This window comes from Lutra lutra, chromosome 4 (genome assembly GCF_902655055.1).
Source record: "Lutra lutra chromosome 4, mLutLut1.2, whole genome shotgun sequence".
Classification (NCBI taxonomy): Eukaryota; Metazoa; Chordata; class Mammalia; order Carnivora; family Mustelidae; genus Lutra; species Lutra lutra.
Window position 1 is genome coordinate 167,736,991 of NC_062281.1, and position 102,667 is coordinate 167,839,657.

Sequence of the window (102,667 nt, forward strand, 5' to 3'; positions counted from 1 at the left end):
ACTGTGGGTGAGAATGCAAACTGGTGCAGCCACTACAGAAGGACAGAATGGAGGTTTGGAGCCCCTGGATGGCTCAATTGGTAAACGTCTGTCTTCTGCTCAGGTCATGATCCGAGGGTCCTGGGATCGAGTCCCGCATCGGGCCCCCTGCTCAGCTGGAAGCCTGCTTCTCCCTCTCTCACTCCCCCTACTTGTGTTCCCTATCTCACTGTTTCTCTCTCTGTCAAATAAAAAAATAAAATCTTAAAACAAAAACAAAAGGAAACAGAAACAGACTCATAAATACAAAGAAGAAACTGGTAGCTACCAGAGCAGGGAAGGGTAGGAGGTTGGGGGAAATAGGTAAAAGGGATTAAGAAGTACAAACTTCTAGTTATGAAATAAATAAGTCACAGGGATATGAAGTATGACATAGGGAATATAGTCAATAATATTGTAATAATTCTGTATGGCAACAGAGGGTAACTATACTTATTGTGGTAAACATCCCATAATACACATAAATGTTGAATCACTATGTTGTGCACCTGAAACTAATATAATATTATATGTCAAGTGTGTTTCAATTAAAAAAAAATGAAATAAGCAAAAAAAAAAAAGTAGACTGGAAAAAACAGTATGCATTTTATGTCTCATATATGTAAAACAAAAAGAGTTATATATACATATACACACAGATTATCATTGGAATGATAAATAGGAAGCTGGTAAAAATCAACGATTCTTAGGAGGAAGCAGGGGGGCGGGGTTTGGAGGATAAAGTCAACTAAGAGATTTGCTTTTCATTGTCTACTGGTGATGATGTTTACATTTTTTTTAACCATATGAATGCATTACCTATTACAATAGTTTCAAAAAGTAGCATTTGGAGGGGCGCCTGGGTGGCTCAGTAGGTTAAGCCACTGCCTTCGGCTCAGGTCATGATCTCAGGGTCCTGGGATCGAGCCCCGCATCGGGCTCTCTGCTCAGCAGGGAGCCTGCTTCCTCCTCTCTCTCTGACTGCCTCTCTGCCTGCTTGTGATCTCTCTCTGTCAAATAAATAAATAAAATCTTAAAAAAAAAAAAAAGTAGCATTTGGAGATTGAATAGAGGTAATGGGTAGTATCTGAGACAAGTGGGGTAGATGGCATGCTCAAGGTTGACACCAAGCCCCCGGGTCCAGCCTGCCTACACTGCAGAGGCTGGAAGGTTAAAACTGCACTTCTAAGATCTTCTTGGAGCTTGGTCTCTGGATGTATTTTAGGTTTCCTATTCCTATATGTGCTAAGGGTTTGAATCTGGAACTGAGTTTTGTTTGTAGCAGGCACTGTGAGATATACTGGAACCAGTCCAGATTGATTTTCATTCTTAGTTTAAGTCATAATTCTTAATTTGATTAGAATTCTTAGATTGATCTTTATTCCCTGGCAGGGGCTGTCTTGAAGTTTAAGAGTATAGTGGACATTTGAAATTTCTTTTGGGCCCTTGGCATTGGAACTCCTGTCCTGCATTTAGGTTTCAGGTTATGCATCTGAGATATAGGACCCATCATCCTCTTCAAAAGGTGTAAGTGCTGAGTATGCCCTTGGCCACATCCCGTGCAGGCAGAGGGTTGGCATGTGGACGGCATTCTGCGGGTCTCACACACCTACCTCCAAGCTAGCTAGGGAAACTTGTTTCCTGGATAGGCCGAGGCCACGGGAGTCAGGGGGCGGGTGGGGGAAGCCATCAGCCAGCATTCCACGCTAGTGGTACCACGGGCCCAGCTGTGTGTCAGAGCCCCACAGCCACAGCAGTGGTGGCTTTACCACCTGCCCCATTCTACTCCTTGACTTTGCTGTTTCTCTCTGTGTAACCCAGAATATGAGTCTTCTCTTCAGCCCTCATGAATTCTACTAGCTACTTAATCTCCTTTCAATACATTGCTTTTCAGGGGTGCCTGGGTGGCTCAGTTGGTTAAGCATCTGCCTTCTGCTCAGGTCATGATTCCAGGGTCCTGGGGATGGAGCTGCGCACTGGGCTCTGCGCTCAGGGGGAAGCCTGCTTCTCCTTCTCCCTCTGCCTGGGGCTCTGCCTACTTGTGCTCTCTCCATCTCTCTGTCAAATAAATAAATAAAATCTTAATAAGTAAATAAATAAATAAATAAATAAATAAATACATTGCCCTTCAGCTTGCAATACCCAGAGTTGGTTTTTTTTTCCCCCAGAGTTGGTTTTTGTTGCTTGCAGTTTAGAATATATATATATATATATAAAATAAATATATAAATATTTATTTAAATATATTTATAATAAATATATTTAAATAAATATATATAAATATATATATTTCATTTTTTAAAATTAAAAAAAAATTTAAGTAGGCTCCACACCCAACATGGGGCCTGAACTCACAACACCTGAACTCACAACACCAAGATTAAGAGTTGCATGCCCTATGTACTGAGCCAGCCAGCCACCCAGAAGCTCTTTTCAACTTATAGTAACCCTCCTTATCTATGATAACTTTGTTAACTTAAATTCTATTTTGTGTGATTTTTTTTAAAGATTTTATTTATTTATTTGACAGACAGAGATTACAAGTAGACAGAGGCAGGCAGAGAGAGAGAGGGAGGGGGAAGCAGGCTCACCGCCAAGCAGAGAGCCCGACGCGGGGCTCTATCCCAGGACCCTGAGACCATGACCTGAGCCAAAGGCAGAGGCTTTAACCCACTGAGCCACCCAGGCACCCCGTATTTTGTGTGATATTAATATAACTATACCAACTCTCTTTTGGTTAGTTTAATCATGTTTTCACCTGTTTTTAAAAAAACTTTTGGGAGTGCCTGGCTGGCTCAGTCAGTGGAGCATGCAACTCTTGATCTTGGGGTTGTGAGTTCGATCCCCATGTTAGGTGTAGAGATTACTTTAAAAAATTTAAAAAATCTTTTATATACTTTAAACTTATATAATGTTATATGCCGGGGTACCTGGGTGGCTCAGTGGGTTAAGCCTCTACCTTCACCTCAGGTCATGATCTCAGGGTCCTGGGATTGAGCCCCGCATCAGGCTCTCTGCCTGCCTCTCTGCCTACTTGTGATCTCTGTTAAATAAATAAATAAAATCTTTTAAAAAATGTTATATGTCAATTTTATTTTAATAATAAAAACTCTCAACTTTTTCGACTTTCTTAATTTTGGGGTGTGTCTTCTTTATTTTTTTTTTTCTAAAGATTTTATTTATTTATTTGACAGAGAGAGATCACAAGCAGGCAGAGAGGCAGTCAGAGAGAGAGGAGGAAGCAGGTTCCCTGCTGAGCAGAGAGCCCGATGCGGGGCTCGATCCCAGGACCCTGAGATCATAACCTGAGCCGAAGGCAGTGGCTTAACCCACTGAGCCACCCAGGCGCCCCGGTGTGTCTTCTTTAAATAGATTTGTTCATTTAGCCTTCATTTACTCCTGTTTTAGAAATGGAGTTAGTAATTGATCATGCCTATGTGAGGAAGCCTCCATAAAATCCCAGTAGTATGGGGTTCAGATAGAGTCCTGGTCTGTGAATCATCCATGAACGGGGAGGGTACGCAGCCCTTCTGTTTCCACGGGGACAGAGCTCTTGTGCTTGGGACTCTCCCAGACCTCACCCAATGCATGTCTTCATCTGGCCATTCATTTGTATCCTTTATCATACCCTTTAATAAACTGGTAACGGTAAGTATTTCCCCAAGTGAGCCACTCTAGTAAATTAACCAAACCAGAGAAGAGGGGTATGGGAACCTCTGATTTGTAGCCACATCAGAGAGGTGTTGTGGGTGACCCAGGTACCTGCTACTGGCGATGGGCATCTGAAGTGGGGGACAGTCTTGTGGGACCGAGCCCTTAACCAGTGGGATCAGCTGCTATCTCCAGGTCGGCAGTGTCAGAATTGAGTTAAATTGTAGGACCCCCAGCTGGTATCTCAGAGAACTGCTTGGTGGGGGAAAACCTCTGTGCATTTGGTAACCGGAACTGTCCGAGGGGAAGTGTTGTATGTGAGTAGTAAAGGAGACACACAGGAGGGAAAGACACCCCCCCACCCCCACCCCTACCCCCAACGATGCGGAAAGCTCAGAGGCAGGGAAGTTAATTTACTCTGCTGCTCCACACGTGGAACACTCTGCAGCTCCCAGATTTACTGCTTTTCATTTCAGCTACAGAGACAGAGTGAAGTCTTTCTGCCCCCAATGCAAATTTTTAGGAAAGGGAAATTTGTATGTTCCCCCCATCCCGCCGCCAGTCAAATGTCCTTCTCTGGTCCAGTCACTGTGACCAATGTTGGCCACAGAATATATACATGACAGCCAAAGTCCCAAGGGGTGGTGTGGGAAGGAGCAGTTCTTAGAGAAATGGTGCTGTACTGAGCGGGGAGGATACTTGGCTCTGGTCTTTCTGTAGCACTTAAACCTGATTCAATCCTGCCATCTTCTCTGTCTGAGCAGCTAAGAGCTGCTGGAGAAAAAAAAAAAAAAAAAAAACCACACAAACATTTGTAGAAATTCCAAATGGAACATCCAAATGGGAAAAGGTCCCCTAGGCACTGTGATGGTGGTGGGGTGGGAAGGGATGGTGCTAGGTGGGGGTTAAGCATTGCAAAGATTGATTTGATCAGGGGGAAGGGGGCATCTGAGTGGCTCAGTTGGTTAGGCATCTGCCTTTGCTCAGGTCATGATCCCCGGGTCCAGAGTTGGGCTCTGTGCTCAGCAGGGAGTCTGCTTCTCCCTCTGCCCCTTCCACACCCCCGCCCCCTGCAGTCTCTCTCTCTCAAATAAATAAAATCTTAAAAAAAAAAAAAAATAAATCTCAGAACTGAGATTTTGTAGGCACTGATTCATATTAACAAGGTTCAGAAGGAACCGATGTTCAAATCCTAAATGAGAATTTATTAATTTACAAAAAATATTTAAGGGCATATCAACCCTCCCCAGGGCCTAGTGAGATGGGAATTATTCTTAAAATGCACTGAATGAATAGTGAGAAACAAGTAAACCTATTTCACCAGGGGCCAAGGTAGAACCAGTTTGGTAGACAGAGCCCAGGGGGCTTGTGATTAAAACTCTGCGGAGGGTCTCCAAGTCACACCACTCCCGTGTCCAGCGCCAGATCTGGCTTCCCACCACACCACCACCAAAGGCAGAGCGGCAGAGACCACCCTGCTGAGGTTTTTCCCTAGGAGGGCACAGTGGGGAAGGGCTCAGATGTAGGCATGAAAGTAGGACTTGGAGACAGAATGGAGTCCAGTGCCGGGGCCACAGAGAAAGATCGGAAACTGTCGCAGGCTCCCTGGCTCAGACCCAGGCCGGCGGAGGGGAGGACTCATTCATCCAGGGCCAACCCAGGAGTGAGACTGCAGAGCCGCCTAGCCTGGCCCAGACTGGGTGTCAAGGCGGGGAGGGGATTTCATCAGGTTCCCTCCCCGTGGGCCGGGCAGCTGGGAACCTGTTGGGTCGATTTTAGTTTGGGGAGGGACGGAGGGACCGCTGGCAGGGCGGGAACGTCAGGGCAGCAGAGGCAGCCCCTCGGCCCAGGCAGCCTGGAACGCGGTGGGCAGCCTGTCCTGGCTGGGACGACGTGGGCCTCCCGAGGTAAGTGCGGGAGCTGGGACCCGCGGAGCCAGGCCCTCCTGGGGGAGAAGGGGGCGGGGCAGAAAGCGCCCCGGGGTAGAAAAGCCGGAGTCCCCGGTCTGAGCGGGAAGGAGCCGGCCGTGGGACACTCTTGGCAACCTCCCTTCCGGACTAGTCTTCAGGATGGCCGCTTGGGATCCTGGAACTTTCATTTTGAAAGTAGGATGTCGAGGGGCGTCTGGCTGACTCAGTCCAAGGAGCATGGGACTCTTGATCTCGGGGGTCGTGAGTTGTGTAGAGATTACTTTAAAAAAAATGAAATAAAATAAACGTACCATGTTGAGTTAGGAGTGGGGGGCTGACTCTGGCTTCTCCCCCAGGGACATGGCGGGGGACCAGGTAATGGCATTCTCCTTCCCAGCCCTGGTCAGTCACTGGCCTTCTCTCCCTTCATCCCATTTTTTCACCATAACCAAAACCCCTTCCACACCTTTGTCCCCCAACATTGCCCCCAGCCCCCTCCAGCTGAGCCAGTTCCTAGCCCTCCTGGGCTGGCCGACCTCCCGCGTGCCCCGCACTGGAGACCGCTGCCAGGGAGGATTTCTTCCTGCTAGGCGCCTCCCCCGGGGTTGTTTCCTCCTTCCTGGTGTGGGTGTCTGAGGGATTTCGCTCATTCATTTATTATTCACTTGTTTATTCATCACTGTTTGAACCTAAACCTGCATTACGGGGGAGGGGGCACACAGTCTCTGCTCTTCATGGGACTGGGGAAACTGCCCTTTATTTCATACACATTTAATAATGATAAGCTTGTGCGCCCTGTGGCATAGGTAAGATTATTTTGAAGTTGACCAGACACTTGGATTCCTATTCCATCTTTCCTGTTCACTTTCTGAGCCCCCATTCCCTCATCTGTAGAGTGTTTTTTTTTTTTTTTTTTTAAGATTTTATTTATTTATTTGACAGAGAGAGGCACAGTGAGAGAGGGACACAAGCAGAGGAAACGGGAGAGGGAGAAGCGGGCTTCCCCGGGATCCGGGAGCCTGTGCTGGGCTCAATCCCAGGATCCGGGGATGGTGACCTGAGCTCTACCGCTGAGCTACCCTGGAGCCCCTGCAGAGTGGTATTGTTATGAAGATGGCATGAAAGGGAGCTGGTCGGGCACCAAGCCGGTGCCCGGCAGGCAGTGGGTCCTTAATAAATACCAGTGCTCTTCCTTTCTTCTTTAGCACACCGCTCCCCCTTCCCCTCGCGCGTTCCTGCCCCGAACCTCCGACCGCCACCTCCCCCTCTCCATAGGTTTGTAAAGATCTCGGATCTTGAAAGCACACAGGCAGACGCGTACACCCAGAATGGGTGGGGGGGGGGGGAGGTGGAGAAGGGAGAGGGAGGCTCAGAAGGGATGGGGATGGGGTGGGATGGGGAAGGGGCCTCCCACGGGTCTGAGGTAAGAACACTGAACCAGGGCTGGGACTCCAGGGAAGGGAGATGAAGTTCCCGGCAGGCCCCCCTGCGGTGTTTCTGAATTTGCAGTCACACTGAGCAAGTGATGGGAACTACCAGTTCCTAGAACCAACTCTGCCTGGCCTCAGGCTATAAGGGCTTTTAAATGCATTGTCTCATCCCTGTTACGATATTACTATTCCCATTTTACGGATGAGGAAATGGAGATAAATGGAGAGACAGGCTAAGCCTAAGGGGTTGCCTAAGGTCACATGGCTGATAAGCAATGGATCCAGAGTTCAAGTCTAGATCAGACTCTATCCACGCTCTTTGTCCAACTCCTTGCTGTCTTTCCAGTTCCCATGTATCAGAGAGAACAAAAGGACATGATTATTCTCCCAACTTCTTAGACACCAGCTTCTCACTTCCAGTACATCTCCTGCTCTGGGTTGCTTCATCCCCATGGGGAGGGGCACACTCCTTCCTGATTCATTAATTCATTTACTTATTCATTCATTCATTCATTCATTTATTTATTCATTCAATTTATTCATTTATTCATTTATTCATTCACCCATCATTTGTTCATTCAAGTGCTCTGTTGGGCACAAGAGGGCAGGGACCACGTCTGTGTGTTTACAGTTGTGTAAACAGCACCTTGGGTGTCCCTAATACAGGAATGTTTGATGAATCCTTTTGTAAATGGGTCCAACAAACATTTTTTGATGCATTCTGTGGGCTCCCTCATAGGGATTCACAGATGAATGAAACAGAAGCCCTAACCTCAAGACCCACATAGAGGAGATGGTGATAATACAAAGAAGGCATGGTACCCTAGACAGGAACAGAGGCTGCAGAGGGAATGATGAGCGTCATTTAATTCCACCATGTCTGCCTTGTTCTCTACTGGATACAGGGCCTAGCCAATGGCAGGCTCATGGCAGATGCCTGTAAGGCTTTGCAGAGGAGGTGTTTAGGACAGAGTATTGAAGGGGGTGTTAGAAGTTAGAAGTTAGAAATGTTAGAAGGGGGTGTTAGAAGGAGAGGGGCGCCTGGGTGGCTCAGTCTGGTTAAGCGCTCAACTCCCTCAACTCCTGGTTTCTGCTCAGGTCATGATCTGAGGGTTGTGGGATTGAGCCTTAAGTTGGGCTCCATGCTCAGCATGGAGTCTGCTGGAGATTCTCTCGCTGTCCCTCTCCCTCTACCCCTCCCCTGCTTGCTCTCTCTCTCTCTATCTCTCTCTCAAATAAATAAATAAATAAATACAATCTGAAAAAAAGAAAAAAAAAGAAGTTCACCAGGAGAACAAATTGGGGAAGGAAGATACTCTAGCAGAGAGAGATGCTCATGCAAAAGCCTAGTGGAGGGTGGGAGCTGGAATTGCTAGGAGCTTAGTATGGCCGAAGGGTAGTGTCAATGGAAGAATGAAGAATAAATGGGCAGGACTCAGGCCATGAACCTTGTTTAAGAAAAATAGATTTTACACCAAGGGTATTGGGTAACCATTGAAGGGATTGAGCAAAAGGAGGACACCATCTGACTTGTATTTCAGAAGTGCGGCTGAGGCATGGGGGGGTCAGGGAAATGGCACCAAGACCTCTAGGCCTGATAGGGTTCCTCTCTGTCTGAGGAAATGAGCCTTCCTCTTTAGGACTTCCTTTTTAGGACTTCCTAATGGTTCATGAAGGGCCTCCTAACTTGCCTTGTGTCCTGATCTACTGTGCTTCGTCTTCGGCTGTATGCTGGGTTACAGCTAATCTATTCTTTCTAATAGAAATACTGAAATTTACAAGTGATTTACATTTGTATAATCTGGAGCAAATTCTGGGGTATACAGCTTGCTGATTTGTGCTTTGTTACGTAAAGGAGAGAGATGGAGTTGCAGGGGGCCACCAGGAATTGTGTTGGGTTCTGCATGTGGCATGAGTGTTTGTGTTGAATATGGAACTGGATGTGGATAGGTTTCAGAGAATCTGTTTCCAGACCCTCAGATTCCACAGGTATTCCCTCCTGAAAGCAATCTGCTTGACTCGATTTTTTTTTATTTTTTTTTAAAACTGAGTTTTTTTTTTTTTTTAAAGATTTTATTTATTTATTTGTCATAGAGAGAGAAGCGAGAGTGAGCACAGGCAGACAGAGTGGCAGGCAGAGGCAGAGGGAGAAGTAGGTTCCCTGTCAAGCAAGGAGCCCGATGTGGGACTCGATCCCAGGACGCTGGGATCATGACCTGAGCCAAAGGCAGCTGCTTAACCAACTGAGCCACCCAGGCGTCCCGACTCGATTTTTTTTAAATTTAGATTTTATTATTTTTATTTTTAAGTAGGTTCCCGCAGCCAGCATGCAGCCCAGTGTGGGACTTGAATTCATGACCCTGAGATCAAGACCTGAGATAAAATCAAGAGTTGGACACCTAACTCACTGGGCCACCCAGGCACCCTGACTGGATTCTTTTAAGTTCTCCTTGTGAACTCATTCCTTCCTCCCTCCCTATCTTCTTCCCTCTCTCCTTCCCTTCCTTCCTTCCTTCCGTCCTCTCTCTCTCTCTTCCTTTCTTTCTTTGTGGGCTTCATGCCCAACGTGCAGCTTGAACTCAAGACCCTGAGGCTCAGGGTTGCCTTGCTCCACTGCGGAACCAGGCAGGAGACCTTAGTTCTGCTTTCATTATTTCCTTTCTCTGGCTTTGCTAGATTTGTCCTGAAACTTTCAGTGGTGCTATAAAAACCAGAAGGACAACTGGAGGATGCTTTGTTCCTGAGGGATCAGATAAGATAAACTGAAGGGGTGGTACCTTACTGCAGACTCTTAAAATTTACTTTTCATTTTATTTTATTATTATTTTTTAAGTGAGCTCTACACCCAGTGTGGGGCTTAAACTCATGACCCTGAGACTGAGAGCTGGACTCTTCTGACTGAGCCAGCCAGGTGCCCCAGCAACCAGAGGTTTCACAGGCTACTCAAGGTCACAGAGCTATTAAGTGGCAGAATTAGGACTTGAACTCCAGAACCTCCCCTCTAGAATTTGTGCTCTATTATGCTACTCCGCTTTAAATTGAAGTGCCTTAGCTCATTAACTGTATATTGTAGAATTAATTGGGACCTGAATTGGTTGTCTTGGGGACGCAGATATACTCACTGATAGAAATGTTTAAAAATGAAGATGGGTTTTCTTACAGACAGAAAATTATTCTGCTTTGGCTAATCGGTTGGACAGTGAGCACTGGCTTTGACAATTGGATTACATGGCAGACATTTTCCAAAAACTGAACTAGATGTGTAACTCCAAGGTTTAGATGAAAACATACCTAAAGCATGTTTCTAATAAGACTACACCAGAAAATTCTGTCTTGGTACCCATTTTAACTTGTGAAAAAGAATTTTAGACATTATTATAAAATGTATGTGAGGGTCATAGCTTTCTCAAAATCTAATGTTGGATTTGTGTGCAAAACAATGTGAGGACTTCTGGCATATGGCTTGTACCGTCATTGGCCATGTGTGTCAGGCTGGGGATGAGGCTCCTGATGGGAGAGCTGAAGTGGCTTGTCCACAGGTAAGCAGAGGCAGAAGTGAAGCAAGATCAAGCATTTCTGACGTTGTGATTTCTTTTACTCCATACTTCCACCTTCTTCATTTCTTGATGGTTCATTCAGCAAACATTTACTCCAGCATATGGAGTAAAAACTACACATTTTCTACTTTTTCTGGAATTTATATTCTAGTAGAAGAGAGTAAAGTGAGTAAACACATCCTATAGTTTTAGATAGTGTCTAGTGCTGGGAGCAAATAAGCAGGGGAATGTGCTAGAATATATGGGGTGGGCAAAGGGGTGGGTCAGGGAAGACTTCCTAGGGAGGTGCTTCTTGTTATGAAGGAGGCAGCCTTGTGTGTATATGTTAGAGTGTGTGGGAGGGGTGGAGGAGAGAGGTTTAGGTTAATCAAACGGCAAGTGCAAAGACCCTAAGGCAGGAGAGAGCTTGGGGTTAGGAACGCGAACTTGTGGAAAACAATGTGGAGGTCCCTTAAAAAATTAAAAATGGAAATAGCATACGATCCAGTAATTCTAATTCTGGGTATTTATTTGAAGAAAACAAAAAACACTAATTCAAATAGATGTATGCATCCCTATGTTTATTGTAGTATCATTTACAATAGCCAAGATACAGAAGCAACCGAAGTGTCCATCAGTAGATGAACAGGTAAAGAAGATGTGGTATATATATATAACGGAATACTATTCCGCCATAAAAAAGAATGACATCTTGCCATTTGTAACAACATGATGGATGGACCTAGAGGGTATTATGCTAAGTGAAATAAGTCAGACAGAAAGACAACTACCATATGATTTCACTTATATGTGGAATCTAAAAAACAAAGCAAGTGGATAAACAAAAACAGAAACAAACTCATAAATACAGAGAAGAAACTGATGGTTGCCGAAGGGGAGGGTGAGAGATAGGCGAAATAAGTGAAGGGAATTAAGGGGTTGAACTTCCACTTATGAAATAGGTAAGTCATGCGGATGAAAAGTACAGCATAGGGAATATAGTCAATAGCACTATAATAATGTTGTATGGTGATAGATGGCAAGTACACCTGTTGTGGCAAGCATTTTGTAATGTATATAATTGTCAAATCATTATATTATACACTTGAAACCAATATAATATTGTATGTCAACTATACTTCAATAAAAGGATACATATATTTGCATATAAAAGAAAGAATAGAGATGTTGGGGGGAGAGTGGTAAAATTCCACAAAGAAGGCAGGAGCTAGGTCATGCAGGACCTTACCAGACTTGGTAAGGATCCTGTATTTGTCTCGAAGACAGCGAGGAACCGTTGAGAGGTTTTAAGGCAGAGTTGCTGTAGTCTGATTTATGGTTGTATTGGTTTGCTTTGGAGGGGGGCAGGAGTGGAAGCTGAGATGGAGAATACTTCAGGTAGGACACCAACAGTCTACTCTATGGAGGGTTACCAAGATGAACAACGTCGATGGGAAGACAGAATGGTCTGGGATGCCATTCTGTCTTCTCGTTCTGATGAGTATGTTGGTAACTATTGCTGTGTTAACAAATCACTCTAAAGCGTGGCAGCTTAAAACAACAATCATTTTATTTTGCCCTGATTCTGTGGGTCTGGAATTTGGGGCAGAGTCCTGCTGAGTAGTTCTGCTTTGTGTGGTGTCAGCCAGGGTCACTGACTTGGCTGTCTTTAGTTGGTGGTTGGGTTGGGCTGTAGGGTCTAGGAAGACTTCACTGAGGAGCACCCAGGTGGCTCAGTCCGTTGAACATCAGACTCTTGGTTTCTGCTCAGGTCCTGATCTCAGTCAGGGTCCTGAGAGGGAGCCCACCCCCTCCACTCAGCAGGGAGTCTGCTTGAAGATTCTTTCCCTCTTCCTCTGCCCCTCCCCCTACTCCCACATGCAGGCATTCTCTCTCTCAAATAAATAAATCTTAAAAAAAAAAAAGCCTTCACTTACACATCTCGGTGCCCTTCCGCATGGCCTCTCTGTCTCCTTATGAATAGATTGGGCTTCATCATAGCATGGTGGCTTCAGGGTAATCAAGCTTCCTTTTTTAATTTTTAATTAATTAATTAATTGATTGATTATTTCTAGGGATTTACTTTTCTTTCTTTTTTTTCTTACTTTCACAAGAACTTTATTTATTTTTAAAGATTTTATTTATTTCACACACACACACACACACACACACACACACAGATCACAAGTAGGCAGAGCAGCAGGCAGAGAGAGAGGGGGAAGCAGGCTCCCTGCTGAGCAGAGAGCACGATGCAAGGCTTGATCCCAGGACCCTGAGATCATGATCTGAGCCAAAGGCAGAGGCTTAACCCACTGAGCCACCCAGGTGCCCCCCAGGAATTTATTTTTTAATTTAAATTCAGTTAACATAAAATGCATTATAAGTTTCAGAGGTAGAGGTCAGTGATTTTTCAGTCTCATACGCAGTGCTCAACTTTCTTTTTGAATTACTTATTTATATTTTTTCAAATTAAGCTCTACACCCCATGTGGGGCTTGGACTCATGACACTGAGAGATCAAGAGTTGCATGCTTGGGGCGCCTGGGTGGCTCAGTGGGTTAAAGCCTCTGCCTTTGGCTCAGGTCATGATCCCAAGGTCCTGGGATCCAACGCCCGCATCAGGCTCTCTGCTCGGCAAGGAGCCTGCTTCCTCCTCTCTCTCTGCCTGCCTCTCTGCCTACTTGTGATCTCTGTCAAATAAATAAATAAAATCTTAAAAAAAAAAAAAAAGAGTTGCATGCTCTACTGACTGAGCCAGCCAGGCGCCCCAGTAGTCAACCTTCTTATGGTCTTAGGCTTCCACAAAGAACAAGAGTGGGGCTGCAGATCTCTTAGGGCCTGGCCTTGGGATGTGCTATTTCTGCCCCATATTACTGGCCTAAACCTGTCACAGCGCTGGCCCAGATTCAAGGGCAGGAGAAATAAACCCCACCTCTTAGTGGGAGGAATGGTAAATAATAGACGCCATCTGTAATCTATCACTCTAGGCTTCTGGGAACTGATTAACCGTAATCACCCTGATGGGGCTGAGTCACTTATAAATAAAGCCACAGTATACTGTGTTGGGACAATTTATAGATCTTTATTCCTCCCTGGATAGGGAAGACCTGGGAATAGGAGGTGGGGTTTTTTGTTTTTTTCTTATGTTTCCAGAGCCCAACGTACATAAGACATTCAGGGAGTGCTTGTCCAGTGAATGCACACATCACATAAGAATTCACTGCTTCTCAAACCACAGCTTCTCAAACCACAGTATACATAAGCATCCCTTGAGGGGCTGTCAAAAGGTATGGAGATTCCTGGGCAAGACCCCAGCCCAGACCCTCTGAATCCAAATCTCTAGGGTAGGGGATTTTAGTCTGGGCTGAATGCTAAAATATACCAGCACTTGGGCCCTAGCCCCAGAAGCTCTGATACCATTGGTGGACGAGCTGGGCTCATGAGCCCAATGTCAACATTTTTTTTTTTTTTTTTAGGATTTTTCTATTTATTTGACGGAGAGAGAGAGAGAGGTCACAAGTAGGCAGAGAGACAGGCAAAGAGAGAGTAGAATCAGGCTCCCCGCCAAGCAGACAGCCTGATGTGGGACTCGATCCCAGGACCCTGAGATCATGACCTGAGCTGAAGGCAGAGGCTCAACCCACTGAGCCACTCAAGTGCCCCCGATGTCAACATTTTTTTACAAGCTTCTCAGATCATTTTGATGTGTAGCCAAGGTTAGGAACCACTGCCAGGATGAGAGAACCAGCTATCTTCCCCTGACGTCCCTAGATGATTCTGATGGAGGTGATCTATGAGAAGTGACTGTCTTCAGTTTGCCCGGGACTGTCCTGATTTTAGCACCCCAAGTCCCACATCCCAGGAAATCCCTAGTCCTCTGTAGTCTCGCACAGCTGGTCACTATCGATGGACCAGGAACATTGTAGACGAGGCAGTGAAAGCCCTTTTGAAGAGTAACTACAAATACCTAATGAGAGCCATGATTCTGCCTCTTTACTCACAGGACTGACAAAGTAGTATCAGAATGCCATCCAACAGAGTTAACTCCCTGAATGAAGGCGGAGATGGCTCAGGGTCAGTGTTTCCCTTCAGCCCTGTCCTCTGGTAGACTGGGTTAAGCTACTTAAATAGGGTGTCCAGTTCTGGGAATTCTTCCAGACTGTATTCCTTAGTGTACGGGTGGCAGCTTTGGAAGACTGGCCACAATCAGCAAGGGTGATGTGTGGAGAATAGTATAATATGTATATTATATGATACGATATGATAGATATGATACGATAGTTGTTGTGTCTCTATGCCAGTGAGTATTGTTACTACGATTACTTACATTGTGATCAGGTACAAAGTTGTATGTCCTACCCTAGGTAGTGTTGGGGGAAACAGTGCGGATAGGGGAGAGCCCCTCTAAGCCTCAGAAAAATGGGTTTGTGTCTCAGCTTTGGTGTGCCTAGGTTGCTATATGATCAGGGATGACTCTTGCTTTAGTGGTTCTTCTGTAAAGTGGGAGGAGTATGACGTCATCCTCACAGAGCAGCAAGGAGGGACCATTGAAATAGTGTAAGTGAAAGTGGCTGGAGCCTGGGAAGGGGGGTATTGTGATTGTTGTTGAGTGGGAAAGACAGAGATTATTCTGCTGAGAGGCCTTGTTCGGGACCAAGGCCATGGCTCCCCCACCCTGAACCACAGCCCCAGCTGCATGGGATTCCAAGGAAGCAGCTTTTACCGCGTCGTGGGCGCACACAGACCTCAGGAAGCAGGGTGTCTCTACCTTAGTTGCCCTCACAGTGAGTGCAAGTTTGCTTTGCTTTAGGCGTAAGAAAAACTTTTGGAAAAGGAGGTTTTTGAAGGCGTCTGTTTGTGTGTTTGTTTGTTTGTTTTTAAATCGTCCGCTTATTTATTCCGAGTGTATCCTCAGAGATGTAGCAAGAAGAAAACAACCACAGCCACAAACCTATAATATTGAAAAGCTGGCTCTTTATTTCTGTAGCTAAAAAAGTGCTCTTTCGGGCTATAACCACAGAGACTGCTGCAGGCCTCTGGAACGGGCCATAATGATGGTTTGCAGTGTGATGAAGGAGACTGTTAATCTCTGTGGCCCAGAAGCCCAATCTGTGGCCTCTCCAATTACCCAGGTTGCCTAGCAACACCACCAAAAGCCTCCCCACCAGGCCCGGCTGGGCGAAAATTGGGTACACCCAGCACAGCCTGCCGCTCAGCCTCCTGGGCTCCCAGGCCACATCAAGGCTGGACTCAGCCTTGGCAGGGGCCTGCCTGGTACCAATCAGTGGGTGGGGCTAGCTCTTTAAAGAAACAATTCAGATATTTAAAACCTACTCATGTGAATGCAACTAAGAAAGCAGCACAAACTCATGATCCAAAGTCTCTTCTGCCAAAGACGAGTTGTCCTAAGGTGGGTGGCCTTGCCTGTGCTCTCCTGGGTGAGGTGAAGGAGGGAAGGGGAGCCTGACTTAGACATTTGGGTTCTCAGAGAGGCAGCTGCTTTTCCCTTCCTGGGTGCCTGTGTCCATCCCGACTCCCTGTGGTAGCAGTGGGAGCCCCAGACTCTGGGCCAAGGACCTGCCACTTCCATGGCTCCCATTTGGAAACTCCTGGGCTCTAGTCCAGGTCTGTTTGGGGAGCTGGAGGAAGAAGAGGGAGATGAGGGTAGAGGGAAGGATGGGATGAAAATAAGCTAAATAAAGATGTCCACTTCTTTAACACTTGGTGCCCAGAAATTGCAGGACAGAGGAACACACAAGGTCTGTGAAGTGAGACATCCCGGGCTCCTCTCCGAGCCCTCCCCTCACTGGCTGGGTTATCTTGATAAAGTTCCTTTGGAAGCCTGAGTTTCCTTATCTATACAATGGGGGTGTTATGATCTTATTTTTTTTTTTAACTTTCGTTTTTTGTTATTATCCTGTTTTATAAGGTTCTTGTGAAAATTAATGAAGAGAAGGCTCATCAGGTGTTTAGCATAGAATCTGTAAGTGCAGGACACCTGGGTGGTTCAGTTGGTTAATCTGGTGCCTTTGGTTCAGGTCATGATTCCAGGGTCCTGGGATCAAGTCCCACATTGGCCTCCTTGCTCAGTGGGAAAGCTGCTTCTTTCTCTGCCTCTGCCTGCTGCTCTGCCTGCTTGTGCTCTCTCTCTCTCTCTGAAAAATAAATAAATAAAATCTTTTTTTTTTTTTTAAAGATTTTATTTATTTATTTGACAGAGAGATCACAAGCAGTCAGAGAGGCAGGCAGAGAGAGAGGAGGAAGCAGGCTCCCTGCTGAGCAGAGAGCCCGATGCGGGGCTCGATCCTAGGACTCCGAGATCATGACCCAAGCCGAAGGCAGCGGCCTAACCCACTGAGCCACCCAGGCGCCCAAATAAATAAAATCTTAAAAAAAGTCTGTAAGTGCTATTTTTTTAAAGATGTATTTATTTATTTGTTTGAGAGAGAGAGACTGAGCAAGAGAAAGAGAGAAGGAGCAGGAGGAAGGGCAGAGGTAGAAGCAGGCTCCTGGCTCATCAAGGAGCCTGACCTGGGGCTAGATCCCAGAACCCTGGGATCATGACCTGAGCCAAAGGCAGACGCTTCCCACTGAGCCACCCAGACACCCCTAGTAAGTGCTCACTATTATGGCAACTCTTCTTATTTCATTTGCTTCTTACAATAATTCTGTAAGATACTGAGGGGAGAAAGGGGGTGTATTTTATAGCCGAGGAAACTGCGGCACAGTGAAATTAAGGGGTAGCTGGGAGCAGAACTTGGGTCTTCACAGTGCCAAGCACAAAGACAGGTGACAAGCCCTTTGGTAGCCATTACAAGATGGTGGCTTTGCTGGTCTCCTCTGATGGTTCAGTGATGTCAGAATGATGTGGGGGTGGGGTGGGGTGGGGTGCAGAGGAAAAGGGTGGCAGAAGGCACTTTTCAACATAAAATGATACAAGACTCTTGGTTAATGTGGTCTGGACAGAATTCCCCTCTCCTTCCTTCCAGTATTCTTTACATAAACTTTTTATTTTGGAATAATTTTAGATTTACAGAAAAGTTGCAGAGAGTTTGTTTACCCTTACACAGATGCTAGTATTTTCTGAACACCTCCTGTGTGCCAGGAACTTTTGGGGCACAAGGAATACAGCAGTAAAACTGACTCTGCTTTCCATTGGAAGAATACAGAGTTTGTGGTAGGAATGGACCCTGGAGTCCTTAGTTTGTGGGTCTCGAAGGTGCTTCTGCCTCCATGTCACCTGTCAGAGATCTGCTACAGCTATCAAATTAGTTTTTTCAGGAGAGGAGCCAGGAAGCTGTATAGAAACAAATGCTGAAAAACAGTTGCTCGGGAGACCTGGGTGGCTCAGGGCTTCTCCCTCTGCCTGCTGTTCCCCCTGCTTATGCTCACACTCTCATGCTCTCTCTCTCTCTCTGACAAATAAATAAATAAAATCTTAAAAAAAAAAAAGAAAAACAAATGCTAGAGGGGATTTGAAGGCAGAACTAGTTTGGGGAACTATTGGTCTGGTGCAAACTGTCCATTTCCTGGCACAGGTGAGAGAGGGACTGGCTCCAGCTCACACAGCCAGGAAGTGGCAGAGTCTAGACCAGAAAGCAAGTCTTCTGGTTCTGTGCCCTCCCAACACTGTGTCTCCCTAATGCAGAACAAGAAATGAGTTTAACTTGTGACCGGAAGACCCCAGGTAGAGTTTAGAAGAGTTTCTTGGGTATTTAGGTGTTAGTTAGGTTCTTGGCTGCAGGGGACAGAAACTAATTTTGGCTAATGACTCCAGTAAATTAATTTTATTGAAAGCACGTTGGGTAGGAAAAGAAAAACAATATCTCGGAGTACCTGGGTGGCTCAGTGGGTTAGGCCTCTGCCTTTTTTTTTTTTTTTTAAGATTTTATTTATTTGAAACAGAGAGAGAGAGAGAGAGGGCCTCTGCCTTTGGCTCAGGTCATGATCTCAGGGTCCTGGGATTGAGACCCTCATTGGGCTCCCTGCTCAGCGGAGAGCCTGCTTCCTGCCTCTCTCTGCCTACTTGTGATCTCTGTCTGTCAAATAGATAAATAAAATATTAAAAAAAAAAAAGAAAAGAAAAACAATATCTCGACTCCTACTCACACTTCCGACACCAAATATGTGGGTTTTTCACACCAAGGAATTCTGACACCAAGTACCCACCTGATTAAGGGCTCAGTGCCTATGACTGCTCCCCACTTCAGATGCCCATTGTGAGTCTGGGCTTCTGATCAACTGGCAGAAATTGGGGTGACCCCCTCCTTGGGCTTAATAATTTGCTGGAACATTACTTGTGGAACATAAGGAATAGCATGGAGGACATTGGGAGAAGGAAAGGAAAAATGAAGGGAGGGAATCGGAGGGGGAGATGAACCATGAGACACTCTGGACTTTGAGAAACAAACTGAGGGTTTTAGAGGGGAGGGAGGTGGGGGATGGGTTAGCATGGTGATGGGTTGGCCTGGTGTTGGGTATTAAGGTATTAAGGAGGGCACATATTGCATGGAGCATTGGGTGTTATCGTAAACAATGAATCTTGGAACACTACATCAAAAACTAATGATGTAATGTATGGTGACTAACAGAACATAATAAAAAATAATTACAAGTAAATAAATTTGAAACAAACAAACCAAAAAGAATTTGCTAGAACAGGTCACAGAACTTAGGAGAGGGCTTTATTGATTATTACTGGTTTTTATATAAAGGATACAACTCAAGAACAGCCACATGGAAGAGATGCATGGGGCCAGGTGGATGGGTAAGAATGCAGAGCTTTCACACGCTCTCTGGGTGTTTCCTATGTTTACCAGGCTGGAAGCTCTCTGAATCTTCTGTTTGGGGTTTTCATGGAGGTTCCATGACATGGATGTGATTGGTCATTGACCATTACTGATTAAACTCAATCTCTAGACCTTCTTCTCTTCCCAGAGATGGGGCTGAAAGTTCCACCGCTCTCATCACATGGTTATTTCCTCAGGCAATCAGCTCTCATCCTCCAAGAGTCACTTCCTTAGCCTAAACTCAGGTCTGGTTGAAAAGGGCTTATTGTGAATAACAGAAGCTGGTCCCTCCCAACCCTGTCAGGAAATTCCAAGGGTTTTAGGAGGTCTATGCGGGGGAACTGGGGATGAAGACCAAATATATATATCTTAGTATATCACAGGGTCACGGGTAGGTTACAAAATCATTGGAATGCTGCAGAAACAAGGATGGGAAAATAAGCCAAGACAAAAGAAGACCAGGCACCTAGAACTACACCAAAATCCATCGCAGGGCCAAGTAGGTGCAGATGGTCCCCTTGCTCTGGCTGCTGCTGCTGTGTGCTCATTGCTGCCACCTGCATAGAAGATACAGCTGGCACTGAGGGGCATGGACACTAGGTATGCTGCTCTCTATAGTGCACTGTTATAAAGAACTTAGCCAGGTGTCAAGCTCCAGCCTCCAAAATCCGAAGCAAGTGCTGATGATTGGTGAAGCCTAAGCCAGGACCTGAACCTTAGCTGCCTGGGAACCTGGAACCGAAAGGAGTGGGGATTTTTACCTTCGGTAGCGGGAAGTGGTCCTAGCTGCCTGCCAGGATTCGTGAGATGAAGAATTCCCCAAGAACCCTGACAAAGGGCCATTATATAAATGTTATCAAAGAAGACACTGGGAGCCCTTGACATTTGCAGCTTCAACACTTAACAGTTTTTGCAATTTATTAGCTGCCCCCAAAAGGCCATTGTAAAGGAATGTGAATTGAATGACTTTGCTGGAACCAGTCCTTTGCTAGTGAGTGAGCCAAGCCTGCCATGCCACTTTGATGTCTCATGTGATTTCGCTCTTCTGTACGAGTTTCCAGCCTCTAGGTAACCATGCATGCAGTGACTAAAATCTTTGTTTCTTTTTTTTTTTTTTAAAGATTTTATTTATTTATTTGACAGAGAGAGATCACAAGCAGGCAGAGAGGCAGGTAGAGAGAGAGGAGGAAGCAGGCTCCCTGCTGAGCATGCGGGGCTCGATCCCAGGACCCTGAGATCATGACCTGAGCTGAAGGCAGCGGCTTAACCCACTGAGCCATCCAGGCGCCCTAAAATCTTTGTTTCTTATTGGAGGAGTAGAAAAGACTCCTAAAAATAAATCACTTGATAGTGCCAGAAATAGAAATGAGAAAAAAGTGAAGCCTGAGAAAGTGATTTTTTTCTTTATAATTTCTTTTCTTTCTTTCTTTCTTTTTTTTTTTTGTGGCCACAAATAGAAATTATGGATAAACTTGGCATGGAATGTCAAGTTCAGTGGTGCCACTTGACATGGAATCTCAAGTTCAGCAGTGCCTAGGATCTTTGATACCAAGCGATCTACCATATATGTCACATAGATACAAGGAAAAGTGCCTTGGGAAGTTGTCTTAATGAGTGCTTCAGCCAGTGCAGAAACTGCTTTTTGAGAGAGAGGGTAAATTTTACTTAAAGATGAAGAGGCACCATTCACTAACTGAGGTTCTATTCTCTTTTCTTCTTTGGGACCTTGGGTGCAAAGTGTTGAATGTGGTTAATTAATACTCCTCATATAACAGACTTTATAAATAACCTTACATCTCTAATTATAGAATTATTTAGGGTCTGAAATGCAATCACTTAAAAATTTTCCAGCTATAATTTATAACATAATTTTGGGAGACACTATGGGTTATATTAAGCCTCCAGGAAAGTCTTTGGAAAAATCCCTTGCTATTGTCAAGGATCTCCTGTGTAAATCTCCTTATGGAAATCTTTTTTTTACCTTTTTTTTTTTTTTTTTTTGGTTAAGCAGAAGAGTGCTCTGGGTAAATGAGCATGGCCCCACCCTTTCCAATTCTTGGGCAACACAATGGCTTTATGATTCATAACATGAACAATACTTATCCCAGATACAGTCAGGATGCAGGAAACTTCTTTCCACTTTTCCTCTTAAGAATACTTGCTGGCAAGTCTGGCTGGCTCAGTGGGTAGAGCATGTGACTCTTGATCTCAGGGTTGTGAATTGGAGCACCTTGTTGGGTGTGGCACCTACTTAAAAAAAAAAAAAAAAAAGGAAACTTGCCAAGCATGAAGGGAAGGTCTTTGGCTTTTGGTGCACAGGGGGAACATATTTTTAGTTTGATGGCTATGAGTCTTTTCTACTCTTCCAGCATTCTTTTTAACAATTTCCCCTCATTGTTCCATACTGGCAGGATGAGAACTTTTCACAACAGTGCCACCCAGTTTTGACCTGTATGTGTGTGTGTGCATGTGTGTCTGTGCACATGTGTGTTTGTGTGTGTGTGAAAGAGAGGGAGAGAGAGTCAGAGAGAGAGACCGAGAGACAGAGAAAGATTGATTTCAAGAGTTGACAGCCACCTGCTAAAGATAAAAGGTAGGAGGTGAAGCATAACATCAAGCCAACATTAAAGGAAGCTTAAGAAACTTGGATGATCTTTGCTTAGTGAGTAAGAAAGCCCAGTCAGTGCAGTAAATAATTCCATTCCACATGTAACATGGTGTTGAGAGTGACCAAGTGAATACTTTGATAGCTGCGACGCTTTTATCTCTGTTAGACTATAATGTGTTGTCATCATTGCCGAGTTGTTTTGAGACTCCTGCTTTATGTAATTGGGCCATCAAAAATTCTGGTAATCTAAAGCATGCTTCCAGGGGCACCTGGGTTAAGCCTCTGCCTTCTGCTCAGGTCATGGTCTCAGAGTCCTGGGATCGAGCCCCACATCGGGCTCTCTGTTCAGCGGGGAGCCTGCTTCCCCCTCTCTCTGCCTGCCTCTGCCTACTTGTGTTCTCTTTCTCTCTCTCTCTGTCAAATAAATAAATAAATTTAAAAAAAAAAGCATGCTTCCAGAGACTCTGTCCCAACTCTGACCTGTAGAGCCTGTGGATTATCTGGACCACACCCATGCAAGGACAAAATTAATGGCAGAACCTTAGAATAGCCTAAGGAGGAAAAACTTGGACCCAGGAGCAGAGGTACTAGTGGGCACATTTCAGCACAGTATAAGGAAGAGGAGATCATAGGGGCTCATTCTAAGAATTAGAACTGTCCGAAAATACAACAACCCGGTTGAAGTACATTCTGGTTCTCTGTAAGTTTTCACTACTATATGTAGTTCCGCACTGAACATCTTTGAAATACAGCTTTGTGTACTGGCTCAAATACGTTTGCAGGATAGATTTCTAGGAGTAGGGTGTTTCTGTTGGAAGGTATAAGCTTTTCCCAGCGTCTAGGTACTGCCCAGTTGCCTTCCAAAATTACGCTGCTCCCATTTCCCACAGCTTCGTGAGTATGGATAAGCCTTCTCTTTCTTTCTCTTTTTTTGGATCATCTTTTCATTGTTTGATCAGGAATGTTTCCAAGGTGGTGAACTGTGCTCAGGAATTCAGGTGTGGGAGCAGAAGATAAACAGGAGTGGGAGGGCCAGGGAATGCCACAGTCTGAAAGCACACCTGTGAGCCCTGAAGATGTCAGAGATGCTTAATCAAGGAGGTGCCCCTGGTTTCCAAAGAACAGGGCACACAGACAGGGCTTGAAGTCAGAGTGTGACCGTTGCTGAGAAGAGAGGTAAAACCAACATGCTGCAGGTGCTACCAACATTTTCATCTGTTGCTAGCTGCTGAAGTGGCTGGAACTACATGTCTGATCCCTTTGCTGTATGTGTCGAGGAAGAAAACAGACTCATGGTGAGTCTTGGCGGAGCTGAATGGGTCAGGTATCTTTGTAGCACAGGAAATACATTTCTCTAAAATACCTAAAATACTGGGCTTGACTCTCCAAAATTTCTAGAAAATTTGAAATCTAGAGGACAGAAAATTTTGAGGAAATGTAATCCTTAGTTTTTTTTTTTTAAGCTCCTTTTTAGCTATACGGTTGTATTAACAGTGTAGAATTTTATTTCCTCATAAAATGATCGTATATGGGATTTGAATTTACAGTAGAGCTTATTAATACAACGTTAAAATCCCTAACATAACTTATTTTTATTCGCTGATTTAAAGGTTTTATTTTACTTTTTTTTTTAAAGATTTTATTTATTTATTTGGCAGACAGAGATCACAAGTATGCAGACAGGCAGGCAGAAAGAGAGAGAGAGAGAGAGGAGGAAGCAGACTCCCTGCAGAGCAGAGAGCTCGATGTGGGACTCATCCCAGGACCCTGAGATCATGACCCGAGCCAAAGGCAGAGGCTTAACCCACTGAGCCACCCAGGTGCCCTTTATTTTACTTTTTTTAAAGTAATCTCTACACCCAACGTGGGGGTCAAACTTAAAACCTTGACATTAAAAGTTGCACGCTCTACTGTCTGAGCTAACCAGGTGCCCTTAAACTTACTATTATTAATTTTTAAAGATTTTTTTATTTATTTGTTTTAGAGGAGAGAAAGTATGAGTGGAGGTGGGGGAGGTGGGGGGGTGGGGAGGGAGGAGCAGAGGGAGAAGGACAAGCAGATTCCTCCCTAAGTGCAGAGCCTGACATGGGGCTCGATCCCACAATACTGAGATCATGAGTTGAGCCTAAACCAAGAGTCGCATGCTTAACCCACTGAGCCACCCAGGTGCCCCTGAACTTTTTTTTTTTTTTTGAAGATTTTATTTATTTATTTGACAGACAGAGATCACAAGTAGGCAGAGAGTGAGGAAGGGAACCAGGCTCCCTGCTGAGCAGAGAGCCTGATGTGGGGCTTGATCCCGGGACCCTGGGGTCATGACCTGAGCTGAAGGCAGAGGCTTTAACCCACTGAGCCACCCAGGCACGTCCCCCCCTTTTAAAAAAGAGTTTATTTATTTATTCGATAGACAGAGATTACAAGTAGGCAGAGGGCAGACAGAGAGGAGGAAGCATATTCCCTGCTGAGCAAAGAGCCCAACTCGGGGCTCGATCCCAGGACCCCGAGACCATGACCTGAGCTGAAGGGAGAGGCTTCAACCCACTGAGCCACCCAGGCGCCCCTGCCCCTGAACTTATTTTTTAAATGCTTTAATATTTGCTGTTAAAAGCTACAGATCTTAAATCCACACTGTTTTTGCCAATTATGAGAAGTTGTAAATCTAGAAATAATCGACAACATTCAGGGAAAGTTAATGAAATAGTTAGGTCTACAGACTTAGTGTCTGACCCTGGGAGGTTGGGAGAGTGGGAGGTGGATGATGTAGGGGAGGGAACTTTCTTCTCAGAAAAGTTGCTGGGGAAAAGTAACATAAAAGGGGATTTCTCTTCTTCCCTAAATTTACTGAATATAATCTATTGTAATGTGGAAACTGCCTAATGAACTATTTTAAAAAATAAATTCGATAAGAGTTGATTCCCAGTAACTTGCAGTGTGAAAATAGGCCCTAAACTCAGCCCCATTCGTCTTTCCGTCCATCTCAACCATCCACACCCCCACGCAACCATCCATAGCGAATAATAACTAACAATTATGGAGTGTTTACTATGTGCCAGATACTATTCTAAGTGCTTTACATGCATTGCCTTGAACAGTCTTTCCAACAATACTACAAGGTAAGTTCTATCATTATCCCTACTTCATTTTTATTTTTTTGAATTATCCCCACTTTAAAATGGAATCTGAGAGTTTCCCAGTAAATTAAATATAGAATTACTATATAGCTCAGCAGTTCCACTCCTAGGTACATACCCCAAATAAGTGAAAACAGGGATTCAGACAATGCACAGGAATGTTCATAGCAGCTCCATTCATAGTCATCAAAGATCTAAATGTCCTGCAACAGACACATGGATAGACAAAATGTGTTTATACGGGCCCCTGGGTGGCACAGTTGGTTGAATGTCTGACTCTTGGTTTCGGCTCAGGTCATGATCTCAGGGTTCTGGGATCGAGCCCTGTGTGGGGCTTTGTGCTCAGCATGGAGTCTGCTTGTCCCTGGCCCTCTGCTCTCCCCCCTGCTCCTACTCTCTCTCTCTCTCTTGCTTTCTCTCTTATATCTCTAAAGTGAATAAATAAAATGTTTTAAAAGATGTGTTTATATATCTATACAATGCAATATTATTCAGCCATAAAAAAGAATGAAGTACAGGGTGCCTGTCTGGCTCAGTCAGTGGAGCATGTGACTCTTTTTTTTTTTCCTTTTCAAGTTTTTATGAAAGTCCAGTTGGTTAACATACAGTATAATATTAGTTTCAGGTGTAGAATTTAGTGATTGATCACTTATGTATGACACCGGATGCTCATCACAAGTGCCCTCCTTAATCCCCATCACCTCTTTCACCCATTGCTACAAGCCCCTTCCCAAGACTCTTGATCTCAGGGTTGTGAGTTCAAGCCCCACATTGGGTGTGGCACTTACTTTAAAAAAAAAAAAAAAAAAAAGGAATGAAGTTACTGACCTAGGCCACAACCCAGATAAACCTTGAAGACTTATTACGACCACAGAGAGAAGCCAGACTCGAAAGGCCTCACATGGTATGATTCCATTTCCAAGAAATATCCAGAATAAGTAAATCCATAGAGACAGAAAGTAGATTAGGGATTGCCATGGACTGGAGGGAGGTGGCTATAGAGAGATTGCTTAAAGAGTACAGGGTTTTTGCCTGGGGCAATGAAAAAGTTCCTGAACAAGGGACGCCTGGGTGGCTCAGTCAGTTAGGCGTCTGCCTTCAGCTCAGGTTATGGTGCCAGGGTCGTGGGATTAAGCCCCACATTGGGCTCTTTGCTCAGGGGGAGCCTGCTACTCCCTCTGCTTGTGCTCTCTCTCTCTCTGACAAATAAAATAAAGTGAAAAAGAGATCTTTCAGAAAAAAAGTTTCTGAACGAGATGGAGGTGATGATTGCAGAACATTGTAAATGTACTTAATGCCACTGAATTGTACACTTTAAAGTGGTTAAAGTAGTAAATTTTATGTTATGTGTATTTTACCACATTTAAAAAAAATGTAATTTGAGGGTATCTGGGTGACTAAGTGGGTTAAACCTCTGCCTTCAACTCAGGTCATGATCCCTCAGGGTCCTGGGATCCCTGGGATCAAGTCCCGCATTGGGCTCTCTGCTTGGCAGGGAGCCTGCTTCCTCCCCTCTCTCTCTGCCTGCCTCTCTGCCTGCTTGTGATTTATCTCTGTCAAATAAATAAATAAAATCTTTTTTTTTTTTTTAAAGATTTTATTTATTTATTTGACAGACAGAAATCACAAGTAGGCAGAGAGGCAGGCAGAGAGAGAGAGGGAGAAGCAGGCTTCCCGCCGAGGAGAGAGCCCGATGCGGGGCTCGATCCCAGGACCCTGGGATCATGACCTGAGCTGAAGGCAGAGGCTTTAACCCACTGAGCCACCCAGGCGCCCCTAAATAAATAAAATCTTAAAAAAAAATATAATTTGAGTCTCAGAGCACTTACTACATGTACAGTTGTTGTGGAGTAGAGCTGTGTTCTAATCCCAGCTATCTGGCGCCATCATGTTTTTAAAAAAAATATATAGTGAAAAAGTTTATTTGGGGTCATTTAGGAAATTTAGATACATTAACCTAAACTGAAAATATCAGTATTATAAGATATCATTGGCGAAGCCCATATTGGTGACACAAACACTAGATTTGATCTTCTCGGTGACTTTGAAAGTTTCGCATTATTTAGTTTGTGTGTGTGTGTGTGTGTGTGTGTGTGTGTGTATGATGTACATAACTTAAAATTTGCCATTTTAATCATTTTTAAGTGCACAGTTCAGTGGCATTAACTATATTACCTTGTTGTGAAACTCTCACTACCATCCATCTCCAGAACTTTTTTGTCTTCCTAAACTGAATCTTTGTAGTCATTAAACCCACAACTCCCCATTTCCCCCTTTCCCCACCCCTAGAAACCACTGTTCTACTCTTCATGGTACCAGTCCCAGGGCCATTGCCTAGGGTTGCAAAGAAAAACAAGACAAGGCCATTCCCCGGGGTCTGAGTAGTGCAAAACCCGTGTTCCTGTCATCTAGTGACCTTGCCACTAGCTCACTCCTCTTCACCGAGTTAGAGAAATCCAGTTGCAAGAAAAGAGAGTTGGGGCACCTGGGTGGCTCAGTGGGTTAAATAAAGCCTCTGCCTTCGGCTCAGGTCATGATCCCAGGGTCCTGGGATCGAGCCCCACATAGGGCTCTCTGCTCAGCAGGGAGCCTGCTTCCCTTCCTTTCTCTCTCTGCCCACCTCTCTGCCTACTTTTCATCTCTGCCTGTCAAATAAATAAATAAAATCTTAAAAAAAAAAGAAAAGAAAAGAGTGTTGTTGAAGCATGCAGAGGGAATGCCTGTGTCTGGGGAGCAGGAGAACGAAGTCAGTGAATGAATTATGGTTGAGATAAAAGATGGAGGAAGAGATTTCAACAGGAAAGTCTGTTAGGGAGGTTGAAGATGAGAAGAATTGGGAACATAATCTTTGCCTTCTTTTTACTTCAGGTAATTCTGAGGAATACATGAGATTTTGCAGTGGGGATATGTTTTGAAGTGCCAAGAGTACTCTGCATTCATGGTTGGGACTCACATTGCTCCGGAAGTGGATTTGTTTGACGGGTGTAGCTCAGGAGATCAGTTTCAATGGGGCATGCAGATGACCAGCTGGTTAGGGTATAGATTCCTTCTTCAAGACATTGGGCCACAAAGGGGAGGGTAGAAACAGTACAGTAGTTGAGATGTTAGGATCAGGTAAAGGTGTCATAGATATGGCTTTATTAGTTTTTTTTAAATTAAAATAGTAATATATACTTTAAAAAATCAAATAGGAGTGCCTGGCTGGCTCAGTCAGTAGAACGTGTCACTCTTGATCTTGGGGTTGTAACTTCAAAATCCACATCAGATGTAGAGATCACTTAAAAATAAAATTAAAAAAAAAAGCAAATATAAACAGAGGTGGATTTTCTCTGAAGCTAATAAAGCTTAACCTTCAGATCTCTCACTTGGCTTGGGCTCCTTCAAAGGCCGTGTATCCACTTTTGTAATTTTTATATTTTGGAATTTTCATTTTATATTATTTTTCCAAAGAAAACCCCCCAAATTGTTTACACTTCAGGCTCCACAAAATGTGGATCCATTCCTCCATGGAGGGCAAAAATGTAGTGAAATCCCACCATGCAGATAAAATCATGGTTCATTCTCTGGATTTCTTCCTGTACGTGTATCAGTACACTACTTTTTACAAAAATTGGATTGTACTCTCTGTACTATTTTGCAACATGATTTTTATTATTTTTTCCCTTCATTTTTGAGCACCACCTCCCTTGACCACAGAAACATTGGCGTGATTTAAGTAGTTTAACCAGGAGTAAAAAAATAACAGAACCAGACCAACAGGAAATAGATAGAACATGGTTGAGGGCATGGCACCAGGAAAGCACAGAGTATATGGATCTGTCCTCACTGTTACAGTGAGGTGTCCCTTGGTGTCTTACCCACCTGCTTGGTGTCCTCTATTACGGTGTAATGATACTGTTATCTGTATGATTTTTATTGACCTCCATCTCCTCCATTACATTATAAACATTTTGGGGTAGATGGCGGCCTGATACATAGTAGGTATTTGTAGATATTTACTGAATAAATGCTTGAATAATTGAATGCTGAGGATTGAGTTCAAGGGGATACTGGATGTGGAAATTAGAGCTCCAGATGTCAGAGAGTTGTTGGGAAGATGTGTTTCAGCAAGGTTATTGACCTTGTGCCTGGAGAACCAGTAAGGAATGGCTTTTCTTCCTCAAGTGTGCTACAGAATGGGCAGTGCGGGTATTTTAGAAAGATGTAGGCTTGAATCTTTCTTGGGGGTGCAGGTTGGGCTGCTCAGTTCTTTTTTTTTATCTATAAATCGGACCGCAAAACCCTACCTTCTGGGGTTATTGTGGAAGTCCAATGAGTCAATAGATGGGAAAGCCCCAGCTTAGTTCCTGATACACAGTAGTTGCTCAGTAAATTGTTTTTGATTCTGAATCAGGAATCAGAGACCTATGTCTGGCCTTTGAGTAGAAGCAAGATGAAACTAAGAAGGGAAAGGAGACCTAAAAAGGGAAAGGAGACCTTTTACTCCAGGTGGACAAGATTGGGTTCAAGTTATGCAGTGTGTATGGTGTAAGCTCTGAGATGTATCACGTTATGACAAAGGCATCTCTTATGCTGATGGCTGACTTGATAGTCAGTGGCAGAGGGGAAGGAAAGGGTATACAAGGTAGAGTTTCTATTCCAAGGCTCTTGTCCATCCTTCAGGTGGTAGCAATAGATGAAACCAGAAGTGATCCCTGGGGGTCTTCTCCCTCATTTGGGGAGACCCCAGTACTTTGCCACAATTGAACCAGATGATGAGGGAATGGATATTATGAGTATTTGGGCTCCAGATCTTAAGTTGCCTTCTATCAGTATATAGGAAGGGCCTTGGAAACCGACAATGGTTATACCAGAGAGCTCAGGAAAGAGCATGTCCCAAGGACTATCGGGTTATCTATTTTTCCTTGACTTTCATGGCCCTTTTCAGGTGGAGGGAGGACCCAGGACAATGGCTGCTGATCATGATTTAGAGATGGAGGATATGAATCTGAATATGGATAGAGACATGAAAGGAGAGCTGGAAGAAGAGAAGGAAATGAGAGAGGACGGTGGACGTGAAGATCCCTTCAAGAGTAAAAAGGTCCATAGGGTTGTCTCGAAATGGATGCTTCCTGAAAAGGTCCGAAGAACATACTTGGAGAGAGCTAACTGCCTCCCACCCCCTGTGTTTATCATCTCCGTCAGCCTTGCCGAGGTATGTTGGGCGGTGGGCACTAGAGCAAGTACCACTGGGGAATTGCAAAAAGACTGGGGGAAAGGGGGGATGGGCTTCAATCACATTTAGAGGGGAGACTGGAAGGAAGAGAGCTTAGTGGTGGCAAGTCCAGCACACACGGAACTCAACCTCACCCTCTCTGGAGCCCCCTTGGGTCTTTCCTGTGATTGCAGTCACTTTCAGCCAAGAGTTGAGTTTTATTTTTCACTGTCCAGCAGTGACTATAGTTTTCAGTGGCTTCATTTCATTTTAGTTGCTGGGGCTTTAGACCCCAAATAATCTTGGGGTCACAAATTGGTTTGATTTTATGAACCGACTCAGATTGATTGGTTAAGGTCTTTTTGTGGAGCCAACAGAGACACCTAACCAGAAGAGCTCTAGGGCTGCCTCCAGGTTTCAGTAGGGGAAAAAAATGGGATCCCCTACTGTGAGCAGCAAGTGTGTTTTCAGACTCTGATCTCGTCAGCCCTTTTATTTTCCAGAAAAAGAGTACAAGACCCAGAGAGGTGGAATGACTTGCCCAAGGTCACATTTAGTGACTGGGCCGGGACTGGGCTTCTTCTGAGCCTCATGGAACCTACCATGATGTCTCATAAAAGAATGGGTGGGGGATGGATATGTGTGGGTGTGACTTCAGGGACATTAGGAAGTCCTTAATGTAATCCTCTTAATTCCCACCAATGTCTCAATTTCCTTATCAAGTACTGTATTAGGGTTCTATAGAAAAACATAAATAGGGTGTGTACATTCACAAATACACACATATTATCTATCTATCATCTGTCTATCATCTATCTGTCATCTCTATCTCTCTCTCCATCCATCCATCCATCCATCTACCTATCTACACATGTATGTTGAGAGGGAGATTGATTCATTTGAAGGAATTGGCTTGTGCCATTATGGATTTTTTTTTTTTTGTGAGTGTGAGTGTGAACTTGCCAAGTTCAAAATCTAGGGTAGGCAAGTTCAAATCTAGGGTAGGCCAGCAGACTGGAGACCTAGGAGTAAGAGTTGCCATTGGAGTTCAGAGGCAGTCATACTGGCAGAATTCCCTTTCCCTCAGATGAGGTCAGTCTGGTCTATTAAGGCTTTCAACTGATGTGACCCCATGTTATGGGGGGTAATCTGCTTTACTCAAAGGCTATTTTTTTTTAAAGATTTTATTTATTTATTTGACAGAGAGAGCTCACAAGTAGACAGAGAGGCAGGCAGAGAGAGAGAGAGAGGGAAGCAGGCTCCCTGCTGAGCAGAGAGCCCGATGCGGGACTCGATCCTAGGACCCTGAGATTATGACCTGAGCCGAAGGCAGCGGCTTAACCCACTGAGCCACCCAGGTGCCCTACTCAAAGGCTATTGATTTAAATGTTGATCTCATCTAAAAAATACCTTCACAGGAACATCCAGAATGGTGTTTGATCAAATCTCTCTGGGTGTCATGGTCTCGCCAAATTGACACATAACATTAACCAGCATAGGGACCTAGCCTCTTATGGCTCAGATAAAGAAAAGCCCAATGTATCAACATTTCTGGCACACTCTGTCATGTTATCCTGCCAGCCTATGGGTTGGCGGGCCTACCCATGGTCTAGTCAGGTGTGGGAGTGCTTGGTGAGTGTGGGAATTGGGGAATAATAGGATAAGGTGATACCGAACATGATACCGAACATGACTGCCATAGTCTGTGCTGTGGAGAGGGCAGTTCTCTATAGAAGGGTTGTGGGGCGGGTGCTGGGATGCCTGTTCTCTCACAGAAAGATCCGTTTTTCAAATAAAAGTTTTTGGGATAAACCTTTTATTTTTGATTAATTTTAGCTTTATAGAAAAGTTGCAAAGATAGTGCAGAGAGTTCCTGTGTAGGTCTCACTTCCTTTCTCCCGTTGTTAATACCTTACATTTCCATAGCTCATTTGTCAAAATGAAGAGACTGACATGGGTGTACTACTATTAACTAAACTGCAGGCTTCCTTTGGAGTTTTTAATATGCATTTTTACCAGCTTTTCCATTAATGTCCTCTTTCTGTCCCTTCTATACCCTCCAACCCAGAGTATCACCTTGCAGTATGTTCCTGTGGCTCTCCAGTGCCCTCTCATCTGTGATAGTTGTCTCAGTCTGTCTTTGTTTTTCATGACTTTGATAGTCTTGAGAAGTATGGGCCAGATTTCTGTAGACAATTGCCCAATCTGGGTTTGTCTGAGGTTTTCCTTATGATTAGATTGGAGTTAACAGGTTTTGGGGAGGAACATACAGAAGTGAAGCGCCTTTGTCCTCACGTCACATTGGAGAGTACGGGACATCCCCATGACATCCCTGGCAACCTGAGCCTCCCTCACTCAATTAAGGTCGTGTTTGCTGGGCTTCTGTGCTGTAGAGTCATTATCGTTCCCTTTCCCTATTCTGTTCCTTGGAGGCCAGCAGTGACTTAATTTCATAGTAACTTGGAAGTGAAAGACAAAATGGTGGGTGTGGGAAGATAAGGGTGGAGGATACGTAAGGGGGTAGAGGGATTTGGAAAGAGCCTTTATATTTGCCCTAGGGCTGCTTCTCATCACTGGAGAAGTGGGATATCACCAGTTACATGGTCAGATATACGGCGAGGACATTTAATTCCTGTCGTCCTTTTTTTTTTTTTTTAAAGATTTTATTTATTTATTTGGCAGAGAGAGATCACAAGGAGGCAGAGAGGCAGGCAGAGAGAGAGGGGGATGCAGGCTCCCCGCTGAGCAGAGAGCCCGATGTGGGGCTCATTCCCAGGACCCTGGGATCATGACCTGAGGAGAAGGCAGAGGCTTTAACCCACTGAGCCACCCAGGTGCCCCAATTCCTGTCATCTCCTGAGCACATGCAACAGAGGGGCCCACTTGAGAGCTGAGTGTTTGAGAGCAAAGTAGTAGTGCCCGAGGGCTCTTCCGGGGCCACTCTCTGCTGAAGGTGTTAACATTCGTGTCTGCCCCTTCCCGGCAGCTGGCGGTGTTTATTTACTATGCCGTGTGGAAGCCTCAGAAACAGTGGATCACCCTGGACACAGGCATCTTGGAGAGTCCCTTTACCTACAATCCCAAGAAGCGGGAGCAAGCCTGGAGGTTTGTCTCCTATATGCTGGTCCACGCTGGGTAAGACACCACCGTAAGTCACTGAGGTCGGAGGTGACTGCGAGTCCTCGTAGCTCCCAGCATCTATTGGGTCAGTGCTTCATTACTGATAAGGCACTTATATGTCCATAATCTTGTTTGATCCTCAGCAGCCCCGGGAGGCAGGGATTACTCCTGCCGATTTGTGTCTGAGGCTTCGGCATGTGGTTACTTGCTCTGTATCACGTGGCTAAGTTGCAGAGCTAGAACCTCAACCTATCCGTGCTAACTCCAAGTCCAGTGGACTTTGTATTGCATTTTAACTGCCTGATCCTGGCATTTATATAGGGAAATTAGTGAGAAGAGACCCCATCGTTACTAAAGCACATGTATGTTCCCCTAGTTGTTTGATGTTGTGAAAATGTTCCCTTTAGGGTATGGATCATCAGTCCCTCCGTCCCTGCCCTGCCACACACTTAAGGAGAATTAATTTGCGAGCACTTTGTGGAGTGTATAATACTGTGGTCCATCTGGACTGATATGAGCAATGGGTAATGCAGTGCTTTTTAGTTACTGCTTCCTTTTTTTTTTTTTTAAAGATTTTATTTATTTATCAGAAAGAGAGAGGAAGAGAGCACCAGCAGGGGGAGTGGCAGGCAGAGGGAGAAGGGAGAAGTAGGCTCCCCGAGGAGGAAGAATCCCGATGCAGGACTCAATTCCAGGATCCTGACATCATGACCTGAGCCAACCACCCCAACTGACTGAGCCACCCAGGAGTCCCTAGTTATAGTATCTTATATGCTAATAGTCTTTTGTGACCTTGCTTGGAACCCAAGATTCACTATGCCCACTGCAGACCATGAGCAGCTTGCTGTGGCCACCCCTCTCCAGTAGACGCTTTACCTGGGGGTTCAGATGAGGCCAGCTTCATCTGTGTGACCTACCCAGCCTTGGACCTTGAAGGATGACTCTGGCCAGTGTCTAAATAGGCATCCATGGCAGGACAGAGGGCTCAGAGACTTGAAATATAAAAACAAAATTGCTCACTGCCCAGTTTCTATGGATACTTTGTTTATGTTTTCATTTAACATATTCTGAGCAAATGTGGTTCCTGCACTCAAGGACTTTAAAATTATAAAGGCAAACGGTCAGGTCAGTTAAATAGTAATGGGAGGCCATATAGTATTATAGTATACAGTAGTTATGTAACTTCTTTGTGCCTCAGTTTCCACATCTGTAAAATGGGGTAAGAGCACCTATTTTATAAGGTTGCTGTGATTGAGGCTGTGGTTATAATGTAATTTTTGCAATGCCTGACACATAGTAATGCCCTCAAAAAGGATTCTCAAGGCTGTGTAGGACAGGTCACATAGGGGGGTATAGGAGTTCAGAATGCTTCTAGCTATAGGTAACCAAAAAATCGAATGGGGGTCTAAACAAATGGAGGTTAATTCTTTGTCATATAAGAAGCCCCGAGGTATTAGCTTAGTTCCTCAGTTTAATGAGGCCAAGACTCTTGGTTCTGTGCTGGATTATCTGCTTCCCCTTGACCTTTCTCTCGTGGTTGCAAGTTGGCAGCATAGCTGGGCATTAAAAGCAGGAAGGGGAAAGGTAGACCAGGTGTGGGGACATTCATCCCTTTCGTCAAGAAAGCAGCTCTCTTCCTAGTCTCCCACCGGTGCTGCTCTGTCCTGCATTTCTTTTTTTTTTTTTTTCTGTCCTGCATTTCAATGGCCAGACCCATGGACAAGACTGCCCCTCACTAGGAGAGGCTGGCAAAGTCAAGATGAACTCTTTCAGCCTCACTAAAGGAGGCAGACAGGTGGTAAGGAGATGGATGTGGGATTAGTCACTGTAACAGAAACAGAAAGACAGAAAGATCCGAATGGGGATGGTTTCCCAGATGACATGGATTCAAGCTAGACCTGGAAGTGTAGATAAAATTTGATGAAAAAGTTAGCATTTCTATTCCGGGTCTACGATGGGGGATCTCATCCTTATGCCTTTTCTCCTCTCGCTGTATAGTCTTCTTATTTTCTTTTAAAGATTTTATTTATTTATTCGACAGAGAGAGAAGGATCACAAGCAGGCAGAGAGGCAGGCAGAGAGAGAGGGGGAAGCAGGTCCCTGCTGAGCAGAGTGCCTGATGTGGTGCTTGATCCCAGGACCCTGAGATTATGACCCGAGCCAAAGGCAGAGGCTCAACCCACTGAGCCACCCAGGTGCCCCTAAGCTGAAATCTCTTAAAAAAAAAAAAAAAAAAAAAAAAAGTCTTGTGCTATGTAGTAATGAAACTAAGGATGACTAGAATGTGGGAATGTACCAAAGTACATTCAGAGATTCTCCAGAGATGCCTGTAGGATTTGACAAGCAAAATAATATGAAATTTATTTAAAAATATTTTTACCTCTTTCAGAACTGGGATAAAAACCACCTGCACTCAAATATGTTATATGCCAAACTGTAGTACACGGGAGATACTAACTTCAGCTAGTGTAAACTTTCTTCTTCATTCTGGGGAACTGTTTTTTCAACTTTATTATTTTTATTTTTAAAGATTTTATTTATTTATTTGACAGACAGAGATCACAAGTAGGCTGAGAGGCAGGCAGAGAGAGAGAGAGAGGAGGAAGCAGGCTCCCTGCTGAGCAGAGAGCCCGATGTGGGGCTCGATCCCAGGACCCTGGGATCATGACCTGAGCCAAAGGCAGAGGCCTTAACCCACTGAGCCACCCAGGCGCCCCTCAACTTTATTATTTTTTAAGATTTTAATTATTTATTTGGCAGAATGAGAGAGCGAGAGAGAGCACACAATAGGGGGAGCAGCAGGCAGAAGGAGAGGGAGAAGCAGGCTTCTTGCTCAGCAGCTTACCCCTCAACTTTTTAAAATAGAACTGGGGATGGGGTTGCCCTTGCCATCTCTGTTTTATTAAAAAATATCCTGGGGTGCCTGGGTGGCTCAGTCAGTTACGCATCCGCCTTTGGCTCAGATCATGATTCCAGGGTCCAGGGATTGAGCCCCACATTGGACTCCCTACTCAGCTGGGAGTCTGCTTCTCTCTCTCCCTCTGGCTCCTCCTCCCTGCTCATGCACAGTCCCTGTCTCTCACTCTTTCTGTAAGATAAATCAATAAAATCTTAAAAAAAAAAAAAAAAAGAATATCCTAAGATTGCAAGACCAGTTGTTTAAAAACCTATTGCAATTTGGGGTGCCCAGCTGGCTCAGTCAGCACATGCAACTCTTGATCTCGGGGTTGAGAGTTCCAGCCCCACGTTGGGTATGGAGCCTCCTTCAAAGAAAACAACAACAACAAAACTATTGAAACTTAAAACTTGATACGTGTGAATTAGGATTTTCTCATTACCATGCAGCCAAAACAAGATCAGATGCAGGGGGCTGACATAACATGGCAATTGTCATCTGAGCCTAACTTCAAGATTATGTTCCTTAAGCCATCCTCATTGCTGCTCGTTTGATGTTGTCAGTCACTGTTTTAAGACAGAACTTACAAAATAAATGATACTTCCAAAATGTCCTTTTATCGGTTTTACATATTGAGGCACAAATTGTTGAGATTTTTATTAAAGAAAAAAAAGTCACCTAAAAAAATTAGAAAATGGAATTTGAACTAGAAACAGTACACCAATGCCTGTTCATGTCCCAAAGAAACAACAGTGTGGGTTAGTCGTAATATGGGACTACTGTGTTTGTCTCTGCAGAGTTCAGCACATCGTGGGGAATCTCATTATGCAGCTTGCTTTGGGTATTCCCTTGGAAATGGTCCACAAAGGCCTCCGAGTAGGGCTGGTGTACCTGGCAGGAGTGATTGCAGGTTAGTATCCTGAGGGTAACAACACAGAATCAATGCCTCTGCACTCTTAGGGGACAATGCACAAAGCAAAAGTAATCATTTAAGTCAAGATTTCCTGCATTCCTAATACATGCTGGGGAACCTGATAAGCACTGGAAATCAGTTAATCAGCGGCAGCTGGCTGGCTCTGTCAGAAAAGCATGGGACTCTTGATCTTGGGGTCATAAGTTCAAGCCCCACGTTGGGTGCAGAGATTACTTAAATAAATAAAGCTAAAAAAAAACAAAAAGAAAGAGAGAGAGAAAGGAAAGAAAGGAAGGAAGGAAAAGAAAGAAAGAAAAAAGGAAAGAGAAAGGAAAAAAGAAAGAAAGAAAAGTTAGAGGGGTGCCTGGCTGGCTCAGTCAGAAGACCATGCTACTCTTGATGTTAGGATGGTGAGTTTGAGCCTGACATTGGGTGTAGAGATTACTTAAGTAAATAAATAAATAAGTAAACTGAAAAACAAAACAAAACAAAACAAAAACCACAAAAAAACAAAAAAAACCCCAGCAGTTAAAATATTTGAGAGAAGCACACAGAGATAGGTCATTGTGCCTGTCCTTGGGTATCTCAGAATCAGACTGGGTTTTGCACACTTGGAAGTTGTGTGTACGTTGGTGCCCAGGAGCATATATATTGGGTAGAGACTTAACAGGCAGATCATGAAGGCCCAGCATGTCAGACTAGCGATCTTGGGAAGTCACATGAGCCAATGTGCATTTAAGAAAGACGGCTTGAAGGGAACGTAGAGAAGAGCTACAGGGGCCCAGGGCTCAGTAGGGACTGGCAAAATACGCAGAGATCTCTGAAAGGGGGTGTGTCCTAAGAGAATCCACTTTGGTCGGAGGATGAAATAAGAGAATTCCCATCTATCCATTTATTTATTGAAAACATTTTTTTAAATTAAACTTTTTTTACATTGCAGTTGTACAAAATCAGTGCCTAGGGGTCCCATGTATTCTTTCACCAGTTACCCCCAATGGTAACAGCTTGCAAAATTCTAGTACAGTCTCCAAACCAGGACATCCACCTTGATACTGTCAAGGTGCAAAACAAAGATTCCTCACGTTGTATTTTCACAGCCATCGCCTCTTTTTCCCCACCCCCCACTCCCTCCTTCGCCCCTGACAACCACTAATCTGTTCTCTATTTCCGTAATTTTCTCAATTCAAGCATGTTCTGTAAATGGAATGGTACAGTATACAGCCTTTGGGGTTGGCTGTCTTCACACAGCATCATTCTCTGGGAGACCCATGTAGGCTGCTGTATGTATCAATACTTCATTCATTTTTATCTCTGAGTAGTATTCCGTGGTGCGGATGGACCACCATTTTTTTAACCCTTCACTCCCTGGAGCCTATCTGGGTTTTTTCCAGTTTGGGGCTATTACAAAAAAAGCTGTTAATAAAAAAATAAAAAAAGCTGTTTGTGTACAAGTTTTTGTGAACAGAAGTACCAACTTTTGTGAACAGAAGTTTTCGTTTCTCTAGGATAAATGCCCAAGCACTCAGTTCTGAGGTTGTATGGTAGCGCCTGTTGAGTTGTTTTAAGAACCAGCCAAAATGTTTTCCGGAATGGCTGCTCCATTTTACATTCCCCCCAATAGTGTAAAGGTGATTCTCTTGTCCACATCCTCACCAGCGTTCGTGTTGTTGCCATTTCTTACTTCAGCTGTGCTCAGAAGCATGTGATACTAAGGTCATATCTCATCATGGCCTTAGTACCTTAATTTGCCATCAGATGGCTAATGATGCTGAACACCTGTTGATGTGCCTAACCTCTTTAGTGATATGCCTGCTCATGTCTTTTGCCCATTTCCTAATTGGATTCCTTTCCTTTTTTTTTTTTTTTTTTATCTAATTAGGTTTTTCTAGACCATTGAGTTCTGAGAGTTCTTGATGTATTCTAGATCCTAGTCCTTTATTGAATAAGTAGTTGACTGGTATATTTTTCTCAATGTGTAGTTGCCTTTGCACTGTTTTAATAGAGTCATGGAGCAGAAGTTTTTAATTTTGATGAAGTCTGATTTACCATTTTTTTCCTTTATGAATCCTCCTCATGGTGATGTCTAAGAACTCTTCACTGAGCTCTAGGTCCTGAAAATTTTCTCTTACACTACCCTTTATAGTCACAGTTTTATGCTTTACATTGGAATAGGACATCTGTTTTGAGTTGGCTCATTTCTGTGGAAGCTGTGAGGTTTAGATTGAGGTTCTTCTGGGGATTTTTGGAAATGACTTCATATCTTCGCAACAATCTATTAAAAATTCTATTTCCTTCATTGAATTCTTTTTGCACCTTTGTCAAAAATCAGTTAGCTGTATTTGTAGGGCATTGTTTCTGGGTTCTCCTGTTTGTTCCATTGACCTATGTGGTACCTTCCACCGATACCATGTCGTCCGTACTATTGTACACACACTGTAAGTCTTGAAATCAGTGAGAGTCCTCTCCTCTTTTGCTCATTTTAAAGACTATGCATTTTTCTTGTACAAAAAGATGAGTGTCTAATTTGCTGACTTTTTGGGCCCTGTGTTAACAAAAGGTTTTCAGTAGGATGCTACTGAACAGAGGTTGTTGAAAAAACAAATGCAAAGTATGGTCCATTGATGACATAATAGCATTTTTCATACAAGGAGAAAGAACATAATTGCTTTTCCAAAAATACTTATGCTCTGAAAGGGCATTTTAAAAACTAATAATTGGAAATCGTTCTCTCATTGGGTGACTTTGCTCCTGGGAATGATGCAACAAGTCTTAGAAATTCACACTTAAAACACAGGAAACAATTTCCTCATCAGTTTCAAGAGTTCTCAGTTAAGAGTTTTAGGGGGTTTTAAACCTATTTTATAACACCTTCTGATTAGTTTGCATGAACAGAGGACTGATGCTGGGAAAGGTGGCGATTAACAGGTAGATTACAACACTTTTTTTTTTTTCATAATTGGAGTAAGCAAAGTCAATGATGTAATTCTCCCATTTGAAACTACATGTCATTTTTAAATTTTATATTTTCGCTATGACAGTGAGTAAGAGGAAATTTCTATAGAAAATAACTGAATCTAGGAGTATATATTGTACTTCAGGGTTATGATATTTAATGAGGATTTTCAAACAAATAATGAAGCTTATTTTTATAAATCTGCTCACTGAAAGATTTTTTTTTAAATTAAAGACTTTGTTTTTTTAGAGCAGTTTTAGGTTCACAGAGAAATGGAGAGGAAGGCACAGAGATTCCCCATAACCCCTGCCCCCACACATGCATAGTCCCCTCACCTCACCCCTTTATTGACATCCCCCTACAGATGGGTATTTGTTACAACTGATGAATCCTCCACTGGCACATCATAATCACCCAAAGCTCATAAAGAAGTTCATCCTTGGCATTGTACATTCTGTGGTTTGGGACAAATGTGTTATGACCTGTATCCATCATTAGAGTATCATATGAAGTATTTTTTTTTCCAAGATTTTATTTATTTATTTGAGAGCGAGACAGTGAGAGAGAGCATGAGGGAGGAGAAGGTCAGAGGGAGAAGCAGACTCCCCATGGAGCTGGGAGCCCGATGTGGGACTCGATCCCAGGACCCCGGGATCATGACCTGAGCCAAAGGCAGTCGTCCAACCAACTGAGCCACCCAGGCGTCCCTCATATGAAGTATTTTCACTGTCCCCCAAATTCTCTGTGTTCTGCCTATTCATCCCTACCCCCATTCTGACCCCAACCCCCTGGCAACCACTGATCCTTTCGCTGCCTCCACAGTTTTAGCTTTTCCAGAATGTCATATAGTTGGGATCACATAGCACGTAGCCTTTTCATATTGGCTTCTTTCACTTAGAAACATGCATTTAAATTTCTCTTTTGTCTTTTCATGGTTTGGTAAACACTTTTTGTACCAGGGGTGCCTGAGTGGCTCAGTTAAGCCGCTGTCTCTTGATTTCTGCTCAGGTCATAATACCAGGGTTGTGAAATCAAGCCCTGTGTTAGGCTCAGTGGGGACTCTGCTTGAGGATTCTCCCTCTCCCTCTGCCCTTCTCCCTGCTTGTGCTCTCTCTCTAAAATAAATCTTTAAAAAAAACATGTTTTTGTACCAATAATAAAGTAAAAATGATTTAAAAATATTGTGTAATCAATGTTTCATCCTTTAAAAATTCTATTTCTAGGGGCGCCCGGGTGGCTTAGTAGCTTAAGCTAATCTGCCTTTGGCTCAGGTCTTGAACTCTGGGTCCTGGGATCGAGCCTTGCCTCCGGCAACCTGCTCAGCAGAGCTTCTCCCTCTCCCTCTCCCTGCTTCTCCCTCTCCCTCTGCTGCTCTCCCTGCTTGTTCTGCCTCTTTTTTCTGACAAATAAATAAAATATTTTAAAAAATCTATTTTATATTAAAAATATATATTAGTATATGAAAAAAAACCAGTACAATGTACCTGCCATCAAAACACTCACATTAGTAGTACTTTTATATGCAACCTACAAATAAGTTAATATACTTATATTGAAGTGGCTGGTTGTATCAGTTTCCTAGGGCTCTTCTAACAAAGAACCACAGACTGGGTGGTTTGAACATCAGAACTGTACTATCTCACAGTTTGAACAACAGAACTGTACTATCTTACAGTTAGGCTGGAAGTCTGAAATCAATGTGTCAATAGGACCATGCTCTGTCCTCTAATCCTGTGTGAAAGAATCCTTCCTTCCTCCCTTCTCCCTAGCTTCTGGTGGTGACCATCAGTCCTTGGCATTCCTTGACTTGCAGCTGTAGCCCTTCGTGCTCTGCCTCCATTGTCACGTGGAGTTCACCATTCACATGTGCCTGTCTCCGCTAATAAGGACACAGTCATATCACTCTATCCAACATGACCTCATCTTGATTAATCATATCTGCAACAATCCTATTCCCACACAATAGCACATTGTGAGGTGCTGGGCGTTAGAACGTCAACACATCTTTTTGGGGGGGATATAGGCCAACCTTTTGCAGGGCTTGAAATTTTTTCACTGATGAAAATGTTACTAGCCTCCTAGAGCAGTGGGGCCAGAGAGCAGGAAACCTTCATGAGACAGACTTGGCAATGCTCAGTGACACAGTTTCCCAGGGGCTTCCCTCCTGCTTTTGTGGAATCTGTTTTCCCACCTTCTACTTCCGGTCCTGCACACGCCTGTTTTTCCTGTCCCTGAAAGCCTTTGCGCTGGTGAGGCCCTCAGGGCTCTAGCATCTGCACAGGTTTCCCCTGCAGTTTGATTTCGACCTGTGGAATCAGCCCTGCCCCAGTTTCAGAGGAGAGGGAGGAGAGAACGTGATTAACCTGTTCACATCTCTGGCTATTTTTGCAATAGTTTCTTGGCCAGGTGTGTGTCTTTTTGCTATTCTGGTCTTCACACTGCTGCCTAGGTCACCTTCCTCAAGCACAGATTAGATCATATTATATCCTTCCTAAAACACTGACAATGCCCAGAAGAAAGTCAAAACATCCAAGATTGCTCATTGCCTCCACTATGTGGCCCCATTGCCTTTCTTTTCTTTCCTTGGAACCATAATCTTTACTACTGTTCAAAAAAGAAATTATATATACATAAGGAGTTTAAGGGGAACTTGATGTAAAATGTTTTTTTTTAAATAACTTGAGATATGATGGGCATACCGAAATCTGTATATATCTAATGTATGTGACTTGATGAGTTTGGAGATAAGTATACATCTGTGAAATCTTCACTACAATCTATGTCATAAACATGTCCATCACTTCTAAAAGTTTCCTCTTGCCCACTGTCTTTCTTGCTTTTTTTTCTAGATTCCTTAATATGTCAAATAACTTTAGTTTCCCCATCTTTGCTCCTGGTAAAGTGTGATCCATAGATTAGTTTTATGTGTATCACTTGGGAGCTCATTAAAAATTGCAGAATATTGGACCCCAACCAGACCCACTAATCAGAATCCGCATTTGAACAAATCTAAAAGTGATTTGTATGCATGTTAAAGATCAAAGTGCTGGTGTGCAGTCCCACCCAGTGTCCCCAGTGGGACTGATCATCACAATCACCTGGAGAGTTTGTCATAGCTAAAACCATCTAGATCCCACCTAGATCTACTGACTCAGAATCTCAGAGGATATGGCCCTGGCATTTGTTTTTGTTTTGTTTTCTGTTTGGTGAGGTATAACTGACACATAATAAGCTGTACATATTTAAAGTGTATAATATGACAATTTTGATACATGTATACAATCATGAAACAAACTATCACCACAATCAAAATAATAAATGTATCCATCACTCCCCAGAAAGTTTCTCTGTGACCCTTGAGTATTGCTCTCTACTGCCCCTCCCTGTCCTTTCCCTGGCAACTACTGATCATTATAGATTAATTTGTATTTCTGGAATTTTATATAAGTGGGATCATAGAGTACGTACTCTTATTTTTGTCTGGCTTCTGCCAGTCAGCATAATTATTTTGAGATTTATCCATGTTACTGTGTGTGTCAATAGTTGACTCCTTTTTATTGCCAAGTTGTATTTCATTGTGGGAATAGACAAATTGTCCATTCTCCTTGTTGATGGACATTAGGGGTTGTTTCCAGTTTGGGGCTATTGCAAATGAAGCGTCTATCAACATTTGTGTGTAAGTATTTGTGTAATCAGATGTTTTCAGCTTTCTTGGGTAAATACCTAGGAATGGAATGACCAGATCCTTTCAGAGGGTATGTTTAACTTTTAAGAAACTGCCAACATTTTAAAGTAAGTTTACTGAGAGCTAAGTCATATATCATACAATTCACTTATTTAATTCAGTTTTTTAAAAAGATTTTTATTTTATTTATTTGACAGAGAGAGACATCACAAGTAGGCAGAGAGGCAGGCAGATAGGGGGGCGGGCGGGGGGAAGCAGGCTCTCTGCTGAGCAGAGAGCCCGATATGGGGCTTTATCCCAGGACCCTGAGATCTTGAATTGGGCCAAAGTCAGGGCTTAACCCACTGAGCCACTCAGGCGCTCCTAATTCAGTGTTGTTTTTTTTTGTTTGTTTGTTTTGTTTTGTTTTGTTTTAACTTAAGTCACAGGATTATATACCCATCATTGCAATTGAATTTGACATTTTTGTCTCCCAAAGAAACCCTGTATCCCTCCCCACTCCTCACCTCATTCTCCCTTCCCCAGACTTAGCAACCACTAATCTACTTTCTGTCTCTTTAGATTTGCCCATTCTGGACATTTTATACAAGTGGAATCATACAATATACAGTCTTTCGTGATTGGCATTTTTCATTTAAATGTAATGTTTTCATTGTTCATCGATGTTATGTCAGTGCATCATTCCTTTTTATAGTTAGACAATATTCCATTATGTGGCTATACACGTTTCCTCTACATATTCATCAACTGATGCATGTTTAGGTTGCTTTCACTTTTTGGCTATTATGAATAATGTTGCTATGAATATTTGTGTATAAGTTTTTGTGTTCATCTCTTGGATATATATCTGTAAGTGGGATTGTTAGGTTATACGGTACAAAATACACTTCACCCTTGAACAATGTGGGGATTAGGGGCACTGATATCCTTCACACAGTTGAAAATCCACATATAATGTGTGATTCTCCCAAAACTTAACTATTAATAGCCTACTGTTGACCCAAAGCCTTACTGATAACACAGTGGATGATCACATATTTTGTATACATTATTATGTACTGTGTTTTTACAGTAAAGTAAGCTAGAGCAAAAAATTATTAAGAAAACCAAAGGGGGCATCTGGCTGGCTCAGTCAGAAGAGCATGTGACTCTTGATCTCAGGGTCATGAGTTTGAGCCCCATGTTGGGTATGGAGATTACTAAAAAAAATAAATAAAACTTTAAAGAAAATCACAGGGAAGATAAAATACGTTTACAGTATTGTACTGTATTCAGTGGGAAAAAATCTGCATAAAGGTGGCCCTGAGCAATTAAAACCCATTTGTTCAAGGATCAACTGTGGTACCATTTTACACCTTCACCATGAGTTCCAGCTCCTCCACATTCTCAACAACACTTGCTATCATCAGTCTTTAATTTTAGCCAGTCTGTTGGGTGTATGATGGTATCTCACTGGGTTTGTTTGTTTGTTTATTTATATTTAAAAATTTTTATTTGGGGGGCACCTTGGTGCCTCAGTTGGTTAAGCAGCTGACTCTTGATCTCAGCTCAGGTCTTGATCTCAGGATTGTGAGTTCAAGTCCCATGTTGGGACCCATGCTGGGTGTGGAGCCTACTTAAAAAATTAAAAAAATTAAAAATAAGTATTTTAGGGGCACCTGGGTAGCTCAGTCATTAAGCATCTGCCTTTGACTTGGGTCACAATCAATCCCAAGGTCCTAAGATGGAGCCCGGTAATGGGCTCCCTGCTCGGCGGGAAGCCCGCTTTCCCCTCTCCCACTCCCCCTGCTTATGTTCCCTCTCTCACGGTCTCTCTATCAAATAAATAAATAAAATCTTTAAAAAAAAGTATTTTATATTTGAGTAATTTCTACATTCAACACAGGGCTTGAAGTCACAACCCAGAGATTAAAGTTTTGATGAAGTATAATTTATCACTTTGTAAATTTTAGGAACTGTGCTTTCAGTGTCAGCTCTTGCATATTTGTGTGTGTGGGTCGGATTTATCTCCATATTTCATATTTTTGATATTCTGTAAATGGTACTATGTAAAAATTTTCTATTTCTGATTCTTCACTGCTATGACATGGACATCAAGTTGATTTTTTTGTACATTGATCTTCTATCCTCCAACATAATTTACTTATTATTTCAAGTAGTTAAATGTTTATCTTCTATAGGAATTTAAGTAATAAGCAAAATCTTATGGGTTTGCCCATGTTCTCACCACTTCCAGTGCCCTCCACTCCTTTGTGTAATTCCATATTCTCATCTGATATTTTTTCCTTCTCCCTGAGAATTTTCTTTAGCATTTTTTATTTTTTTAATTTAATTTTTATTTATTTTTTTTAAGATTTTATTTATTTATTTGACGAGAGATCACAAGTAGACGGAGAGGCAGGCAGAGAGAGAGAGAGAGAGAGAGGGAAGCAGGTTCCCTGCCGAGCAGAGAGCCCAATGCGGGACTTGATCCCAGGACCCCGAGATCATGACCTGAGCCGAAGGCAGCGGCTTAACCCACTGAGCCACCCAGGCACCCTCTTTAACATTTTTTAAATTAAAGAGTTATTTATTTATTTTAGAGAGAGAGTGTAAGCAAGCGAGGGGAGGAGGCAGAGGGAGAGAGAGAATCTTGAAGCAGCCTCCCCGCTAAGCATGGAGCCTGATGTGGGGCTCAATCCCAGTACATGGGATCATGACTGAGCTGAAGACAGATGCTTAACTGACTGAAGCACACAGGTGCCCTGCTGTCTTTATTTTTAAAAATTTGTCAGAGAAAGAGAAAGAGAAAGACATAGCACAAGCAGGGGGAGCAGCTGAGGGAGAGGGAGAAGCAGGCTCTCCACTGACAAGCAGCCCAATGCAGGACTTGATTCTAGGACCCTGGGATCATGACCTGAGCCAAAGGCAGAGGCTTAACTGACTGAGGCACCCAGGTGTCCCCAAGGTATTTATTTTTAAAAATATTCTTCTCTATGTGTTTCATTATGTGTGGATACTTTTACTGTCATGTCTTCCTGTTCACTAATCTATTTTTCTGCACTAATGTGCCATTAAGCTCAACCAGTGTATTTTTTCATCTTAGACATTGTAGTTTTCATCTAGAAATTTGAGTGTTTTATATCTTGTGTGTCTCTACTTAATTTTTGAACAGATAGCATATAGTTGTAATAATTATTTATTGCTATTATCTGCTAAAACTTACAGTTGTGTCAGTTCGGGGTTTTAATTGATTTTTAAATTTTTATTTATTTATTTTTATTATTGGTCCTATTTTCCTGTTTCTTTGCATGTCTGACCATTTTTGTTTGGATGCTAGACATTTAAACTTTGGATGGTGGATATTACTGTATTCCTATAAATATTCCTTAAATTTGTTCTGAAACACAGTTACTTGGAAGTAGTTTGAAACTTTCTGGTAAGATTTGCTAGGTGAAACTGTGTTTTTGAGTCATGTTTAGTGCTAATTAATACCCACTGCTTGGGTAGGACCCTTCTGTGTACTTCATGCAATGCCCCATGAATTATGAAGTTTTCTGGTTTGGAAAGTTACTTGGCCTCTCTGGTGCTGGGTGAGCAAAGCTACTTGCTCTCCCCTCTACTCATTTCTGATGGTTTTTTCTTTAGCTTAGGTAATTTCCTCACATGCTCCTCTCTGGAGTTCTGTCTGTTGCTCCTTTCTCTCTGGTGCACTGTCTTGCAACCTCCAGCTGCCTAGGACTATCTGGACTTGAAACTCTATCTCATCAACTTAAAGTTAACTGAGAGCTATCTGGGTTCCCCCTTCATGCATTGTAAGCTGTAATTTCTTTCAAGGCAGTAACCTGCGCAATCAGATAGCTCACTTCATTTCTTTCTTGCCCATCAGGTTTCACTGTCCTTTGTTATCTTATGTCCAGTATCTTGGCATCACTGTTTCATATATTTTGTCCAGTGGTTTTAGCTGTTTCAAGCAGGAGAGAAAATCTTATCCTTGTTACTCCATCATGGCCAGAAGTGGACATGTATATCTGTGTTTTAAAAATAAATTACTCATATGATTAAGATGCAGCCACTTGAACCCTAGTCAGAAGGTTGACATTTGAGGACCATCCCCTCAACCTGTTGGACTACTCACTGATTTTTAGTCACCCGTATACCTTTGTCTCTATGTCTTTACTTTTCCAGTTACGTAAGTCCTGAATACTTTCTCCTCCTTTGTTTCCCTTCCAAATCTTAAAGATATTTTAGAATTTAATCAAAATGCTGTATCCTCCTCCTCAGTGGATCAAGGCCTCTACCTCTCTGCTGGGGGAAAAAAAAAATCATTCCTTCCTAAGTGCTTCCATAGCAAATTCATTACATTTAAGAAATCATAGTAGTTGTTTTATTCTGCTTCTTATACTTGTTTACTCATTTGTTTATAAAATTCCTAAGGCCACTTTGTCTTTCTGACACAAAGCAGATATTACATTGTATCCTAAGGAATGAAGGAGAGCCTTAAAAGCAAAAAACTAAGTATTAGAACAAAGCAGTACAGAGAGACCATCTTTGAGTTTGCAGAAGGTGGTTTTAAAGGCTTGTTTTGGTTCAGACAATCTAAGATTGGGTTGGCAAATAGATTTCCTCTTGTTTGAATCTGATTGAATACTATGTTGAGAAGGGTTGTGAGGTCACATCTTCACTCCATGAGAAAGCCAGCCATTAGATCATAAGATGTTGGAATGTCTCAGGTATTTTGATAGTTTTGGCTAAACATGTGCAATATGAAACAATAGTTAGTAAGTACATAATACATGTCAGGCAGCATTCTAAGCATGATGGACATATCAACTCATTCACTTCCCCTGACAATGCACTGAGGTAAGTTCTATTAATATTCTCTTTACGTAGGGAAACTAGGGCACAGAGAGGTTAAGAAACTTGCTCAAGTCACACATCTGGTAATTTTGGCTCTAGAGTTTATGCTCTTTGTCTCTGTTATACTGTCCTCATATTGAACATTTAATATTTCAGAAAAATTGACGTGACATAGCTATACTTTTATAGTACGGAAGGGACAAACAAAATAAACTTGCTGCTTATTAATATGATAATGGTCCAATCTTCCCAACTTCTGCCTTAGGTTAGAAAGATTTATCTTTTCATGATTCTTATGTGCGATCCTTTGTGTTTTATTTCTTTAGGGTCCCTTGCCAGTTCCATTTTTGACCCACTCAAATATCTTGTGGGTGCTTCAGGAGGAGTCTATGCTCTGATGGGAGGCTATTTTATGAATGTTCTGGTGGTAAGAACTTTGGGAATGGAATCTATGGATTTTTTTTTTTTCTTTTAAAGAATAACTGGTATTTGGATCAGGGAATCTTTATTATATTTACTGAGCATTCATCTTCCTTTTAGGAACCAGGATTTTCCTTTCATATTTTATCTTTATTTTACTTTTTTCCTGATCTCAAAAGTGATGAATACTAAAAAAATTTTTTTAAGCAGAAAAATAGTCAAAATCTCAAATCCAGTATCTGTTAACAGTTTGATATACATCCTTTCAGATCTTTTCCTAGATGTATTCAAAATCCTGCCAAAATTAAGACTACAAAAATGGACCCAATCTTAAAGATACTGTTCTTAGTCTTAACATAGAGTTATCTTGACTCCATCTACCCCTATCAGTACACAGAAATCCACTTCAGTCTCTTCAAGTGCCCCACAGCACACTGTAGAGCTGTATCCTGATTTAATCCTTCAATGAAAAAAAATTGGGGTGACTCTACCTATTCACACTTGTAGATAATGCTGTAAGGATGTTGTTCTCTTACATTTATCTTTTTGCGTGTGTGTGTGTGTGTTGGTAGGATAAATTCCTAGAAGTGGGTTTACTGGGTAAAGGCTTTAAATTTTCATAGATAAATGCAAAATACCATTTTATATGTCAATGTCTAGTATGTAAGAATGTCAACCACCTTTTAAAAGAGACTATAGTGTTAAATCCTGGCTAGTTCTGAAACCCTTTGACCCATGAAGGTATACTTATAAATAGTCTAGGGGGGGGGTGTGCCTGGGTGGCTTAGTTGTTAAGAGTCTGCCTTTGGCTCAGGTCATGATCCCAAGCTCCTGGGATCAACCTTCTGCATAGGGCTCCCTGTTCAGTGGGAAGCCTGCTTCTCCCTCCCCCACGCCCCCTACTTGTGTTCTCTCTCTTGCTATGTCTGTCAAATAAATAAATCAAATCTTAAAAAAAAAAAAATACCCTAGGAGGAAAATAGGAAGCAATTATAAAACTATTCCAAAAATAGAAGTTATTTAGAAAAATGTTTTTCAGGCTTTGGACTGCAGCCCATTAGTGGGTTATGAACACAGTTTAAGGAATTGTGACCAAAAATTAAACAAAAAGAGGGGCACCTGGCAGGCTAAGTAGGCAGAGCATGTGACTTTTAATCTTGGAGTCTTGAGTTCAAGCCCCATATTGGGCATGGAGCTGACTTAAACTAATAAAAAAATTTTTTTTAAATTAAAAAGAAAAAAATTAAAAAAAATTTCAGTATGTATTGCGTGTAATACTGTTTGATTTATGTGTGTACTGGATTTTTATGTAAATTGTTTCTTGTTATAGGTTGTGACCCCAACAGTTTAAAAATAATTGATTTAAAATAAACATGGGTATTTCAGTGTCTTTACTCTTTGAGAAGAGAATTAATAAATTGAAAGGGAAGGGAGAAGTAACTCAATAAATTAAAGTGGAGATGTCTTTCTGACTCAGTTTTTTTTTTTTTAAGATTTAATTTATTTATTTGAGAGAGAGAGAGAGAGAGAGAGAGAGAGAGCATGAGCCAGGGGCAGGGGGAGGAGGAGAGGGAGAGGGAGAAGCAGACACCTCACTGAGTAGGGAGCCCAATGGAGGGCTTGATCACAGGATCCCAAGATCATGATCTGAGCTGAAGGCAGACACTTAACCGACTGAGCCACCCAGGTGCCCCTGACTCAGTAATTCTTTAGTAACACAGGAGGGTACTGTAAACTGGACTGAGATTTTCTTTTTAAAAGATTTATTTATTTATTTTGGAGAGAGAGAGAACGGGGAGGGGCAGGAGGAGAGAGAATCTCAAGCAGACTCCCCTGCTGAGCACAGAGCCCCACATGGAACTTGATCTCATGACCCTGAGACCATGCATGGCCTGAGCTGAAAGCAAGAGTTGGACACTCAACTGACTGAGCCATCCAGGTGCCCCTGGACTGAGATTTTTCAAAGCTAACATGAAACTTTATTTTTTTTAACCAATATTTTAAATTTTTTTGAAATTCTCTAAAAGAATTGAGGTAATATTCAAATTTTAACTAACTTCTATTTGGAAGGAAGAGGATAAAGTATTGAATGAATATTAACCAAAAAACCCTTAGAAATAGTTCATCAGACTTCGTTTGACAGCATCTATCTATCTACCGATCATATCTCTACCCATGACATGTTAAGTATTGATTTCCACATTACCTATATTTAGATTTTTTTCCTGCTAATACAGTCCTGTCTAGTTAACTAGGAATTAAAAGGAATTAACTATTCCTTTTGCTCTCAAGTGCACCAGCATTATACTTCCCAAATACATTTGAAAGCTGGGCTGCAAGAGCATTGCTTTATTTTGTAAATACTTGACACTCAAACTTCAAATGAAAAAGCCCGTGAAGAGAGAGTACCGTCGTTGAGGTTTCATTTGCCAGTAGATAGCTTATATTATTTTTATTTATCTCTTTGCAAGAATTTTCGAGAAATGATTCCTGCCTTTGGAATTGTCAGACTACTGATCATCATCCTTATAAGTAAGTTTTTTTTTTGTTTTTTGTTTTTAAAGATTTTATTTATTTATTTGACGGACAGAGATCACAGGTAGGCTGGGCGGGGGCGGGGGGGGGGGAGCAAGCTCCCTGCTGAGCAGAGAGCCCGATGCGGGGCTTGATCCCAGGACCCTGAGATCATGACCTGAGCCGAAGGCAGAGGCTTTAACCCACTGAGCCACTGAGCCACCCAGGTGCCCCATCATAAGTAAGTTTGTTTTGTGAACACTTCGCACCTGTAATTTTATCAGTTTGATTTCCAGAGGGCCTCACTTTTCCTAAACACTGGCAGGGAGTGACAAAGAATTTTGGCTCCATAGCCCTAAGCAGAAAGGTAAACGGAGGAGTTTTCACACCCCTGTGGGTGGTTTTTAGAGATGCCTTAGTAATGAGTTTCTGATTTTTGTTTCTTTCTGGAGTGGGGGAAGTCAAGAGGGTAGAGCTTTAGGTAGTCTGTCTACTTTAACCACAACAGCTTCATTTATGTTTTATATACTGGATTTTTCTCATACATTGGACTCTGTATATGATATTGTCTGAAACAGGAAAGCTTGAAAAACACTGACATGATCTGTTCTCTTCCTCACTTTATACATTTTCAGATTAAGGAAAAAAAATCTGATCTAGGATCTAAGCATGGAGTGGTGGCTGAGGGTTAAAGACAGGAGCAGAGGGTGAGGGAACAGAGAGGTCAAGGAACTAGGAGGATGGCCAATGTGGTTTTTGAAATCTCCAAGAATTATAGCAGAGAATTACATGCTGAAGGAATTTAGGAAGAGTGCTCAGTCTGGAGAGGAGGCGGAACTTTAGCCGAGTCTGAACGTCATGGTAGATTTTGGGTGGTGGCAGGCCACACTGGGTAGAAGAAAAAGAGCCAAGGCAGGGCTAGTAACTCATGTTTTTTGATCTGCTTCTGCAGAAGCTGGAGCCACATAGAGGGTGTGGGGAGAAGGCAGACCCTGGGGTGAGACGGTAGGGTCCCACTTGAAGGCCATGATGGAGGCGATACTTGATAATACCTAAGATTTTGGCTGTCTGCATGGTAAGAAGAAATGGTTCTGCTAATCGGTATCAAGAGTTCAGTTACCCACATTGCTAGGAATAGGGCCAACTACCTCTGAGGAAAGAGACTAAATCCAGTTTATGGACAGTTCAGCTGTAAAAACACTGTTTCATCTTGAGAGAAGGTAAGTGACTTGTTTATAGGTTACATATACTCGATGTAATATTTTTGTCCATAAGAAATTGAAAATGTGAGGCAAAAGTTGTGAGCTCAGAAAGGACAGCAAATGTCTGTTGTGAGAGTCACTGTGGAGCAGAGCTGCCACCTAGGCTGTTAAGCGTCACAACTGGGACCAAGGGACAAATCCTGAGACCAAAACATGTTGCCACACACACGTTACCTGGTTTTCAGTCTGTTTCTTTTAGGGTAATTATGAATGACTTTGTAAAATGAGTCTCAAACCCTTGATGGGAAAATGGTTTTAATACTCTTCAGTGTTGGAGTAAAAACCCTTTCCTTATGCACAGGGGGTCTCCAAAAATAATTTATGTAACATTATGTCATTCCCGAGGTAAGTAATAAAGTCACTTTATTTTTACAGAGCAGCTAAGACCCGTTAACGTTAACCTTTCCCACTCCCTGGCATGGACCATTTCTAAATGTTCTTTGGCCTGGTTTACCTATTATTGAAGAAGAGGCAAATTACAACACATGCCAGATTAACAAAATACAGTATATTTTTATTTTAAACACATTTCCTTGGGAAAGTGTATAGTTGTTTTTTTTTTTAAACTGGTTTTTAAAAAAAAAAGGTAAATTATTCTTCTTAACTGTGAAGAACAATTGGCCTGATGGACCTTCCTTCCTAAGCATTATTGTTCCATGTGTCTACTGAAAAAGCAGCTGAGCTTTTGAAAGATGAAATCACATTTTCACCCTTCAAAAATAAAATCCATACAAAGGCAACTCTCTTAAAAATCAGTGTCAAATTTTTAGCAAGGACAATAACTTGGTTTATTGGAAAAGAAGCTTCTTTTCAGGTGGGAAGACATGTCCCAGTGTAGTTACTGCAGCAGACATAGAAGCAAACTCCCCAGGACACAGGAGGAGTCGGGCAGAGAGATACAGAAAGGGCATGTCCAGAGAGAAAGAGGTTGGAGGAATGGATGTGCTAAGAAGGGTTACAAGAACTTTTTGAAAGGCGGCCTTGTTCTGTGGACAACGAGGCCAGAGTAAATTTTTCAAGTAAGAGCTTTCCTAGTTCTACCTCTGTTGTGTATTTATTTACACAGGACTAGGAAATCCAAACGATGGCTGCAGATACAACTCAGACGCATTTATCCAGCATGTTGTGTAACAGTCATTCACAGTTAAATTAATATTGAGTACTTCCTCGACCTCAATTCCCGTCTAGTCACTTGAACATCAATCAATACAGTATTGAAAGGGAAACCAGCCACAGCACATGGCCCTGATGCTGTTTCCCCAAAGGCAAGGACTAGGTCTTTCCATCTCCGAGGACACTGGGGCTCCACTAAGTGGAGCACAGGGAGTTGAGGGATGGGTGTGGAATGTGACAGCTGCATGAGATGTTTCCAAGTTCAGGCCACATGGAAGGTTGAGTTCTTCTAGGCCAAATAGTCCTGGAAGCTCCTTTGGCATCATGGATCTGACTTATTTGAAGAAGGCCAAGTTCTGGCTCTTGATGTTCCATTGGAGAGTATGGACTCATCTCTTTCCTTGACCTGTCATCAGTGCTCTGGTGGTACTTAGAGGCAGTTAGTGTGGTAGGTGAGAGGGGAGCCTCCATGGCCAGACTTCTTAAGGTTCAAATCCTGTCCCTGCCTCTGAGCTGTGTGGCCTTGGACAAGTATTTACTTCCTGTGTTTTGTTTTCCTTATGGATAAGATGCCGCCATCATTCCTCACTTGGATGGGTACCATACCTGTGATCTAGCTGGTCTCCTGCTCTCGTCTTTGGTCCCTTACACTCCTTCCTGTATAGCAGCCAGAATGATCTTTCCAAAACATATGTTGAGGTACATGCCTGGGTGGCTCAGTCTGTTAAGCGGCTGCCTTCAGCTCAGGTCGTGATCCCAGGGTCCTGGGTCCCAGGGTCCCACATGATCCCAGGGTCCCACATGAGGCTCCTTGCTCACTGGGGGACCCTGCTTCTCCCTCTGCCTGCTGCTCCCCCTGCTTGTGCTCTTTCTCTCTAGAAAATAGATAAAATCTTAAAACAACAACAACAACCAAAACATAAGTTGAATCATATCACTCGTGTGCTCAAAAGCTTTCAAAGGTTTCCTACCACTTGGAGCCAAAGTCCTTACACTGGCCCATAAAGCCCCTAGGTGATTTGTCCCCTGCTCCTCGCCTAACATTTTATCCCCAAGTGTAGTCCATAATCACCTGAGGTCTTGTTAAAACACAGACTTCTGAGCCTCATCTTCAGGGTTTCTGGTTCAAGAATTCTAGGGTGAGCCTGAGAAGTTTCATTTATATTAAGTTCCAGGTGAATATTGCTGCTGATCTTGGAGGGGCAGGAAACCACACTTTGAAAACCACCCACTCAGCCAGCTCAGCTGCTCTGGTCTTCCTCCAGCACATTGGGCACATTCCTGCCACAGGGACTTTGCACTTGCTCTTCCCACTGCCTGGAAGACTCTTACTTCAGATGTCAGCATCGCTTGCTCTCTTATCTCCGTCAAATGTCATATTCTCAGTGAGATTGTCCTTGACTTTATTAAAAATCACACCCTAGGAGTGCCTGGGTGGCTCAGTGGGTTAAAGCCTCTGCTTTCGGCTCAGGTCATGATCCCAGGGTCCTGGGATCGAGCACCGCATCGGGCTTTCTGCTCAGCGGGGAGCCTGCTTCCTCCTCTCTCTCTGCCTGCTTCTCTGCCTGCTTGTGATCTCTGTCAAATAATAAAAAAAAAAAATCACACCCTACTCCCAGCATTCCTAATCCTCCTTCCTCTCTGCATTTTGCCCATTTGATGGAGCACTTAGTGCCATTTGCTGTACTGCATGTTTTATGTTTTACTAATTTGTGTGCCTCCCGGAACGAGACCATCAGCTCCAGGAGGCAGAGGCAGGGCTGTCTCATCTCTTCACTAGAGTATCTCCGCCACCTAGAATAGTGCCTGGCACATAGAGGATAACCACCAAATACAGGTGGGATGAATCAATCTGTCACATGGGATAATGGCATACTCATTTCATAGGGTCCTTATGAGGATTAGTGAATTGATACTCTTAAAGCTCTTATAATAGCACCTGGCAGAGTGAGTCTCCATAAATGTTAGCTGCTACCATGACTAGAAGAGAACCCAAAACATCTGGTGTATTGCTCTGGTGGTCCTGGGTCTTCATCAATTTGTCTTTCTTTCTAGTTGGGTCGGATATGGGATTTGCTCTCTACAGAAGGTTCTTTGTCCCTGCGGACGGGTCACCGGTGAGTTCCATTTATTATTTTTTAACAAGAACTTGTTCAGCTATCATATCAGTAGCCAAAAAGGGTCATCAAATAGGGGCAACAATTCTGTGATTTAGGGCAGCCACACTTTTCAGTGGAAGGTGAACAGATTCCTGAGGAAATCAGATTTTTGGATTATCCATTTCACTTAATTCTCTCAGAGCCCTGACTGCTGACTCTACTACTCTGCACCTGCCCTCCTGGGACTCCTGGGAGCAAAACAGGAGAGAAGGGATTTCACTGTCTGCCGAGAATACAAAGCAGATTGGGAAACAGCAATGAAAATTTGGTCCAGATGAATTTGCAAGATAAAAAAAAAAAAAGAGAGATTTCCAGTTTTCTTATTAGTCTTTTTTTTTTTTTAAGATTTTATTTATTTGACAGACAGAGATCACAAGTAGGCAGAGAGGCAGGCAGAAAGAGAGAGGAGGAAGCAGGCTCCCTGCTGAGCAGAGAGCCCAATGCGGGGCTCAATCCCAGGACTCTGGGATCATGACCTGAGCCGAAGGCAGAGGCTTTAACTCACTGAGCCACCCAGGCACCCCTGTTACTAGTCTTTGAATTGGGTAGTTTCTGCTGGCATATGTGTGTCTCCGTCATCCGTGTTTTCATTCTGACATTCCATTTATGTGGGGTCAGATGCAGCTCCTACGGAGATCCCCTGTGGTCATACAACACCTCCTCTTGACATTATACAGAACCATCCTGAATGTGATGGTGACAGAGAATGAATGAGAAAGAACGGCTCAGTCCTGTGCATTCGGAGTGTGGATGAAATGACATTTTTTAGCTCAGCATGGTTTCAGAACATCTCCTCTCTGTGCACCTGGGAGTTTTGGGTCTCTTTTTCGCTTACCTCCTTGTCCTTCAAGCTTTTAAGACTCTTGTTTGACTCTGATGGTATGTGTATTTTAGGAAGAGGGACGCAACTGAAATATGCAATTAGCATTTTCTTCGCTTATTTTCATGTCTCCCCATTTCCTCCCAAGGTGTCTTTTGCAGCCCATGTTGCAGGTGGATTCGCTGGAATGTCCATAGGTTACACTGTGTTTAGCTGCTTTGATAAGGCTCTGCTGAAGGACCCAAGGTTCTGGATAGCAATTGCAGCTTATTTAGCTTGTGTCTTATTTGCCGTGTTTTTCAACATTTTCCTATCCTCAGCAAACTGAACTGCCTCATGATATATAAACCAAGGAATGCAAAGAGCCATCTGGAAAAAAACTGAAGTCTACGAAGAGATCAAGAAGTCCTTGCAAATGCTAACAATTTGTTTTTAAAGAGGTCAGAACATGATGGATGTCCTCAGTTGCAAAGACTGTTTACAAAAGGGTTTAGGGTTTAGGGAAGGAGCTTCTGAACGCAGAGGAGGGAAAAGGAAGAGAGAAAAGGGAAGGGATAGAAGAAGCAGGGATTGGCTCTTTCCAGACACATGGTGTGCATCATATGTATCTAAGTGAGACTTGCTCTCCTTGGAGGGTATGCTGTAGAGACTGCTTGACAGAATTCACACATACTGTACTGTGCTGATAATAAAAACTTTTCATACCTGTGCCAGACTATTGATAATCACTTTCTGTCACTGTTGGGGGTGGACAGATCACTGTTTGAGGTGCTTGATATACATTATTGCTCATCTTTTCAGCAACCCAGAAAGGTGGCGATTACTCTATCTAGAGAGGACCACATGGAAAATCATTTAAAAAAATCAAGTAACTTCTCTAAGAGGGCACTGATTTAAAGGTTGGTAATGACTTGAAAGCCCACTCTCTCCTCCTCTAATGAGGCTATGTTCCCTAAATACTGAAAGCTGAGAGTGTCATGGGAGGACAGAACAAACATTTCTGTGAGTGCATCATAGATGGTAGAAATATCTTACAAAAGGAGACTGAAAATTTTCTGGACTGCCAGTTTAAAATTCAAGAAGTGTGTCTAGGATCCTGAGGAACCTAGAACTAGCTTTCTGGTGCAATCCCGGACTCTGGATTCTCATCCTTTACATGGCTAGTGGCTCTCCTGGGAGTGGGTAGGATTTATTTACAAAAGGTAAAATGTCAAATCTGAAAGCTGAGAAGCCTGTCTCCCTTCTTATTATAGAACCCAGACTGTTAGCCTTTTTTTTTTTTTTTTTTTTTTTTAAATGTAGGCTCCATGTCTGGGCACCTGGGTGGCTCACTCTTGATTTTAGCTCAGGTCATGATCTCAGGGTCACAGGATTGTGCCCTCCCCCTTCTTCCTCCCCCTTCCCCCCAGCGGGCTCTGAGCTCAGCATGAAGCCTGCTCGGGATTCTCCCTCTCCCTGTCCCTCTGCTCCTCCTCACCCCTTGCACTCTCTCTCTACCCCTTTCAAAAAAGAAAAAAAAAAAGTAGGCTCCATGCCCAGCATGGAGCCCAATATGGGGCTTGAACTCACAACCCTAAGATCAAGACCTGAGCTATGATGGAGTCAGACATTTAACCAAGGAGCTACCCAGGTGCCTTGGTCACCCTTTTCCCAAAATAGTATTGGGCTATCTGAACACAGGAAATACAATTTTTTTCTTTCATCATTGACATGTTTTATTTTTGAACACCTATCTAAACATGTTGCTGTATTCTGAAAGGAGCATACATACTTACTTTGAAATATGCCAAGTATTATGTCAGCATTTTGAGAAAAACTGATCTGAGATTTGTTTAAAAAAAAAAGTTTTTTTGAGTATGAGAATATGCATATGTTTTTGGTTAAACAAAGATTTGAACAAGAACTTAAATCAAAGAGTCCTTTTTACCTTCCCACCCCAAACCTGCTCTTTTCCCTGGTGATGACTGCTGTCAACAGCTGGGGCTATGTTCTCGCAGACCTTTTTCTATCCACGAGGCGCAGAAAGGAAAACGGATTTGAGTTGATGCCTGGCTCCCTCACTGTACTAAATGGCACTGAATCTGCTCTGCATCCCCAAAGGGACAAGTTCAGAGAACAAGTTGAAGGGGACTGGTATAACTTATAAGAATGATTTACCTCAACTTAGAAAGATCTGGGTTAATCTCTGTTCTAATTAAATATACATATTATGTATATGTTCATACATATGTATACAGTTCATACATATGAACTGTAGGTTTTAACAGGATAAATGAGATTATACTAGGGGTGTGGCTCTGTAACTTGCTCTACAATGTGACGTTAGAGACTTCCATTCTCTGAGTCTTGGGATGATAAAGATGTACTGTGGTTATTTAACCACGCCTCTACTGGACACTGTTGCTGATTTTGTGTTATTATCAACAGTGTTATGTGCACTTCCTAGGTGCAGGATACTTTTGAGTATGTTTGCTCAATGAATATTTTAAGCATCCAGAAACAGAAATGCTGTAAATTTTGATAGATTTAAACTGCCTTTTAAGTAGCTGCATCCACTTACATTCTTACTGACAGCAGGTGATAGTAAGTTTCCTTATACTTTTACCAAAAGCAGATATTGTAAATCTTTGAAAAAATCTGCATTTTCATAGTGAAAAAATAATACTTCCTTTAAATTTGTATTTATCTAACTACTAATGAGGCTTAGTGTTTTTCAAGTTTATTAATAGTTTATGTATAATTTATATATTACACATATATAACTTATATAATAAACAAAAATATTAATATAAATGTATAATTTTTCCCCTGTAAAATAGTTGCATTTAATCTGAAAAGTATCTGTTAATTGGCAAAGAGTCCAGAGAAGGGGTGTCTGGCTGGCTTAGGCTAAAGAGCCTGCCATTCTTGATCTCAGGGTTCTGAGTTCAAGCCTCATGTTGGGGAGTAGACATTACTTAAAAATAAAAAATCTTAAGGGAAAAAAACCAAAAGCTCAGAGAAGAAATAGTCATCTGTCATGGCCAACCCATCAGGTCACTAGCTCGGAAAAGATAACTTTAATGACCTAAATGGAAATTTAATTGTTCCTAACAGAAAACTAGACAGAGAAACAGAATTCATCTAACTATGAAAACTTTTTTAGGGGTGCCTGGGTGGCTCAGTTGGTTAAGTGACCGCCTTCAGCTCCAGTCATGATCCTGGAGTCTCAGGATCAAATCCCACATCAGGTTCCCTGCTCAGCAGGGAGTTTGCTTCTCCCTCTGACCCTCCCCCCATCATGTGCTCTCTCTGTCTCTCTCAAATAAATAAATAAAAAAGAAACTGTTTTTAGTCAGAAAGAGTTTTCGGTACTAGAAACATGGTTCACATTACCCAAAACAGTGATATCTAATTGGGCTCCCCAGAGGGCAAAATTACTGTTAAAAAAATAACATACGAACATCTGGTGTTTTCAATTTGATGTCTCTGAATTATAGAGGAACCATCTATTCAGCTTAATTTGGGGCTCAGAACTTTAGTCTTCTAAACTGCTGTGTTATTAGAAATACTGGAAATATTCTTTATTTGTCCCATCCAATAAAGTAGCCACAAGGCACATGCAGCTCTTAAATTTTAATTAAAATTAAATAAGATAAAAACCCCTCAGTTCCTGTGTTACACAAGTCATGATGCAAGTGCCCAATGGCTCTACGGTAGCTAGTGGCTACTTTATTGGACAGTGCAGAGAGAGTCTGTTTCAGCATTGTTGCAAAAGTTCTATTGGACAGAGTGGCTTTAGAAAAAGGAACAATGAATGAGCACAAATGGATTTTAGCAGATGGCTGACTCACTGCATTGAATTGAACTGCACTACACCTGCAACACCTGGGAAAGGACACCTTCAGAGAACAAACACGATTTGCTTCTCAGATTTATCTGAACAGGTTTGTGTTAATCTCTGTTTTAGCAAATTAAGAAAGAGTTGTTTGAAGTGTTTTTATTCTTTGCTTTTGAATTCTGTGGGACTGAGTCTTTGTAGACTAGTATTCATGTCATTTAGGAAAGCTTCAGAACTTAAGATTTGTAGCTAATTTACTGCTCCTTTCAGGAAATACTATGCTTTTGTATCTTAAGGAAAAACAATTTTTTTTTGATTATAGAAGTGCTCATGGTAAAAACAAATTAAAATACATGTAATTATAAAAAATAAGTCAATTGTAATTACACCACCCAGAGATTATCATACTTAATATCTTTAGTTGTTTTTTTTTTTAATCATAGTTAATACCTTGATGAATTTCCTTCTAGGCTTTTTCATATGCATTTCTACATATAAACAAATATATGATTATGGGGTCATACTGTTCTATTTTATAAACTGAAACAATATATCAAATGTCTTTTTATATTAGTATATATTTATCATTTTTACTGGTTGCATAGTACCATACTATAGATGCACTATTATTTATTATGTACATTGCCTTTCTTGTAGTGATAATTACTTTGGACATAATTCAATTTGCAACTATTAAAAACAACATGAATGATACCATTGCTTACGCTTTAAAGTGTTTTGGATTGTTGGATCAAAGAATATATTATTATTAACATAATAAAGTTAAATAGAAATTTTCTCTATCTCAGAAGTACAACTAATTTTAAAGACTTTATTTATTTATTTATTTGTCAGAGAGAGAGAGGGAGAGAGAGCGAGCTCAGGCAGACAGAGTGGCAGGCAGAGGCAGAGGGAGAAGCAGGCTCCACTGCTGAGCAAGGAGCCCGATGTGGGACTCGATCCCAGGACGCTGGGATCATGACCTGAGCCAAGGGCAGCTGCTTAACCAACTGAGCCACCCAGGCGTCCCATGAAGTACAACTAATTTTAGAAGGTTGATGCTTTTGTAAATCTTTTCAACTGAATGAAGCTTTAAAAAAGGAACTAAAGACTTTAAAATCAGTTATTTAAAAAGTCCAAACTATCACTATTTGACATACCTAATTTAAGTAAACTCATAAGCGAAAACAGATGATTTCTTAATGTTTCTTTCATGCAAATCTTAAGTGCACCCAAAGAGGAAAAATAGAACAGGACCTGACTTTAGAGCCACACTGGTTTTCAATGCCAGTTCCAGCTGTGTGACCTTAGGTAATTTAAAGATTTTATTCATTTGGTTGGGGGAGGGTAAAGGGAGAGGGAGAGAGAGTCCCAGGCAGATGCTGTGCTCAGTGTAGAGCTGGATGTGAGGCTTGAACCCACAACCCTGAGATCATGACCTGAGCCAATATTGAAAGTTGGATGTTTAGCCAACTGAGCCACCAGCTGCCCCAACCTTGGGTAATTTAGGTGTGCCTCAGTCTCCTCATCTGTAAACTGGGGAAACAATATTCCTACCTCATAAGGTTTTTGTGATGAACATATTGCTTAGCTACAGTATCCCAGTATTGTATTTAACTGTGTAACATTTCCCTTTATATAAGGGATATAGAACACACATTGATATTTTAAATGAGAGTTATGAAAACACTCATCTTTTTATCTTTCCTGTAGGATATATTTCCTCTTAGATACACTAGAATCTCTACCTTAATATGGAATGTACTGCTTGATAATCCAAGCATCTAAAGTATAACTTGCTCTGTTATTACACTGTTCCTTCCATAAAAGCAAGCTATGTGTCCTAAGTAGGTCAAATATTGTTACAATGAAAATATCTATAATACCACCACCACCACAGCCATCTGTTTATTTCAAGAACTATCTAAAAACATTCTGCTAGGACAAAAATAGTTGAGAATTTCTGGAGTTCTTTTTTTATTTGTATTTATCTTGAAGTTCTGTTTTTTTAATTTAAGTTTTACTTAGTTAACTGGAGTTCATTTTAAGATGATAAAAATGTACACAATTTTTCATAGCTAATTAAGAATTTTATGAATATTAATAAATATTACTGAAATTTCTGATTTCTGAAAGTGCTCAACAACTGTCAGAAAGCCAAGAGAATTTGGACATTTAAACATGGATTAAAAAACAAATCTAAATTCTGATAGCAAGAGCCAGATCTGTTTCCTCTGATTTTCATTAAGTGCTGTATCCTACTGAATTATCAAATGAAACACATTCATTTTCCTTTGTGTATAAATGAGATTTTAAAATCACTGACTTTGGTTATAATTTTTTTTAAAGATTTTATTTATTTGTCAGAGAGAGAGAGTACACACAAGCAGGCAGAGAGGCAGGCAGAGAGAGAGGAGAAAGCAGGCTCCCTGCCGAGCCAGGAGCCCGATGCGGGACTCGATCCCAGGACCCCAGGATCATGTCCTGAGCTGAAGGCAGCGGCTTAACCAACTGAGCCACCCAGGCGTCCCAATTTTTATATAATCTTAATAGAGAGGTTTGTAAGATCATGTCAGTAGTTTTAGGAACCTCCCCAAAAGTTCTCAGTTAAACAAAGTAAAACAGTAATAAACTTCAACTAACAATACCAAGACTCTTATAGGGAATCCTAGAGTTATTTTTTTTAAATTTTTATTTACTTATTTTAAGTTATCTCTACACCCAACATAGGGCTCGAACTCACAACCCCCAGTTCAAGAGTCACATGCTCTTCCGACTGAGCCAGCCAAGCACCCCATCTACAGTTCTATTCTTCATAGAGAATATATACAACCCCTCCTCCAGCTATCTTTTTTTTTCTTCATTGCATTATAATGCCTAAACGTAAGTGATTTTAAATTCCTGATAGCTTAAAAAATTCTTGGTAAGATTATCACAGTTCTCTAGGGAAAGAGGAGAGTAACCCGCACACGAAGAGAGTGATGCTTTGTTCATGTTTTCGCCATAGGTTTGCTTTAGGAAATAGCATGTCCTTCAGAATGGAAGAATTTATCTGTCTCCTATTTGATGGGGTTCAGAGTGAAGATGGCTGACTAAATAAACATGGGGAACTGGAATTTCCTTGGAGGCATCCTGGAGGAAGTTCACATCCACTCCACCATAATTGGAAAGATCTGGCTCTCTATCCTGTTCATATTTCGAATGCTTGTTCTGGGTGTAGCAGCTGAGGATGTCTGGAATGACGAGCAGTCTGGCTTCATCTGTAATACAGAACAACCCGGCTGCAGAAATGTGTGCTATGACGAGGCCTTTCCTATCTCCCTTGTTAGATACTGGGTTTTGCAAGTGATATTTGTGTCTTCACCATCCCTGGTCTATATGGGCCATGCTTTATACCGACTGAGGGTTCTGGAGAAAGAGAGGCAGAGGAAGAAAGCTCAACTGAGAGGAGCACTGGAGGGGGTGGAGTTTGAAATGCCTGGGGACCGAAGGAGACTGGAGCAAGAACTTTGTCAGCTGGAACAAAGGAAACTAAATAAAGCTCCACTCAGAGGAACACTGCTTTGCACTTACGTGGTACACATTTTCACTCGCTCCGTGATTGAGGTTGGGTTCATGATTGGACAGTATCTTTTATATGGATTTCATTTAGAGCCTTTATTTAAATGCCATGGCCACCCGTGTCCAAATATAATTGATTGTTTTGTCTCAAGACCAACAGAAAAGACAATATTCCTAATATTTATGCAATCCATAGCCACTGTTTCGCTTCTCTTAAACATTCTAGAAATTTTCCACCTAGGTTTTAAAAAGATTAAAAGAGGGCTTTGGGGACAATATAAATGGAAGGATGAGCATAATGAATTCTTTGCGAACAAGTCAAAACAAAATCTTGCCAAGTATCAGAGCACATCTGCAAATTCACTGAAGAGACTCTCTTCTGCACCTGATTATTACCTGTTAATGGAAAAGCAAAAACACACAGCAGTGTGCCCTAGTTTAAATTCACCTGCATTTCAGGTGGATCCTGACAATCACAGCGGAAATGATGAGAAATGTGTTTTGGATAAACAAGAAATTGTACTTTCTGATGAGATGCACACACTTAGCGCTACCTCTAGTCATCTTCAACACATCAGCTCATGTAATAATGAAGACACTCATAAAATATTTAGAAAAGAATTGGGTAACCCATTAAGGGAAAAGAGAGAAATTGACTGCAAAGACAGCAAAAGGAACCACTGCTCTAGAGGTCACTGTTCTATTCCAGGTGTTGCTATAGATCTGGACAACCACATAGGGCAGTCATCCCAAACAGCTTTCCCTCTACCTGCTACCTGTGCCTGGGAACAGTTGTGGCCTAGTGCTACATGGGGTCCCTCTAAGGAAGATGAAAATCAGGTGTCACCTCCTAAAGGAATCCTGAAGGGCAAGTTCAGAGAGGGCACAATTAGCACCCTTCCTCCTTCCCAGGGAGACTGCCAGTCACTTGACATTCCAGATACTCCTGCTGCTTTGGGACAGTTGTCCTTTGAATCTGATTTGGTCAGAAGCTGCAATAATACTACTGCTTGTCCTCCAAATCATTTGGGGTTGCTGACAAACAACCTCATTGGTAGGCGGGCTCCCACAGACCTTCAGATCTGAACAGCTGTTGGCTTCTAGACATTCTGCATATTAAGCTATCACAGAAGTACCCTAGTGGTGGTGGAGCGCAGGCAAGACAAGGGTAGCCCTAAAGACCCGGTGTTAAGGCAGACAACTGCACACCCATTTCAAAAAGGAAAAAGAGATTAATTCTGAATGGTGAAGGGGCAGTTTTAAACTCAAAGACATAGTTACCAAATCAGGATTACTTTTTCAGAGGCTTCCTTTAGAATTCATGAAAACTTATTCTGGGAAAGTCACATGTTCAGAATCGAGGCTTAATGGTTTGGAAACAGCTTTTTCCCTGAAGGGAGTACAGCTTTAGGAGACTGTCCTTGTTCTGCATAATTCTCCTTTCTACTTGCTAATCTTTTATTTCTGGACAATGGTTCAATTGTTTGTCCCTGGGACTTAATTTAGTTTCTTTATTGACTGCAACCTGATGTCTCCTGAGTACAGTGATAATATTGCTATCTAGTAAATAAAAATTTAAAAAGATTGCTGGCTTTATAGCATCTTGATTCAGTACCCAGACTGGAATCGTAGCTCTACACTCCCTGGTCCTCTAACTTCGCCACTTTACTAACACTGCCCACCTTACAAGGATAGCATGAGAATTAAAATAAGAAACGTGTTTAGTACAATGCCTGGCACACATTAAGCGCTCAAAAGCTTAGTACGTTACCTCTCATCCTCCAGAGGCCCCTATCAAGCCCGCCACAAAACGAACTCCAAAAAGAGCGGGAGCAGAAACACACGGGTCTAAGCACTCCTTTCCAGACACTGCATACCCAAGGGTTGCCCGGCGTCGGTCGTGCGCACCTTTTCAGGATGAGAGCCAAGAAACCAGCACGTATAGATTGCCACACCTAATGAGGTCCCACTTGAGACAGGTCTGCTCCCGACCGGTGTCCGAAGATCCCACCCGGCTCCAGTCCCAGTGCTACCAGCCTCCGCAAGCCCCGCCCCCGGGCGCCACGCCCATCTCTGGCCCCACCTGGACACCAGTCCGGAGTTACCAAAACCTCGCCTCTCGCTAAGCAACCGAATCGCGGCAAGGACCGGAAGAGGAAGGAGAGGTGCTGCTCCGGGAGCAGAGAGGCGGGCGTACGCAGCCTCCCTCAGCTTAGCCCACTATGGGGCACTCACAGCGTCCTGGTCGTCATGAAAACAGGCCACACCCCTGCGATCTCGGACCGTGGTTCGCAAGTACGCAGGCGCGCGCGCCCTTCCGCGCATGAGCAGTGCGGCTCAGAGCCCGCCAGCCACGGTCTCGGGCGCCAGCTACGCCGCTGCCGCTGTCACTATGGCCCATTACAAAGTGAGGGGGGCGCGGCGTGGCTGGGGGCGTGCGGGCGGTAGCGAGCCGCTGGTCGGCTGAGGGTGGGAATGGGGGCGCGCGCGCAGGTTTTGGGGGCCTGAGGTAGCGAGGCGGAGGCGGGGTTGCCGGACTCCCAGCGCCTTCTTCCTGCTCCGGCCCCTGGGCTTTGGCCACTGACCCGCCGTGTCTCCTCAGGCCGCCGACTCGAAGCGCGAGCAGTTCCGGAGGTACTTGGAGAAGTCGGGGGTGCTGGACACGCTGACCAAGGGTGAGCATGGGCTAGGAGAGGGTTCTTCGTGTCCACGCCGTGCTCCTTGGCGCTGAGCCCCCGACGGGCCAAGGCGTAGGGGAAGGAAGGGGAACAGGTGGGATCTGTCTGGGGTCCAGCTAGGTGGGCCTCGGGGTTCAGCAGGCATTGGCGCACGTCTGGCTGTCGGACGGCGCCGGAGTTGGGGTTGCCTCGCTCATACTACCGCTCTCCGGGCGGGGAGTGAAACTCTTGCAGCTGTTGCAAAGTCCCTCCGACTTCCGTTGCTTTGCCTCGAGCGGTCGCAGCGAGCACGTTTGCTAAAGACCTTGAGATCCCAATTCCTCTCTCCTTTCAGTTTTTGCGGAGTCAAAATTATGTAAAGAAGCATTTTCCCCTCGAACAAAGGGCCAGTGGGAAAATTACCTGATTTCAAAGTTGCTTATAAAGTAACTGAGTGAACTCAATCCCCCAAGTAGGCGATTCAGTCAGTTTGGCTGCGGTTTTTCAACCCCCATTTCCTAGGCTATACCAATTCCTGCTCTGTGCAGATTTCATAAGTAGAATTACAGTTTAAAGAGCTTGAGGGCACATGAAAATGGTTATATTGTTTACAGTTTTTAAGATGGAAGCTGTTACACTGTATCTCTTTCTCCAAGGGGATTCAAGACCTAAGATGAATAAGGAGCTTCAAACTGGAGAGTTCCAAGAGATAGCTGGGGTACTGCTTACTTCATTAGCTCAGCAATAATGTGAATGTCTGCTATGTATCATTCAGCTCATTGGCTAGGACTTTCAAGGGTATAGAACAGAAGAGCTGTCAGGAATGATGACTGGCTCCACATGAGAAGTGTGTGGGAATTAATTTGGTAACTGCTTTTTGGCTGGAAGCAAAGGTTAGGAGAAAATTCTGGGAGATTAACTCTGGGTCTTAACAGAAAGCAGGACTTTTAATTCCCATGTATGGGCTGAGAATTCTGAATTGCTACCAACCTTAGGTTCAGGTACCAGTTTCCTTATCTCTTTGCAATTAAATTTCAGCAAACATGATAGGAATATTCTATGAAAGTGCTGTGCTCTGTCGTCTTCTGAAGTGTCACAGAAGGCTGGAATTTCATTGACCCCTCCCCTTAAAAAAAAAACAAAACAACAACACTCCATAAGTTAATTAACTTTCATCATTTTATTCAGGTCTCTGTTCCAGGCACTGGGGATACAGCAGTGGGGTGGGGGGAAGCCCCTGCTCTAAATGACCTTATATTCTATTTGGAGGAGACAGATAATACATAGTGCCAGCCAGTGGGGAATAAAAACACAGCAAAGGGGATAAAGAGCAATGGGTGTGCCATTTATAAGGTGTGATGGGGGAAGGTCTCAAGAAGTAACATTTGAGCAGAGATCTGGATGAAATGTGATGTCAAGCATTCCAGGAAGGCAAGGAGGCCAGAGTGGCTGGACAAAGTAAAAGAATGTTAGAAGACAGATAAATGACCTTGGTGGGAAGTAACCGCCTTATGGCCGTTCATGGATCTTCCCTTGCGAGATTGGAAACCCCTGAAGGCTTCTTTTCCCTTGCTCACATCTACTGGTATCTAACTTCTCAATCTCTGTAGATTTCCAGTCTCCTAAATAATATCAGAGAATTTAACATAATGTCTCTACTGATGTGACCTATTTAAAATTTGATTTTCAAACACGGGTACTTTACACATATTTAATTTTAATACAGCATATTTCCAAGAGGATCTGAAACTGCTTCTAACATTAACACTAAAGGACGGCTAAAGATAAAGATAAGTCATATGGAAAAAAAGCATTTGAGTTATTTTGAGTACATCAACCTCTAAAAATCCCTCCTGCTAAGGCAAAAAGGGAAACACCAGCTATTGAGTTCTTATCTGATTAAAAGGAAGTATATTTCATCTATAGAAAAGCACAGGAAACTTGACATTTACATTATGTTCTGTAATTATCAACCTCATAGTACCACAGACAGAAATTTAGAAGCTGAAAGAAATGGGGTGGGGAAGAAGAGGTAGAAAAGGATAAGAGTATTCATGTCTTATAACGTTAGTTGGCAGAGATCAGTGGAAATTAATGGAAGAAGAAACAGGTTTGAGTGTGTTATTTAAAGAAAAACATATTGAAGAGAGAGGGTGGTGGTGATGTAAACCTACCAATTTCTCAAAAAATTGGGTTGTATGTATACTTAGAAGAATAACTATCAGAACTCAGTGCAGGGTGTTAAAAAGTCATTGCCATTTGATTTTCTCATACTGTCTATACTATTTTGTGATTTATTAAAACTAAAAAAGGAAGCGTGTAAGTTGTTTTACAACAGTTTTTAACTTGGAGTCTAGAGATGGACATTATTTGTGTGTAGTTACATTTTTGGGCTTTTGTCACTTTTCAAAGGGTTCCATGCACAAAAAATTTAACCACTGGTCTAGAGACTTTTATCTGAGTAGTAAATCCCAGGAGGAATTTGTTCAGTAGAAGATGAGCAAGGTAGTGCTGACATGAGCTTTTGGATACAAACTAAAATAATGTTGATTTGAGCATGCGGATAACTGGTAAAGTCTTTGGTTGGTGGTTATTTAGCATGTTGTATATGAAACTATTCTTGAAGCACATTCTGAATTCAAAGCTTCTTTCAGTAATTACCATAGCCCTGTTGATTCTCTCCAAAATTTTTCTCAAATTTATCTACTTATTTTCACCCCCCCCCCCCACTCTAGTGCAGGTTGCTATCTTTTTCAGCTGGATTGCCACACCTGCCTCTTAACTGCTCTTCCTGCCTTCATTCTTGTCCCACTCAGGATCTTCCACACAGTAGTTAAGAGCGATCCTGTCACTCTCCTGCTTAAAACTGTTTAATTATATGCCTGTTCTAAGGATCAAAGTCCAACCAAACTTGCAGGATCCTCCCTGGTCTGCGTCCTGACCACCTTGCCAGCTTCCTTTCCTGCCACATTGTTCACGGCTCCATCTAGCCATACTTGAATTTTCGGTTCCTCAATGTGTTGTTCTCTTGCCCTACCCACCCCCTCACCTTCCCATTTTATCTGAAACCCTCATAGCCAAGTCTCAGGTCTTATTTCCCTTTGTTAGGGAGCCTTCCCTGGTTTGTTAGGCTGAGTTAGGTGTTCTTCCAAAGTGCTCCCATGATCCATCATCTTGTATTGCCACTTGATGCATTTTTGTTTTTTGTTTTTTGTTTTTTTTGGTCTAGTTCTTTGCTTTTGCACTAGACTGTAAAGTTGTTGAGAGCAGGGACCTTAGCTGCCTTGTTTACCAGTCCTATGGTATGGTATGGCAGTCCTAGCAATGTGCTTGGCGTATAACAGGCATTTAACATTTACTGGGCTATATAATTTTCAGGCATTCAAATTTAAGACTTTAATTGTTGCTTTTTTCTGCTTTTTGATTTGCAGTATTGGTAGCCTTATATGAAGAACCAGAGAAACCTAATAGTGCTTTGGAGTATCCTTTTCATCTTTCAAGTCAGAAAAAGGACTTATTTTTGGAACTCTTATTTTTTCACATAGATAAATATTTAAAATATTTTTCACGATGGAAAAAGTTACTTTCCTTTATGTTTTGCGATGATGATCTCTGGGTAAATGGTGGTGGTAAGGTGGGGTGACCATGATCAGAGATATTGATACTGCTCTGAGCTATTTCATTAGTTTCATTCAGCTCAAGTAAATTCTTAACTTTGGTATTAGTTTTTTAAAGCATCACTTAGGAGCTGCTACTCCAGAAAATCCAGAAATAGAGCTGCTTCGCCTAGAACTGGCAGAAATGAAAGAGAAATATGAAGCTATTGTAGAAGAAAATAAAAAACTGAAAACAAAGGTAAATGTTTTAAAAGAATTCATGTTAAAAATAATTTCACCCTTAATGATTAAAAGATCAAAACCTCACTAAAATGGATAGTAGGGGAGGGAGGAGGATAAATAATCTTGATTAACTGCAAGGCTGAACTGATGCTCTATCTAGAAAACCACAAATTGTAAATAGGACAAGCAATGTGTGGTCAAGAAGAGCTTCTTGGGAACCTGCATCAAGAAAAAGATGAGGGGGGCGCCTGGGTGGCTCAGCTGGTTAAGCCGCCAACTCCTGATCCCAGCCTAGGTCTTGGGATGTTAGGGTCTTAAGTTCAAGCTCTGCATTGGGCTCCACGCAGAGCATGGCGCCTACTTTTTTAAAAAAAAAGGATGAGAACATTGGTTAATGCTGCTTATGAGTAAATGGAGAGTTCTGGGAGTCCTAAGCACTTGATTTAAGTAGGTCATTGTAAGGTCAATGCTTTACGAATGGCACCTCTCAGAGTTGTGCAGTGTGTAACCTGCACAGTCGTATGTGCTGGCACTGTAATGTGTTTATCTCTATAAATTTGTTTGCACTTAATTTTGTCTGTGCTCAAGTTTTTTCTCTGTTGAAACTCCTGTGAGACTTCTCATAAACTTCAAATTAGTCAACTCTAAGTCTTTGAGGTTTTTCCACATTCTGAATCACATAACGCATTTTACATTACTCTAGGAATTTCTTATAATGTGATTTATCTGCTCAACGACCTTGCGAGATAAGCGAAACAGGTACACAGAACGATTTATAGGTAGGAAACTAAAGCACAGTGAAGTCTAATTATCTTCTCAAATCTCTCAACTAATTGGAATAACCTAAATCAGCATAACAGAAAATACAGCCTCTTAAATAATCCAAGATTCCACAATACAAATTATCAGTTAACTCTTTGGCACCATTTAAGTCAAAGACATGAGCTCCTCTTCACTGACTAGCTAGATTAATATATGTTACATTATTCTTTTTTCCTGCTTTTTAAGAGAAAGTTCAGTAAACTTTTGTTAAAGAGAAAGAGTTAAGTCCTTTACCAGAAGCCATAGCATCTTTGGGAAGAAAGAGACAGATTATTGCATTATTAAGTATTTGAGCAGTGCAGTCATGAACTGAAATTCAGCATTGGTTTCCCAGTAATTTTAAAGGTTTATATGAAAAGAGTTTTCATTACATTTGATTGTATTAAATCTTAAATTGTATCAATCTTAAATGGTTTAAAAATGGATAGGATATTCATATAAAGTTCCTGGTTCAGTAATTGAATAGTTAACTACTCATTTTGTTACTATTAAGTTTTTTTTACCCAATTTAGAATAAAATTCACCTAAACTCCTCTGTCTTTGCCCTATAGCTTGCTCAGTATGAACCACCTCAGGAGGAGAAGCGTGCTGAATAGGATCCTTCTCAGTTGAAAAGACACTGAAAAAATGGTTTTGTATGACTTGAATAGTTTGTATAGTATATAACCTTTTCTGAACAGATGCTCTAGAACTCTTTTAATATGTTGAATTCACCTATCACACTTTAACTGTTATAAACACATATACTTAGAATCACCAATAAAAACTCAATATAACTTTCTTTGGGTCTTAAAAGCATCCAAAGTGAATCCTGAAAAAAAAAACAAAAACCTAAACACAGCCATCTAATTCATTACCTTAAAAGACATTCTGTTTATTAGTCTGACTAGCAATGATGGTACTGGTTATATTTTAGCCAAGGAAGTTCAGCATGGAGCTGTTCCTTGGTTCAGTGCAGGATATGAGCACAGCTACAGTCATTTGTTAAAATGAAGATGACACTGTTGTTTATATCCTCTGAAGGCAGCTGGAGAGATCAGTGTGACAGAAGATGCTTTTGCATGGGTTCCCATGAATCTTCTGCTCGTGTTTATATAATGTGGAACAAATAACTCTTCTTTGCCACCACTTTGCCTTAGATGACTGTGTGTGTGCCAGTTGGAACTCTGACACCACGTTTCCTTCTATGCAATCATGCCCTATCTGATGATGTTGCCTTGCTTTGCTCTGTGCTTCAGTGGGTCTTAGCTGCACATTGGCCTGTGTTGTTTTTCAATTTGCTATACTAGCAGTTACCCTGATTGTAATTTATGTAACTTCAAACAGGATCACACTGTTTCCCCGCCTTACTTAGTTGCTCAGCTGAGCACAGAACTGAGGCAATATAAAATTCTGGGTTCCTGCACAAGCTGGGATGAGAAGGGGAATGAGCCATATATTGTGGAAAATTATAGTTTGCGGGTATAATTATATAGTGCTTTTTCCCTCAAAGTATTTTTCTAGCCTTGAATTCATTTTATCTTCATTATCCCTGTGAAGTAGGTACAGCAAGTATGAGGCGAGGTTGGGTGCTGAATTTTTAGGCCAAAGACTGATATTAATACAAATTATCTACTAACTGTAGAACGTTGGGCACTTCAGTTACCTGCTCTGAGATTCACTTTCCTCATCTGTTAAATGAGAAGAATACTATCAGTGCTGCCCACCTCACAGGGTTGTTGTGAGGGTCAAATGGAATGTATGTGAAAGATCTGTAAATGGTAAAGCACTATATTCTTGTTTGTTAGTCCTTTTCCTTTCTTTTGGAAGACCTACAGTCAGATATTTTCATTTTATTGGTGACTTATATTCCTTACTGACTGACTTGACATTATTAAGAGTCATTCTGTTTCATGTATTCTAACCCTATTGTTAGAGAACCTGTTTTTACTCTTTGGTCAAAACACACGTAGAAAACCGAACAAATCAATGAAAGCTGATTTAACTAGCAAAAGCCTCAGCACTTGCTGGAAACTGTGACCGAGCTAATTCTAAGGGCATTTTAATCAGTCATGTTGGCAAGAATGTGGCAATGGTCTGTGTCTCTTCTAGTCACAAGTTTGTTTTTGGAGGGGGGCCAGATACTGTTGGAAGAACATTCACTTGAATCGGTTTATCTTTTACCAATTTGAGTGCCTCCTACATGCTCAGCAGTAGGCTGAGTGCTGGGTGTTAGAGATGAATGACTTGAAGTTAGTTATAAGACATGTACATCAGCAATTAACAATGTGGGATAGGAAGTGCTAAGAACCATGAGAACAATAAAACATGGCCCCATGGGGATTTTCAAAGAGAGGGAGACCTGGCTTCTTTAAACAGTTGGTATGACAGTCCCTTTGTGGAATACAGACAAGCAGAATTTTTTTTCTGGCAGCTGACCCTCATTTGCTTCTCTACTATGGGACTCGTATTAGTGTTTACATAAGTCAGGTTACTGTCTCCTGTACCATCCTTTTGGACAGAAGGGCAACCAGTGGGTTGGATAACCACATTTTTAAGAGGAAACTGACCTGTTTAAACTGTTGTATCAGTCAGTGCTATTTAAGAATTCAGAGTCAGCCTGGCCTCTGGAGATCCTCTTCATCATTTCTATCAAGGATATGGATGAAGAGAATGTACAAGAAGATGCTCAATGGAGTAGAAAAAGGACGTCATCCATTCAGATCCTGCTACGCTTCATTCAGCTGCGTTATCTATAAAATGTAGATTTCATATCTTACCTACCTCACAAGGCTGTTGTAAGGATCAAATTAAATATAACAGATGAAAAGTACCTTGTAAATTGTAAAGGACTACGTATGGGTCACATGGTGTAATGCCAAATCTATAAATGACACAAAGTTGGCTGGTTGGTAAATTATATTGAAACAAGTTTGAAAATGATAAACTTGGAGTACCCCAACTTCTGGGCCTAAGCCAAAAAGCTGAAATGTCAAGTCTTATGTTTAGGTTAAAAAATGCAGTGATACAAGTTTAGGCACTACGATTGCTGACAAAATACTAGTTCCAGTGATTATCATTATGAACCACATATACTCTGGATATTAAAAAAAAAAATTCCATCTGGAAAGCATTAATAGAAATATTGTCCAGGTGCAAACAGTCATCCCTAAGGCTGTATTGGTTAGTATTGAATTGTAGGCGCTAGACATTTGGTGGAAGCTCAAATGCATGTAAAAAAGTGAATGATCAACAGGGAGAATGCATTTAAAAATACAAGGTTGTGGCTTGTATACGGTAGCCACTAGCCACATCTGAACTACAATTTAAAAAATTCAGCTCCTCAGTCACAGTAGCAACATTTCAAATGCTCAATCCACAGTGGCTACTATACTGAACAGTATGGTTGTAGAACATTTCCATCATCACAGAAAAGTCCACTGTACATCAGCATAGAAGGGATGGTCAAAGGAACGGAGTGTGTATAACGTGAACAGAGAAGACTTAGTGGGTAATGAAGACTGCAACCTAATATTTGAAGGGCTGTCATGAAAAAGATGGAAGACTACTCCTGTATTGTTCCATTTTAAGCTCCAGTGAGTGTGATTTTTAGTCTAAATAGAAGACTTCCAAACAAAGATTTACCTCAGTGGATGTGCTTGCCTTTTGAAATAGTGAGCGCTCTTCCCTTGGAGCACTGAAGTGTACACTGCATTATCTATCAGCTGGGGTGCTACAGAGTGGACTCTGTTTAGGAGAGAGATTGGACTAGATGACCTCTGAGGATGTGTCCTACCTTCAACGTATATATTCAGATGTAACTAAGTCCCAGACCTGGCAAGAACATGCTTTCCTTTCATAATCTAGAAGTTAAAGTCTTTGGAAAATCAGTGCCACCGCCATCACCTCCATTTTAATACGAGGCTCTTGTTTCGTCAAACTTCCAATTCTAAAGCCTGATTGTCCAGAGTGAAAATTCCTCTAGCTTTCTCAAACCAATCTAGTGAAAACATTTTAGTTTGCTTTCATTATTCATTCCTTTGGTCTGTAAGCTGAAGGTCACAGCAGATGTAATGTTCTATGGGGCCAGGGAAGGATAAGTTACATGCAAAAGAGACTGGGTGTGGAAAAGGGGAAACTGAGTCCTTTTGATTTTGAAGTGGTAGTAGTAACCACCGTCTGATTTGCTGAAGAGGGAGGATAAGCTGTTCTAGCTTGGCTGCATTTACTTTCCTGCTACATGCTAGATCGAACTGTATCACACCCTGACTCTGCCTTTGGTTGAGGCTTTACCTTCACTCAGGCTGGCTCCTCCTCCCTATCCCTGCATATCCCAACCACATCCATCCATCTAGACCTGCTCAGACGCCACTTCCTTACAGACTTTCTCACCCTCCCAACTCCCGAGCATTTTTACCTGTACCTTTGACCTTTACACTTCATATCTCGTACCGAAGCTACTTACGCAGAGATCCGAGCTCTATTAATCTCCAAGCAACATGAGGGCAGGCAGGGTCCGAGTCCGTTTCAGTTTTTGTGTCCCTTGTCCCCCCCAGGACATCGCGGGCATCAGTAAATACTGGTTGGGCGAGTACCATTGTAGGAGCACAATCAGTTCTTCCCCCAAATGCCCAGGGAGCATCTCCCGTTGGCCTCCAAGCTCCCAAGAAGGCAGAAAGGCGGCGAGGAGCAAGGCGCGTGGCTGGGCAGGACCGAGGTGCTCGGTAGGGCGGAGGGCAGAGGACTCGGCCGGCCGGGCCACCCTCCTCGTGACTCCTCCTCCCCCCTCCAAGGCTCCAAGTCAGGTGATTCCGGGCACGTGACGGGCACCACCTACCCTGCTGCTCCCGAGTGGCAGTTCGGGCGGCCAATGAGAGGCTGGGTCTCGGCGCGGAGCCTATGAGAGTCGGGCTCTAGGGGGCGGGCCCCGCGGCGGTGGCGGCTGCCGGGGGCGGTGGCGGCGGCGGACTGGGGAGGCGGCGGCCTGGCTTGGCCTGGCCTGGCCTGTCAGGGCGCGGGCGGCGGCGGCTCCAGCACCATGTCCCTGCAGTACGGGGCGGAGGAGACGCCCCTGGCCGGCAGTTACGGTGCGGCGGATTCCTTTCCGAAGGACTTCGGCTACGGCGTGGAGGAGGAGGAAGAGGAGGCGGCAGCAGCGGGCGGCGGGGTTGGGGCGGGGGCCGGCGGAGGCTGTGGCCCTGGGGGCGCTGACAGCTCCAAGCCGAGGATTCTGCTCATGGGGCTCCGGCGCAGCGGCAAGTCCTCCATCCAGAAGGTGAGTGCGACCGCGCCGGATCCCCCGGCGCCCCCCGCCCCTTCCTAGGGGCTTGGGTGGCCGCCGGGCGCGTTGAGGCGGGGGGCCAGAGGAGGGCGGCGGCCGGGGCTGGCCGGCCCGGCTGTCCCACCGCGCTTTTTCTGTCCTCTGGGGAGCGAGGCCAGAGGCGCGGCCCGGGGGAGGACCCCGACTCGGAGTCCACGCCCAAGTCAGCCGAGGCCAGGTGGGTCCCCGAAGGCGAGACTGGCTGGAGGGAGGCAGGTGCCGGTGGCACCACCCGGGACCTCCGCCCCCTGGGACCCAGCCCCAGAGTCCTTTCCGAAACTGAGACGTACTTTGCAGTTCCAACTTGGAGAACTTGTCCGACTCCCTCCCCTGCCCCGATTTTGTGTATTCCTCTCACTTCAGGTGACCTGAGTTTGCGGGGCTTCCCAGGTGAGCCCCAGGGAGCAGCGTCAGGAAGAGCTGTAACTAAGTCACTGGCCGTTTTAATGCTTCCTACTACGAAGGAGAATTTAACATCGCTGGGGATTGGGGAGCTGTTATTCCACCAGTTTTAGTATTTGGGGCCGGGCGAGTGTAATTGCTGGTTATAGTCTCTCCTGTTATGTGTGCAGATGCAAAAATTTTCTGAGACCTCGAGAATATTTCCAGATCTTTGTCAGGCCATTTGCTTTCACTTCGCGTCTGTCAGGAACGAACGGAGGGCTAGACCCTTTTTAGTAAGGGGGAAACCGAGGCAAGGTTGGCATCCTCCATTAGCCACCCTCCTCACACACAAGTGAGCTGGTAATAAGACGCCAGATAACTGGTCTGTTGCCCTTTCCATTCCGTTGTAGAGGTCTATCTAAAATAAATCTGTGTGATATTTTGTAAACCTGATGGTTTTGAAAAGTAGCCTTCTAATGAAGTTACTGGATTACTGTGTTTTATTAACTTCTGAATTTACTGGATTGCTGGGTTTTATTTTCTCACCTCTACAGCAAATTTTGAGTAAATTCATGGTAGGGTTTTAGCAAACTGAATTTAATTCTTCTCGCTTGTTACTCATTGACTAAACTTTGGTAGTAGCTACCCAGTTTCCTTTTCTAGAAAGTAACAGTGAGAGACAAATTAGCTTTATGTTAGAGTTGTATGGATTGTGATTATCCTGATTCTTTACTGTTACTTTTACCATTTCTTTTCTCATGGGAGCAGTCATTTCCCTGTCAACTCCTCTCCTGACTCCCCCACCCCCCAATCATTTTCTACTTGGTATAATTACTGTCTTTTATTTCTTCCACAAGACTGCAAATTCAGTGAAGGCAGAGTCTAGGCAGTTACCTTTGTAATTCTCAGAGCCTGATAGAGGCATTTCGGTAAGTTTTCAGTGAACAAAAATTCTTAAACTTTAGCTCTAAGCTTTTACAATATTAAAGCAGGTTTTGGGAGAATTCATACAGTTTAACAGAAAATAAAATGAATTGACAATGAGAGACATTGCTCTACTAGGATTTACTATGTGCAGAGAAAATAGCAGAAAAGTTTCAGCTCCAGAATAGGTTTGATGGAAAGTAATTTGGTGCCTTCTCATTTCTCAGAAGTAAAAGGATAGTGAATACTGATGATACACCATTCACTTTTTATCTCTTAAAATTCTTGCTATAGGATCAAATCCTTTATATGTTAATTCAGGGTCGAATTTTGAACTTTAAGTACAAAGTTGAATAGTCATAAAATTATCTTCTTTCTTTTAACAGGTGGTGTTTCATAAAATGTCACCCAACGAGACTCTCTTTTTGGAAAGTACCAACAAGATTTATAAAGATGACATTTCCAATAGCTCCTTTGTGAATTTCCAGATATGGGATTTTCCTGGACAAATGGACTTTTTTGACCCAACTTTTGACTACGAGATGATCTTCAGGGGAACAGGAGCATTGATATATGTCATTGATGCACAGGTAGTAGGAATAATGTTTATTTCTTTTTTCTGCTGTCAAAAGATGTAGACACAAAGGAAAGGTGTTTATCTTCTTTATCATGTGCTTCTTGCGGCTTATTTCTTTGCTAGTAGGTTTCCTAGCAGTATGGGAGATGGAGCTGCAGAGGTGTGCGGGCATGCCGTTGTGCGGTGCAGAGTATGAGATGATTAGGAGATAGTGGCTTATTCTCTTTTGAGTTCTAGTTAATGAGCAGTTTTCCACTTTTATTTGTTAACAGTGGATATTGCCATACTTCATTAACTATTACAATAGTGATGTCACTCACTGGAAAGATCCTCTCGGCGCCCATAATCTAATGAGGAATAGGAGGACTGAGTCAGTAAATATTAAAGTGAATAGTTTTCTTGGTTGTCCAAATTGAGTTTGACTCAACAAGCGTTTATTGAGGGCCTAGCTTGTGACAAGCCCTGAGATGAATGGGACATGTCCTTGACCTTAAGAAGCTTAAACATTGGTAAAGAGTGCTTTCTGATTGAGAGCCTCTGTAATGGAGGCTTTCACATACATGATCCAATTTAATTTATTCTTTACAATACTGTGAGGTAGGTATGGTAATTCCAATTTTATGGATGAGTAAACTGAGATCACAAGTTTAAGCAACCTGCTTAAAGTCACACATCTAATAAATGGCAGAGCTGGGATTACTTTTAAAAAATTCTATTGGGAAGAAATGTCCATTTCCTTTTCCTTTTCTTATATTAGCAATATAAAAATTATAAGCATTAACTTGGTAAATGAATTTTTTTATCTGGAGAGATTAAAGATTTAGAGAGATGAGGTTAATGTATTTGAATGTTTGGAGTATTTGTGAATAATTAGTATAGTATATTTTCTGTGGTTGGGGAAAGAGGTGGTTTGAGGCTTTCTTAATTCGTTACTGACTTTTACCAGATTTCTTTTTAAAAAATATTTTGTTCTGACTTACAGGATGACTACATGGAGGCTTTAACAAGACTTCACATTACTGTTTCTAAAGCCTACAAAGTTAACCCAGACATGAATTTTGAGGTTTTTATTCACAAAGTTGATGGTCTGTCTGATGATCACAAAATAGAAACACAGAGGGACATTCATCAAAGGGCCAATGATGACCTTGCAGATGCTGGGCTAGAAAAACTCCACCTTAGGTAACAACATGTGTGTTTGATATGAGAGCCCTGAAAAATGTTTAAATGTATTCCCATCTCTGTCATTACAAACACGTGGCTTTCTGTTACTGGTATGCCCTTCCCAAATCTGTAATATTCTTGATCTCTTCTTTGTTGAATTCAGTTTTGGGAGCCTGATGGTATTTGAGAAGTTACTTTCCCAGTTTTTTGCATTTTCCTGGAGATTGAAGTCATGTGAAGTGTTTTCATTGGTGCTTTTAAAAATTCATCTCAGGAGACTGGAATCAGCCTCTTTCCTCATGGCATAAATCTATTTTGGGACTCCCCTCTCTTGATTTCATCATTTATTTATTTATTTTCATTTTGCTTCAGTTCAAGGACTCTGTCACAGTTGTTGTAGAACTCTGTAGCTGGAGTCTTCACAGTATTTTTTTTCAGTAGGAAGAGCATTTTAAAGAGGCACATGTTCGAGTCTGGACTTTGATGTACCTTGTGTATGTTTTTAAAAACAGTTTATGCTTTTATGAATCTCTGAAGTTTGGGTTAGGTGAGTTTGTTCTATAAATCTGTTTAGGGTTCCTATTAGGTTTAAAGAACTGCTGATTCATAACTAAATACCATGAAGAAAGTATCTTTAAAGAACAAGTACTAGATAGGATTGATGATTTATGTGCTTGTGTTCTGGAAGTGTGTGAGGAATATTTTCTATATTTTATATTTTTTTGGTGGTATAAGTAGATATGAGTAATAAAAAGTACCCAAGAAAATGTTCTCTTGATATAAACAGCTTAAAGGGGAAGCAGGGGAGAGACACACATGTAGCTATTTCCTTATCCCTGGTCTGTTACAGTGACTTCCTTAAAGGCTCAAGCCATCCCTCATCCCTACCCCTAATATTCCCTAGGGCCTCAGGTGCCAGGGTCTTTCAGTTATTCTAGGAAGTCATGTAGAAAAGGTGTCATTGATCTGTAGTTTGGATTGAAATTTTAAAATATTTATCAGTAATTCATGCTTTAAAAAAATTTAGCAATATTTGTAAGAGAAAATGAAAGTGCCTCCCTGTGAAATTCCTCAGTCTCACTTTTTGGGAATCTACACTTAACAATGGATTTTAGGCTGTGATTGTCCTGTGTTCCCTAAGGCACATGGGAATTCTCCTAATCCCCTTCCTTGTCCGTTTTTGGGGCATTCCACCGCAGAGGTACACGCCATCCCTTTCTCTAGTTTCTTATAGGACCCTAGGCCTTGTTAACCTCTGAAGAATCTTTGCATCGAGCTTTTATTAATTACTAGCATGCCTGTGGATTAGGCTTTGTTCGATTTCTGGTTTCCAGAAATCCAGTTTACTAAAACGCCCTGTGTCTTGTAGGGTTCTCCATGTCCCCATCTACTTCCAAGCCTCCGAGTCTCTGAAGGACCTTCCCACATTGCTAACCTTTTTGCCTAAAGGAAACAATAAAGTATTCCGTTGTCCCTAGTGCTTGTCCCTGGTGCCTTTAGGAGGGGGGTCATCTTGGCCTCACTTGTTTCGTTGCTCATACATCTAGAGTCGAGCCGCATCTTGTATAAGGTTAGGTTCCTAGGTCTGTTTCCTGAAAGTGTTTTTAAATTGCCTGCCAAGTGTCATAGCTACAGTTCTGTGTTTCTGACTTTGTAATACGTACTTACAAATAAATAAGTAGAACAACTACATGATGAGGAGTATACTCCCTGAGCTAAAAATAGCAGGTAAAATTGTATTAAAATGTGAAAGGTCTCTCTTTTTCATAGGTGTTTTGTTAAATCTATGGCTGTTACTTCTCCACTATATGTCCTTTTAGGCAGATTCCTGTTCCATTCCTATGCTTAATAGGGCCCCAGCTCCTATTCTTCTAATTATGTCATTTACATAAATTCTGAGCATCAGCTGTGTTCATTTGTTTATTGAACAAATATTTATGAGCACTGTTCAGGTCAGTGGGGTTGTAGCTATGAGCAAGACCGCCGAAGTCTCTGTCCTCATGGAGTTTACATTCTGATGAATGAGACAGCTCCAAAAGCACTTACAAATAAGCATATAGTGTAATTTTAGGTACTTATCAGTGCTATGAGGAGAAATTAGGGAAAAGGGCTGCTGTTTTAGGTAGGAGGGTCAAGAAAGAGCTTTCTGAAAAGATGGCATTTTTGTAGAAACCTGAATTACATTTTTACTGAATAAGTGTCACCCCTCTTTATGCTCCCTCTTGGTTTTTATCTTGGTCTTTGTCAGTTATGGGCTTAAGAAACCAGGTTGTTTGGATCAGGTTGCAAAGACTTAGGTGAATATTCAGGTTCCTGCATCTGAAAATGCTTTCCTGGGTACTAGGAAATTGCCCTGTTTTGTAAATGCTGTAAAGAGATGGATGGTTACAAGCCAGGTGGGGAAGCTGCATTTGTCTTCTTGAACAGTGGGGATGACAGGCGAGGTAAAAAGGCTTTATTTGAACTTAATGAAATCAAATGTTAAGCAACATAAAATTTTATATTTTATAATTGTCACTGAACTTAAGATATGTTTCAAATTAATCAAATTGTGTTGTGTTTTTCAGCTTTTATTTGACTAGTATCTATGACCATTCAATATTTGAAGCCTTTAGTAAGGTGGTACAGAAACTCATCCCACAACTGCCGACCTTGGAAAACCTATTAAATATTTTTATATCAGTAAGTGAGCTAATTCATTGTAGTTTCTGATTCCATTTTCTTGAATATATTTGTGTTATCAAATTCTCCAAAAAAATGTCTTGCCTTAGTCTGAATCAGGCTGAAAGGCTAATGACACACTTAACATGTAAAACAAATCATAAGAACACTTTAAAAATGGGCTTATTGAACACTTATTAAAAATGAGTTATTTTCTGAGTTCTTTCCTTAGTGCTCACCCTTTTGATCTTAAAAGGAAGTGAAAAATTTCTTCATACTATAATTAATAAAAACCTCCATGATAAAAAGAAAAAATCTTCATGACATCTGTTTCCTGAATGGAGCTAGTAACTGGAAAAGTCTGGGTTTTGGGAATTTGACTCCTGCTTAATCTCTGCTTTATAGGAGGTCACATTGAAAAATTGATCCTTTCCTTTCCTTGCTAACTATAATCTTAGTATCATATTTCACTTTTCTTATTTTGAGGATTCAGCTTAATAAAAGAGGATATTCCTTCAATAAATGCAACATTCAACTATTATCTATTATATTTTCTAGACATTACTTTTAAGAGCTCAGGGTGTAGGGGTCCCCAGTTCTTTTGGGCTTTTGGGTTATGCTAGATGTTGACATCAAACTAATTCTTTTATGTTTTGCTAATTGCCACAGAATGCCTTTCTGGTGGCAAGGTCATTTAAATCAGAGGTTGATTATTGTGACAAAAAAGGATTATTGAAAATGTAGCATGGCTTGATTTTTGGAGGATTTTTTTTTTGTTAACTTTTCTGATGGTATCTTAGCAAGTAATTCATTTAATTTGAGGAGGAAGAAAAATCTAATTTAATGCAATTAAGTCAGTCAGTAAATCAGAGCAGAGACATGATTCCACTTTTATTCTTTGGATAACAGAAGTGTCTCTCAACCACATAGTGTTTGATTCTTTGGTACTGAGTTGTACAATTAAATTGTCTTTGTGTATTAATCCATAATTTGTCTTTGTGTATTAATCCATAATTTCAGGATCTTAGTTAAATTACAAATTTTGATTGATTCTTGAAACTGAATACTTCTCCAATTTTGTTTTTCCTAGAATTCAGGTATTGAAAAAGCTTTCCTCTTCGACGTTGTCAGCAAAATCTACATTGCAACAGACAGTTCTCCTGTGGATATGCAATCTTATGAACTTTGTTGTGACATGATTGATGTCGTAATTGATGTGTCTTGTATATATGGGTGAGTTGTGTGTGTGTGTGTGTGTGTGTGTATGTATTTGCAAGATCTCAGACATATTGAAGACTATCAGTTCAGTTTGTCAGAGGGATTAATTTTTGAGGCCTCTAGCAGGTACTGTATAGAGTGGAATTGTTCTGACCATAGTGCTTCCACTTGGAGCTTGATTCCCTGTAGATGGACTGCTAGGTTATACTGCTTCAGAGGATGAGTAAGAGCAGTTGAAAAACTGTGCTAGTGCCAGATTTAATTATCACTGAAAGTTTCTCCTACCATTATTTGGGGGGCTTGCACTATATCTTTTCCCTTAGGGACTCTGCTAGATCAAAAAGGTAGATTAATGTATTTTGAATAACAGCAAGTACTGGTTCCTAATTTAACTTCAGGCTTTATGAAAATGAGGGATCCTAATCTTTCAGAGAGCCAAGAGACAAGGAAATCAGAATTTTGGGTGTCAGAAGGACTTAAACATAGAAAAATTTGACCCATATGTGAGTTTCCAAAATAAATTTCTAAAATGTAAACTCTTTCTTTATGTAAATTCACCAAGCTTCATACAGAGATTTATAAATGCCAGCAAAGGTGTGATTTTGTGGAATAGTCCAGAGGACGAATGAAAACTTTGGAGAATTACTGGTATTTCAAAAGCCAACAACTTCTGTTGCTTCTAATAGCCCTAATCCCCCCAGTATGTTAACATCAGCACTCCCAAGGCACTTTCTGATGCTCTAACATAACCTTTGCTTTCTGTGTCCTTTATCTGTTCCCTTTTCCACCTGGTCTGAACTCTTCTTTCATCTCTGTTCTTGCCCTTCACCTTGGTCTCTCAGCCTAATTTGTTGGTGTCTTTCTCCAGCTGACTCAATAGGAGAATGCATTTCTCTCACATGTTCTTTACCTGTCTATTTCTGTCTTCTATTTGTTTCTCACTTTTGTGGTTACATGCTCTCCTTTGCTCTTTTTCCATAATGAAATGTGATATATTTTTTTTGTTATATTACTCAGTACAGCTTCATGTTCCCATTCCTCATTTTAAAAATGGATGAATAGAACACTTGTTTTTTCTTTAAAAGGAATAAAAATTTCATAACTGCTTTTTTATAATTTAAAAATCAAAATTAGCTGCAAAATTTTTTTCAGTGTAAGGTACATTGTAAAATACATTTTGTGTTATATGCTACATTATAAAAGAGAAGAAAAAATATCCATTATCTCATTCGTAACACAATCCGTGCATGCAGTGTGGTGTATTTTATTATATTTGCTTCTTACTCGGCTCTTGATTTACATCTTTTGAAGGAGAACTACCTATAATTCTGACAATTCTAGTAAAAACAATAGCTTTCAGACCCTGAAGGCTCACTTTGTAAGCATCGGGATTCCACAATATCTTTGATAGACTGTATTAATTTTAGTTTTTATACTTAACTCCTTTTTCACTAATGGCAGTTTTCTTATGTTAGGTCCTTTTTTATTTGTATACTCTGTCAGTACAGATTAAGGTGAGGGAAGGTTTGAAACCTGTGTTTCCTGTATCCTGGGTAAACAAGATGAAGACGTGCATGTATGGAATACTGCATCCTCGTCTGGGAACCTTATTTCTTTCTTTCTTTCTTTTTTTTTTTTTTTTTTTTTAAAGATTTTATTTATTTATTTGACACACAGAGATCACAAGTAGGCAGAGAAGCAGGCAGAGAGAGAGGAGGAAGCAGGCTCCCTGCTGAGCAGAGAGCCCGATGCGGGGCTCGATCCCAGGACCCCGGGATCATGACCTGAGCCGAAGGCAGAGGCTTTAACCCACTGAGCCACCCAGGCGCCCCTCTTTCATTTTTTTTTTTTTAAAGTAGGCTCCACTGTAGAGCCCAATGTTGGGCTTGAAATCATGACTCTGAGATCAAGCCCTGAGCTTAGATCAAGCGTCACACTCCTAATCAACTGAGTTCCAGGCACCCCTGGGAACCTTCTTTCTTTCTTTCTTTTTTTTTTTTTTTTTAAGATTTTATTTATTTATTTGGCAGACAGAGACCACAAGTAGGCAGAGAGGCAGAGAGAGGGGGGAAGCAGATTCCCTGCTGAGCAGAGAGCCCAATGCGGGGCTCGATTCCAGGACCCTGAGATCATGACTTGAGCCGAAGGCAGAGGCTTAACCCACTGAGCCACCCAGGTGCCCCATGAGAACCTTATTTCTTAAATGAGAATTTCTGTTGCCATATATTTAAGCCAGTATTTTTTCTGTTTGTTTTTCCCCCCCTTTAAAGATTTATTTATTTATTTATTTGACAGAGATCACAAGTAGGCAGAGAGGGCAGGGGGAAGCAGGCTCCCTGCTGAGCTGAGAGCCCAAAGTGGGGCTCGATCTCAGGACCCTGAGATCATGACCTGAGCTGAAGGCAGAGGTTTTAACCCACTGAGCCACCCAGGCGCCCCCAGTATTTTTTCTTAAAGACACTTTGGAAACTGAGTGGAAAGACTTGTTATTGTGCAAATTAAATGTGACAGAATACCTCATTGGGAAACCTGTAATGAAAACTTTCTTTTAAAACAGGTTAAAGGAAGATGGAAGTGGAAGTGCTTACGACAAAGAATCTATGGCAATTATCAAGCTGAATAATACGACTGTCCTTTATTTAAAGGAAGTGACTAAATTTTTGGCACTGGTCTGCATTCTTAGGGAAGAAAGTTTTGAACGAAAAGGTAATGGCATTTTAAAAGGCTGTTTTTATATTAAATTCTTTGTAAAAATGTATTAGGTTCTTGAAAATCAGAGAAACTAATATTGCAGTGTTAAATGCTTATCAGCTCAAACTGCTTTTGTCCCTTCCTCTCCATATACAGTCCAGACTTTGTCCTTCTTTTGATCTTTTATGTTAGTAGGTATTTAATTCCAACCTTTCTTATTTTGGGTCATTTTAATACATGTCTCAACACCTGCGGTTGGGCTTCTACCCACACCTGCTTACAGAGACGATTCTTGTGCATGTTGCCAGCTCACGTTCTTGCTACATGCAGCGGCCTTTCCTCATTCTGTAGCCTCTTCAGCCTTCTCCAGCATGTGACCCGGCCAGTCTCTCTTTGCTTGACATTTCCTTCTCCCTTTGCTTCCCTAAAGCTGAGCTCTCCAAGTTATTTTATGTATTTGTTTCTCTGATCTCTTTCGTTTCTTTCGTTTTTCTCAGTTCCGAGTGTTTTTCAGAGCCACGTCTTTGTGCTTGCTTCTTCACTTACTCTCCTGCTCAGCTCTTCCAAGCCATGGTCACTTAATTTTCTCTATGTGGTTGATTGAAAAATTGACCTCCCCAGTTCTGACTTGGGCCCATATTCCAGTCCCATGTTTGGAGCTGTTAGTAAGACATTTTCTCTTAAATATTTGATTATCCTCATGTACGTGGTGTCAGAACTGACGACTGTTCCCCCTCTGTTTCCTGACCCTCTTGGCTACCCTGGTGGTGTTACCTGTTACAACATTGCCTGGCATCCAAGCTCAGATACCTTGTAGTCAGGTGATTGTGTGGTGGCATTGTGAAGGGGCCGTTGCAGGTCATTTCCCAGAGGGCATTCTGTGTTCCCCCTTTCCCACTCTTTTCCTATATTGTTTATGTTGACTCTTCACCAAATCTTGTTTCTTGGGTTTCCTTTCCATTCCCGCTGTCAGTCCAGGCCCTCATCCCTGCAGGCCCATGGTTGGCCACTAGTGTCCTGCTTGAGGTGACGCTCTCAGCACATGTTTTGAGGGACTCCTATATGTATTGTCTTTTATTAGCTTTCAGAAAGTTGCTTTCATCATATTATTTAAATACTCAGGGATCTCTCACAGCTCTCTGTTGTTCAGTGCTACAAGTGCCTGCTCTGTGGTCTGCTTTTTAAAATTTAATGTTGTACGAATTAATATTTCACTAATGTTAATATTAATGAACTATATCCAATACACAAAATTTTTGGATAAACAAGAATGTGCATATTCACCTTTGAGCTTCAGAACCAAAACATGGCAGAGACATGGTTGTCATTCATGTATGTGTCGCATTGGAAGTCTTTTTTGGTGCTATGTTGAATGTAGTATCTAATTTTCCCATGTATGATGTATTTTACTTCATATCTTCCTTAACCAATATAGAGTTTTGTATTGTGTAGCTCTGTGTAAACGCTAAAAATGTAAGCAGTCTTCTGCAACTAGCTCTTCTCACTTAAGGTCTTTTTTGAGATTTATTTGTGTTGTTAACACGTAGCTTTAGTTCATTCATTTTCATTCTACACCATATTATGTGGATCGAATATACCACAATTTACTTTCTTTCTGCTGGACATTTAGGTTATTTTTAAAATCACAGAGAGCTTTGCAGCAAATACTCAGATGGAGCAAAAGAACATGTTTGCCTTTGCACATGTGGAGAGTTTCTCTTAGAATATGTTTAGTAGTGGAATTTATAGAGATGTGTTCTTACATCTTCAGCCTTATTAAACATTGCTCTCCAATCTGGCTTTCCCATTTTCGGCCCCAGTAGCACTGTGTAGGAGTTCTTGTCACTTCATGTCCTTGATAATGCTTGTTGGTCTGGTAGGTGTAAAATGGATCTCATTTGGTTCTAATTTTTACTTCTTTAATCACTAGTTAGAGCAGGTGTTTTCCTTGTGGCAGGTATCTTTTATGCCAGTTCAAGATTGTTCTTTGGTAATTTACCTGTTCATATACTTTATTCTTTTTGTGCTTTTTAGTTATTTTTCTCCATTCTAGTCTTAAAAGTTAAAAACGGGCACCGGGGTGGCTCAGTCCATTAAGCATCTGCCTTTGGCTTGGGTCATGATCTCGGGGTCCTGGGATGGAGCCCCTTGTCGGGCTCTCTGCTCAGCAGGGAGTCTGCTTCTCCTGCTCCCTCTGTGCTCTCTCTCTCACTCTCTTAAAGGTAAATAAATAAAAATCTAAAAATAAAAAAAGTTAAAAACAAAACCGTTTTTGGTTACAGAAGTTTTTGAATATATACAAAGGTAGAGCAACACAGTGAGTGCCCATATAGCCATCGTCCTACGTCAGCAGTTCCCAGCATATGGTCAGTCTCGTGTTCTGTTTATCCTACCAGCAAAGTTATTATTTTTTACTGTCAAACATAAAAAGTAGAGAAGATAACAGAATGAACCCCTTTTATTTCCCAGATTGGATAATTATAAAAATCATAGCCAATCTTTCTTCTTTCTGTACCTCTTTCTCTGCTGGGTTATTCTAAAACAAATCTCTGATGTGATCAAATAATTTTGTCTCTACAGATTTCAGCAGGTGTCTCTACAAGATAGCATTCTTTCTTAAAACATAACGATGCCAATAATAAACAAAAAAATGAACAGTGATTTCGTAATAACATCAGATCTCTGGCTAGTGTTTGGGTTTCCCTGGTGGTCAGTTTTATTTTACCATTTTCACAGAAGTCATTTTTAATGTAGTTGAACTTACCAAAACTTTTTTTTTTTTTTTTAAAGATTTTATTTACTTATTTATTTGACAGAGACAGAGAGCACAAGCAGGGGGAGCAGGGAGGGAGAAGGAGAAGCAGGCTGCCTGCTGAGCAGAGAGCCCAACATGAGGCTTGATCCTAGAACCCTGGGATCATGACCTGAGCCTAAAGCAGATGCATAACCCACTGAGCCACCCAGGTGCCCCCTTACCAAAACTTTTATAGCTTTTTTTTCTTCCTGAGTCTGAAGGACCTCTGGGATTTGACTCTAATCTCCTTAGTCAGACTCGATTCCCAGTACTTCCCAGCGAGAATTCTCTGCCCCTATCTCCAATCACTCCAGTTTCTTTCCTGTCTTTACCTGTGCTGTGTTCTCACTGCCAGCTCCCTGCTGTTTTTTTGTGATATTGTTCTCTTTCCGGCCTAATTAAACCTTGCCTGTATCCCCAAAGGCTGCCTTTGCCCTGCACTGGGCTCTCCTTCCTACAGACTTCTGTGACATCTTTAGTCATTTTGACACCATATTGTTTTGATCTGGTTTTTTTTTGCGTGGTTGTCTTCATGTTCCAGTACTCTCAAGGGCATTTATGCTTCTCTTTCTGATCTGCCATTCTTCTAACTGGCGTCTGTTCTTAAGGCAGACCTCGTGGTCCAGAATGGCTGCGTGTTCCAGACAGTAAGGAGGAGCAAGGCTGGGGAAAGAATACATCCTTTTGCTTTTAAGGAAATTTCGCAGAGGTCCCACGTGCTTCCACCTATCCCAGTGGCCAGAATTGGTCCTATAGCTGTACATAGTTACAAGGAAGGCTGGGAAGTACAATGTTTTAGCTGAGTATCATTGTGCTCATCAGAAATTGGGTTTCCGGGGCACCTGGGTGGCTCAGTGGGTTAAGTCTCTGCCTTTGGCTCAGGTCATGATCTCACAGTCCTGGGATCAAGCCCCGAATCTGGCTCTCTGCTCAGCAGGGAGCCTGTTTCCCCTCCTCTCTCTCTCTCTGCCTGCCTCTCTGCCTACTTGTGGTCTCTCTCTCTCTCTGTCCAGTAAATAAATAAAATATTAAAAAAAAAAAAGAAATTGGGTTTCCATTACTACGGAAGAAGGGGGAAAAGTAGATTTTCGGTAGGCAACTGGCTATTTCTATCCCAAAACAGAACTGTTTGACCAAAATCTTATTTGGAAGCCAGTTCATGAAACATCGAAGGAGCTGCATTGCCTGGAGAGAGCAGGTGTAGGCTGCCTGAGGCTCTCGCTGGTGGGCCTCTCTGCTACCTCCAGACCCCACGACGCCCCTGGGCAGGGTGCCAATCTCCTGCTCCTGCTGTTCCCTTCAGTTCTTCATGGGCTGCCCGAAAGACTTATGAAAGGAAAAAGCTTGGTAATTTGAAAAGTATTTTACTTTCCCTTCAGATTTTATTGTAGATTTTCTTGGCAAATTTACCTTCCTGATAGATTTATTTATTTACTCAGCTCATTCCCAGGCCCCAGTGGTAACCAGTGTTAACAGTTGGGATATATGCTTTATCATGTTTCTAGCAGAGAAAATTCCTCAGTTGGATGTGTGTTTTTTAATACACAACCAATTTTCTTCTGTCACCAAATATTTCCTAGTAGATAATTTCACAGTTGACATTCAAGGGGTCTGATCTTCTTTTTCTCTCTTGCAGGTTTAATAGACTACAACTTCCACTGTTTCCGGAAAGCTATTCATGAGGTTTTTGAGGTGGGTGTGACTTCTCACAGGAGCTGTGGTCACCAGACCAGCACCCCCAGCCTGAAAGCGCTGACACACAATGGCACGCCGCGAAATGCCATCTAGCCTGAATTCCAGCTGTTGGGGCTCTGTGCCAGCTTACTCTTCACTGCAGGGTCAGATGCCGTGTGCTACAGGACAGGGGAGCTGCCACTTGTGGGAATCCTGGTGCCTGTCCCACTAGAGACAAGGGGGAGAGTTTCTCATTTGGATGAAAACCCCTTCAACCAGTGGTGTGCAACTGAAGCTACTATTTCTTTTTTTTTTAAAAATGGCAAAAAAAAAAGAATTCTAGAGACCACAGAACTCAGTGTGTCTTTCTCCTCTTTGGGGTCCTATTTTAAGTAGTTGGGATATTTTGGACCTGGAGATAACACCACTTACCCATCCTTACCAGAGAATGTTGCTGTCAATTACCAGTTGGAAATAATAGAAAGAACTGAATTTTTATATGCTTCACTTAGGTTTTCATTTGAGTAGTCTCTCAAAATCCTGCCTTGCTTAAGTTCTAACACTGCCTCTCAGATTTCAATTTTGGACATTGCACACCCTAAGACGTTTTAAATGCATTTGCTTGCTAACTCAGAAGACACATGGTCTGACCGCAGCAAAGGACATTCCTGTATTTGTTACTGAAGAAACGAGAAAGTTTTATGCTGCATCAGGTCGAGAGCGAGGCTCATCAGTGGCTGCTGCGTTAATTCTCTGGAAGTGTTGAAGAAACTTTTTAAAACAGAAGAAAAAGTTTGTACCTTGTTTTGGGTACCAGATATCTGGGTTCTTTCTCCTCCATTAGATAAGTGATCATGATCAGTGTAACGAAGGGAATTTAAAAAATTTGTTTTCCCTACAATCTTCTCCTCTTAGGGGAGAAACTCATTATGTCATTGAAATATTTAGCTCACTTTTCTTTAGACGTGGTACCAGCCACTATGTACCTTTTATTCTAAGCTATCTAGATTCTTTACGAATTGCTGTTTCGTTGGCCATGAATGACCCTAAGGCACTGGTGGGCTGTCCACTGGGAGTTGGAGAGAGCACATGGTGCCACAGCATGTGACATTAAACAGACTTTGTCTCCAGTATTCTGACACCGAGTGTCAACTGTGGTACTTTCTTCACCTAGGATATTAATTCATAATTGTTTCTTTTTGTTGATGGTTGATACCCTGTTCATTGATTTAAAGTGACCCATTATTTTTACTCGACATGCCCAGTAGTCCTATGTTCCAAAGCCACTGGACCTCTTGAGTACATAAGTGCCACTGTTTAATGAAATATGTATATTCAGGTCTGTAAACCTAACAGTGTGACTTGGAGTGCTTCCTGCAGATGATTCTGACTGTTGAGTATTTACATGGACCATGGTGATATCCAAAAGAAAATGCTTTTATATTTATAGATTATTTCACTGAACTATATAAAATGGGTATCAATAAATGTATTTACTCCAAAATCAGTTTTTTATTTGCCTCCAATATGAGGAGGGTGGGGTGTTGGGACATTGGGTTGTTTCACTTTATCATTCTATCCATTTCTTTTGCTGCTTCATATGGTAACATGTTATATGTGTTAGGACTTCAAGCTCTGTCCCGATGCAGGAATTTCATGCCCCGTGTCCAGACATCTTTCCTGGCCCATTTCTGCTTAGGGTAGGTGGTCCAGGCCTAGGTGAAAATGGTTTTTTGGTTGTGGTGTTTCATACCAACAGATCTGTCTCGTGGTGAGGAATATGCGGGGCCTGGCGTAATTGATGCGTTATAGCCAAGCCAGGAAGGGGTAAGGAGATGAATTAAGTAGGACACCATGTTAAAATTTCTACCAGTGCCAGCTTGTTTGTTCTTCCAGTTCCTGGGATACTGATTATTGACCCTTAAATGTCAGTTAGGTGGGAACTAAATTGATTGGGGTAAAGTATGCATTAGTTTATAGAAGGGAGGGAAGGTATTTAGAGGTTGAAAGATCTTACAATTTTCATCATCGGATTACTTTAGAATTCAATTTTGAAACTTTGAAATGGAAATCACAGAAGCAGATTAAAAGATAGAACCTCTTGGGGCACCTGGGTGGCTCAGTGGGTTAAGCCTCTGCCTTCGGCTCAGGTCATGATCTCGGGGTCCTGGGATCGAGCCCCGCATCGGGCTCTCTGCTCAGCAGTGAGCCTGCTTCCTCCTCTCTCTACCTCCCTCTCTGCCTACTTGTGATCTCTCTCTCTCTCTCTCTCTGTCAAAAAAAAAAAAAAAGATAGAACCTCTTAAAATACTATCTAATCCCATATCCTTTTCCAAATTTGGGGAAGCTGAAGTCTGGAGGAGTAGAGAAGCTTGTCTAGAGTTACAGATAGGATGACCATATAAATTCACCAGGATACTGTTGAGAGTGGAAGGGATGCCATTCATAATGATGCCAGAGCGACCGGTGAGCACCAGTGCTGTCCTGGTAAATCAATGTTGGCCAACCTAGTCCTGGACGTAGCTCGTGCGTGGTGGGGCCTGCGCGCTGGCTGTAGCTGCCCAGTATGGCCTGCCTATATCTTCAGCCTCATGCTGCTGTTTCAATGGAGATAATGTCCCAAGATGAATATAACCATGGCACATGGGTGCCCAAGAATTCTTTCTTTCCCCTATTGCTGTGGAAAATTATAAATACAGGGGGTGATGTAGGAGAAAACTTGAAAAGTGGTGAAGTACAGCAAGTGAATGAGGGAAACAACTTGGGATTAATGGAAATGGAAGAATCCTATAAAACTATTAAGGGGGTTTGCCTGTTCATTGGTTCCAGGCTGCCTTGGAGAGCACTGCTCCAGACGGCTAAATAAAACATTTATAATCTGCTGCTGCAAGCAATTACAGCCGTTTCACTTCCTCTCCCATTCACTCACACCAGTCTCAACACAGACACACACAATGTAGTCCCAATATAGAATGCTGAAGGTATTTGTGAGTTAATTTCACCTCTACATTTTGAGTTCTGTGCTTTTACAGAGAAATGATTTTTTTTTTTTTAAAGATTTTATTCATTCATTTGACAGAGATCACAAGTAGGCAGAGAGGCAGGCAGAGAGAGAGAGAAGGGGAAGCAGGCTCCCTGCTGCGCAGAGAGCCCGATGCGGGGCTCGATCCCAGGACCTTGGGATCATGACCTGAGCTGAAGGCAGAGGCTTTAACCCACTGAGCCACCCAGGCGCCCCCAGAGAAATGATTTTAAAGATAAAATTAAGATAGTTACAAGCTTTGTTGTTGGGGAAAGCAATGTGTGTGGATTTGGCCTGTTTCAGTTTGCAAATGCTGAAAGCTTTTCTGATTCTATCCAAAAGAGATTATTAGTGAATATTGTTACTATTTTCCATCTAAGCTAATAAAGTAACACTCCCCTTTTCCCCCTAGAGACCCTGAAGGAACATAGTCTTTTTTTTTTTTTAAAGATTTTATTTATTTATTTGACAGACAGAGATCACAAGTAGGCAGAGAGGCAGGTAGAGAGAGAGAGAGAGGGAAGCAGGCTCCCCGCCGAGCAGAGAACCCGATGCGGGGCTCGATCCCAGGACCCTGAGATCATGACCTGAGCTGAAGGCAGAGGCTTTAACCCACTGAGCCACCCAGGCGCCCCAGGAACATAGTCTTTAAAGGGAATGTGGGTGGCAGTTCGGCGTGGCTGGAGTGTGTTTCCATTAACAGCATTTTCCCTGAACTGCTCCCACAAAGCTGGGGAGCCTGTGGATCTAAGAGCAGCCAGAAGAGATGTGAATTGGTAGCAGCGACTAGCATTATTTTGGGTGGTTTATATTATTACCTCACATAATCTTAACAGTACCTTGTGTTGTAGGGATTATATTCCTATTCTGAAGATGGGAAAACTGAGGCATAGAGATTCAATTGTGAATGGTGGAATTAGAACTTGAAACCATGCAGCTTGATTCTAGAATTTGTATCCTTTTTTTGTTGTTGTTGTTAAGATTTTATTTATTTATTTGACAGAGAGATCACCAGTAGACAGAGAGGCAGGCAGAGAGAGAGAGAGAGAAGCAAGCTTCCTGCTGAGCAGGGATCCTGATGCAGGACTCGATCCCAGGACCCTGAGATCATGACCTGAGCCGAAGACAGAGGCTTAACCCACTGAGCCACCCAGGCACCCTTAGAACTTGTATCCTTAAACCACCACTTGACCTTGCTTCCCTAAGTAGGAAGAAAGGGTTTGCTTATGAGATGTTTTGTAGAAAAAATTCTATAGTCGAATTTTAGAAATTGCATTCTGTAGTCTCGTGGAAATTTACTGTTTTCAGTCCAGTATTAAAGGTTCTGAGAAGACTGCAGTAGAGAAGCCGTTTTACCTTGGTTTGTATCCCATGTTCAGCGTCAGTGTGACACTAAGAAATGCCTGATCAAGCCGTGTATAAATACACAGAAAGACATTTCACTGAAATGTTTTATGTGGTATTGGAAGTATGATTCCATCTTCCAAGTGTCTTTTTTTTTTTTAGCTTTATTTATTGGAGAGAGAGTGCGTGAACAGGAGGGGCAGAAGGAGAGGAAGAAAGAATCCCAAGCAGACTCCCTGCTGAGCTCAGAGGCCACACAGGGTTTGACTCAGGGCTCAATCCCGATATCCAGGGCTTCATCCCAGGACCCTGAGATCAGGACCTGAGCTGAAATCCAGCATCAGCGGCTTAACCAATGGAGCTATCCAGGCGCCCACATTTTCTAAGTGTCTCAATTCAACCTTCAGTGACTTGGTTGTGTCACAGAGTAAAGCCTGTGCATTTTCACAGTCGAGCCTAGTAGCTTCATCTGTTCTTTCAGCCTGGAATCTGCTTCCTTTGCCCTATAGACATTCTATTCATCCTGCTAAGCTCAGCTTAAATGCCAAATCCTCCCTAAAAGCCCTCCACCCACTCCGGTTTCCCCCATCTACTCCCTTCCCTCTGCACCTTGGACCTGGGTGGGTCTGTTCTCTGCTTTATTGGTAACTTGCTCAGCACCTGACCTTGTTGGTAGGGATGGGGGAGGCATATCCTCAGTATCCCACACGTTAAGAAAAACCCGTGCTCATTTAAATTCCCTTTCATGGGTCGCCTGGATGGCTCAGTCAGTTAAGTGCCTGCCTTTGGCTCAGGTCATGATCCCAGGGTCCTGGGATGGAGTCCCGGGGCTCCCTGCTCAGCTGGTAGCCTGCATCTCCCTCTCCCACTTCCCTTGCTTGTGTTCCCTCTCTCGCTGCTGTCTCTCACTCTGTCAAATAAATAAGTAAAATCTTTATTAAAAAAATAAATTGCCTTTCGTCTCAGCTTTGATGGGAAGGAGGGGATGCCCTTCTGGTCTGGGCAGCAACCTGCCTAGCCTCTTCACCTGGTTTGACAGAAGTGGCCGATGCCTTGCTGTTTGACCTCTAGGTGGCGGTGTTGTACTGTTCAAACACAGCCTTTAGCTTTCGGTGCACCGGCATACTTGGTCTGCTCTGAAAGTTTAAATTGCCTGTTAATCACCCAAGTGTACACCCAACTTAGAGATCCAAAGAACTGCTGAAGTTACTTCCCCTGAAATAATATTCAAGACTGATTGGAGACATTTTAGAAGGGGAGCAGTTTGTGATTTTCACTTTTTGTATCTTATCTGCTTTTTAACAAGGGTTGGGATAGGACAAAGGTCATAACATCATTTGCTTCATGGATTATGGGCTCCAAAGGGGCCTTAAGAAGACAGCTCTATCCACAATTCTATAACAGACAGGACTACTTGCTCCCTGAGCCATCTGTTGTGGGTGTGTGTGCTCTTAAAGACTCCCATGGAAGGAAAAGCCACATCTTTGAATTAAAATATCTGCTTTCATCAGTTTCCTTTGCCTCAAATGAGGTCTGTTGTAATTATTTCACTCTTGAGAGCTAAAGCTGCAAAGGAAAAGGCTGGGATACATTATCCTTCCACGGGCACTTGCTTTTCTTTCTTCTGGGGCCATAACAACTCTCCACAATGCCCAGCTGTGACTCTGTTCAGCAAAGACAGATTTTAATGTAAAAAGAACGAGCTACATCAATGCAGCTTCAGAGCTGTTTAAAATATAATTGAGAACACTGCAGAAGGACAGTTATAATGAGGAACTGAGTGGAAGGAAACTAGTTGGTGCCCCCCGGCCCCTGCTTCAAAGCATCCGTTACTCCCAATGTGTTGTGAAAGTGTTAACAACTTCCACATGAAGACCCTTACACTGTGAAAAGTGTCTTTTGGGTTAAAGTGATCAAACATCAGAAGGCACTTGGCAGACGATTAATTTGGTGTCAGACAATATAACCTGGAGAACAAAAGCCTGGGCCACGAAAATGGAATATTAATCTTAGACAATGTCCTCTCTCCTTCCTTCCTTCCCTCCCTTCCTTCCTTCCTTCTCTCCTCTCTTCTCCTTTTATTTCCTTTCCTTCCTTCTTTTAAAGAGAGGTGCTGGGTATACTCATTTTGGTAAATGGTAAATATTCCTCCTTTCTTTCCATGTTCTCTCTCCCATCTCTATTCAAATAGGCATGTGAACTTTGTGTTGCAGGTAATGGGGCAGCTGAGAACCAAGTGTTTATTTGAACAGTTAATTTATTCTCATTCTGAAAAAGCAGTGCTGGAACTTTCTGGATGGGGCCTTTGTCCCAGAATAAGGCACTGGCTTTGCAGCACTGGAAGTTGAGCTGAGAAGGAAGCTTATAGTCCTACTGGCCATTTCCCTAACACCTGCCTTGACTTGGGAAATGGAATTGTTTGCTGCACTGTGGCTCCTGGTTAGATGTCTAAGACGGAGGGTTCTTTGGGCTCTGTTTCTTCACTCTATGACTCCTGGGCCATCTCCTGATGGAAATGGGATAATTGAGAAAAGCAGGCAATTTGGCAAAAAGGAGCTCATTTAGGTGTCAGGGGGCCCAGGATCTCAGGGGGCAGTGTTCCTGAGAGCAGGGTGGAGGGGAAGAAAGGTGAGCTGAATGAAGACTGAGCCGGCACACTGAGAGGGCCTGGGCAGAACTTGGGGAAGGCCATGGTCAATCAGCAGGAGGAGGGTGGCTGGAAAAGAAGTCAGAACGATCCTCACAGCAAGAACACTGGGTAGTGGGGTGCCTGGGTGGCTCAGTGGGTTAAAGCCTCTGCCTTTGGCTCAGGTCATGATCCCAGGGTACTGGGATCGAGCCCCGCATCGGGCTTTCTGCTTAGCAGGAAGCCTGCTTCCCCCCATCTCTCTGCCTGCCTCTCTGCCTACCTGTGATCTGTGTCTGTTAAATGCATGGATAAAATCTTAAAAAACAAATACCGGGTAGACTGCGCAGTGTGAAATGCCGGCAAGAGACAGGAGGATGAGAATGAAGAAGAGACCTTAATTTTGTGGAGGGGGATTGGTGACTTTGAAAAACCTCCGAAGTGGGGATTTGGGCCACTTTATACTTCTGTAGGTCCTCGACTCTCCTCTCCCAATGTATTTATTAGATCCTTAAATTATTTATTCTTGATTTCTTTCAGATTCAAGAGAAAGGTTATCAAAGTTCTTGTTCAACTGGTATTCTTTCTAATTTTACTCCAGGACAGCCTCTTGCCACGTTTTATCTCAGTTCTTACTGGAATCTCAGTTTGTCTCTTGGATTTTTTTCTTCATTTTCAGAGACCGGACTAGCCTATAATAATACTACTACTGTTTCGTTTGTTTTTAGATTTTATTTATTTGACAGACAGACAGAGAGAGAGCAAGCAGGAGGAGTGGCAGAGGGAGAAGCAGGCTTCCCACTGCATAGGGTGCCCAATGCGGGGCTCAATCCCAGGACCCTGGGATCATGACCTGAGCCAGAGGCAGACATTTAACCAACTGAGCCACCTAGGCGCCCTAGTAGTACTATTTTTGTAATAATTATTAGCAGTAGCTTTTGTACTATAATATCTGAGTGCTTACAATTCCCCAGATATTGTACTGAGAGCTTCACTTAATGCCTTCTCCTATAATCTTTCCAATGTCATGAGTTAGAGCTATTTTTGTGGTCCATTTTACAGATGAGTAAACTGAGGCACAGAGGGGCGAAGGGACTTTCAGGAACCTATTGCTAGATATTGGCAGAGCTTGGACTTGAAGTCCCATCTGTCTGATGCCAGAGAAAAGGCCTGCCTTCTCGGTAGTAGTAGAGTGCCTTAGAAGCTGAGTCTACAAAATGAGGAAGAAAATGGCTATGTGGGGACTCTGAGCAGCTTGCCCCAGAGTTCTTTGAGGATAGCTGTAGACACCCATGGTGGCAGAGGCAGGGTACCTGTTCCACAAGCGAGCTTTCTCTCTCAGGCCCAGGAATAACATTTCCAGTCTCCCTTGCAATTCAATTAGGGATGGTTATGTGACTGCATTCTGGCTAACAGAATGCAAGTTGGAAGTGATGTACGCCGCTTCTGGGCTTGGCCATAAAATCCTCTCATGTGTGATCCTCTATGCTCGGTCCTCTCCCCTTCCACCAGATAGCTGCCATTGAGCACAGTGACACTGATGGAAACACAGAGCCTTGACGTGGAAGGAACCTGAATCCTGGATCACCTGCTGGAAGGGTCATCTAATGACCAAAAGCACTTGCACTGGAGTCCTCCATACCAGTGAGTAAACGTCTCTGTTGGGCCGTCTTTGAGATGGTGAGCTTTATTTGTTAGAGCAGTCGGTGTTGTCCTAACTTAATACACCCACACACTATGGAGGTCCTGATTCTTAGCTCGGAGCTCAGTCGGGTAGTGAGGGGGAAGGCAAGCATCTCAGGAAAGAAATGAACAAGGAAGATCTGGGTTTTGTGGCCAGTTGCAAAATGACAAGAAATAATGATTTTCAGGCCAACGAGAGGCTAATGATTACAGAATTTCAAGTCTGGGGTTTGCTGGTTAGTCTTCCTCTCATGCAAACTTCTAATGCAAGGAGATCACCATATGACCTTAGGAGTTAGTGGAAAATTCTGGAGAGTCCTGAATTCGTGTGCAAAATCACACAGACCAACTTGACCAAGGGAACCTGGCCTTTCCCCAAATTCCCCAAGGGGTATGCACTCAAAAAAGTAAAGAACCCCAGTTGTAAGCTCAACACAAACCATGTAGGAGGCTTATTTAGAACAGAAATGAAAACCCCAATTTGGCTGAATGTTCTGGATTTTGCATTTTTTCCTTGGGATTTCCACCCCCCCCCCAACACCACTTGTACACTGTAAAACTATAAAAGGAGAGCTTTTCTTAAACCCAATACATTAGCAGATAGTACAAGTGCCAACAAACAAGTGAGCTTGTCCAGGTGAGGGGAGTCACGAACATAACACATAGTTGTCCTGCGGCCAAACGCGCAGTAGGCCAATAGTCATAGGACTAAAAGTGAGCCTCGATCGCTGTTTACCATCCGGCCTACCAGCTTTCTCTCCTCTGTACCAGTAGTCCCCCTTATCCACAGGGGACACGCTCCAAGACTCTTCAGGGTGCCTGAAATCGCAGATAATACTCAACCCTACACATACTGTGTTTTTTCTTATACATACATACATACCTATGATCAAGTTTGATTTATAAATTAGGCACAGCAGGAGATTAGTAATAGAACAGAACAACTCTTACAATATAATGTAGTAAAAGTAATATGCAGTCAAATGCTCTGCCACTGAGCTATACCCCCGTAGTAAAAGTAATATGAATGTGGTCTCCATCTCAAAATACATGACTGTCCTGGGGCTCCTGGGGCGCTCAGGGGGTTAAGTGTCTGACTCTCGATTTTGGCTCAGGTCATGATCTCAGGGTCGTGAGCATGAATCCTGCAGTGGGGGGCTCTGAGCTCAGTGGGAAGTCTGCTTTTTTCTCTCTCCCACTGCTTCCCCACTCATGTGCTCTCTCTCTCTCTCTTTCTCAAATAAATAACCAGATCTTTAAAAACTATATATCGGGACGCCTGGGTGGCTCAGTGGGTTAAAGCCTCTGCCTCCGGCTCAGGTCATGATCTCAGTGTCCTGGGATTGAGTCCCGCCATTGGGCTCCCTGCCCAGCGGGGAGCCTGCTTCCTCCTCTCTCTCTGCCTGCCTCTCTGCCTGCTTGTGATCTCTCTCTGTCAAATAAATACATTAAAAAAATCTTAAAAAAAAAACAAAATAAAAACTATCTATCTTACTGTCCTGTACTCTCCCTTCACGTGATGATGTGAGATGATAAAAGGCCTGTGTGATGAGATGAAGTGGGGGGAATGACAGGCCTTGTGACATAGCGTTGGGCTACAGTGAAAGGAGGATCACCTGCTTCCCGACTACGGCCGACCCTGGGCAGCTGAACCCACGGAAAGAAAAACCGAGGATGGGGGTGGGGGGTACTGCTGTGTTTTGGAAGTGTCTTCGCCCTTCAAGTGTCTTGTGGGCACCTCCTTCTCCAACATACCTTCCCAGATTCTGCTTTTCCCTTCTTAATCTCCTGGCCCATCTCATCGTCTCATTTAATTATTCTATATATACAATGAACTCCCACAAGAGCCATCACCAAGAGAAGGACCATGTCTGTGCATTCGGCCTCTTTTGTATTCACCAGGGATGCTCGGGAGAGGCTCGGCCTCATGCAACACACTCTGTCCGCACTTGTCTGTGGAGGGGTCATCAGAGGAAAATCACAAACAACCAGACCAGGAGATACAATTCCTGATCCTTAAAGACCTCTTAGGAACAGTGCAGCCTGGGATTGTTGCTGGTGGCCGACATTTACTGATTGCCTGCCCTGGGCGAGGGTCCAAGCCAGATACTTACTCATTCAATCGACAAATATTTATTGAGCACCTATGGGGTGCAGGGATCTGTTCTATGTTCTGGGGCTATATCAGTGAATAAGATAGCAAATTTCTCCCCATGAGAGTGGTGAATGAGTTTCATCCTGACCAAAGTTAGGGTGCAGATGGGGGAAAGTAGAGGCTAAGAGAAGTGAAGGACATGCCTTAGATCACACAGCTAGGGAGTGAGTGTTGATCTGACTCCGTGTCCCAGGGGCTTGTCAACCCAGCAGGGGGGAAGGGAAAAGAGAAATGAAAGATAGAGGCAGTTTACAGAAAAGTTCTCTTTATTGTTCTTCTGTGTCTTCTTTACATAGGAATGAAAAACTTCTTTACGTCAAAACATACATACTATACACAAAACAAGAGAACTAGGAAAAAATGTTGGCTAACGAGGAATACATAAAGTTAGTGTTCTTTTTTTTTTCAGTTTACTTATTTATGAAGTTATTTAAATAATCTCTGTACCTAAAGTGGGGCTCGAACTCACGACCCTGAGATCAAGACTTGTGAGCCTTTCCAACTGAGCCAGCCAGGCACCCCCAAAGTTAACATTCTTCATACAGTTTTATAAATCAGTAAGAAACACATTCCAAAAGAAAGTGAGGAAAAGATATTAGTATGTGACACGTACACACAAAGAAGCCAGAAACATGAAAAACGAGAAAACCTTGCAAGGAAGAGAAGAAATGCATATTAAAATAGCAATGGGCTTCCCTTTCTCTTTATCAAATGGGCATTTCTTTAAGGGATGATGCTCAGTGTTGATGGGGATACAAGAACAGGATCTTTCATTCCAGCTTTAGCGATCAA

General features: G+C 42.5%; 3 protein-coding genes and 1 long non-coding RNA gene across 13 annotated transcripts; 3 read left to right on the top strand and 1 right to left on the bottom strand.

Moving 5' to 3' along the window:
* The first annotated feature begins 5,424 nt into the window (after nt 1-5,424).
* RHBDL2 (rhomboid like 2) lies at nt 5,425-57,669 on the top strand. 10 transcript variants are annotated; one of them, XR_007126405.1, is made up of 10 exons: nt 5,444-5,576; nt 22,901-23,236; nt 30,000-30,266; nt 33,253-33,401; nt 37,080-37,192; nt 48,999-49,099; nt 51,564-51,624; nt 52,559-52,826; nt 56,037-56,098; nt 57,281-57,346. XR_007126405.1 is itself a non-coding variant. In XM_047723808.1 (9 exons), the coding sequence occupies exons 2-9, from the start codon at nt 23,189-23,191 to the stop codon at nt 57,286-57,288; spliced, it is 981 nt and encodes a 326-aa protein (XP_047579764.1). In that variant the 5' UTR covers nt 5,444-5,576; nt 22,901-23,188; the 3' UTR covers nt 57,289-57,669. The 10 variants fall into 10 exon arrangements, 8 of the variants coding, with proteins under 8 accessions (XP_047579771.1, XP_047579764.1, XP_047579768.1 ...); XR_007126406.1 differs by lacking the exon at nt 57,281-57,346 and adding an exon at nt 57,109-57,159; XM_047723808.1 differs by lacking the exon at nt 52,559-52,826 and having other exon boundaries at nt 57,109-57,669.
* A 2,537-nt stretch (nt 57,670-60,206) lies between these two features.
* Nucleotides 60,207-65,875, top strand: GJA9 (gap junction protein alpha 9). Its single transcript, XM_047723806.1, has 2 exons — nt 60,207-60,886; nt 63,788-65,875. Exon 2 carries the CDS (start codon nt 63,883-63,885, stop codon nt 65,425-65,427), a length of 1,545 nt encoding a protein of 514 aa, XP_047579762.1. The 5' UTR covers nt 60,207-60,886; nt 63,788-63,882; the 3' UTR covers nt 65,428-65,875.
* A 2,284-nt stretch (nt 65,876-68,159) lies between these two features.
* On the bottom strand, nt 68,160-76,464 carry LOC125096819 (uncharacterized). The gene is made up of 2 exons (XR_007126407.1): nt 76,104-76,464; nt 68,160-74,391 (listed from the first exon to the last, which is right to left on the bottom strand). It is a non-coding gene; the product is annotated as an uncharacterized LOC125096819 (long non-coding RNA).
* Nucleotides 76,465-76,578: 114 nt separating this feature from the next.
* RRAGC (Ras related GTP binding C) lies at nt 76,579-92,549 on the top strand. Its single transcript, XM_047723807.1, has 7 exons — nt 76,579-76,913; nt 78,653-78,856; nt 79,826-80,025; nt 82,575-82,689; nt 83,759-83,901; nt 86,444-86,592; nt 91,008-92,549. Exons 1-7 carry the CDS (start codon nt 76,677-76,679, stop codon nt 91,157-91,159), a joined length of 1,200 nt encoding a protein of 399 aa, XP_047579763.1. The 5' UTR covers nt 76,579-76,676; the 3' UTR covers nt 91,160-92,549.
* The last annotated feature ends 10,118 nt before the right edge of the window (nt 92,550-102,667 follow it).

Excerpts from the sequence above, each read along its gene's own strand:
- RHBDL2 (XM_047723808.1), top strand. The coding sequence starts at position 23,189 with ATGTCTGATCCCTTTGCTGTATGTGTCGAGGAAGAAAACAGACTCATG. Across the intron at positions 49,100-51,563 it reads ATTTTATGAATGTTCTGGTG|AATTTTCGAGAAATGATTCC; the intron begins GTAAGAACTTTG and ends TCTCTTTGCAAG. Across the intron at positions 56,099-57,108 it reads TCCCTGCGGACGGGTCACCG|GTGTCTTTTGCAGCCCATGT; the intron begins GTGAGTTCCATT and ends TTTCCTCCCAAG.
- GJA9 (XM_047723806.1), top strand. The coding sequence starts at position 63,883 with ATGGGGAACTGGAATTTCCTTGGAGGCATCCTGGAGGAAGTTCACATC.
- RRAGC (XM_047723807.1), top strand. The coding sequence starts at position 76,677 with ATGTCCCTGCAGTACGGGGCGGAGGAGACGCCCCTGGCCGGCAGTTAC. Across the intron at positions 83,902-86,443 it reads GATGTGTCTTGTATATATGG|GTTAAAGGAAGATGGAAGTG; the intron begins GTGAGTTGTGTG and ends CTTTTAAAACAG. Across the intron at positions 86,593-91,007 it reads AGAAAGTTTTGAACGAAAAG|GTTTAATAGACTACAACTTC; the intron begins GTAATGGCATTT and ends TCTCTCTTGCAG.